Consider the following 144,179-nt stretch of genomic DNA (forward strand, 5'->3'; position numbering starts at 1 on the left):
TTTGATAATCATTCAATTTTTTGTTTTTTTTTTGATAAACTATTTTGAAATTCTATGGAAATTTTAAAAAATGATAGGTTCAGTTTATTTTTTCTTATAATATAACTTTTTTTTTTCTCATATTTACCTCTAAGAAATTATATCTTCTAGTCTAATTTCTCTTTGTTTCTATTTTTTTTTTCTTTAACATGTCTTTTCCTCTCGGATTACTTTTTTTCTCTCATATTTTTCTCTTTTTGCCTTTTAACTTTTATTTCACTAACTTTTTTTTACTAAATCTTTTTATTTATGTCTCTAAAATTTATCTTCCAACAGTTTATTTACATATCTCTAAACTTGTATTTTCATGTCTCTACATTAGGGATGACAAAAATTTCCGTAAACTTCTGGCTCCAATTATACGTACCAGGTCGTTTTACATAAACCAAAAATATTAACAAAACATGATTTTATTATTATTATTATTATTATTTATTCAAGAGTCGACGACCCTTTGGCCTTTATGTCCCTATACTTAGGGGTATGCGTACTGTCCCCACATCGGTACATGGACAAGCTATCCCCTGAGACAACACAATATGATTTGTTCCTAATTTAACCAATTAGTCATTAGGCCAAAACATAAAATCCACGAGCACACAAGAACAAGTACTATAAAACATTAAAACACTCCACCTATTATTACTCAAGAGAAATAGGAAAAAACAAGCACATAAACAGAGCATTTGGGTGTTCAAAGTGATGACTTGGGGCTTTAAGAAATATCCTTGAAGTCTTGGGTGTAAGCACAACGAATGCAACTCGATCAAGCAATGACCTCTTTGCATTCATACGGGTATAGAGACACTGTGCATACCTCAGGTATAATTAAACCCTAACACACACAACATAATATAATATTCTTCATGTGGAGTTGCAGCATGCAAAGTTACACTATGTAGAATAATTTTGAAGTCTGGAAGGAAGTGCAGACGTAGCTTGAACATCCTTGAAGTTGAACAGCAACTTGAGATTGTGTCTTACAATTCTGTTCTCAACGTTCCATACATTAATTGGATCGTCATATTGATCGAGAAGCGTAATGTTAGTTCTGAAATTTCAAGTTATAGTGTCTGCTCCCTAAATTGCTTTGCAGAGTTATTTTCCAAATTTATAACTTGTTTACTTGGGTTGGTCTCTCTTCGTACTGCGTAATGAATTATATTCAATCTTGTGTTGGGTTTTTTTCACATTGTGTGAAAAGCCCAACTTTAAGGTCCACATGGGCCATTAATGTTTTAAGGTTATATATATATATATATAAAAAGGTGCAACCGGTAAAAACACAATTGAGGAGAGAGAGGGAAAGTCTATGCACGCAGATCGAGGAGAGAAAACATAAAAGAAATTCAATTCCGTACAGTGACGTTTTCTGCACGATCGGAGGTCAATCCAGGTGAAATTTTGACAGCATGTTCGTAACACGAGGGTCTTCAATCTGGACGATGGAGATTTCTTTTGGAGCTGCCTACAGTCAGATACAGTGGGTACTTGGTGCCACTTCCTAGGTGAGATCTTTCTAATTTTCTTCCCCGGTTTATTCCCTTTGTTTGCAGAAATTTATTGTCTCGAGATATTATTATTGTATGCCTTTAGTTTTTGCTAGGGAGAACTTGGTGTACCCATTATTGATTATAGTGGAGATTTTGACTTCGGTCCGTGGTTTTTTACTCCTCACATTGAGGAGGTTTTTCCACGTTAAAATTGCGTGTGTCCTGCGCTTGTTTGGATTATTATTTTCACTTGCTATTTCCTACTAGGTTCACACAAGAGGGGGTAATTGGTTCATAAATTTAAGTGTTTATCCCAACAAAGTGGTATCAGAGAGAGGTTAAAAATTAATTAGGCCTTGTGTTGAACAATGGAAACTAGTACAAGTAGAATGGTGACGTTGAATGGCTCAAATTATCAAGTTTGGAAAAGGAAGATGGAAGATGTTTTATATGTGAAGGATTTTTATCTTCCTGTTTTTTCACTTGAGAAGCCTGAAGATAAAACAGATTTAGAATGGAAAATATGTCATAGAAAAGTTTGTGGCTTTATTAGACATTGGGTAGAAGAAAATATTCTAAATCATATTGGAGAAGAAACACATGCACCGACTATGTGGAACAAGCTTGAGTCGTTATATGCCCCGAAAACTGGCAATAATAAATTGATTATGATAAGGCAAATAATGACTTTGAAGTATCAAGATGGAACACCTATGTCAGATCACTTGAATACATTCCAAGGTATCATTAATCAGCCTGCTGGAATGAAAATCAAGTTTGAAGATGAGATACAAGGCTTATGGCTTCTTGGTACATTGTCGGACTCGTGGGAGACTTTCAGAACTTCGTTATCGAACTCAGCCCCAAATGGAGTAATAAGTATGGACATGGTGAAAAGCAGTGTTTTAAATGAAGAGATAAGAAGAAAATCACAAGGCTCTTCATCACAGTCAGAGGTTCTTGTTACTGAAAGAAGGGGGAGGAGTAAGAGTAAAGGTCCGAAGGGTAGAGACAGAAGCAAAAGTAAGAGTAGTCGGTTATCCAATGTTGAATGTTATCATTGTGGCATGAAAGAGCATATAAAGAAGTAGAGTGCTAAAGACGACGTACAAATGCTATCTTATACAAATAAATTTACTTGTATAAATATCGTCAAATATTATAGTTTCTTAATATATTTTCATTAAATATAATATTTATTAAAAAAAAATAATGGACTAGTGTATGGAAATAGAGAAAATGGAAATAGTGGTAGAATAGGTTATTGTTGTTCTCCTATAAACAAAAATTTCTAGTTAATTAAAAAATATGAAGGGTTTCCAGATGTATTTGATTTTTAAGGATATTATATGTTGGTTTGATTAATTAAACATAATAATAACATGTTAGGCTTTTAATTATTATCTTTAGTTTTTTTTTAAATTTTATAAGTCAAGCTTGTTTATCAATAATTTTGGTTTGCATTCAAATATAAGTTTTTTTTTCAAATGATTCAAATATAAGTTTTTTTTTTTCAAATGATTCAAATATAGGTTTGAAGGAATGTTCATGAAATACTAGCAAACTTTTGTACAACTCAAAAAAGTTGTTATAAAAAAATGATTTTTCTTTGTTTGATACTTTGATAAGAATTAAAAGGTAATTTAAAAAAAAAAGTGAAAACTAACGAAGAATTCTATTACTTTCGTGTAATTATTTTTTAAAGAAATAAAACAAGAAATTAGGGTCGAAGTTTTAGATACCTAATATTTGAAATTTTAATATAATTAGTTTGACTTCAAGTTATATGTACATCTTTAGAGATAATTGTGTTTAAGGTTTATTTTCACATCTAATTTTATTTGAAATAATTCTTAATTAAGTTAATAAAGTGATTAAAATTTCATTTATACTTATCTACTTAATTCAATATATTTTTAGTTTCTTGAACTACTATAACATCTATCATATATTTTCAATTTTTGCACAATATTCTAAAGAGTTGTCCCATTTTCTTCTACACTAATGGTCTATTCTTTCTAAATAAATACCACAATTTTTAAAATCAATTAGTAAACTATAATATTTTAAAAAATTATATCATACCATTGCTTATTCTCTTGATTGTCATTTTTTGATTCATCTCATAGATGTTTGATTGACTTTACTTGTATTTTTGGTTATTGAAAAAGATGAAAAGGGATTAGAATTGAGATTTCAGTATGTTGAGTTAAGATATAATTGAGGATAAGCATGATTTAGGTGGGGGAGAATTTGATAAGATGATATTTACCCCCTAACTTTTTTGTATTATGTATGAGATCATTGGATATAAAGTAGATATGTTTGCTTGAGGACAAGCAAAAAGCTAAGTTTATGGGTATTTGATAGCACACTTTATGAGTTACATTTCATGAGATTTATATTGAAATTATTTGTTAGTTTTCGTTTCTTCATGACAAATTTAAGCACATAAGATATATTTTGCAGGAATAAAGCATCGGGAGGAAATGAGACATATTTGGATCAAAATGAGGGAAAAATCGGAATCAAAGTGACAAAGATGAAATAACAATAAGATTTGAAGCTAAAAACCCGAGGAGATAGTGTCACGGTGCTAGCCTAGAGCACCGCGGCACTCCGAAGTTTAAATTTCGCGTTTGTGAATAGTGTAGCGCCATGACCCTGTATATAGCACCACGGTGCTACCGCGACAACTTTTTATAAAAACAGGGTTGTGCAGCCGTCGAGAAGGGAGAGTTTGGGAGAGGTTTTTTGGCAGTTTGCCTTTTTGGCCAATTTCGAGGGCAAGGAGACCATTGGAGAGTTTAGAAAAGTGATTTTCAAGACTCGGGATCGTGGAGGTCACTTCGGGGACGGACGATTGACACGTCGAACATAGTTTCTTCTCATTTCTCTTGATTTTTCTAGTTTTGTTATGGACTTCTCATTGTGATTTTATTGTTTCCCATTGAATATGAGAAGCTAAACCTCTCTTCTTAGGGATTGATGTAGCCATTGAACTTTATGCATTGATTGTTTAGTTTTCTTGGTTGAATGTTTATGAATATTCTATTTATGCTTCTGTATGCTTAATGCCTTGAATCTACTGGTCATAGATTGATTGATTTTAAACTTGAAATCTTACGATCAGGAGAGGTGGTTTAGAGTTAGAACTGGGATGCATAACTAAAGGGGTTTTAAGATCGAGAGATTTAGAAGTCCTTTAGAGATCGTTAAAAGACTTGTTCAATAAAACCTTTACTTGTTATAGAAACTAGATAGGGATATTGGTTTCTTAATTCGTAACGAGAATTAGCTTGCACTCGGGAGAGGCTGTTGAGATTTGAGAGTTCGTGGCCTATATAATTAATAATTTGTTCAATCTTGAGAAATTAAGTAGTTGGTTCATAGATTCAATAGGTGAAATCAATTCCCTAAGATCTTTCTCCCCATTGTTTTTATCTTTATTATTGCATTGTTTATTTTCTTTGATTATATTCTCCCATTTGATTTTGATTCTCTAAATAAAATTGAGTGATTGTATCTGTGGTACTTTAGTGAGCTAGAAACCCAATCCAGAAGACGATATCGGTATTCACTTATCATCTATATTAAGACTTGACCCGTACACTTGCGGTAAGCAATTTTTGCTACAGGACTCTTATTGCCTAGTAGAGGCCCACCGTTTCTCGATGTGATAAAATTTTCCTAATAGCCTTCGTGTCACTCATAATTATTAGTTCATATTTTATTATAAAGTATGAATTAATAAAATATGAGACATTTAAATAAAAACACAAAAAATATTTTTATTTTGGACGAATAAAAATAATGGAAAATTTATGACAAAATTTTGTAACCGTTTTTGAATTGGTGTGGTTGGGTGCTAACACCTTCCCTATGCTCCATCGACTCCCAAACTAAAAATTTGTTTTTTGCATACCAAGTTTTTTTTTTTTTAAAATAGGTGACTAATCACACATCGTGGATAATTGGTGGCGGCTCTAAACTCTTATCTCGAAACAGACCCTTCTAAGGATGACGTTGCGGTACCCCATGACTTTATTTAGATTTGTATTTTCTTTTTTTTCTTTCTTTTTTTTTTAATATTGTACACTGATTTGTTTATATTTCTTTTGTATAAGAAAACAAATTTGTAAAAAAAATAAATAAATATTTTTCAGAATTAATATTCCACTGCACTTGATAACACCATGGGAGTTTATTTTCTCAAATGAACGAAAAATATACATCCTTTGTAACCTTTTTCAGTATAACAAAGTGAGACTAATTGTCACAAAAGGTTCAGTGAGAAGAAAGGTGTTAACTTTGATGAAATTTTTGCTCATCTTGTTATAATGTCTTCTATACTACAAAATATCTTCTGTAGTTATGGGTTTGCCGGCAAGTCTTGACTTGCAGGTTGAGTAGATGGATGTCAAAACTGCATTTTTGCTGGGTTATTTTGATAAAGAAATTTATATGGAACAACTAGAGAGATTTGAGAAGAAAGACAAGGACAATCTTGTTTGCAGGTTGAAAAAAGTTTTTATGGATTGAAACAAGCACCAAGGAGATGATACAAGATGTTTGAGTTAGTTACGGGGGAGCAAAGCTTCAAAAAAAAATACTTTCGATCATTGCATATTTGTGCAAAAAATTTCTTATAATGACTTTATTGTACTGTTGTTTTATGTTGATGAAATTTTGAATATTGGCATAAATATTTCAAAATTTGACATGTTGAAGAAACAATTGGTCAAATCCTTTGCTATGAAGAATTTAGGGTCAGCGAAGAAGATTTTTGGAATTCGCATAGCTCGAGACGAAGTATACAAGAAATTATATATGTCTCAGGAGTATTACATGGAGAAGCTGTTTGAAAGATTGAGTAGCAATCACTTTAAACTGAGTAGCAAGCAGAGTTCTCCTACAAATAAAGAGAAGGAAGAGATGGGCAGATTCTCATATGCTTCAACCGTTGGGAGTTTGATGTACATCATGATATGCAATAGACCAAATATTCCCCATGCTATTGGAGTTGTTAGTCATTTTATGTTCAATTCAGAAAAACAACATTGGGAGGCAGTTAAGTGGATCATGAGATATTTGCAGAACACTTCCAATTTGAAACTCACCTTTGGAAGTGAAAAGCCAGTGCTTGTCGGTTACATTTATTCAGTCATGGCAAGAGATTTAGATAACCGAAAGTCTACATCTAGCTATTTTATGACATGAGCAAGCGGCGCAGTGTCACGACAGTCAAGATTACAAAAGTGCGTTGCATTTTCTACTATTGAAGCAGAGTACATTGTCGTAGCAGAGACATGCAAAGAGATGTTATGAATGAAGCGATTTGTACAAGAGCTCGGCTTCAAGCAACTACATACAATATGTGATATTATGCGATAATCATAGTGCTAATTAATTTTGGTAAGAATTCAACATTTAATTCAAGAAACTAAAACATATATGTAAGGTATCACGTGATGAGAGATGTTCTCAATGACGAACTGTTTGAACTTGAGAAATACATACTAATCGTAATAGCTCTAATATGATGACGAAGAACCTATTGGGAGATTGAATTTTGTGGTTCCATCGTTGAAATGACAAGTTTCTCCAAATAGTGAAAATGAGCAGATTTGTTGGTATTTTTCACTTTATGGAAAAGCCCAATTACTTAGGTGCAAATTTGGGCTTCAGTTTTGTTTTTTGTTTTAATTTCAAACAAAGCTTCAGTAGCCGATTAATTTGATGGTGTCTGAGACTGCACGAAGATTGGGACAGTGAGGAGAGATAAATCAGAAAGAAAGTTGAGAAAATAAATAGTTTGTACGGAAGCATTTTTGGCACGATCGATTCTCGATTCATGATCCAATCAAGCTAAAATTTTAAGAGTGGTTCATAACACAAGGATCCTTCAATCTGACCGGTGGAAATTTCTTTTGGAGCCGTCTAAAGTCAGATACATTGGATAGTTGGATTTCACTTTTAAGTGAGATCTTTTTAATTTTCTTCCCCAGTTTATTCGTGTGTTCGTCCAGTTTATTCTTATGTTTGTCGAGATTTATTGTATCGATATATCTATTGTATGCCTCTAGTAGTAACTATGGAGAACTTGTTATATCTCATTATTGATTATAGTGGAGCGTTTTACTCCAGTATGTGGTTTCTACTCCTCGTCTTGATGAGACTTTTAATTTCTACCTTAAAATTGCTTATTCGGTGCTTGTTTGAATTACTATTCTTACTTACAATTTCCTATTAGGTTCACACAAGAAGGAATAATTGATCGATAAAATTAAGTGTTTATTCAAACTATTTAAACATAAGTAGTTTGATCTCAAATTTTATATATTTATTTTTAATTTAGTCATGTTTAAAGTTTATTTTAACATTATCTAAGCAATTCAGATCATTGGGTGACTTGGCACTTGCAACATATACTCAGTCAATTGTCACGTGGCTTGTCATTTGGTTGGCCCCAACACCTAGGATAATTACATATCAAATATTAACTTAAACAATTTTCATATAATTTGTTTTCCAGTACTGTCAGCGAATCTATATTCTAAGAAGTTTTCATTCCATGATATTTTAATTCAACATAGAATGAATGCCACTTTTCTAACCTACACTCACTCTCTTTCTTTTACTATTTTTTTTTAGTAAAATACTTGCCTCCTCAGTCATGAGAAGAAATATTGTCCTCCGCACTATTAAATATTTGACAACTAAAGAAGAGAAATGCAAAAACATAAAAAAAATTTAAATGATAATGAGTTGTTAGTGAGGAGGACAATGTTTCTCCTCAGTGTTGAGAAGCAAGGATTATTTTCCTTTTCTTTTTAGGAATACCAAAGATAAGAATGAGGTTTGTAGCTTGCGAAGAGTTCTTTAATTTATAGTTGATGGAGTTTGCACCTTGATGAAATCTTCAAGTCTTGTTATTTGAGAAAAGTTCTTCAGTCGGTTGCTTGACGAATAGAAGATTCAGTGTTTTTGACGTATCGCAGTCTTAAAGCCTTGTCTGCTCCGGATGCTTTGCTTGACTCTGAATAATTGTAGATGATTCCTAATGTTCTGACGACTCTTAATCTCTTTGAATCCTCTGACCCTCTCTATTAATAATTGCATAGCTTGGGGTGAGTTTAGAGCTTGCGAAATTACTAATCGTTAGAAGTTGGTAGAGCACTCGAGTGCTTTCCTAGTATTTGTCACTGTTAAATAAAAAATAAGTTCCTACTGGTTGAGTGATTGAAGTTTTAATTTGATCTTCTCGGTATTGAATGTTTTTCTATTTTTCCATGAGGTAGGTTAGTATGAGCTTTAATATCATATATTAACATTCATGAGATTTCATTTCAAAACCTATTGACAATGAGAGGCTCGTCTATTATAGGACCTCTGTAAGGTCTCTTTTCTTTTCAATGTGAGATTCTTTTGTATTTTAAGATAAATGAACTACTCTTCACATTGTCAATTGGTATTGAGAAGGAACCATAATTATTTATAAGTATTATGTCCCTCTCATAAAATTAAAACATAAGATATTTTTAATTCAATATCAATGGGCTTAGATTTAAAACAAAATTTAAACTTTTGTAGTATTTTGAGCTTAGTTTGTTTAATTGGTAGAAACAAATTAAATAAATATGTATATAATAATAAAACAATTTGGAAAATTATACCTTTCTTAAAATAACTAATCGTAGGTGCTCAATAACTAGACTTGTTTCTCGTTTAGACACGCCCATAAATTGTAATAATGTCAAATATTTGAAATCCTTTGGCTTCAAATTAATTAATCTTTGAAACCTTGTGATATGGTTTTATCTTTTGCAAAATATTTTCGAGAGGTAAATATTTAATAGTTGTATTTCTACTAAGTCGTGTCATATGTTGTCAATTCGATATATATCACATGTAAAACTTCTCCTGTCACGTGAAAATCAATAGAAACATGTTGAAGTGGTCCAAACAAATAAACGAGTGGTTGAGTCTTTCACAACATAATTGCCATCAAATTAAGTCCCCACTGTATTTAATTTTTTTTCTTTTTGCAATAATTGTACTATGTTTTTTACTTTTTACTTGTTCACACAATTGTTCATTTCTCTTTTTTCTTTAATTTTTAAAATAGATCGTCTAAAATCGCGAATAATGCTAACAGTTTTTTTTTCCTTCAAATATCTTCCCCCTTGATCCTAATGCCTTGTCATACTCTCTAGCGAAGGTCTATTTTCTCCACCCCTCTCTATTAAAGATCCTATATTAAGAAGATAAAGTGACCTAACAATAATTTTTTATAATATAAGAGGATTACTTCTCTTATTGTCAATTCGTTTTGAGATAGAATCACAAGAATATTGATATGATATCAGAGTCTAAAAGCTCAAATTAGAATTCACTACTACAAAATTGGTCTGTAATGTCAGTTGTCAACTGACATCATACATATTAGATGTCAGTTTTCAAACCGACATTAACCCGGGTGTTATCGTATCGTACAATGTCGTTTCTCAAACAATATCGGTTGCCAACTGACATCAATAAAATCGACATTGTATATGTTCGATGTCGGTTATTTCAACGTCGGTTCCCAACCGACATTAACCGTGGTCTCATTGTAGCCTACGATGTCGGTTGGTCTGTAATGTCAGTTCCAGACCGACATTATTCAGTCTAAGAAACAGGACTCGACCAAGATTAACAAACCTAAAAGAGGCACCATCTTGAGGGAGCATCCTCTTTCCGATTCTCCAACGAAGGTCCATCTTCTCCACCTCTCTCACCATCCTTCAGTTGCACTCGTGGTGCACCCCCTCAGCTGCTCCCACCTCTCTCCCACCTCTCTTCCTCTTGGTCAGTCGCCTTCCTCCTTTCCTCTCTCCGGCAAGCACAGACTCACAGTCAGCGACATCTTTTATCAACCGATTAACATACATATCTCCGATAAAAAGGTCGTGAGTTCGAATCTTCACCTCCATTTGTTATTGTACTAAAAAAAAGTGAAGTGGATTTAAACTTACAAAGGGAAAGAGCGACGCTAATGTTTGACCACTTAACTATTGATAGTGCGACCAAAGTTCCATATTGGTTGGATAAGGTAAAGATGCATAGCATATTATGCTATAAAAACTAACTTTGTAGTTTTTGGAGTGAAACCAAAGGAAAAGTCGTAAAACCTTCGGCTTAAAATAAATAATATCATATTATTATAGAAATGTGAACATATATACATTGTCTGAACATTTTTATTTTTATTTTTTAATCCGTGAGTGTGCACCTTGTCCTAAACATTAGCTATATTATTGTCCAACCAACTTCTTTGGTAGAATTTAATTAACCCTACATAGACAAAGAATTTTCAGCAATGTAAATGTAAAAGTATGAAAAATTAGGCTCAAGGTGTTGGAATTAATTTAATAATTAATTCATATGTGGGTAACAAATTAAAGAGCAATTATATTTGGGTTATTTAAGGGGCATATAAGTGATCTTAATTATGGGTCCATGACTTCCCATTTTAGTGGTGTGGCTTGCTGAGTAGAAACCAGCCCATTAATCCTAGGGGATTATGGGAAACCCTAGGATTAACCTATAAATATATGGTTATGGTCCCAATACACTATGCTTCTTGAGCCTCCTGTTCCCCATCAAACAGAGAGTATTGCCCATATTTGGTCTGGGTTGCATAGTTGAGGAAGACCATAAACCACAACCTGTTGCAGATCATGATCAATCTATCTAATGGTTTCAGCTAATTCTAATCTCTTTATAGATTTTGGTTTTCTTCCATGCGTAGATCCTTGGCCTTGATTGTTCTAGAATTTTATGGCTTTTATTTTAGAATAATCATGAATTAGGATTTGTTTAAAATTTCCAACAAGTGGTATCAGAGCCAGGTTTTGCATGGATGATTACTGGATCTTTAAGAGTTAAGTTCATTATTCTTTTAATAACTTATTTATTTAAACAAAAAGTTACTAAAATTATTTGGATTGATAAGATGTTTGAACAATTTTCACATGATTAAAATTCTTAATTGATTGAAAATTGTTCGAATTTATCCCTGACTAATTTGATAAAGTTTATTTTTTTTATTAACAAATTAGTTGTGACGGTGAATCTTTAGTTTTCATTAAAAGAAAAATTAAAGAAATTGCGGCACTCCAATAAGGTGTCGTTTGAAGATAACGGCTGGTGCATGGAGATAATGCCCTAGCACCAACTATTTTTAAATGTTGCAGTGCGCAAACTCACAGATGTTTTTTTTGTGGCTATTTATTTAATTTTTAATAATTATTTATTTAGTTATCAATTTATATTCTGTTTTGAATATTCTGGGCGAATTTAAATATAGAGATCGATTTAATTTTCCTTTTATGTTGTGCTAATTAAAGATTGTTGATTATGTGAATAAATTAACAATTTAATCAATACTTTGCACAATTTTTAAATTTCTATGAATGTTTTGATTTAGAAATATTATTGTTAATTGTTGAAAATAACTTAGGTATTTTATTTTCATATGGAAACAATTAATAATAATTAAGTAATAATTTTGTGAGATTTGAGTATTGTTGTTTATGCGAATTGTGATCAGCCCAAATGAAGGTCACAATTTGGCCAAATAACAAATACACTTACAATTATGGATTTAATTATTGATATTAGATTATTGTGCTGCAATTAGTGCTCCATAACCTATGTTGAATTGTTGATGAGTTATAATATAAATAATATACCTTTTGGGAAAATCCAGTTTTTATTTTTTATTTCTGGATTTAATAAATTGTTTAGAGGACTTTTCCCTTATTAAATTATGCATATAAAGATATTATTATTAATTTTGTAAATAATTTTGGTAGTTTTGTTTTCATAAAGATAAAATTAATAATAATAAAGTTATATATGTTGCATAATTGTCTGATCCTTTTGGTTGGTGTTAATTTGATGAATCATGCTACCAAAGTAGCCTCTGATTTCTGATATTGATATCTTTAAAAATCATCAGATGTTTGTGGATTTGTGTATTTGTGTATTTATGCACTCTGTAGTCGGCCCAAAGGAAGACTTCAGTTTGGCCAAATAACAGGTCCACATATAGTTAGATGATGATAAACATGGATAATATAAAGTTATGTCATGTGAGTAATTGCCGGCCCAAAGGAAGGCTTTCACTTGACATGATTGATTATCAATGTTTGATCACCACATGGAGAGTACCACTTGCAAATTGATATTGTACCACTCATCAACAATTCAACATAGGCTATGGAGCACTAATTGCACACAATAATATAATATCAATAATTAATTCCATAATTGTAAGTGTATTTGTTATTTGGTCAAATTGTGACCTTCCTTTTAGCCGATCACAAGTCGCATAAACAACAATATTCAAATCTCACAAAATTATTACTTAATTATTATTAATTGTTTCCATATGAAAATAAAATACCTAAGTTATTTTCAACAATTAACAATAATATTTCTAAATCAAAACATTCATAGAAATTTAAAAATTGTGCAAAGTATTGACTAAATTGTTAATTTATTCACCATAATCAACAATCTTTAATTAGCACAATATAAAAGAAAAATTAAATCGACCTCCATATTTAAATTCGCCCAGAATATTCAAAACAGAATATAAATTGATAACTAAATAAATAATTATTAAAAATTAAATAAATAGCCACAAAAAAAAACATCTCTAAGTTTGTGCACTGCAACATTTAAAATTAGTTGGTGCTAGGGCATTATCTCCATGCACCAGCCGTTATCTTCAAACCACATCTTATTGGAGTGCCGCAATTTCTTTAATTTTTCTTTTAATGAAAACTAAAGATTCACCGTCACAACTAATTTGTTAATAAAAAAAATAAGTTTTATCAAATTAATCAGGGATAAATTCGAACAATTTTCAATCAATTAAGAATTTTAATCATGTGAAAATTGTTCAAATATCTTGTCAATCCAAATAATTTTAATAACTTTTTGTTTAAATAAATAAGTTATTGAAAGAACAATGAACTTAACTCTTAAAGATCCAGTAATCATCCATGCAAAACTTGCTTTGATACCACTTGTTGGAAATTTTAAACAAATCCTAATTCATGATTATTCTAAAACAAAAGCCATAAAATTCTAGAACAATCAAGGCCAAGGATCTAAGCATGGAAGAAAACCAAAATCTATAAAGAGATTAGAATTACCTGAAACCATTAGATAGACTGACCACGATCTGCAAGAAGTTGTGGTTTGTGGTCTTCCTCAACTATGCAACCCAGACCAAATATGGGCAATACTCTTTGTTTGATGGGGAACAGGAGGCTCAAGAAGCATAGTGTATTGGAGACCATAACCATATATTTATAGATTAATCTTAGGGTTTCCCATAATTCCCTAGGATTAATGGGCTGGTTTCTACTCAGCAAGCCACACCACTAAATGGGAAGTCATGGGCTTAGTTCATAACTAAGATCAGTTGTATGTCAATTAAATAGCCCAAATATAATTGCTCTTTAATTTGTTATCCACATATGAATTAATTATTAAATTAATTCCAACATCCACAACTTAAAAGAGTTGGTTTAATTGGTTGAAAGACTATTGTTATATATATATACACACACATATATATATATATTATAATTGTTGAAACTATTTGAAAAATTATAATTCCTTGGTAGACTAACCATATGAAAAGTGATAGGGATGAGATTGTCGTCCGAATTAGTGGATACTGTTATGGGGAGATAAAAGGAGAATAGACCAAGCGACGGGGATCGAAGGAAAGTCGAGAGAAAGCAAAGGGGGGTCGGCACTCGACGATTTGGGCCGGCCCTTGGCCGACCAGGCCTCGGCCCCCCAGTCGAGAACTGTAGCGGTTAATCCCGACCGTTTCGTAGTCCCACTCGAAGTATCCCGCCTTGGTTCTCGATTCGACCTAAAGCCCACAACGAATGAACGGAACCGAATATTGAGTTTGCCGAGATGTATGAGGTACGACTGGGATAAACCCTAAAGAGATTAGAACTCGACTTCTATAAATGAAATGGTGAGCCAAACCCTACAAGTATGTCAAAACACCCTACTCTCTACACTATAATTCTATTATCCATCTACTATCCTTGCTAACTTAGGCATTGGAGCCCGTTTGGCTGGAGTCACACCGGTTTACGTTTGATTGGTTTTGCAGGTTATCTATCCCCTGATTATCAAGTTTGGTGCGAACCTCGGAAGTAACTGGGAGAGCATAATTTACGCATCAATAATTGGCGCCGTCTGTGGGAACGATAAAGATCCAAAAGTTGAGACGATCAACAAGTCGACCGAGAACTACAAGAATCCGAGAAGGGACAATTCATGTCCAAAAGTCGAGACGATCAACAAGTCGACTGAGAACTTCTCGGATCCGAGAAGGGACGATTCAGATCCAAAAGTCGAGACGATCAACAAGTCGACCGAGAACTAATCGGATATGAGAATGCACGATTCTTATCCAACAAGTCGATCGAGAACTGCTCAGAATCCGAGAAGGTCTAGGGTGAAGCGAATCGACAAAATCCAGGACAGATCCTAAGAAAAACAAATCGACATGAATTCTGGAAATAGACCACAACATGATGGCAACGAACGTCATACAACTAGGAGGCTGCCTTTACCCGAGATAGCCGAGGGTGAAACAGGTCGACAACTTCCCAAGCAGACCCTGGGTGATACAAGGCGACAGATTCCACGGTAAAAAGAGCAACAGACAAAAATTCTTGAACGACAGGAGAATAAATGGGCTACTTTAGAAAAGAATATTGCAATAGTGAACCGAAACACATCTCTCATTCTTGAGAGACTTGAATAACAAGATGAGAGTCCACCAGCACTTATTGGCACGGAGTAAACTAGTAATGAGAGGGAACGACAAACCACAGGATGATACTTACCGTCGACATGAAACCCAACCAGGCCTCAAAAACACCACGCTTCATAAAGAAAAATCAATTATCCGAGATGAGCATACAGAAAGATCACAGAAAGGCAGTAAAAAGCGAAAAGATAGAAGATACCATCTTGAGGATATTATAGAGCAAACAGATTCCCTATTCGTGGAAGAAATAATGAGAGAAAAGATCCCTCCAAAGTTCAAACTCCCTACTATGAAGCAATACGACTGCTCAACAGATCCTTTTGACCATTTGGACCTATACAAGATGACAGAAGCAATCAAGTGCAGAGTATTCTCTTTCACGTTAACGGGCACTGATCGTGTCTAGTTTCGACAATTAAGAAGAAAATCAATCTTCTCCTTAAGAAAACTGGCCGAAGTATTTGTCACGCAATTCATTGGATGGCAGAATAGGAGCCAACCTGTGACTTACCTCCTGAGCATAAAGCAAGAATCAACTGAGAGCTCAGAGAATATGTGGCTCGCTTCAACGAGGAAAGACTACTAGTCAAAGATCTTACCGATGGAATATCACTACTCGCTTTCCTATTTGGCATAAGAAATAAAAAGCTGCCATTCTCTTTTAGAAAGAGGACTCAAACAACCTTCTCAGAAGCATTGACTCGAGCTCAAAAATATATGAGCGCAGAAGAACTGCTCCATTCAAAACAAGGTCATGACAAAACTCAAGACTGGTTGTATCAACGAGACCCTTTGGAGAAATATACTCCAATGACAGACTCATCCGAGCAATAATCGGGAGAGAGCAGTGAGTATTGCACGTACGCTACTACGCCATCTCAAGATGACGCGTAACAACCTGATCACACAAGACAATATTTCTTTCCTTTTTGCCTATGTTAATAGTTTAGGCTTAAATTTTTTATAATTGCTTATATAGGTTATCATTTACTTCGTTTCAAATTTCCTTCGGAAAATATCTACTTGATTTTGGTTCTAGCATGCGATATTTGATCAATTCTTTACTACTTGAGCATTTATCTTTATTCTAAATGAAAACTCCTCAAGTGGAGGCATGGGTAGATTAATAATAGCTGGTCAAGGAACTCGATCAGAGACAGACCTAGAAGCAGGCTGATAAGCTAAAAGCCAATAAGTGAAACCAGGGAAAAGAATCCCGAGGTGCTGAAAAAGACATGCGTACAGGCCTAGCAAGGTTAAAACAGAAAGCAGGCAAGCCTAACCAATCAATGAAACTCACGGGTAAAAAACCATGTGGCAAAAGCCAAAATTGGTTAGAAACCCGAGGGTATTGATTTAACTTGGGGTAAAAAATCGGCAAAAGCAAATATGTTAGAAACCCAAGGGTGCCGACTAAACTCAAGGTATAAAAGCTATTGATAAAAGCCAAATGAATTAGAAACTCGAGAGTAAACTCTGAGGTATAAAACATGGGCAAAAGCTAAAGAGGTTAGAAACCCAAAGGAAGTACCACTGGCCATGTTGAAAGTTAGATCCCAAGGCCAAAATCTAGTTAAAACTAACCCTATAGCAGTGCCTAAGAGACTTGATTGTAGCCAACTACAATAGAAGAGAATGGGGGTTATGACAGCCAGCCCATAAAACGACAACCGACAACAACAAAAGGGTATCGACTGGACTCAGGGTATGAAACCATTGACAAAAGCCACGTAGGTTGGAAACCCAAGAGTAAACCAACAGACTTGACTACAGCCAACTACGACAAAAGGGTGTGAGGGCTACAACAGGCCAGCCCATAAAAACGACATCTGATAACGATAAATACTCTCAATACTAAGAGACTCAATTGCAGCCAAATACAACAAAATAAAATGGGGGCTATGACAGTCAGCCCATAAAAAGTGACAACCAACAACGACTAAAAATAGGGTTGTTCCACAAATGTAGTTATCCACGCCAGATAACAAATACTCTCAATATAGAAGCCTTAGCATGCTCTTGCCTTCTATTTTGCGAGGGAGGGCTACTGTTATGGGGAGATAAAAGAAGAATATACCAAGCGACGGGGGTCGAAGGAAACCCGAGAGAAAGCACGAACAAGGAAAGGGGGGCCGGCACACGACGACTTGGGCCGGCCTCTGGCTGACCAGTGCTCGGTGCCGACCAGGCCTCAACCCCCCAGCCGAGAACTATAGCGGTTCATCCCAACCGTTTCCCAGTCCCACTCAAAGTATCCCGTCTTGGCTCTCGATTCAACCTAAAGCACACAACGAATGAGCGAGCCTGAATATTGAGTTTGCCGAGATGTATGAGGATTCGACTGGGGAAAACCCTAAAGAGATTAGAATTCGACTTCTATAAATGGAATGGTGAGTCAAACCCTAGAGGTATGCCAAAACACCCTACCCTCTACACTCTAATTCCATTATCCATCTACTATCCTTACTAACTTAGGCATCGAAGTCCGTGTGACAGGAGTCACACCGGTTTAGGTTTGATTGGTTTTGCAGATTCTCTGTCCCCTGATTATCAAGTTTGGTGTGAATCTCGGAACGAACCGGGAGAGCATAATTCACGCATCAACAAATACAATTTTAAGACTTATCGGAGATACATTCATAAAAATGACAATGTCAAATAGTTGAAATCATTGAAATTCAAAATAAATTTTATTTGACAACTCGTGACACGGTTTGTTTTTATCAAAATATTAATATATGGTTTAGAATAATGTAGCTATTTTAAACTTTAGAAGATTAATATTGAATAGCTTTATTTGTATCTTATAGTTTTAGACGAGAATAACAATTCATTGTATCTCATAAGCAAAACTTCTCTTCATGGAAAAATGGATAGAAATATGCCGAAGTAGTCGAAACAAGTAGTGTTTGAGCTTAGTTGGTTATTAATTGGTAGAAGATGGTATATATATATATATATTAAATGTATTTGGACAATAATAGTCCTTTCCTAAAATAACGTTTATGAAATCGTAAGTCTTCAATAAATGGGACTTGTTTCATAATTTATTTGCAATCAAATTAAGTTCACACCTTTTTATATTTTTTTATTTCTGCAATTTCAATTTCTTTTTGTCTTTTTACTTGACATTGAATTTGAAATGAATTTTTCTTTTTAACTCTATTGACAATCTGACCTATCCATATATATTTCAAATGTTACTTATTAGGTTATGCATGCATTTTTAGGACCACGTGATTTTAATTTTGGTTTCATTTCAAAATGTATCACAATACCTATTGAAGATAGATGTAATATTCTCACTTACATACTCAGATCTTCCTCTTGATTAATCGATGTGAAGTTTTAATCACATTTCTTACACGTAAATATCTTACCCATATGAGGCCTATCTTGTCAAGATTAGTTACATCAATGATTCCAAATATGTAGATGGCTAATAACCACATATGATATCCCATAAAAATAAAACCTACTTCTTATAAGTTTATAAAATATTATTATTAATATTAATATTAATGTAATATCATCCTAATCCTTTTACAATTGAATCACGATCACACATTTTTTCTTTTCTTTTTCCTTTAAAATTTAAAAATATTTTTTTATCTCCTTTATCCCAAGTCCCTCTAAAATCGTGAATCATGCTAACACGTTTTAAATCTCTCCCTCTCCCTTATCCTAAATTCCTAATGCTTGTCCATCTTGTCCACCCCTCTCTACATCCTTCTGCCATGTCAGCAGGCCTTTTTCTCTTTCATCTTAGAGACCTAAGATAACGACATCTTTCATCAACTGATTAAGACATATATTATTCTCGAAAAAAGGGTACTCGACCAAAGTCCTATATTAGTTGGATAAGGTAAAGACGATTCATATTATGTTATGCAACGACAACTATCTTCATAGCATTTTGAGTAAAACTAAAAAAAAAGTGACTTTCTACGTAAAATAAAGAATATCATATTATAGTGGAAATGTGGAGTGTCAATTGTCTTAGAGATCAGCTATATTCTTGGATCAAGTTCTTTCGTAGAATTTAATTAACCCTGCATAACCAAAATTATATGTCTTGAAATTATGCAAAGATAAGGAAGAATTTACAAACGTGTATCAATCTTTAAGATATTTTTTGTTTCATACATTTACATGAAGGGTCAACTGCAGGAATGACTAAATTAAATAATGTGTTTTTAAAAATGACTTTTTAAAAATGACCAAATCTATCCAATATTACCATGATGACTAAGTGATTTTTTTTTATACTCAAAAAATTCTAGCTAAATATGTCCTTATAACTAATTAGATATATATGCATAATTGTAGGGAGTTAGAATTTTAATGAATAGCAAAAAGAACGTAGAATTTTAATGAATAGCAAAAACAACGGCTTTAATGTAAGGGAATCAACTATATCTCATAAAAAATGAATGAAATTAAAATAATTAACTTAAACATAATTTAAAATTAATAATTAGAATTTGATAGTAGATTTAAGAAAAACTTGTTAAAAATGTATTGAGGTAGATTTAGAAATGTATCCATATAAATCCAAAAATTCGAAAATAAGAGGTTAAATATGATTATTACAAGGTAAATTAGAAAAATTTAGGTCTTAGAATTAAAAAAAGTTAGGGTATAAGAGTCTCCACCTTCTTCCCATCTTCTTTACTTCATGCCCCCCACCCCCCACCCGAGCGTGACTGGCTCCTCCCTAACCCTTCATCTTCATCCAACTAGCACACCCCCTTCGCAGTCCCTCCTCCGTCACTCGCCGCACTCTGCTATCTGATAATTACTCGTAAATATATGCATATACAACTAAAATGAAGAATCAATAAAAAAAATATACGATAATGATAAAGTTCGGAAAATTATACATACGTTCCTGCATGATAACGTTTTGTAATTAATATACACATATGTAGCAAAACTACAGTATCGGTAAGTATATATACGTTATGTGGATTTTTCTCAATCAACTTCGACGGAATGAGCGCATACGACTCTTCAGGTGACCCCATAATTGATTCTAACGCCTTCACTCTTCCTCTCCAAGTTTTGTAATAACTAAATTAATACTATGGTTCTTTTGAATGTAATTAATGATCTCCCAAAGACTAAAACTACTTTTTATATCCATGATTGTCTTAGCACACTCACTGCCCATCTTGAAGTCTGCCTATGATAATTCTTTACAACATCCATAAAACAACTATATTCCTCTAAAAAGTTTCTAATAACCCGTATTTTACTATCTTGGTAACGAGACGAGTGGAGGTACCAATAACATAATTCGTCGAGACACTTTAATACCAACTGTTTATTGTTGGATTTTACTGTTTTGAACTGAAAAGTACCTTTTAAGGCTACGAAGTAAACTATCTTCAAATATGGTCTGTACTGATGTCCCACTCCCATTCATGGGGTCAATGGGAGTATTTACAACAATGCTATCTAATGTAGACTGCACTAGTGTCGCACTCTCATAACTAGGGTAAATGGTGATATTTACATTTGTCTGCAATGTTGTCTCACTCCCACCTATTGAGTCATGCACAATATCAACGACAATGCAGTACTCTCTCTACAACTTATTGGACAACATAGTTAAGAACCATTTGACATCCTATCTTCAGCTAGTCTAATAATAAGAGACTTGAGACTATCATTCTTGACCAATGATATGGATGCAACTTTTCCGTATATGTTAAATGAATATTCGTCCTAATGTCTTCCATATGGTGGGACAACGTAGAATCCTTCCAAACTAACATCTGAGAGATGTTGAAATTGTTGTACACATTTTTTTCATCTCACGTACCACCATATAGAATTGTGATTACTACACAATTCATTGTTACAAAGAGAGAAAAGGAAACTTAGAAGAAGAAGATACAATAAAACAATGGTAGAATGATGAGATGAAAGACTGTAGAACAATGATAAATCGTTTAAATTAACTGAAATTCAAAATAAAATAATTAACTTAAAATCGTGGAGGTAGAAACTGTAGACACCGTATTTGGTCCGGTTTATTTTTAATTTTTATTAAAAAAAATAACATAAATTTACTTTATTATAAGTTTTAATGTAAAGTTTTAATTAAATTAAATTTAACCAAAAAAATAAATTTTGTTTTAAAAAGAATTTGATTTGATATGATTTTTTTTTTGTTTTATTTTATAAATTAGGTTTTTAATTTAAATGATTGTTTTTAATAATAGTTTTTTTTTTCTCCTCTTTGATCTTTTCCAATTAAAGCCACGTGTGTGGCCTCTTCTCCCTTTCATTCCCTTCTTTTTCTCTAACTCTCCCTTCTTTTTCTCTAACTCTCTTTTACCCTCTCCATATTACCGTTGCCACATATGCATGTATTTAAGAAAGTTTGGGGGAAACACAAGAGGACATGCAGGGATATAGAGGGACCAGCAGGATATAGAGAGTAAGCATAGAGGAGTGAAGAAAAGAGCAGAACAAAAGAGTTTTTTTTTTTTCTTTCTCAGTCATCTCTATACTTCTCCCTTTCTTTTTCACTTATTCTCTCTCTAGAAATCACCATTTTCTCCTACGTTGGTAAGCAAGGTGAGTAAATTGTGTTTGTGTTTTTATAATCACTGCTTTCATTGTGATTTCAATTGCTTTTGGAACATTTTTTCCCCATTATTTAAGGTTGTTTTTCATTCTTGATTTTTGAAGGTTTATGATCTGTGTTTTGTTATAAATGGCAGTTTTTGGAGCTAATTTAGAAGTTGTATTTTGTTAAAAATTCCGTATTTTGAGTATAGATTTTTTTGACAGTTTTTATTTAAAATTGGTAGATTTTTCTTTTGTTTTTTTTAAATTGGTAGACTTTGAATTTAATTTACCGTTTATGTTTTTTTATTTTATAATTAAAATAAAAAGACTGTGTTTAAAGCAGTTAAAGTTTTGAACAGAATAAGCCTTTCAAAATCAAAGTTTTAAATAAATAGAATTTATTTTAAAATTAATGATTTTTTTAATGTAAATAAAGAAAGCTTGAAAAGACAAGTTTTCTTTTTAAATAATTTTAAAAAAAAAGTGTAAAAGTAAATTTTTTTTTCTTTCCCTTCTCCAAGTCTGACTTTTCTTTTTCTCCTGACATCGAGTTTCTGTTTAACTATCTTCTACAGAGATTTAAAGAGAGGAAATAAAAAAATGGATTTCAAAAAAATCTTTTAGTTCTTATAAATGGTTATCTTTTGAAAAAGAATCTTAACAAAATATCAGTTTTAACAAATAAATTTTGTTTAAAGTAAATTTGACTTTATTTTGAAATAATTTTTTTTTCTTTTAAAGAATCTCTTTAATGTCAAAATACATAAAAAAAATTGTTTTAATTTAATAAAATTCGTAGGTTTTTTTTTTAGTTTAAAAAATAAATTAAACCTTTTGTTTGTGTAAAAGAATATGATGTTTACATCTTAAGATATTTGCACAGTGGTAAAATGTTTATTTTTTAATGTACATGACCCAAGTTCGAGTCTTTGTATGCCTCATTTTTACTAAATCATTATTTTAAATAATGGATTTCATTTAGAGTTTTTTTTTTCTTTTTTTTTTAAAATAAAATTCAAAAATACAAAATATGTATTTTGAAAAGGAATATAAATTATATCTCAAAGTGGTGGCACATTGGTGTGATGTTTTAGTGTCAACACTAATGTCATAAGTTCAAGTCTTGATGTTCCTTAAAATTAAAATTATTTTTTATTGATTATTTTTTTTTGCTAAATAATTATTTCAAAAACTCCAATGACGGGAATTGGAACCTTTCAATATTCTCGAGGTGTCAAAATTTTTCTAATGGCCTTCGTGTCACTCATACCTATTAATTCATATCTTATAATAAAATGTGGATTAATATAATATGGGACATTTAAAATAAAATAAAAACATTTCTCTTTTTTTTTGGACCAAATAAAATAATAGGATAATTTTTTACAAAATGTGGTACGGTTTTCGAACGGGTGTTGTAGGGTGCTAACACCTTCCCTACGCTCAATCGACTCCCGAACCAACAATCTGTTTTCGCAGACCTTGTTTTTATTTTTAGGTGACCAATCACACCTCGTAGATGATTGGTGGCGACTTCAAACCCTTATCTCGAAAGAGACCCTTCAGGGGATGACGTCGGCCGCTCCGCGTCGCGATGACGTTGCGATAGAAACAAGATTTGAATTCAAAACAAAGTTTGTTAGGTGGTTGAATATAAGGAAAATCCAAAAAACATGGAAAATGGCATTGTTGAAAAATCACTCTATTTTGTAAAACTCCTAAAATATTCTTTAGACATTTTTACAAAATTAAAAACTAATGAACATTTTTTTAAAAATGAGGGCCAAAATTTAGCCACTCACCTAAATTATCCTTAAAATATCCTTTAGACATTTTTACAAAATTAAAAACTAATGAACATTTTTTAAAATGAGGGCCAAACTTTAGCCACTCACCTAAATTATCCTTACACAAACACGCTTTCAATAGTTGTTTTTTGTTTTTTTTATTAAAGTCATGATTGTTTATAAATAATTTGTTTTGCATTCAATTTTTGTCCAAGTCAACCTATTTTAAAAGTCAGTTTATCAATAATGTTCTTTTGCATTCAATTTCTGTACAAGTACACCTTAAAAAATAGTTATAAAAATTATTTTTGTTTATTTGATATTTTGATAGATTTCAAAAGTAATTTAAAAAAGTGAAAACTTACAAAATAATAATAATAATAATAATAAACATAGATATAAATATTAGTTTCATGTAATTAGTTTTTAGATAAAAAAAAAAGAAAAAAAACTAGATGGTTATGTAGATACCTAATGTTTGAAACCTTAATATAATTAGTTTGACTTTCTGTGATATTTATATTTCCATATTTAATTATGTTTAAGGTTTATTGTCACATTTCATTTTATTGAAAATAATTCTTAAATTAAGTTAATAAAGTGATTACATTTCATTTATATTTATTTAATTAAATCTAATTTCTAGTTTCTTGAACAACGATAACATCTATCATATATTTTCACTTTTGCAATATATCCTAAAGATTTGTTAAATTTCCTTCTACACCAAATGGCCTATTCTTTTTAATAAATACTACAATTTTCAAATTCAATTAATAAATTTAGTACTAATTTGTTTTAAAACTAGTATTTTTTTAAAAAAGATATCATTTATATGGTTCGTAGGATTTTGGAATTATTGATATATCCAATGTTGATAATAAAAATTTATGATTCGTTCAAATATTCTAATTGGTAGAAAATACGAATTGTTGATGCAGAAATTTGGCTTCCTGTAATTCCGCAAAATTTGCACTAATATTGGGATCGACAAGACGTGAGCATAGCAAATATTAGAGATTTGTAGTGTACCTTTAGGTTTGAGTTACTTCCCTATTTATGGTGTGATATTGTCCGCTTTGGACATAACTCTCGCAGCTTTTGCTTTTGGTTTTTCCCAAAAGGCCTCAGAGATAATTGTTCTCTCTTATATACCCATGATATATCATTCCTTCCGTAGCAAATGTGAGACTTTGTTTGCATTCACTTAACAAACTCAGCACATGACATAAAACAAAATGAAAAATTGTGATGTTAACTTAATTGATAGGTACTCAAAAAAAAAACTTAATTGATAGAAAAAGAAATATCTATATTAATTGTTATAATCATTAAAAGAAATAGATAAGAGTATTTGATTTTACCATTCAAGTGATAACATATGTTGATATGAACTAGTAGGTAAAGAAAACTTTTATATAAGAGATATAACACATTGTTATTTTCATTTGATACAACTAGATAGGTACAATTAACATTATTCAATATCAATCTTTCAACTTGAAAAATAGTGGAAAAAATTAAATAATGAATATATATATATATATATATTTTCTTATAATTTAGAATATCCACTTTTTAACTCGCGTTGCAGGACTGGTCTCTGAACGGAGGATCTGGCTAGATTTCAAGAAGATTTAACAAATATAAATATTTCTTTTCCAACCTTAGATTTTAGAGCAAGAAAACAATAAACAAAAATGAATGAAGCTTTATAGATTTATTTGAAAACTTAACATTAGATTTAAAATTTCATATATTTATTTTTAATTTAGTTATGTTTAAGGTTTATTTTGACATTTTATTTAAACTAGTTCTTAATTTAAGTTAATCAAGTGATTATATTTCATAGACGAAGATGAAGGAGAGGTGGGCGGCGCTGAGAAGACGAAGATGAAGGTGGGGTGGCGGCGCAAGAAGAAGAACTGAATGGGGTGTTTTAATTTTAGGGCTCCTTCAAGTATAATATTAAAATAATATAATATTATAATATTAAAAAATTAAAATTATCTAAAAAAATTAAAAAAATTAGGAGATGTACAGAACTTCGGTCGGAGGAGGGTCGGTTTTTGAGATTCTGCAGCTTCCGACCGACCGTCGACTGACAGTGGATGAAAACCGACCGACCGATATCAGTTTGATTGGTTTAGGACGATTGGCTCGATTTTTGGGTCATGCTTGCTCACCCCTATTTTCTAGTTTCTTGAACTGCCGTAACATCTATTATATATTTTCACTTTTGCAGTATATCTCAATGATGTTTTCCTTCTACACCAATAGTCTATTTTTTTTAAATAAATACTTTAATTTTCAAATTCAATTAATAAATTTAGAATATTTTCTAACTTGTTTTAAAAATAGTACTTTTTATATTTTTTTAAAATATATCATTTATATGGTTCTTAGGGTGTTTTGGAATTATTGATACAACCAAGGTTGATAAGATAAGTTTATGATATAAATATTTTCATTTGGAGAAAATACAAATAAACAGGAATACAATTCTCAGGTTGAGGTAGATTAGATTGTGTTTCCTAAATTCATAAAATTATATTTTACGGATTGTTATTTTTTGTTATCCTTAAAAAAAGGTAATATATAAACTTAAAAGAATGGATAAATATATGTTAGCAAGTGAATTCCATTTTAACTTGAATGGAAATGTCTTGGAATTAATTCCAAGAATGGTAGATCCTCAATCAAATTAAAAAAAATAATAATAATAAAAATAATAAGCAATATATTGACGGAAATATACCAAATTATAACATAAAACAAAGTGAAATTTATTTAAATGAAAAATTGTACCTTAATTGATAGAAATTTTTTTTTCTATATCAATCGTAATGAAACATACAGAAGCACTTGTTCGGACCAGTTAAGTGATAGCATAGGTTGATATGAACTTGCACGTAAAGAAAAGTTTTGTATATTAAGGTACAACAAATTATTGTTTTCATTTGATACAACTAGATCGATACAATTAACATTACTCAATATCAATCTTTCAAGCCGAAAAATAGGGGAAAAATTATTGTCAATTAGAAATCAACCCATCCAACCATCAAAAAATAGGATGAGAATGAACGAAGAAATACTAAGTCGTTCCACATCGAATCTGGAACTTTGGTTCTTTCCAGAATTTTTGATACAACCTGTGAATCATAGCAATCAAATCACTTCTTTTTAATTTGAATGTAAATGAAATTTTTAGTAAAAATAGAAAGCTAATTGGAAAGAAAAAAAGATCTTTGCTTATATGAATTAGAAAATAGAAGTAAACCAGAAAAGGAATCTGTGGTTGAAAAGGATTTTGAATCAACTCTCTCAACCCACAAAAAATATGTTGAAGAAAATTTCATTTTTGAACACTAAAATATCCTATATAAATATTTTTCTTACCCACCCCTAAATAAATATCTTACCCACATACAAATTATTTCCCATAAAAATAAAACTATTTCTAAAACATTTGTAAAAGATCATAGTTTCTTAGTAATTTTTTTTTTTTTTTTAATATCCTATCCCTTTCATCATTTCTCTGACATTTTGAATCACGCTCATACATTTTTGTTTTCCTTTAATTTTTAAAATAGACGCTCTAAAATCGTTAATCATATTGACACGTTTCTTTTCTTTTCTTTTTTAATTTTTAAAAATCTCTTCCTCTCCCTTATCCTAATGCCTTTCCATCTTCTCCACTCAGCTCCTATCTCTATTATAGCTGCGTTCCTGTTTCCTCTCCAACGAGCAAAAACCAAGCATCTTCAATTTGATTAAGATATATATTTCTAACAAAAAGATCGTGAGTTCGAAAATTTCTACCCTCACATGTAATCGTACTAATAAAGGTCGAGAGGATTTAAACCTACTGTTTATGCAAGAAATTGCACAACGTCAATCTAGTTCAAACTTGGTCCTTGCTCCGACCAAAAACGCTAAAGGAAGACCGGCACAAGAGAGCAAAATCTCCGACGCTCAAGTCAATAAGCAGCTCGGACTCAATATTAAGTTCGAGGAGAAATTTGATACCTGATGGTGAAATGAGACCCTCTATTTATAGGTTTAGGTTCCGACAGGAGTTGCGACAGGTGGTTACCTTGGTCGGATTTGAGGTCGGACGTGTCAGGCTCCAGCAGATCGAGCTCGGAAACTTCCCAAAAGTAACAAGTTAATCCTTGGTAGGAAATGACAAGTCTTCCATCTCAGAAGGTTCCGAGATGGAGCTCCGTAAGTTTGTTCTTTCGAATCTTCCTTTAGTGACGAATCCCCATCCTCCACGTGACAGTAGGATTATTCATCCCCAAACACTTACAATAGAGGAGGGAAACACTAATGTTTGACTGGATAACATGAAACTGCATAGTAAATTATGCAAAGAAAACTATCTTTATAGCCTTCTGAGTGAAAAAGAAAAAATAATATGGAATCAAAGCATTGGGATGACCCTTCGGACAACGAAAAGAAAACAATTTCTCTCATTTTAATATACTATGTGAAAAGCACAACTAACTAACTATATTGGAAATATTGCTTCTAATCATTTGTGTTTGATTATGCCTTTTGATAAATAAATTTTTTGCATTATTTGCTAATAATTAATTAAGTTTTTCAACCTTTTTTGTTTTCCTTGGTTTTGTTGTTGGTTTAGGGAAGTTTTGTGATTGGGTTTAGGAATTTCTTTGCCCTGAGGTTGAATGGTTTGTTAGTTGAATTATTTATTATTTATTTGGGTGCCTCGTGCAAGAATTTGAGGTGGAGTTAATTAAAATGGTTCTTCAAATTTATAGTTTAAAAATTAAATTGATTAAAAAAAGGAAAGTTGGTTGAAATTAATTATTTCATAGAATAAAAATATGAAAAGTGATAGGAATGAGATTGTAGTTCGAATTAATGGATACACTGTTCTAAGACTTATCTTAGATACATAAGTGACGATGTCCAATAGTTGAAATTATTGAAATTCAAAATAATTTTTATTTGACAACTTGTGATAGAGTTTGTCTTTCTCAAAATATTTATATATGGTTTAGAATATTGTTGCTATTTTTAAATTTAAAAGATTAATGTTGAATAGTTTTATTTGTACCTTGTAGTCCTGTAGTTTTAGATGAGAACAACAGTTCATTGTATCTCATATGTAAAACTTCTCTGCAAGGAAAAATTGATAGAAACATATTCCAAGTGGTTCAAACAAATGGTATTTGAGCTTACTTGGTTTTATTGGTAGAAGACGTTTTATATATATATAAAAGAAAGATTTGAAAAGTAATATCTCTTTCCTAAAATAACGATTATGAAATCGTAGTTTAAGCAAGTAATATTTAATTCTGTTATAATTTTAAGTCTTTTACAATTAATTTGTTATCAGATTAAAAATTAATAGAAATATGCTAAAGTGGTTGAAGCATGTAGTATTTGAGTCATTTATTTACGATCAAATTAGGTTTGTCCTTTGAGATGAACATTAAAAGACATGTTAATGATATCCATAAAAATAAAACCTACTTCTTAAAAGTTTATAAAATATTATTATTGTTATTATTATTATTAATAATGTAATATCATCCTAACCGTTTTACCATTAAATCAAGATCTGAAAGATATATATATGTATATATGAATCACGATCACACATTGTTTTCTTTTCTTTTTCCTTTAGTTTTTAAAAGCATTTTTCTCTCCTTTATCCCAAATCCCACTAAAATCGTGAATCATGCTCACACGTTTTTTAGATTTTTAATTTCTCCCTCTCCCTTATATATATATTTTTAAAATTATTGTCAACCAATCATAAATATTTTGTAAATGGCATATATATATATATATATATATATATGCCTTTTTATAGCCCATAATACCCACTATTATAATTGGCATGGCACGACTCGTCTTTGATGGGACCCGATTAAATTTGATTTATTAGATATAAATATTTCTTTTCCTCCCTTAGTTTTTAGAGCAAGAAAACAATAAACAAAAATTTATGAAGCTTTATAGATTTATTTGAAAACTTAACGTTAGATTTAAAATTTTATAAATTTATTTTTAATTCAGTTATGTTTAAGGTTTACTTTGACATTTTATTTAAAACAGTTCTTAATTTAAGTGAATGAAATGATTACATATATATATCTTTTTTAATTCAATCCAATTTTAGTTTCAAGAAGAACAACAATGACATGTACCATTATTTCAACTTTCCTTTTTAATCTTTGTAACGCAAGTTTGAGTCCTCCATCCTTCGATTCTTAATTTATTTATGTTTTTTATATACAATTTGTCAGTTTTCAGGACACATGCGTGAAAATTGCTTTATTTGTCCATTTTTAAATATGAAAAAAAATCACAAAATTCGTTATTGTGTTATTTCTCATAGAAAAATTGAAATTCTTCTTCGTATAAATATATCAATTCAAAAAATATATATATTATATACATATAGGATTAACTTTTATTCAACTATTGAATTCAATCTTTTTCAAGTTAAATCTCTCAAATTTCTATTTTATACCATTTTTATTTATTTTTCTTTCCTTTACTCTCTCTCTTGCTTTTCTTAATTTTTTTTTTCTTGTACCTCTACTTCTACCTCTACCTCGATCCTATCTCTACCTTTATGTATCTCTATCAATATCGCTATCTCTATCACTACATCTATACATGTATCTCTACCTCAACTTCTACCTCGACCTCTACCTCCATATCTATACCTTGTTTTTCTCTTTCGATTTTTTTCCAACCCTGATTTCTTATTTTTCTCTTCCAATTCTTTTCTTGATTATTTATTTTTCTCTTTCAAATTTTTCCAACTTGGATTACTTATTTTTCTCTTTCAATTTTTTCGAACTCCGATTTCTTATTTTTTCTGGTTCAATTTATTCTCAACTCTGATTTCTACATGTATCTCTACCTCTACTATCTCTATACTTGTATCTCTACCTTTACTTATATATATCTATACACTAGTAGAAATTTGGGCTTTAAAAAACTGTCATTAACATAATTCATGGCAGTTTTTTTTGTTATCTATTAAGGTGTCAAGAAAGAGGAGAAGACAAATTTGAAAAATTGTTATCAATACATTTACAACTACAGTTATACTTTGTCACGAATAGATCTTGCATCACAATTAATAAATGTCACAGAAACTCATTTAATTACAGTTTATAACTGTCACTAAAACAATGAAAGATTTTATTCTCCTGTCAATAAAAACTTAATGACGACAATTTATAAATGTCACGAAATATTTTTTAACGACAATTTATAATTGTCATGAAATGTTTTTTATCGACTGTTGATAAACGTCAAGAAAAACGTAACAATGACTATTTATAATTGTCACGAGAACTTTTATAGCGATAGTTTTAACGGTCAATATTGGTAGTTTTAACTGCCAGGAAAATCTTTATATTGACAATTTTTAACTTTCATTCAAATCTTTATATTGACAATTTTAACTATCATGAAAATTTTATATATGACAATTGATTAATTGCGACAGTTTTTTTTGTCACAATTTGTGTTTAATAAAGGTTTGTAATGTCAATAAAAGTTTATATATGACAATTTCATAACAGCTATAAAATACATTTAATAACACTGTACACGTTTCAAAAAAATTCTCTATATCTGTAAATTATAAAATGTAACAAAGTTGCAGGTAATAAGATTAAAGTCTGATCAAATTTGTACATTATGATATTTTATACAAATACTATACTGTAAGTCTATGACTACAATAAGAGAATGCCCAACGAACTATATTCACATTACATCAACCTCGTACATGTCGAAAGTACGCCGAAACTCTTTCCTGTACATTCTCCTTTCTCAAAATGTTGCTCCCGCAAGCTACTCCTTCAACAAAATAAAACTAATAATTAAGAAAATATTAATATTAACTCTCACGTTCTCTTTCTAACTCCAACATGCAACAATTATGAATGTGCTCCACTCTCAAGAAACTAACTTGAACTCATGGAATCGTAAACAGTTCTTGTTATTTTATTGACAGCTAATTTTTTTTTTACCATTTTTGCTGTTGTTGTAAACCAAGGTGGATAGGTGGTATTTTATAATGCCCTTTTATTTTACCAGCTCAGACGGTTTTTTGCATCGCACTGTTTCTTCCAGTTCGGGTTTCTTAAATGGGTCATTACCCGAACAATTTGTTAAACCTTTTTCCTATTTAGTTTGTTGGAATATGGTAGTGGGAGAGAGAGAGTGAGAGTACGAGAGACTGAGGGAAATTTTGTAATAGGGAGAAGTTTTATTCTCTTCTTCCCTAGGGTTTCAAATCTCTTGTCTGAGCTTGAGGGAGCTGATGGTAGAGCAGAAATTGGTGATTAGAAGTAGAGAAACTTCAAAGAGTGTTTGCAGAGAAAAGCACAGTATATTTGTGGGTGATGCTTTGATTGTTTGTGTGATACTGTTGTTTAAGATTACATTTGTTAACTGTATATTAGATCTTCTATTAGTAAATTAGATCTAATAGTGTTTTACAGTTCTCATATATATGCTCTAAATGTGCTCCAAATGTTGCTTCAATTTTTTTTCTTCTTTTGAGAAGAAACCAAACTATCATTGAGAAACATGAAAGAATATAGAAAAGGAATACAAAAACCAAGCTCAACAACATGGTAACGATCTACAAGAAAGGATCTCAATCCAAAAGAATAACACTCAACTCGTAGTTACAAAAGAATAACACGTAAGATCTTTTTCTTTCCCTCGAATCATTCACACAAAACCTTTCTTTCACAAAAACAAAAAAGCAAAAAGACAATACCAAACGCTTTTTTAGATTCTCCAAATACTAAAGACTTTACCCAAATAAAACCGATTTATGAACAACACAGATGTTGAACAATAACAAGCAAAGACAATCTACTTATCCAAATCTTAATTAGCTACCTTTTCTGCAAGATAGCCACACAATTCTCCAACTAGACTTTAAACCATATGCATGACACATATAAAAACTAAGTCTTAATTGACTATCTTTGCTGCATGATAGCTACACAATTATCCAACTAGACTTTAAACTATATGCATGATACGAATATAAACATTACATAAAACCAATCACAACAATCATGAAGATCCAAAGCACCAACAACCCCAGATGCCAATTTATGAAATCAAGAAAAGTAGATTCAAACATTGAAACGGAAAACAAAGAAAAGAGGGACAACGTAACAAGAAGCTGAAGTTTATCCTTGGTCCTGCAGTAGCAACCGAATTCTCAAAAGTAGATCCCAAACAGAAGTCACTCAAGCATTTGATGGCAATATCCTAAGTAGTTGCCACATTCTTCGAGGTCTCTCACAAGAATATGAAAGGCAAAATCAAAGCATGATCAAGAAAACCTAGAGGGGAACAGATCAAGAAAACCTAGAGGGGAACAGACTAACATCATTAACTATAACATACATGTGGCAGTTATAAAAAAGACATCGAAAAAATGCATTACAAATTAGAATTGAATAGAACCACTTCAATTCCATGCCCAACTAAGAACCGACAAGTGTATTTAATAAAAGGGCCGACAATGTTGATTAGAAAGACAAATAGTGACTTATCTCAAAAACTCAAATTGAAAATTCAAACCTTTTCATCCAACAAAGCTTTAATTTTTTATTCGGTAACCTCATCCTCATCTTCAAAAAATGATTATCTACAAGGAAACGAGAAATTTTAGTCCTCATCAAAACTCAAGAACAACTTTAATTACTAAAAATCCTAAAAGCTTAAAGCTACGTAACCTAAATCTAGAGACTTAAATACAAAATGTTATTGTTTACCTCTTCAAGACAAAAGGTTCATGACTAACCATGTAAGTGATTGATCTACAACAAATCTTTCAAAACAATGCAATTTAGAAAAACTACCACAATAACTAATTAAACATTCTCTAAATTATAAGATAAAATCTGTATTAGATTTTTTTCGCACATGTACCATCTTTCACAATCCTAACCTAAGAGGAGAAAGAGAGAGAATTTCATTCGGATAACAATCCTCATGGATTTATCTGATTTGCTTAAATGGTATGACAAGAGGTTGAAAGCTTAAATGAAAATACAACCACTAAAGTAGTTTTCTAGATCAGAGAGTCCAGAATACAAGATAAGATCATCAAGAAGGTTTTGATAATGCATAATACCTCTAATATGACTACGATTAAAAGCTACTTTATTAAAGAGATCAATCTTTCTAAAAAAATGGTAATTGTAACTACCTTCAAAATGATGAGAACCTATTTCATTAATATTGGCATTAAACTAACCCACCAGACCACTTATCCCTGAACTTAAACTTTTAGGTGAAAACTAATTATTAATCTAGCCTAAATTTTACCATTATCTTTAATTCTGATTAATCCTAATACATAGACTAAATTATTGCAACACATAAAACACGAAGATATAGAATTGAACTCAGATTTCGAGAATTGAACACTACGTTGTTTACCTCTTCAATTACTAAAAATCCTAAAAGTAAGCTACAAAACCTAAATCTAGAGACTTAAATACAAAATCTAATCTAATAGCATCATAATGTAAGCAAAATCTAACAGTAGCAATCGAGATTATATTGCACAGTCTTGAAAGACCAAGCAAATAATGAGATCTAATTCATTTATGAAAACATAAACACTAAGTCTTAATTGGCTATCTTTGGTACATGATAATCACACAATTATCCAACTAGACTTTAAACTATATACATGACACGAATATAAACACTACATAAAACCAATCGTAACAATCACGAAAATCCAAAGCGCCTACAACCCCAAACGCCAACCCCAGCGCAAATATTAGATTTACAATCAGTCAAGTTCAGAAATTAATAAGATTCAAAGTAATGACAATCACCCTATCAACTCTTTTGCTTCGTTCTCGTTGGCAAAGCAAATGTCTATATCCCCAGACTCCAGTAGCTGGAGAAGAGGTAATCTAAAATCCCAAACCGTCTAGCCAGATATAGAGATGTGAGCTACTTTATTTACCTCTAAACACATCTTTTAAAATGATACAAAAGTCTCTTCTTCAAAAAAAAAAAAAAAAAAAGCACATAGATCTTTTGCCAAGGAATATACCTCAAAACTGGCCAAATCCAAGGACACAGAATCTTTCTCTTATTTGGCCAACTTTACAGCCGCTTGAATAACTTCCAAGTTAAAAATACTATATCTCATTACAAGCCACTGCGATAAAGACATGTCGACAACTAAGTTATAAGTCAACCAAAAGTACCTCCTAAGTAAAAAAAAAAAAAAAGAAAGAAAGAAAGAAAGGCCCCAAAACAAAAACAGTGACAAAACCGACCTAAAAGGAAGGGCTCCACCTTAAAAATGCGATAATTGATTCATTCGACAGAATTATATCAATTGAAAATGTGTCAATTATTCTATGAATGTTTATCAAGAGGAATGTTTATCCAAAGGAAAAAAAATTAAAATAAACAATGCAATTTCCTTATCATACTGAACAACAATTAAGAGCAGTCGGAGATGGAGTTTCCTAAACTTGTTGTTGATGAAGCTGAACGGTCTGATGGTTTAAATGAAGTGGAAAAAGGTGGGGAGACTAAAATCTATACCACATAAGTATAATTTCATAGTCCCCTAGCCATTTTTTGCAACTACACATATCAGCACTCCATTCATCTTATTCAGACCATTGTAGTTCAAGTCATATATCAGAAAAGTGGTTGATAAAGACCAATGAGTAAGCATAAGTAAAAAAAGCATGTCATACCATTGGATATCATGGAGTTTGTATATTACAACTCGTTTGTTATTCTCCCTATGGAGTTCATCAGTGTTAGGGCTAAAATTTAACATAATCAGTAGTGATAAATTGGTGCTCATGAAGAACCGTATCAAAGCAACATAGAGATATTAGATGGGATATATTGGAGGGAGAGTACACAAAATCAAGGTTGTTAAAAACGTATACGATTCATAATGAAACAAAGGCAAAACGATTCAAATCGCATTTTGAATCGCAAATTTCGTGTTTTGTACTTTTCAATGATAGAACCCTAAAAAACGAAACGGAACAAAACGATGGATTAAAAAAAAAAATAATAGGGCTTTTTTACTCACCTGGTCACCATCAATAGAATGAAAAGCAATAGAAAAGACGAAGAAAGTAGAAGAAGAAACAGTAGGATAAGAAGAAGAAGAAATGCTGAAGAAGAAGAAGAAAGAGGAGGGAGAAGAAGTGACGGAAGTTAAGAAGAAAGAAGAAAGAAATTTGGACGTGCGATGAGATTTGGGAAGGAATAAGCGTGGGATAAATATATTAATATTTAATATAAATATTAAATATATATATATATTTATATATAAATATTAATTAAAAATAAAAACTTAGTACATTAAACGTTAATTACGATTTACGTTCCGATTTACGATTTAATAACCTTGCACAAAATTATTCGATAATAGAAAATTAAACCTTGGATATCAATTTACGATTTAATAACTTTGCACAAAATTAATCTATTTAATCTATGGGTGCACATCCTTAATTTGAAAAAAAAAAAAGGTTTTGACATGGGTGGTGGAATGCAAGGAGAGAGATTTTGAGAGGTAAACAAGAGAGTTTTTTTTTTTTTCTTTTTTTCAGGTATTCCAAAGATAAGTCGCTTAGAGAAATTTATTAAAGATATTTTTTTATTTAATTTTTAATTTTTAATTTCAAAATTATTATTTGTTTAGCTTTATCTCATTTTTATATGTTTGTGTATTTTTTTTGTAATAAAATAATAATTATGTAATAAAATTTAAAATGACCTAAATAAAATTTAATTGTCATTGAATAAAAAAGAAAAAACAATTGTCTTGACAATTTTTAACTGCCACAAAATTATACTAAATCTAAAAATTGGCATTTTTTCTCCTCAAAATCGCGCTTTCGTCAATTTGTGACAATTTTTAACTGTCGTTGACTCAAAAAAAAAAATTACAGTTTTCGTGACAGTTTTAACTATCATAAAACTAACAAAATCTGAAAAGTTACGTTTTTTTCCCACCAAAACGCGCCCTATGATTTATAACAATTTTTTTTTCGTCTAAACTTTTTTACTGTTCACAATTGTCATGGAAGATTACTTTTCTACTAGTGATACTTGTATCTCTACCTTGACCTGTACCTCTACCTCCACCTGTATACGGAAATAGAAGAATATTTTGGGCAATTAACGGTTCTATATAATTTCCCCTTCCACATAAATATCCAAACACAACAAAAAATATGCAAATAGGAAGAAAACTGTAAAAGTACAAGAATAACAACATAACATATTATACTTGTTTACCACCAAGGGTTATGTCCACTCTTCCACTCATATGTGGGTAATTTACTAATAATTGTTTAAGGATTGGATTACAAAACTCTCCCCAAAAATATCTCCTAAAAGTCCCAACAAAACCCCCTAGCTTCTAAGTATTATCACACACTATACTTAAGTACAAGAAGAAAAAAAAAACACTCACTAACCCCGCGGGATACAGACTCCTTTTCAACACTACCCACAACCACTCAAGTCTCTTTTATTTGGATTCTGTACAAATGAAACATTAACATAAGGGCTCTATTTATAAGAGACCAAATATCCTAATTCTTATAGGAAAACAATATTATAATCCTTATAAAACAATAATATCTTACTCTTACTCCTCGTAGAAATTTGTAATAGTGTTGAAAATACGTTTCTTCATACGACATGAGTTTTTTGTTTTGGCTCCATTATCCCAACATAATACTAGTCATTCTTGTATCTTTTGTGTATTGATCGAAGAAAATGAGAGAAGATTCAATAGATGGCAAACTGATTATTCACAATCTTGCTCAAACGGTCGTGATCCTGCACTAACTTACAAGGTCTGGTTTTAAAACAAAAAACAACCTGTAAGGAAGGAGCAGAAAAATAAAAACCATAAGGGTCTGATGAAAAGGAAGGAAATAAAAAATGAAATAGAAGTAAACAAAATCATATAATTGATGAAAGTTAACCATGGATACTTGTTGGAGTAATATTATGATGAATCACCAAAATCAAAGAATTAGCTGTCATTAAATCACCAAAATGTGACGTTTGCTAATGCATGAAATCTATATCAATTTGCCTTGTTGTCGTGTAGATATTTTTTTATATTTGATGGGTCTTTTGAATTGTCACGTGAGAAGTTATTTGGGTTTGGGCTAAGCATTATCTTTTTATTTTTGACACCCATTCTCGAACTGGCGGTAGGGTTAGCCCAAACGTCAGGTTTGCAAGTCAATTCAAGATGCATTGTTTTAGAGAGTGCCTTGGTTAGAATGTCGGCAAGGTTGTTGTGCGAAGGCACAAAACAAATGATCAATGAGCTTAGAGCAACCTTTTTGTTGGGGAAAAAATATAGATAAATCGATCCTCCTATAAGTTGTTCAAATATGAAGTATTTGATTTTTCTCTTCCACAGGCTAAAAGCAGATAAGTAAGTAACAATAACAAAGGAAGAAGAGATAGGGATAGAAAAGTTTAACACCACAGGGATTATATTGGTTCGTCCCTATCTTGGGATTACGTCCAATCTTCCACGAAAAAGCGGGTTCAACTATAGTTTGGAATATTACAATGGAGATCTCACTCAAGATATTACTATCTTACTTCTGAGTACCCTTACAATGACTACCTTGAAGGGATGTGAATCCCGGAACGGAAGCAGACCGTTGTTCGTGATATTTGGGAAACAAAATCAAAATCTGCAAGAAGGAAAAACAGGGGAAAAATTACCTTTGAAGAACGTTTCTTCAACTTTTTCCCAACCAACACCACCAAATGATCTTCCTTGCTATCCTCTTAGGTTTTGAGAACACGCTTGTGGGAGCGTTTCTTTGGAACGAGAGAGAGAGTTTGATTGAGAGAGCTTGATCGAGAGGAAAAAAAATGGGAGTTCTATCTTTTTTTTTTGGGTTCTGTAACTATTGCAGGCTTTTGTAGAAAACCAGTGACGTGGGGAGTTACTCCATGTCACATAACTCCCTCGCAATAATGCAGGGGAGTTAAATATTAATATTAATATTAATAATATATATATATATATAATAATTAATATATAATTAATTAATTAATCATATTAATTAATAAATGTTAATTAATTATTAATCTAATTAATAATTAATATATATATACATATATATATAGCAAATAAATAATTAACCCTTAATTATTTATCACATGAATAGAATCATATTCTAAAATATTTCTCTCGTATAACCTATAGTTCTAATGTACATCTTATGCACATTATTTTTAACCTATAGTTTTAATATGAATCTTATTCATATTAATTTTATTTGAATCTCATTCAAATAATTTCTCTCATAATATATAGTTTTAATTAATAATTAACTATATATTATAATGTATCAATATACATATAATCCCTTAAGTAATTTGAACAATTCAAATTCTTCCAAAAACTTGATCCTCGTTTTACCCGTTATGAGCTAGCAAGGGGACCTAATGGACCTACAGATCAGAAGCTCCAACGATGCAAGATTAATCGGTCAAACTCATTGACCGAGTTAATCAAGATTCGTTAATTATGGGTCATTTCACTAAAGACCCGCAGTTGCACTCTTCTCAATACACAATGTTTTCGTGTCCATAGATATACGACCATTAATGACGAGTCAATCCTTCACAAGGGCTCGTAATTCAAGTCTGGTCAAATTACCGTTTTACCCCTGAGTTACATCTTACTCCTTAAATACCATTGCTCCTCTAATGAACAACCCGGTTATGGTCCGACCAATAACCGGAAGTCCCTCTCAGGCCAATAAGAGGGTGGGGCCCCTTGTTCAAGTCCCGGAGTCAGCATTTAAGGGAACACTCATCTACTCCCCTAAAGTCGGAGATGAGTGAATTTCATCTTGTGAAGTTATGTTCCCAGCTCCCCACTTGGTCTCATCCCAAAATGGTAGGAATGTTGAGTCGGTAACTTGGGCAACTCTCACCTATACAGATCAAAGGACGAGCCCTCACGGGCAGGAGTCCATAACTCACTCAGGATTGAGAATGAGTTGTCTGGTCATCCTAAGAAACAACAATCTATTAGTTAACGGTGTTATAGCTAAAGATTGGCTATTTCGTGGTCCGGTCTTATACAAACTCATTGTATAGGATACCCCCACTCGCATGTCTCCACAGGAACGACCTAGATCGAGTCGTTGTAACCTTTACAGAGTGGACCGTATCCATAGTGTTCCCAGGATAAGGTACCCAGTCTTATCCATATACTATAGACCCTTTAGGTTATTCACGGGACATTATCCACTTGTATATCAGGGTATATCAAATATATACCTCGTATATCAAGGGTATATCAAATATATACCGAGTACATATACTGTCCCGGTTACACTAAAATAACCTCGGATGTTTAGTTTATTTGATTTTGGACAATGCAATGCTATGTATTCAACAAAAAATTTATTGAATAAAACTTTATTGAATATACATTTTTTTTTACACAAAATACAAACTACGAGTTTAGGGCAACACACCGAACATACCTAGGATTACATAATTGAAAAATACCTTAAGGACAACGGTACCCCTCGTACCCCGAGTATCTCCACAATGGTATGATATTGTCCGCTTTGGGCACAGCCCTCACGGTTTTACTTTTGGTTCCACCCAAAAGGCCTCATACCAATGAAGATTAATTGTCCTCTCTTATATACCCATGATCATTCACTTCCCTAGCCAATGTGGGACTTTGTTTACACTCCTTACAAATCCAACAGTCCTTCCCTCGAACAAAGTGTCACTTCTATCTTGCCTCGAATAGTCATGCACTCATCTACTCCCGACTGTCAACGAGAGCCTACTTCTATCCAGCACTTCTAGATAAATCACTTGTTACACGAACTAACATTGTGGGAACATCTGGTGTCATTCCATCGCACCCTCAATCTCTTCCCCTAGAACAAAGATACCTCATTCTTCCTATCAGTCCACCTGACTATGATAGGCTTCCTATCAATCTACCCCGACTTGATAGAGCACATGTCTTGCTCATCACCCGAACACAGAGCATGTCCTTGCTCGCCACCTCGAGCACTTTTTGTTCGATTTTGAGATTCTTCCACAAGTTCTGTAATAACTATTAAGGCTTACTCATCACTATTGTTCGACCCCCGAGGATTCCTCCCCCACATAGCTAGGTTTCCATGGCTCTGATACCACTTGTTAAGAACAACGGTACCCCTCTTACCTCAAGTATCTCCACAATGGTATGATATTGTCCGCTTTTCGCATAACCATCACGATTTTGCTTTTGGTTCCACCCAAAAGGCCTCATGCCAATGAAGATAATTATCCTCTCTTATATACCCATGATCATTCACTTCCCTAGCCAATGTGGGACTTTGTTTACACTCCTTACAAACCCACCATGAGCTTGCAACCAGAAAATTCGATGCCGATGCGGTGTTGTAAAGGCGTTACTGTAATTTTTAGGAAAAAAAAAGAAGAGAAATTTTGGTTTTTTTGCATTAAAAAAGTTAAAAATGAGGTGTAGGTGTGTGATGTGTAAGTTGACACGTGTGGTAAGGGAAAGGAAAAAAAAAGAAAAAGAAAGAAAAAGAAAAGAAGGGAAACGAAAAGAAAAGAAGGAAAATGATACCGCAGGGTAAAATCTAAATAGGGGAAGAGGAAGAAACCCAAGGTGTTGGGCAAAGAAGGAAGGGAAGAATTTTCAAACCGATTTGAGATTTGGAAACTAGATTTTGGTAAGTTTTGGAGATTTATGCAAAGAATCTCTACGGTATTAATCTCTAATAAGTTTAGTTTGTGGGTTTTGTTAATCACGAGTTTGTTTGAGGCCGTGAATGTTCTAGTGTTTTAAGAACTGAGAATAAATTGTGATCATTGTCTGAGATGGGAAATGGCTTGTGTTAATGGAGGATTTGTGAATCTATACCTTGAGTTCTTGCAAAAAAGAAGAGTGTAACGTTAGCAAATTAAACGGGGTTGGAATCGCAGTAGAAGGAAGGGTAAGAAATTATATGTGTTCTTGCTGTGATGGCTGAAAAAAAGGGTTTGTTTGAGTACAGTGTAGGTTTTCGTGAGGTGAGGAATAAGAAGATGGATGAAGTTAAAGGAAGAAGATGATCAATAGTGGAGGAGAGAGAAATGAGTGGGCTAAATTAAATAAGAATGAAAAATAAAATGTTGGGAGATTGAGCTAATCACGTGATTTGAAAGGTAAACAATGTGGGATGTGGGTCCCTCAAGGAAGATGAGAGAGAAATAAATATAATTGGATTGCAATGAGGTTGTTGTTTTAATATTGTGATTTAATTTAGAGTATTGTAATTTTTAGGTTGAAATTAAGCATGTGTTAAAATTTGGTTTGTTATTATTTGAACACAGATTGGAGCAGCATACAATCCAAATTTACTTCGTTCGTAGGATTTGTGAGCGGTTATTTTACTAAATATTTTTAGATATAGAACTTCAACAAAATATATATTACATATGTTTTATCATTTCTGCTGAGAAATTGGGTTTGCTGAGATTTAGAAATGTTTTTGATAATTTATGAATGTTGTTGATAATTTAGAAATGTTTTATGATTTGAAAGAAATTGTTGTATTTAATGTGTATAGTTAGAAAGATATATTTTTAGAAGTGATTTTGAGAAACAAAAGTTTTAGAAAGAAGAAAAGAAGAATTTTAGAACTGTTTATGAGATTTGAGAATTTTATGCAGTAGTTTTCAAACCACCATATTATTGTATTCACGTGATTAGCCGTATGCTATATGAATGTGTTTCTGTAGTATACTCAGAAATAGAAAGTCTTTGGGACCATTTTACTCCACGCGTCGAGAGAATTATTCTACCATGTGTAGATTACTTTATGCCAGTAGACCAGAAATAGAATTATTCTGTTGTGCGTATTGAAATTACTCAGGCCAGTAAACCAGAACAAGAACAAAATATGGATACATATGTGGTGTTGAGTTTTCTTAACCTGTTTATTGTTTGAAATGATATATTTTATATGTATTTAGAAAGTGATTTTAGAAATTGCGTGTTGCTACTGGTTATTATTAGAAATCCCTCTGAGTTTTAGTTGCTCAAATTGTATGAAGGTTTTATGAGAAAGTTTTTTACTTCAGTTTTATAATGTTCACAAAGTCGAGAATTTCAATTGTTATGAAAGAAGTTTTACGAAACTATTGTCTTATCAAATTGCCATTCACTAAGCGTCTCAGCTCACTGTTTATTATTGTTTTCTCCACTAGACTGCACCTGAGTTTCAAAGAGATAGCCAACCAGTTTCTGTCAGTCATTGTCTTAGAACTTGCATATCATTTTGTATGTACATTTAGAATGAACTCTAATAGATTAGTTGCACCTTTTGTAGTTGTACTACATGTTTAGATGTCGTGGGAGAATAGTTATTTCTGAATTAAATAATGTTACACTTTGTTTTGTATATACTAGAAAATAATCTTAATTAATTTTAGAAATTTAGAAAGTAGTTGATTATAGCTAGAGTCTACAGTTGGTTGGAATCTATGGTCGGCAGGCTTGTCCTTGAGCTAGTAGGCGTTCTGGGGCGGGTCGTATCATGTGTCCCACCTAATACACTCCGACTCTAGTAAGAAAATAGGAGTAGACACCTCCAGGTTTTTGTGACAGATTTTTCACTAAATCGATGGTGATAGGAGTCCTTCTCTTTTATACATGTAGGTGACCAATCAGGAAGGACGACTGTTTTGGATGCATGGTGCGCCGAGCTGTACGAGGACTTGACAGTTGGCGGACTGACAGTTAGTGTGTGGTGCCTTAATCTGCAAGTCTGTCCCCCCGGCAGACTACAGGTTTCAGGCTGGAGTCGTCGGCATTTCCCCGTACATCTATGGTGACTACGCGTTTGTACGTCTGCACATAGTACGGTATTAATCGTTTGTCGTCCTGCACCTCGATGTTGCTCCTAGCATCTGATGTGTGTCCTGCTCGGATTTCTCCCTCAATGCAAGGAAATCTTTATTCGACTTGATTACAATACCCAAATACTACACAATTGGATTTCACAATACCGGTCGTACTCAGGAAGTTCATCATTATGTCGTGTGCTATCGAGAGGAGAAAGAAAGAAGGAGAAGGGTGCGAGAGGGGAAGATCTATCGAGAGAGTTGGAAAATAGAAGATAATGAATTTTAGCTATATTTTAGGACTTTTGGGAGGGAAAATTGTTTTATGGATACTTGAGATTTTCTTGTGTACAAAAAACTTGAACAATTTTTTTATTCCTATTTTCCTCCCTCTCCATAGATTTATAAACCAGCTAATTTTAAATTAATTATGAGCTTTCCAATTTTTAAGCATTAATTAAATATTGGTTGGAATGTGGAGATAAATAATTGTGCCAAAGAAACTTAGAAAACCCCAAAATCTCTTTCTTCCTTTTCATTAATTTCTTATTTTAGCTTTTGGCCTAAACATTAAAAGAAAAAAGGGGCAATCGTGTGAGTTTGTATGGTCGCACAAAAATCAGAGAGCACCGACGTGGCAGTTTCTGGCAGAGTTCAGAGGCGGGGTCGTAGATGCATCATTCGCAACCAATTCTCGTACAACGCATCATTCGCAACTAATTCTCGTAGGTACTTTGGTCAGTTTTTTCATTTCTGTTTCATAGGAACTTATGTAATTTTTAGAAACTAGGTGGTTTTTGTTGACGCATCTAGATTTGAGAGATTGTATTGACCATTCAGAATTAGAATATTACCTCTGTGTAGCGGAAAACTGGATGTGGTCTGTGCTTGGGCGAACGAGTATAAGTCTCGTGTCATTTTCTGTACTTTTCTCTCTTATTGTTTTATTGTGGTATTTTGGATTTGGGATTTGTTAATAACTGTGAAAGTGAAAGGGCTCGTGGGTCGAACAATTTTACCAACAATCCTTTTATCTCCCTAGGAAAAAAAGTAGGAAAGATATTGATTTTGAAATTTATAGATAAAATTGAAAAGAGAAAAAAAATAAATTTTCAAAATTTTGAGTATTGTAAAGTTTAAGTTAAACAAACAAAAATATTTTTAAAATTAAACAACTTAATTCAAGGCTCTTCTTTTTTTAGATGTCTTAACCACTTGAACTATGTTCGGTTGGCTATTTCAAGACTTCTTAACAAGTAAATCAAAGTTTAAATTCACCACAACATGGAAAACTTTTTGAACACATAAATTAAAAGTTGTAACAGTCTATATTGAAAACGTAGGGTATTGCAGGGTGGGTGCATACATAGGAATGGACTGAAACTCAAAAAACCAGAAAAATCTCATAATACCCACAAAATAGAATAAAAATTTGAGTAAAATACATTTTTAGTTTCTAAGTTAGTTTCTATTTGATCCATAAGTTTAAAAAATTTGACACTTTAGTCTCTAATCTTTAGAAAATGGTTCTAAATGATCCCTAAACCTATTTGACCGTTGACTAAAAAAATTATGACGTGGCGGTTTAAGTTGGTGATTTCACATCGCTGATTTGGCAAAAATTATATTAATTTAATATATTTTTTCAATAAACAAATAGATTATAATTTCAAACATGAAAATTATCTGTATAGCCTCATTTTTCTTCCCACTAAAAAACACGCCCAAATATATTTCTTTTAAACATAATTTTTTTTTTTTAGTTTAGAATAGTAAGCAGCAATTACTTTTTTAAAACATATGAAAATTTTTAAATAGCAATGATTTTTTACGAGAGCCCTCTCTGGCAGATTTTAAGAAACTGTAAGTTATGTTCATTGTTGTTTGCAGTGAGGGAAAGAATTTGAATACATAACTTAAAATAGTCTACTTCTATTATAAGTTAAACATAGTAGAGCGATGAATGAAAAATTCAAGTCCTTTTATGATAGTTAAAAATTGTCATTAATGATATAAAAGTTGACAAATGTCTTATCGATTATTGATGGTCTTGATCCAGCACAACTCAACCAATAATTTATCTCACCGAATCGAACCCAACTCTAACATTTCGTGGGCTGTTGAGTTCTTTTGTCATCAAATTTTTAGAACATCCCTAAATACAACATATTTAACATTCAAATGAAAATGATCATATATGCCAACTAATTTTGCGGGAAGTTTTGTCTTGAAGTTCCACAACTAATTTTAGAGACGCAAAACGTGATAGCTCATCTCCATTTTTCTTCCCATCAAAAAACGACCCCAAAAATAGTTGCGATGTAATTGTATAAGATGATTTCCGTAGAAAGTTAAGTTTTGTTGAATTCAAAAGGAAAAAAAAAGTTACACCCCATGACTTTTGTTTAGATTTTTGTTTTTTTTTCCTAACTTCCGCTGATTGTTTAGATTCATTACGTATTTTGCAGAATAATTATTCAATTACACTTGATGTTTGCAACATGCAAATAACCCATACATAAAGTAACACCATGGGAGTTTATCTTTTATAACGCTAAAAATATAGATCCAATTTTTTTTAGTATAACATGTGGGGTGAAAATCCGAACTTATTATCTTTTGATTGGAGATAGACGCTTAAACCAATTTCTATGTTCAGGTTGACTAAATAATTTAATACTTACCGAAAGACTTCAACGAAAGGAGTTCATTTTCTTTTATGTTTAAATTATCCTTCAACAAAATCAATTTAGTAGTACTATTTATACAATGTTTCAAACGTCATGGTGTCAATTTTATAGATATTTTGAAAAATAATAATATTTAAAATATTTAAATGAACAAATAAGCATTTTATACACTGTTCCATTAAGTTGAAAAGTATTATTATTAACATTATGTTCACATCTCAAAGTGAGCATAGCTCAGCGATAATTGACATATATCACCAACCAAGGGATTGTGAGTTTGATCCCTCAGCCTCGCATGTTGTTTTAAAATATATATATATATATATATAAAATGTCCACATTCATGATACTTTTTTTACATATTTTTTTTTCTATTTTTTTCAGTATTATATAAATGTCGATTCACTCATGTAAATCTCGGACCCATGGACAAAATGTCGGCATATCGATATAACACCAGGTTGTTTTCGATAAACCAAAAATATTTACACAACGTTATTATTATTTTTTTTATTACCCAAGAGTCGGTGGCCCTTTAATCTTTGTGCCCCTATATCTGGGTTATGCACATTGTACCCATATACGTACATGGACAAGCGGTTCCAAACCACACGGACTTTTCCTGAAACAAAAAACATGATTTGTTACTAATTTAATCAATGAGTCAATTATGCTCAAACATAAAATCCATACCACACAAGCATAAGTACTAGAAAATATTAAAACACTCCCCTTATTATTACTCGCAGAAATAGGAAAAAACAAGCACACATACAGAGAATTTTTGCACACAAACATTAAGAATTAAACCCTAACACACACAACATAATATAATATTCTAGCACGTAGTCGTTACTGCTTCTTCAAAATTATACTGTAGTAGTCAAAGCGAGCATAGCTCAACGGTAATTGGTATATATCTCCGAGATTGTGAGTTCGATCACTTGTCCCCACATGTTGTACTAAAAAAAAGTTACATTACAGCATAATTTTGATGTCCAGAAGAGAAGGCAGTGTAGACATAGCTTGAAATCCCTGGAGGTTGAGCAGCAACTTGATGTTGCGTCTTACAATTATGTTCTCAACATTCCATACATTAACTGGATCGCCATACTGGTCCCCCTTCTAACTGCGTCTCGAATTATCTTGAATCTTGCACCCTCAGAAATGGTCTGAATGGAGGCTACCACCAATGCCCCTGTAATTTTATTGTAATTCTCACAAAAAAGTATCTAAAAATAGAAAATTTAGATATTTGTACCCTGACGAAGTGAAGAACCATGGCATATATGGCATATATGTTTGGAATAGATTCTATTTTGAGAGAGTTGAAAAAGCACTATCTCGAGTTGTACAACAATGGAACCAGAGTGCTCAAGTTTTCGAGTCCAAGAGTACTATTTTCTCGTCTGGCTTTATTCCTTTCAAGGTCTATGTAACTCCCACCAAATAGAAGTACTGTTGTCGTAGTATTTTTGAACACAAAGTCCACAACTCGAAGGACTTCACGATCGTTGAAAAAGTAGGATCCAGGACACTTTGAGTTTGAGGTATGATATCCAACAACATAAATATTTACTATATCTATAGCTAGCTTGATGGTAACCTTATCCGAATTTGTAAGACTGATTTCTTTGAAGCGATTTGTTCCTACAATGTTGGATTTGGTAGGCAGTAGAAAGTAATCGAACTTTTTCATATCGGTATGTATAGCTTGTCTGAAAGAATTGAGTTCAGATGCATACGTGTCTATGTTTGTTGTGAAGGTGAATATCTTGCCCGTCCTCCAAAGTATACGTAGGAGCGGCAAGGAAGATGGCAAGAATTAGGATCACACGACTAATGATTTGCTCATCTTTTTGAAACTTGGGTCGGTCTGGATTGGATTGGCTACTATCGGAACATCTCAAAGGATGTGGTTTTTATAGCCACCATTCTTATGTCTTTCCAAAAGGACAGTGTAATGTGGTTCATGTCTATTATAATAACTAGAGCTTATCCTCAACTGGTAATTGAAATTCTCTTTTAAACAACCATGGTCACGTACTCTTGAGTAATATTATTGTCAGCTAGCTCGCTTTTTTGGTCCGTTTAGTTGGAAAGGAACAACAAATTTTTGCTGATTCGTACCTTCCACCTTTGGGAGGATATAAAGGTCTTAGCATCAACATGGTATTCGAAATTGAACATTTTTTATAACTATGATATCTCCACCATTTCCCACATACTCTTTTAAATAGAATGATTGTGGCATTTTTAAAAAGAAAAAAAAAGTTATGAGTTCGAGTCCCCCACCACACTTGTTAAGCTTCAATTTCATGAATTAAATCCTAAACTTGAATAGGACCATCAATTAGTCAAGTTTCTATTTTTCTAAGATTTATGATTAATTATCGAGATATCTATTCTTGTATGTCTCTAGTTGTGACTAGGGAGAATTTGTTATAGTCAATTATTGATTATAGTAGAGATTTTGACTTCGGTCCAATGTTAAATTGCTTGTCCTCTACTTGTTTGAAAATTACTATCTTTACTTGTAATTTCCTATTAGTTCACACAAGAGCGGATAATTGGTTCATAAAATTAAGTGTTTATCTCAACAATGATTTCAAATTTTATATATCTATTTTTAATTTAGTTATGTTCAAAGTTTATTTTAATATTATCTAAGCAATTCATATCATTGGGTGGCTTTGCACTTGCAACATATACTTCGTTAATTGTCACGTGGTAGGTCATTTGGTTGCTCCCAACACTTGGGATAATTACACATCAAATATTAACTTGAACAAACTTTTATTCTTGGTTTTGCGATTACAATTTTCATATAATTTGTTTTTGGGTACTGTCAACCAAGCTATATTCTAAGAAGTTTTCTTTCCATGACATTTTAATTCAACTCAGAATGAATTCCACTTTTCTAACATATATTCACTCTCTTTCTTTTATTATTATTATATTTTTTAAGTATAACAAACATAACAATGAGGCTTGTAGCTTGTAGCCTATGAAGAGCTCTTTAATTTGTAGTTGATGGAGTTCGTAGTTTGATGAAATCTTCAAGTCTTGTTGCTTGAGAAGAGTTATTCAGTCGGTTGCTTGACGAACATAAGATTTAATGTTCTCGACATCTCGTAGTCTTCAAGTCTCAAATTCTTCAAGTTTTGTCGGCTCCGGATCCTTTGCTTGACTTTGAATGATTGTACATGATTCTGAATATTCTGACGGCCCTTAATCTCCAATTCTTTTGAATCTCTCTAATCATCTAACCCTGTCTATTGATAGAGTTTTGGTGGGTCTTATGTGGATGATGGGTTTAATGGACTTGAGCTAATCTCCTTATAGGTTGATCCAATTTGTTTATGTTATCTGACCATCATAGGAGAGACATGTGATTTAATTTAATTTGTCAAATTTAAAATTAATTGAAGACACGTGTAAATTTTAGACTGGTCCTAAATATAATTTTAAATTGATGATGTCGCATTTAATCATTTGACAGATTATATTGTGCTTAGACGGAGTTGAGTTATGTTCAAGTTGGCTAAATAATTTAATATTTTACCGACTGACCTCAACAAAAGGAGGAGTTCGTTTTATTTTATGTTTAAATTTAAACTTCAACAAAATCAATTCAGTAGTATTATTTAGACAAAGTTTATTTAATAGTCAATATCTCAAATTTTATAGAAATATCGAAAAACAAACTGCACAACACACAAACATAAATAGTAGAAAATATTAAAACAGGCCACCACTTATTATTCCTCAACAGAAATAGTAAAACAAAAAAAAAAAACACACACACACACATAGATAGCATTGTTCACGAGTACATAATAGAAACATTGTTGATGTGGTGGCTGCTTCTTCTTCCTCTTCTTCTTCAAAGTTAGATTAGACGGCAGCATAACTTCGAGGCTGCATAGTGAGCAGCAGCTTGACGTTGCCTCTTACAAGATTGTGATCAACATTCCCCACACTAACTCTAACGCCCTGATTATTGAGAAGCGTAATGTTATTCTGGAAATTCCCAGTTCTAGTGTTGGCTTCCTGAATCGCGTTGCTGATAGTCTGCCAACTATTCTGGAAATCCATGACTTGTTCGCTCGGTCTGGAATTCCGCCGAACCGCGTCCTGAACCACCTTGAACCGGGCGCCCTCGGAGATGGTCTGAATGGCCAGCACCAACGCTGTGGCGATGCGGTCGTAAGTGTCGCCCGGCCGCCGGCAGTCGTACAGCGCCGGAAGCAGGTCGCTGAGCTGTGAGAGGCCGAGAATGGTATTCCGGCGGCTGCCTCCGTTTGCTGCGAGGTCGCCGTAGCTGCCGTCGAATGGGAGCACTCTTTGTTCCCCAGAATTTCGGAATACGAAGGACATGGCAGCGCGGGCATCGGCGTCGTTGAAAAAGTAGGATCCGCGGCAGCTTGGGTTGGAGGTGTGGTAGGCAAGGACGTAGACGTTGACGATGTCTATGGCCAGCTTGACGGCGACGCCGCGGGAGTTTCTGAGGTTGATTTCTCTGTAGCGGTTTGTGCCGGAGACGGCGGTTCTGAGAGGCAGGAGAAAGTAGTCGAACCTTTTGTTGGTGGTACGTACGGCTTGTCGGAAAGCATTCAGCTCTGAGGCGTACGTGTTTATGTTTGTGGTGAAGGTGATCTCGCGCTGGCCCTCCGCTGTGTGCGGAGCGGCTACGAGGATGATGGCGAGGAGTAGGCAACAAAGGGTTGAGTTGGAGTAGCTCATGTTTTCGAAACTTGGGTTGGATTGGATTGGATGCCGTTGGAACATCTCAAGGATGTGCTTTTTATAGCCACCATTTTCTTCATGACACTGTAATATGTGGTCCATGGTTGTAATCGGGAGTGTCAACAGCCATCCAACACTGTAACCGGTGTTGCGATATTCATCTGGGGGAAGTCCCGACTATGCACCCCGCAGGCTTGAACCAAGGAGGGGTATTCCCATTCATCTAGAGTTTCATCTCGAAACTAATTGATAATGAACGTAGTAGTCCACTCATATTATGAATCCTTGTTAGGTCCCTCATCTTTTTAAGGTGAAATCGTTAACAAATGTTGTGAGAAAAGTTCAATTTATATGTGGTGGGTCGATTTTAAACATAAGCTTTCAATTTAAAGTGATTGGATAGAGGAGAAATTAATGTTTTAGCTTTGCACTATAAAATATTTGTTTATAAATGATAAATGGTGAATATTATCAATATTCATAGAGTTTCATCTCGAACCCAATTTACAATGAGAGAAGTAGCTCACTTATATTATGAACTATTGTTAGATCTATTATTTTTTAAATGTGGGATCGTTAACAAATATGTCGAGAGAAGTTCAAGTTATACAGGGTGGACTTCCAATTTCATGAAATTAAATCCTAAACTTGGACGGGACATTCTTATAGTAGGAGGAAAATATATTGCGAATATTCCTTCTAGATGCTTTTTGATAAATAATATTTTTTGCATTATTTGTTGACAATTAATTAAGTTTTCCAACCTTATTTGTTTCCTTAGGTTTTGTTGTTGGGTTTAGGAATTTCTTTGGCATGAGTTCGAGTGGCTTGTTAATTGAATTTATTTATCATTTATTTGGGTGCCTCACGCTAAATTTTGAGGTCGAATTAATTAAAATGGTTCTTCAAATTTAGAGTTTAAAATTTAAATTGAAGGAAAAAGGAAAGTTTAAGCTTAAAATTAAGTCACCAATGAAGTCAATACGAGACATTCTCGTGTAATCGTTCGGTGAGGTCGGTGGCCAATAGTTAGGCGGTTATCCTAGGACGGATTTTGTATCTTGGCGCAAGGCATTTTCATCAACCAATAGAAGTACGATCGAGTTGTCAGGTCATAATTAGTCGAGCTTCAAATGTTAACCACTTCGTATTTTCGAGAATCTAAAGAAAGATGTAACCTACGGAACCTTTCTAGCTCTCCACTTGCCAAGTGTTATTTTATTCTCCTACATGGCCTCTCCTAAATATATTTGAAATCCTTTTGCCTTCAAATTAATTAATATTTGAAACATTGTGATATGGTTGTCTTTTGCAAAATATTAATCAATGTTTTAAGTTATTTTTTGCTTTTTTTTTTTACTTTAGAAAAATAACATATGAAAATACAATTTTTTAAAACCAATATTAAAATACAATTCGATGTATATCACATGTAAAACTTCTCTCTCTTCACGTGAAAATTAATAGAAGCATGTTGGAGTGGTCCAAATAAAGTAGTTTTCTTACCTTTCATAATATATATTTGCCATCAAATTAAATCCACACCGCAATTTTTGATTTTTTGTAATAATTGTACCACGTTTTTGTCTTTTTACTTGATCATTGAACTTAAAATTAATTTTGCTTTCTAACTCCTACAACAACCGATTTCTACCTATATTTCACAATGGTATGTTTATACATTACGAGCATGAGACGTAATTTTAATTTTTGTTTCATTTAAAAATGTATCATATTATATGAAAATAAGTTATGTCTTTACTTATATATTCGTGATCTTCCTCTTATTTAATCGATATTAAACTTTAGGCACCTCATTTCCAACATTAAATTATCCCACCCACATAAATATCATATGTCTATCATGTGAAGATTAGTTACACTTAGGTCCAATGATTCCAAAGAAAATTTTAGATTGCTAAAAGCCATTTCTAAAGTGTTTATAAAATATTAATTTCTTAATACCTTTATATTTAATTTTTAATGTAATATCCTTGCCCTTTCACTACTGTTTCTTTGACATCTTGAATCACGTTCACAAAATTGTTCTTTTCTCTTTTTTCTTTAATTTTTAAAATAGACCATCTAACACGTTTTTTTTTTTTTTTTTTTTTTTTTTTTTCTTTCAAATATCTTCCCACACGTTTTCTTTCTTTTTTTTTTCTTTCAAATATCTTCCCCTCTCGTCTTATCCTATTCTCTAGTGAAGTCCATCTCCTCTGGCTCTTTCTTTCTATTAAAATCTCACGTTAGGAAGATAAGACATAACAATCATTTTTATAATATAAGAGAAATACTTCTCTCGTTATCGATTTGTTTTGAAATATAATTACAAGAATATTGATATCAAATTAACATTCAATCTAAGAAATAGGAGTCGACCAAGATTTTGATGAACCAAACGAGACACCATCTTGAAGGAGCATCATCCTTTCGATTCTCCAACGAAGGTCCATCTTCTCCACCTCTCTCTCCATCCATGAGTTGAACTTGTGGTGTGCCCTCTCAGCCGCTCCTACCTCTTTTCCTCCTACTCAACCGCCTTACTCCTTTCCTCTCTCCAACGAGTTAGAGACTCACAGCCAGCGACATCTTTGATCAAATGATTAACATACATATCTCTAATAAAAAGGTTGTGAGTTAGAATCTTCACTCTCATATATTATTGTACTAAAAAAGTGAAGTGAATTTAAACTTACAATAGGGAGTAAACTAATGTTTGACCCATCTTAACTATTGGTGGTGGGACCAAAGTTCTATATTGCTTGGGTAAGATAAAGATGCATAGCATATTATGGAAGGACAACTAACTTTGTAATATTTTTTTCGTGAAACCAGAGGAAAAGTCATAAGACCTTCTACATAAAATAAATAATATCATATAATTGTAGAAATATGACATATATTGTCCTAAACATTAGTAAACTCAATACACACAGTAGAATAACGTACGAAGTAAAATTGTCCCAAAGACCTATTTTCTCGGTATACTATAGAAACACATTATTAATATAGCATACGGGTAATCACCTAGATACAATAACACGGTGGTTTGAAAACTATCTCACAAACTATTCAAAAATTCTTCTTTCTAAGAACTTTTCTTTCCCAAACAACTTCTAAAATGTTTCTTTCTATCTTTCTCCAACCTTTCTTTTTTAGAACACTTCATACAATTTTATTTCTCAAACTAGTTATCAAATCTTAGTTTCATAAAAATTCTGAAATAATTTCTGAAATCTCTCGATCTTAATAACATTTCATATAAAAGTTTCCCAAATTCTTTTTGAAATCTTTCTTTCTAATTAAAATCTTTGTACCATTCACAAAAGACATGAAAGATTTCTAATTCTTATTAAATGCAATTATCCTCGAATCCTTTCTAAAGTATTTCTTTCTAACAACATTCAACAAAATTCAAACATTTCTTTGAAATCATAAAGTATTTGGAAATTCTCAGAAGCATTTCTAAATTTCTAAAGTCTCAGACAAACGCATTTTATTTCGTTCGAATTTGAACATTTCTTAAACTTCAAATATTTTTCTAAATCATACAACATTCCTCTAAATTATAAAACAATTTCTAAAATCTCAAACAATGAGAGTTATTTTCATTCTCATTCTTAGTAGAAATACTCTACATATATCATATATATAATTTCTCGAAATTCTATAATAGTAAATATCTAAAAACATTCATCAAAATAACCACTCATAGATCCTTTAAACTCGGTCATCCTTTGCTGTAATTTCTGTCTAACCTGAAACATCGATTCAATACCAAATTAACCCACTTAATTCCAACATAAACTTTATTCAAACTTAAACCACAACATCTTCGAATAAAACCAATTATTCAATTTCACAATATATTCTCCCTCTTCATTTAAAACCCACTTTTTTTCTCTTTCATATTACTTACAAATGGGTCCCACCCTAATCCAATCAATTTCTGTTTCTCCCCCTCCATCTCAGGTAATACACCTTTACTTTTACCCAACTACTTTTCATTTTCTCCCCCTCCATCTCAGGTAATATCTTCTTCTTTCTTCTCCATTAAAACCCAGGGTTTTACCTCTTTCTTCTTCATTTCTCCATCCCCAAATCTCTCTGTCTTCACTTTCTTCCAGTCTACCACTTCTTCTAACCACCACAATTCCTTTTAATTGTTGCAACAAACCACAAATTAACCATTAACGGTTCTATTCCATCTAGTAAAAGGGTAAAAATATTTCTTTTCTCCCAAGCAATTCATTGAACATATCATGAAAAACTCCCAAAAACAAGGGATTATTAAGGGAAGAGAACCAAAAAATTTACAGAATTTCTCAAAGAATAAAACACATAAATCTTCACGTTAAGGAATTCTATAACCTATGGTTTCTCTTAATTGGTTTTCATAAAAAGCTTACCAAGTTTCAAATCCAGAAATCAGCATTGAACTTCCTTTCTTCTCCTCTGCTCTGAATTTTCTCTGTTCTCTATTTCTTCTGTTTTTTTTCGTTCTTTTCTTTTCTTTTCTTTTCTTTTCATTTCATTTCATTTTCTTTTCTTTTATTACTTAACACAAGCCACAAGTTCACACTAAAAAAGATATACCAACATACGTGTCCACCAATTTGACTTCCAAAACCAAAATTTCCTCTCTTTTTATTTATTTTTTATTTTTTTTATTTCCTTGGTGCTAAAAGATCAAAATGTCCTTATTTCAAAATATATATATATATATATATATTTTACAACTCAAGAATACGTACTTATAAAATATTACCTCATTTTCGAGAATTTCATCCTTGAAATTTAGCCACTACCACCAAGAAAGCAGTCAAGGTTACTGAACACACGTATGATCTTCACTTTTCCAAATTGCCTCATCTCACTACACAAATTTTTTATTAAGCCTTAACCAAAGGAATGATCTTATTCTATCCTAACACCTTTATTTTCCTATCTAAGTTCTATACCTAACTCTTCCTCAAAACACATATTGATCTCTTTAACTGTTATAGTTGCAACTAAAGAATTTTCGACCAGTTTGACATTTACATACACAGAAACATAGAGCAGATCATAAATTTTGAAAGCTCTACTAGCAACACAGACGATATAGTAATAATCCAACATCTTCAAGAATCCCTTATAGACCTATAAATATTAGGCTCAACTTTTCATTTTTTTCCAAACTCGATACACCCTTCCAAGGTGACTATCTAATAAAACTTCCTTACTCATTATAACTCTGATACTTTTCTAACACTTAACGATATACACCTTTGTCAATCCGTTGCCATTTTTAACTTTTCTTACTTACCTTAACCTTTTCTATAGTAACTACACAAGTTATTAACCTAGCTTTCCGTCTCCAAATGTCGTACCTCAATAAACTGAAGTTTGACTTTTCCCTTTTCCATATCGGCCTACCAATACTGTTCTCTCAATGCTTGATACCTTTTGTACTCTTTAACCTAATCTTCATTATTTCTCACTATATATTCTCTTCACTAACCACCTTTACTTATTTCTTTACCGGAATGCTGCATACTCAAGTCGAGCTTCTACAATAAAATAAATTTAATTTGAAATTGTGCAAATAAAACCCTAAACTCAACAATTAGACTTTCCGGCTTAAATAACCAACTACACCCATTACTTTTTTTGGACAAATATAACTCTTATCAATTAACTCTTGCAGTTGTATTCTCAATTCTCTCACCAGCGTGGGAGCCATAACAAAAAACTGACAATTCCCATTTACCTTTCTTTCTCGAACTTTATCCTAACAAATTGAAGTTCGACATAAATGGTACCATCTTATATTGGAATGATAACCGGACTTATTATAGACGAACTCCATGAGAGACAAATAAGTATCCTGACTACTTTTGAACTGTCAAACATAAGCTTGTAACAAGTCTTTCAAAGTTTGCATAGTTCTTTGTGACCGTCTATATGTCTGGGGATGGAAAACTGTACCAAAATATAATTCAGTAGCAAATGCTTATTGCAAACTAGGCCAGAACTTATAACTAAATCTAGTGTCCTTGTCTGAAGCAATAGACATTGGATCTGATACCACTTTGACTGCTTCAACCACATACATCTTAACCAACTTATGAAGGGAAAATGTGATTCTTATAGCCAAAATTTGAGCAGTCTTTATGAACCTATCAACTATCACCCAAATACCATCAACACCACCTTGTGTACAGGAAAGTCCAAGCAAAAAAATACACAGTAACATGCTCCATTTCCATTCTAGAACCGTAGCTTGAGGTTCTGGAACTTTCTGACATACTGGTTTCACTTGTTGACAATCAAACATATGGGTACATATTCCGCTATTTCTATCTGGCCACCAATAACATTTTTCCAATTCTCAACACATCTTTGTACCTTTCTGGGTGCATGATATAAATCGAACCATAAGCTTCTTTTAACATCTTATTCTTTAAATTCAAAATAATAGGTACACATAAACGATTATACCTAACAAAAACTCCATCATTTTTTACTGAATTGTTTGCTCATCAGCCACCTTTTTTACTTCTATTTCTTCATTTTTCACTGATATCTTTATCAACTAATTAAAATATATATCTCCAATAAAAAAGTTGGAAGTTCGAATCCCCACTCTCATTTGTTATTGTACGAAAAAAGAAGTGAAGTAGGTTTAATCTTACAAAAGGAAAGGACGACACTAATGTTTGAGCACTTAATTATTCGTAGTGCAACCAAAGTTCGGTTATATATTGGCTGGATAAAGTAAAGACGCGTAGCATTATGCAAGGACAACTACTTTTGTAGCTTTTTGAGTAAAACCAAAAGAAAAGTCATAAAATCTTCTGTCTAAAATAAATAATATCATATCATTGTAAAAATGTGAACGTACATTGTGTTATATATATATATATATATATATTTATTTATTTATATATATGATTTCTGACCAACTTCTTTGGTAGAATTTAATCCAAAGATATTGTCTTGAAATTATGCAAAGCTAACTACAAATTTACAAATATGTATCATTTTTTAAGATATTTTATGTTTCGTTTGATTAGATACCAATAATCAACCTAACATGTTGGGCCTTTAATTGTTGTTTTTGGGTTTTTTATTTTTAAGAGTCATAATTGTTTATCAATAATTTTCTTTTCCATTCAATTTTTTTTCCAAGTACACCTATTTTGAAAGTTATGATTGTTTATCAATAATTTTCTTTTGCATTCAATTTTTTTGTGCAAGAACAACTAAAAAGAAATTGTTATAAAAAATGATTTTTGTTCATTTGATATTTTGATAAGATTTCAAAAGTAATTAAAAAAACTAACAAAAATACATAAATATAAATATTAGTTGCATGTAATTACTTTTTAAATAAAGAAAACAAAAAATCAGGTGGTTGAAGTTTGGATACCTAATGTTTGAAATTTTAAAATAATTAGTTTGACTACAAGGTGATATCTATATTTTTCAGATTTAATTATGTTTGATTTTTATTGTCACATTTAATTTTATTTGAAATAATTATTAATTTAAGTTAATAAAGTGATTACATTTCATTTATATTTGTTTAACTAAATCTAATTCCTAATGTTTTGAACAGTGATAACATCTATCATATATTTTTACTTTTTCAATTGATCCTAAAGATTTGTTCAATTTTCTTCTACACTAATGTTGTATTCTTCTTAGATAAATACTACAATTTTCAAATTCAATTAACAAATTATAATATTTTATTCACTTGTTTTAAAAATACTATTTTTTATTTTTAAAAGGATATCATTTATATGGTTCTTAGTATTCCACGACCCGTTTTGGAATTATTTATACATCCAAGGTTGATAAGATAAACTTCTGATACGTTCAGATATTCACATATGTAAAAATACGAATAGAGGGAGATACAATTTACAGGTTGAAGTAGATTGTGTTTTCTAAATTCATAAACATATATATTACACATTGTTGTTTTTTTATTATTCCTAACAAAAATCTAATGTCTCAACTTAAGAATCGATAAATATATGTTAGTAAGTGAAATCCCTACGTATGTGTGTATATTCTTAATTAATTCCAAGAATGGTAGATCCTATATTTATATATATATGTATATGCATGCGTGTATGTATGATGGAATCTACAAAAGTTAACACATAAAACAAAGTAAAATTTATTTAAATGAAAAATTGTGATGTTAAATTAATAGATGGCAAAAAAAAATTTCAAATGTATCTATATCAATGGTCATAATCATTAAAAGAAATAGACAAGATCACTTATTCGGACCAGTTAAATGATAGCATATGCTGATATGAACTTACAAGTGAAGAAACGTTTTATATGTGAGGTACAACAAATTATCGTTTTTATTTGACACAACTAGATTGGTACAATCCAATTCAATATTAGTTTTTCAATAAAAAAATCGGGAAAAAACTATTGTCGTACCCTCATGAATATTTTGTAAATGACAAAAACTATACAATTACTAATCACGCCAGTTGTGAATAGTAATCATTTTGACTGGCGGGATTTAAAATATTTGAATTCACATTTTCTATCTACAATGGTGTCATAGGGAGAAAAAGGAGATCAGATTAAAGATCCAGAAAGGAGGAACGGAGCTCAAGGAGGAGCGGACCTGCGAAGCAAAGGTAAGTGGCTTGGGACCCGACAACCCGGACCGGCCGTAGCTGCAAGACCTCGGCACTGAGGGCGGGGTCGAGAACTTCGTCAGTTCTTCCCGACCTACACAGCCCGATCCGAGTTTACTTAGTCTTGGCCCTGGACGCAGCATGAGGCTCACTCCATCTAGATCTCCTACGTGCATTAGGATTCGACTTACGTAAATCCTAAAGAGAATAGGATTCAATTGATGTAAATCCTGAAGGGATTAGGATTCGACCTTTATTAATAGGAGAGCTAAACCCTAAAGGTGTGCCTAAATACCATACTCTTTATACTCGATTACTCCAATACTGACTTAAGCATCAGAGCCCGTCTAGCAAAAGCCACATCTCTCAATCTTAGTGCTATTCTATTTTACAGGTCTCGTCGATCCCTTATTTCTAGAAGATTGGTGCGAATTTGGCGAGATTCCAGGAGGTCAAAATTCTGCATCAACATTTGGTGCTGTCCGTGGGGACGATTAAGATCCAAAATTTAAGACGATTAGCGACGATCTTGCCGAGAACTGCTCGGGTTCGAGAGGTTTAAAGGTAAAATGAATCAATGAATTCCAGGACAAATCCTGGGAGGGCGAGTCGACAAGAGTTCCATGGATAACCGACAGTGTTTTGGTGAAGATTGTCATCCAGAAGAAAGAATGAGTCGAGAATGGGTCTTAATTACCTGAGGAAAGCTCGATAGAGTTGATCGACCCCGATAGAAAAATCGACCCGAGCCCTGATCATCACATGGAGTCACACACTTCTAGTCGGGGAGAACCGGTCGAGGAGGTAGAATCGATTCCTCTAACGTTGGAAGAGTGACGAGTCAACATTGAAACCAAACTGGGGGCTAAGGAGAGAACGAGCCTTATCGATTTTCTTTGAAGCAACGCTGATTTATTCGTATGGTCTCATGAAGACATGCCAGGAATCGATCAAGAGATCATGGTACACTGACTCAATATGGATAGGGATTGCAAACCAGTGAAGCAAAGGCGCGGACCTTTAACCAGGTCATGAATAAAATCGTGGCCAAACAGGTAGACAAATTAATGAAAGCAGAGTTCATCCGAGAAGTCCATTACCCTCAATGTATATCCAACGTGGTACTAGTAAAGAAGGATAATGGTAAGTGAAGAATGTGTATCGACTTTACGGATTTGAACAAGGCTTGTCCAAAGGACTCTTTTCCCCTACCCATAATAGACAAACTGGTGGATGCCATTGCTAGACACAAAAGATTGAGTTTTATGGATGCCTATTCTGGATACAACCAAATTAAAATGCATTTGTCTGACCAGGAGAAGACTTCTTTCATCACAAGCCAATGACTTCACTACTATATAGTGATGCCATTCGGGTTGAAGAATGTAGGAGCTAAATACTAGAGGATGGTAAATAGGATGTTTGCAGCATAGATCGGTTGAATATGGAGGTCTATGTGGACGACATGTTGGTGACGAGTCGACAAGTCAATCAGCACGAAACAGATTTCGCTAAAGCATTCAAAGTTATAAGAAGATATAAGATGAAATTAAATCCGAGTAAGTGTACATTTGGAGTGATCGAAGTAAACCCTGACAAAATCTGAGCTGTGCTAGAGATAAGTTCACCAAAAAAATTTAAAGCAACTGCAAAGTCTTTATGGAAAGATAGTGACACTCAATAGATTTGTAAGTCGCGCCACTGACAAATGCCTCAATTTCTTTAAAATTTTGTGGAAAAAGGGACAATTCGAGTGGACAGAAGAATACGAGCTCGCCTTCAAAGAGTTAAAGAAATACCTAAGTGCTTATCTCAAAACCTGTCCCTAGCGACGAGCTTTGTCTTTACCTGGCTGTGTCAGAAACTGCAGTGACTTCAGCATTAGTGAAAGAAGAGAATACCCATCAATCTCCCATTTACTACAGAAGCAAGGCAATGGTAGGAGCTGAAACTAGATACCCGTAGATAGAGAAGTTGTCACTTGCTTTGGTCACTTCAGTTCGACGGTTGCGCCCCTACTTTCAGTCGCACAGAATAACTGTTTTTACCAACTTCCCTTTGCGGCAAGTCCTGCAAAGGCCTGAGACTTCAGGACTTCTAGTAAAATGGGCAGTGAAGCTCAACGACTATGATATCCACTACAAACCAAGAACAGAGATGAAGGGACAAACTATGGCATATTTCATAGTAGAACTAACGTCGGCATAATACCAAATCCACAGCATCAATTTCCCAGCCATTTCAACATAATGAGCAAGAGCCACCTTGGACCTTTTACGTGGATTATCCTCGAATATCAAGGGTTGCGGAGCTGGACTTCTAATGATCTCCTCGAAAGGACGGAGGTTTGAATACGCGCTACGGTTCAACTTTTATGCCTCTAACAACGAAGCCGAGTATGAAGCTCTACTAGCAGGGTTGATAACGACCATGTATGTTGGAGCCACAAACATACTTATTCTCAATGACTCATAATTGATTGTGAACCAGGTGAAAGAAGGATTTGAAGCTAAAGAACCACGAATGATGGAGTATTTAGTTAGAGTAAGAAGTCAGCTTAACATGTTCTCGAAATATGAGTCAGACAAATCCCCCGTTCCCATAACATTAATGCATATGCGTTAGCCCGACTGGTTGCAGCCTATGAGACAGACTTGAGGAGAGCTGTCTCCGTCGAAATTCTACCCGAGCCAAGTTACAAGCTTAGGATGTGATGAATATTGATGAGCTAGAGCAATCGAGGAGAACTGGATGGACTCATTGATCAAATATATAAGAGATGGAACTCTACCTACCGAAAGGATAGATGCCTGGCAACTCCAACAGTGAACAGCCCGGTACATACTTAGAGATAGAAACCTATATAGAAGAAGCTACTCTCTACCGCTTTTAAAATGCCTTATCCTAGAAGAGTCTGACTACGTAATGAGAGAAACACATGAAGTAATATGCGGCAATCACTCAGGAGCGCGATTCTTGAGACATAAAATCATCCACCAAGGATATTATTGGACAACCATGCTGAAAGATACAATACAGTTCACCAGGAGGTGCAACAAATGTCAGTGGTTCGCAGCGATACTTAAACTGCCACCTGAACCGCTAACAAACATAATGAGTCATTGGCCTGTCGCTTAATGCGGAGTAGACTTCATTGGTCCCCTTCCACAATGAAGAAGCCATACTAAATTCGCGGTGGTAGCTGTAGATTATTTCACTAAATGGGCTGAAGCCGAGGCCCTAGCTACAATCACTAAAAAGAAAATTACGGATTTTATCTGGAGAAACATAATTTGTCGCTTCAGGGTGTCGTATGCAATCATTTGCGACAATGGAAAACAATTCGACAATGCCGCATTTCGAAGCTTCTGTGTGGCACTTAGGATCAAGCATATCTGTTATTCGCCAGCACATCCGCAAGTTAACGAATAGGTTGAAGCGGTCAACAAAATCATAAAAAGAACTTTGAAAACTAGATTATAAGGACTTAAGGGGCTATGGGATGAAGAGCTTCCAGATGTATTATGGGTGTACAGGACAACACCCTGCACGTCAACAGGAGAGACACCGTTCTCTTTATCATTTGGTTCTGAAGCGGTGGTTCTAGTAAAAATTGGTCTTCCCTCCGAGGGTAGAGTAATTCAACTTACAAGGAAACGAGGAGTCCATTGTTGCGTCCACACAACTGTGTTGACAACACGTGCAAGCATACACGAAAGTTGTCGATTGTAGCACGAAATGAGGTCGAATCTACAAGAACTTTGGATTATATTTTAAACTATGCTCGCAAATACCAAAAAAATGTAAAAATAAGAAAATATCGATGATTATGTTTAATGTAAAAGAATATCATAAATAAAACAGTAAATGATCCCAACAGTGAACATACTTTAAAATGTTGTCAACAAGAAGAAGCTACAACACATAATAGCAAAAATGGGGGTTAACCAATATGGAAAAGTGGGGGAGACTTAACATGCTTTCACTGAATCTCAACCTACACTCTAGCAAGACAAGTGCTCAACTTGACATGGTTCCCTTCCGAGGTACCCAAACATGGATATCCACAACTCCCATTGCTAGGTTTCCAAACAATACACACAAGTTTTAAGCATGATTAGGGGACTTAATTTCTGAGCATCCACAAATTACTAGAAAAAAGTAACTAATTAATCACAAATAGAGCAAGTCAACTACCCGTAAGCCCTCTTGGGTCATACAGACGCTAGCATACAAAATAGAGTGACCAACAATGCAAGGTAAGATTTAAGAAATAAATACATCTCTATTTAATAACAAATGGAAATCAGCTAGAGTTTTAGTTGTTCATCAGTTACAACATGTAAATCTCCCTCAAAATGGGGTTTAGCTTATGGAGGAAGAAGAAAATGAAATGGGTAAGGAAATGTTACAACTCATTTAGAGAAAAGAGAAGAAAACCAATGATGGAGACGACAGCTTGCAGCAGCAGTTGAAATATCTTTCCTGTCGTCGGCTCTCTTTAAAAAATGGTGACAGACCTCTCCGAAAATGGTGAGATTCTTCTCCTTTCTCTTTTCCAACACCAAAGAATGATCTCCCCTTGGGATCTCTGTGTGAGGCTAGGGCAAAATGTCCCTTTTATATCGAGTCCCGTTTTTAGGGCACCTGGCTGAAGATTGTACGGGCATGGTAAATTCCCATGTCTGGACTATTAACTGCACTGTAAATCCATTCTCCAGCATTGCTTCGCTTCAGCTTTCGTCTGCTCTACCTTGAACATGCTTCATCTACTCTTCTCTGGGCTTAGCACCCTCTTCATGCTTGTCTTCTTTTTCCAAACCTGTGCATTTAGGCAAAAAATAAGAGAGTTTAGCGCAATTTTTAGCTAAAGCATTCAAAACCTGAGACTTTAGCTTAAAGTTCGATTTATAAGATTTTTCATGATCCTTAAGAGCTAGAACCGACACACTTTGATATTTCTTTGTATAAAATCACTCAAATAAACACTAGAATAACTCTCTTTTGGAGAGTTATCATCCATGCATCTCAACCTGGACCTATTAGAAGAACATCGAGAGACAGCTCGGTTATGGACAGTTGAATATAAAAATCGAATAACTCGATATTATAATACGAGGGTTAAAGAACGTAATTTTAAAGGAGGCGACCTTGTTTTGAGAAAAGTAATGACAAACACTAAGGATCCTACTAGCGGAGCGTTGGGACCAACATGGGAAGGCCCGTATAAGGTCATCAGAGTAGTCCGACCAGGCACCTATACCTTAGAAAATCAACACGTCAAGGTCCTACCTCATCCGTGGAATGCTCAGCATCTTAAAATATACTATCCTTAGATAAATAGCATATTCCCCCTTTCCTTTCTCTTTGTGCGTATATGTCATTCTTTATACTTACTTCTTTTAATTCTTTTTAGATGTGGTAGGTTAAGTTTCAACAATCAATAACTAATCTTTACTCAAACAACTACTCGTGCAATTGTCTCTTTATGTGTTATGAATAAAGATCTTTTGCATATGAAATGCAATTAATTTCTTATTACTCGAACAATTATCTCTTTTATATTATGAATAAAACTTTTGATATTTGAAATGTAATTAACTGTTTACTACTTGAGGGTCTACCTTTTATTCTAAATGAAAATCCCTCGGGCATGGGTAAGTAAATCAACAGTTGGTCAAGGAACTCGAACTGGGACAGACCTAAAAGTAGGTCGATAAGCTAGAAGCCAGTCAGTGAAACTAGGGAAAAGAATCTCAAAGGTGGTGAAAAAGGCACGCGTACAGGCCCAACAAGGTTAAAACAAAAAGCAGGCAAACCTAACCAATCAATGAAACCTACAGGTAGAAAACCATTTAGCAAATGCCAAAACAGGTTTAAAACCCAGGGGTGTTGATTAACTTAGGGTAAAAAACTGATGAAAGCTAAAAGGTTAGAAACCCAAGGGCGACTAGACTCATGTTATAAAATCATTGGCGAAAGCCAAATAGGTTACAAATCCAAAGAAGTACTATTGGCCCTACTGAGTAGTTAAATCCCAAAGCCAAAATCTAACAGTAAAATTTAACTGTATAGTAGTGCTTAAGAGACTTGATGGCAGCCAACTACAACAAGAGAGAATGGGGGCTAGGAGAGGCAGCCCATTAAGCCGACAACTGACAGCGACATATACTCTCAATATAGAAGCCCGAATGTGCTTTATGCCTTCTATTTTGAGAGTGGAGGTTATTGTTATAAGGAGAAAAAAGAAAATCAGATTAAACAACTAGAAAGGAGCAACAGAGTTGAAAGAGGAGCGGACCCACGAAGCAAGGTAAGTAGATTGGTACCTGACAACCCAAGCCGGTCGTAGCCCTCCAGATGTTAACCCCATGGCCGAGAACTTCGTCTTTTCTTGCCGACCCCTACATAGCCCGATCCGAGTTGACTTGGTCTCGGTTCTGAATGCAGCATGAGGCTCACTCCGTTTAGATCTCCTAAGTGCATTAGGATTCAACTTATGTAAATCCTAAAGGGAATATGATTCAACTTATGTAAATCCTGAAGGGATTAGGATTGGACCTTTATAAATAAGAGAGTGAGCTAAACCCTAAAGGTATGCCTAAATATCCTACTCTCTACACTAGATTACTCCGATATTGACTTAAGCATCAGAGTCCGTCTTAGTGCTATTCTATTTTGCAAGTCTGGTACATCCCTTATTTCTAGAAAATTGGTACAAATTTGGTGAGATCCCAAGAGATTGAAATTCTGCATCAGATGGTATTAACTAATTGGGAGAAATAAGTCTTTGATTTCATTCCTATCATTTATGGTAGGTTTAAAAATTATCGTGGTCCTATAATTTTAGCTTTTATTTATTTTACTACGCATTGCAATACCAACTAGAAGGGAGTAAATAAGTTTGCTTATTAAATTAAAAAAAGTTGTTCCCAACTTAATTAGAGATTAATTAAATTTAAATTAAACCAACCAAATAGGTATATAATAATGCTAAATTCAAGAAGGTCCTATACTAGTTTGTTATCCAATTTAGTTAAAGAACAATCAATTTAATAAATAAAAACTAATATGCAGTGCAAATTTAAAAGTTACAGGGAAGAAAAATAACACCCTAAGTTTGTAAGGGTTTAACAAGAACGGAGTTGATTCACAAGTTTAGAACTAAAACCTAATTTAATCTCCCAATTAATATTACCCCTCGCTAGAATAAAGGGCAACTTTGAGCTTTGGGGAGAGATTTGTCAATAGAGCTTATCGAGAGGAATTTTCAGCAATTTAAATATAAAAGTTACAGGAATGGTAAATGAACAATTAGCTAGGAAGGTTGTTTAAGATTAGCGGTAAACTGGCCAAAGCGAGCATAGCTCTAATTGACATATATCTACAATTTCGAGATTGTGAGATAGGAAAAAAAAAAGGGTAAAACCATTGTCATTGGATTTTTTTTAGTACAACATCTGAAAATGAGTCAAGATTTATGCCAATTACAGCTGAGCTATGCTCGTTTTAGCAGGTCGGATTTAAGATAATTACTCCAAGGATGGAAATTTCACTGCAACAAATGTCGCTTTTAATGACCGTAAAAAATAAAAGCACGGAGCAGGGAAAAAAAGCGCTTTAATCTAAAGAAAAAAATCACCTTTCAATGACGATCCAGAACCGACATTGTTTATCATCTTTTAATGTCAGTCTAAAACGGACATTAAAGTTTCTCCCTTATCTAACCCTGATTTTAATTTTAAACCAAACTTTTTCGTATTCCTTCCCTCTCTTGCTATTCACCCTCCTCACCGAAGACCAACCCACGATTTTGTGCCTCTCCCTCACAAACGAAGAACACTGACTCCGACGTTGCAAACAGTGGTGACTCTCGACCCCACGACGGTGATTTTGTGACTCTCAACATCTTTTCTCTGCTACGGTGGTGATTTCGCGAGTCGCGCAGTCGCAGCATCCGGCCACTATTAAGTGAGCATTCTTAGACCCCAGGACCCCACGACGTGAAGCAGCGCGCACCTCCGGTAGTGCAGACGACGGCGACCCACAACTGATCAGCAACAATGGATTCTTCGGCCGCAGATCTGAAGGACGATTCGTGCCATGTTAGTTCAAAACAGTGTTTGACGAAGAGAAGAAGCAAGGGAGTGGGGGCGATGGAAGCACTGAAGTACATATGGAAGGTGCAATTCCATTGTAGATTCATCTCCACGAATCTGAACTCACCACCATCCCTCCTCCTCCACCTGCAATGGTAATTCTATAGTTTTTTTTTTTTTTTCTGCACTTCTCCTTTTCTCACTCTCTAATTTGAGATACTCAATATGATCAATGGTCTCTCGCTGTTTATCTTATCTCTTTTCATCTGGAAAATTTTCAATTCTGTTGGCAAGTTAGGTTGTTGTATTTGCTTCTTGTTGTGTTCGCAAATTTATTTTATTTTTGGAATTCTTGGCTGCGTTCTTTGTGTAGTGGATTCCACTAAAATTGTTCTCCATGCTCCTAAATCATGTGAAATTGAATATGTAACTGAAGTATAGCAAATGGTCATGGTATTAAACCAGGTAACAAGTTTTTGTTACTATGAAATATCGTCCCTCTATTTCAAATATCATAGATTCTGCTTAGATTTTGGTTATTATATTTTGTTTTTTTTTCTTTCTTTCTTTTTATTATTATTGATGAGAAACATATCAATCTCATTATATTTTTCATGATGGATGGATTCCACCACTGACAATACTAGTGAAGAGAGACTCTAGTTATAAGGCTAGAAACTCTGCTCCTCCAAAACCTAGTGGAGCAACCATTCCCAAACATGATACTATATTCCCATAAGCCTATTTATTATTTAAATGAGCATAGCTTAAAGATTGGACCATGAAGTCACTGCTGGGAGAAAACTTGTGCACCAAATTTATAAGATTAAATAACAAACTTTGGTTTTATTATTACTTAATAACAGTGTTTAAAAGCTTCATTTAATTTTCAATAGAGTCGAATTTAATATATTGTGTTATGGAATTTTAATTAGTACTGATTGATGAATTATCCCCTCGTCAATCCATTTCAAAAAGAAGTTACATGTTATTTTGAAAATATTTACATAACTATATAACAAAATTGGTACTATCTGGTAGTGTGGATTAGTACAAATTTTTATTTAGCCTTAAATTTTTCTTAAATTACACCAGTTTGGTTTCAGTCGCATTTTGAAACTGTAATGAAGAAATAATCACCTAGATTCAATTTGAATGGCAGATCTGTGGGGGTTTATCCATTCCCCTTTCTCTTTCATTCATCCGAAGAAGGTATATTCTATTTCCAAATTGAGATAAATTTCTGATGCAATATAAATGGATGTTGTGAGGGACACTAACTGTTAAATTGGTGAAGAAAATTATGGTTTCAACTCCTCGAAGTCAACTTTTATGTAAATCATGCACAAGGATTTGTATAACATACTTTTGTTAGAAGAAGTCCTTTCTGTTGGAAAAATAGCAAGATTAAATAAAAAGATTGTTGTGTCGTGGACGAAACCACTGCCCTGAAAACAATTACAGCACGACTAAGGTGCTAGATTGTATGCTTGACGGTTGCTTCCCAAGGTTAACACAACTTCGAACACAAGCATGCACTCGCCGGGACCGAATGGAATCGATAAACATGCTCAGAAACGTTTTCTTTCTCTGTTATAAAACAAAAAGAAGTATTTATTTATATAGAAACAGTATGATATTTTTGGCGGTTTAAAAAATAGTAAAGTTAAAAATAGCATGCTCTAAATTTATCAACTTTAAAAATAGCTAGAAGAAGGAAAATAACTTAAAGCATTAATATCTTACTATTTGAATTAGTGCATAGTGAAGTGAGGCAACAACCTAAATAGTGAAAGTAAGTTGCCTCTTCAACTTCCAATAATTATGGTTGAGACCCCCACAACACATTTTATTCCATGTTTTTCGATTCCGCGATATAAATCAAGTGCTATTAATGGCCATGCACATAAAAACCTTGGGTCATCGTGAAAGCTCTAGAAAGTTACCTTTAACTCTTTCATAGAAGTCGGCCCACCTTCACAATCACATTATTGCTTCATCAAGTTTATCACAGATAAACCACTCAAAAATTGAGCTATGAAGACTTCATATATTATCCATCAAGTCCATATAGACCACCCAAATAAAGGGCTATGGATTTTCATACTACATCACAACATAGATGTGTTATCCATTAAGTCTATACAAACCACCAAATTAAAAGGTTATGGATTTTCACGGTACATCACACACATAAGTGTACCATCCATTAAGTCTATACAGACCACCCAAATAAAAGGCTGTACATTTTCACAGCACAGCACACACTCTACAGAAATAACTCCATCCAATTGAGCATTGTTTTCACAGCTCCATTTCAGGTAACACTAGTAGAAAGTCGACCTTCAATGACAGTTCAAATCTATGATTAACATAATTCATGACAATTATCTATATTGTCATATATTAAGGCATTGGGAAAGAGAAGAAGATGACAATTTTGAAAAATTGTCATTAATGCATTTACAACTACAATTATAATTTGTCACGAATAGACTTTTCATCACAATTAAAAAATGTCACAAAAACTCATTTAATTACAATTTATAACTGTCACTAAAACAATGAAAGATTTTATTATTCTATCAATAAAAACTCAATCACGACAGTTTATAAATGTCACGAAATATTTTTTAACGACAATTTATAATTGTCATGAAATATTTTTTAACGACGATTCAAAGATGACATGAAATATTTTTTAACGACTGTTGATAAACGTTAAGAAAAACATAACAATGACTATTTATAATTGTCACGAAAAATTTTACAGTGACAGTTTTAATGGTCAATATTGGTAGTTTTAACTGTCATGAAAATCTTTATATTGACAATTTTTAACTGTCATTAAAATCTTTATATTGACAATTTTAACTATCACGAAAATTTTATATATGACAATTATTGTCATAGTTTTTTTGTCACAGTTTGTATTTAATAAAGGTTTGTAATGTTAATAAAAATTTATATATGACAATTTCATAACAGCCATGAAATACATTTAAATAGCACTGTACACGTTCCAAAGAAATTCTCTAAATCTGTAAATTATAAAATGTAACAAAGTTGCATATAATAAGATCAAAGTTTGATCAAATTTGTACATTATGATATTTTATACAAATACTATACTATAAGTCTATGACTACAATAAGAGAATGCCCAACGAACTATATTCACATTACATCAACCTCGTACATGTCGAAAGTACGCCAAAACTCTTCCATATACATTCTCATTTCTCAAAATGTTGCTCCCGCAAGCTACTCATTCAACAAAATAAAACGAACAATTAAGAAAATATTAATATTAACTCCCACATTTTCTTTCTAACTCCAACATGCAACAATTATGAATGTTCTCCACTCTCAAGAAACTAACTTGAACTCACGGAATCATAAACAGTTCTCATATAGATGCTGATCTAAATGTGCTCCAAATGTTGCTTCAGTTTTTTTTTTCTTCTTTTGAGAAGAAACCAAGCTATCATCGAGAAACATGAAAGAATATAGAAAAGGAATACAAAAACCAAGCCCAACAAAATGGTAACGACCTACAAGAAAGGATCCCAATCCAAAAGAATAACACTCAACTCGTAGTTACAAAAGAGTACCACCTAAGATCTTTTTCGTTCCATTAAATCACTCGCGCAAAACCTTTCTTTTACAAAAACAAAGAAGCAAAAAGACAATACCAAACGGTTTTTTAGATTCAACAAATACTAAAGACTTTATCCAAATAAAACTGATTTATGAACAACACAGATGTTGAACAATAACAAGCAAAACCAATCTACATATCCAAATCTTAATTGGCTACCTTTGCTGCATGATAGCCACACAATTATCCAACTAGACTTTAAACTATATGCATGATACAAATATAAAAACTAAGTCTTAATTGGCTATCTTTGTGCAGGATAGCCACACAATTATCCAATTAGACTTTAAATTATATGCATGACACAAATATAAACATTAAGTCTTAATTGGCTATCTTTGCTGTAAGATAACCACACAATTATCCAACTAGACTGTATACTATATGCATGACACATATAAAAACTAAGTCTTAATTTGCTATCTTTGCTGCAGGATAGCCACATAAATATCCAACTAGATTTTAAACTATATGCATTACACAATTATCCAATTCTATATTATCAAGATGCAAAATTATTAGATGATAAGATTTATTAATATTAGAATATTCATCTTTGCCTTTCTCTTTTTCCCTCCTCACTCATTATGGTGTTAATGCATATTACAGAGCCTAAAAAGCTACTGCCTATTCTGCAAAGTCAATGTAGTGATTATAATCAACATTAGTTTCTAAGGGTGGGGGCAAGTGGTTCATGGGAGAAAAGAAAGTCAATCTACGGAATATTGCTTTTCATCACCACTTCTCTTTTTCTATATGTAAGATTTCACATCATTACTATGGCCTTTGTGAGCAAGAGCTGAGCTTTTTGTCTAATAGGGGGAGGCTGATCAATTATTTATAGCGGTTAAGCTATATATATATATATAATTCTTTTTTGGTGTTTTATGCTTCAAGAAATGGAAATGTTAGTCATTTCTCATTGGCATTAAGCTCATTAATTTCCAATCAATAATATTATGGCAGTCATGTACTAACACGCAAACTTGATGTAACTAAGGTTGGTTGATGATGATCTTCCACCATTAAAGAGATACACTAATGGTTAGAGGTGAGAAAAGGAGGTCGATTGGATAATTGTAGCTTATTTGTTTCGTTTGCGATTGTGTGTATGTGTGATGAATTGTAATGTATCTATTATTGTCTAAGTATATACATAAACTGTTAACCCAACAAAAAATGACTCATAAATCACATAGTTGCAATCAAGCTTCTTCACGGCAGTTCTTGCAAGTCATAAGCAATAAAACAATATTACATATTAGTCCATACTATACTAATTGAGAAGGGTCAAATTACAGTATGTAAGTAACATATTATAGTTTTAGAGGGTGGGGGAGGGAGGTGTAACACATTATTAGCGTAGGTTGATCTCTCAACATATTAATTGGGGGATGAGGTGTTTGGAACACGATATGATACCTCATACACGTTGAATAATCCACAATAAAACACATGCCTATAGAAATGCTTGGTCATTTCAGTTGAAGAAATTAAAGATGGTAAATGAATACCTTTGCTGTACAGAGGTGTTGGCTTTTTGGCCCTTAATCTTAAATTAATTAATTAATCAATATTTTGATGATAACAAACTTAATTTTTATTTATTGATAATTTTAGTTTTTTAAAGTGTCCACAACGTTGAGCTCTTTACAATGATTCCAACGACTGTTAGATCATCCAAATCGAAACTCAAACGGAGAAGTTACGATTGAAACAAATTGGAAGGAAAAATACCCGAGAAGATGACGTCGACAGTTCGTAAGCTGACAAGTGACAAGCTTCTTTTTAAAATATATATATATTGAAAAAGAAAAGATTAGAAAAAAATCAAAAGTTACAAACCGTAACTTTCAAAATTAAAAAAAATTAAAAATTAAAATTTTTTTACATCATGTCAGCATTAAATGTTGACCTGTGTCAGTGTTTAACAAAAAAGTTTTGAAAATTTTTATGGTTTCTCACACATATATATTATTTTTATTATATATATATATATAATTCAAAACTTGTCACTTCATTATATATATATACATATTTTTTTAATTTTATTTTATCATTATTATATATATATATATATATTATTTTTTATAGATATATTATTTTTAATTTATTTTTCAAAATTATCTAAACCCTCCCTTTTTAATAATTAAAATCTAATGGTCTAAAATTAAACTTGATTTTTTTACCATTTTCTTCCCACTATTTAAACTCAACTCCTCCTTGAAAAAAAAAACAATTCTCTTATTCTCAATCCTCCATAACTTCAAAATTCTCATTTGCTAATCTCTCTCAGTTCTCAAATTTTCTTTCCATCTTATTTGTGAGAGAAATTTATTGTTGTGAGGATTAAAATTTTTATGAGCTCAAATCTGTATATTTACTCTATTTGAGAGTTTGTAAGTGTGTTTAGAAATTTTTAACTCATTGTAATGGTGTGATCCTCTCGTGGAGAGGATCGTCTTTGCTCTTGTGAAGAGCAATGTACCAATTTGACTCCTACCGTGGAAAGAGTCAGAATTTCAATTTACAACCCAAGAGGTGCTTGGGAAGTGGGGTAGGACAGTTGGGCCGAACCACTATAAAAACTCCTAGTGTCAAATTTCTCTAACCCTCTCTCTTATTTATTTTTGCAATTAATCTTATAATTTTATTGTTTGCTTTAAATTTCTCTTGTTTGGCTTAGAATTTATTTTATCTTACCGTGTTAAAATTGCATATCTCAAAAACTGTATTATTTTTGTTTAAATTGGGTCCATTTATTAAAAAGTTTATATTTTGTTAATTAAACCCTATTCACCCCCTCTAGGGTTGCAATACCGATCCAACAAGAGGGAATCCCCTCTCATCCTCAAGCTGCTCCTTGATACAATCAATTGTGTTAGTTATCTCAATGTCAATCTAAATTTCATTCCCTGTCAGAATCATAACCTTAATCAAGTATTGATGTCATAGTCACAACAATAACATAACTTAACTTAAAGAAAAAAAAAAGTCTAGTAAATTGATAATAAAAAAATGGACTCTGTTTAGTTTTAGAGCTAATCTTCCTGCAGTTCCAAAAATCACCGATGCAAGTGGATTCTTCCCATATTAAAATAGTCATGTTTCAAGTTTAACTATCAAGCATAAATAAAATATTATCATAGCTTATTGAGAAAAAATAAAGAAAGGAGACAAGGAAGTTTTGTACCTTAATTTTAGGATTGGCTAAATTCGTCAGATAAAATAACCACATAACCAAGGCTAACCTCTAAATCCAACATCTCATTCTAGCTAGTGCTTCCATGATACAAGAAGTCTCTTGTCTTGCCCCCATATGAAAAACTGATCTAAGAGAAGGATATGAATAACCATAGCTAAAAAGGATATGAACCGTATGTATCATCATGCATAAAAAATAGGTTCAAGATTTTACATATTAAAAACTAACTAGCTAAAGTAATGAAAATTATATTTACTACATTTGTTAGGAAGCATATGAATGGTATATGCTTTGGACATATAAAAGCTCTAAAGCTTCTAGTGTAATAATCCATGATATTGTGCTACCTAAAACATTAGGTAGAAAAAAGGTAAAGCCAATGGGAGAATGAGAGTTTAAATGGAAGCCAAAATACCTAACTCCCTTATTTAGCTTCAATAGATCCAAACATCCTTCAAGCTTACATCCCGAATGACAACCATGTAATCGTATCATGACATAGTAAACTAGATGAATTAAAAACATCCAACTAAAAACTGGTACATCATCCTAACTGCACGAACAAAAAAACTCCTAATTTTAAGTCAAGACATTTAAAAATCCTTGGTATTAGGCGTCATTAATAAGAAGAAGTTCAATCCAAAAAATCTTAGAAAAAAGCTCTTCAAGGTAAGAATTCTGTCACTGAGATATAAATTTCCTTGATATTTTTTTTGGTGGCAATTAATAAGTATAAAATTTACAAAATAATAATTACCATAAACATACCAATATATATAATTCAAACCAAAATAAACAAGTGATGCTTATCCTTAATTTAATGAAGTGTGGGTGTGGCGTGACGTGTCTTGCATGGAGATAGAGATATGTGAGATGGGCCACCGTCTACTGTGATTAAAACAGCTGCAACACAAATTTAATCAAGGAAGAACAAACAAAAAACTCCAACAATATATGGGAAAGAGATGGTTAATTTTTATTCCATTAGAAGGTTTTCCACTGTTTCCATCACTACAAGTATAGGGAGGAAAAAATTATAAGTAAATTTATGTACCCCACACATTCACCTAATTATCCAAAAGCCTAAATCCTACACCAACCCACACATAACCATCGTCTCATCTCTTCCCTTCCTTCCACCATTACCATCTGTGAAATGTTACCTTTTTCTATTTTTTTTCCAGATCAGTCTTTAATGGCCTATCTCCTCTGAGAAATCATCCAGATGCATAAATATTTGATAACAAGATGTAAGGGCCCTAAATTCTTAGGCTGAAGCTCAAGAAGTTTTTTTTTGCTGCAATTTCAGCCAAATCAAGTTTCATATGAGTTCTGCAAGCACCTAATAAAGCCCCCCAAATAATAGCAACGGCTTTCCTTGGCATTTTTTCAATTAAATCCATTGCCTCATTTAGCTTACTAGCTCGACCAAGCAAATCAACCATGCATGCATAGTGTTCAGTTTTTCGTTCCACATGATTCTTTGGTTCCATGGAATGGAAAATTTCTAGGCCCTTTTTTACATTCCCAGTGTAACTACATGCTGAAAGAACTCCAACAAATGTGATATCATCAGGTACGATAATTGAAAAATGCATCTCATGTAAAACTTGTAACGCTTCCTCCCAACCATGTTGGGTATATCCTATGATAATAGAGTTCCACTTAACAACTTCCTTAATTGCAAAGCTATCAAATACATGACACAAGACCATACTTGATTTTTTTTCTTTTCCCCCAAAATACTACTCCGACTCCCAAACTCCTTCAAGCGTTGGGGCAAAATCAAAATTGACAATTCAATTGTAATCCATATAGAATATAGAACAAGTAAACAAAATTGATTATTCAAAGCAATCTACCAAATGCAGATATAAAGAAACCCTAATAAATAGCCATTCAATTTCATCTCTAAACCATATGGATTCAATATATTAAAAAAAAACTATTGAGTAATAAAAGTACCTCAAATCGGAATGGAGGAGGCAGGGCGATGACCATCTGGGGGGGGTCGGCAGCAGAGAGGAAGAAGGAATAGGCTGGGGATTGGAGGGCCAGTGGGCCTGGACGACGGGCAGTAGTGGAGGAAAGGTGGCAGAGCGACGGGGTTGGGCACGGCGGTGGAGCAACTTCGAAAGAGAGAGGAAGAGAGTTTCGTAGCTTCGAGAGAGAGAGGAAGAGAGGAGTTCGAATGAGGGAGAATTAGAAAAGGGAATCAGGATTTTAAAATCCATCTCTTGTTTTAAAAATAGTGGGGAGAGATGTAGTTTAGTTATTATTTTTAAAAAATATAACAAACTTTAGTTTAGTTATTATTTAAAAAAAAATTTACAACTTTTAATTTAATTATTTAAAAGAAAATAATTTAACAACTCGTAGTTTAGTTATTATTTAAAAAAAATAAAAAACCTGCACATTCGGCAAACACATCATTTATCCCAACTCAAACTACAAAGAGTCGATAACTTTTTTAATATTTTTTAAAAATAATATATCTCCCGACTCTTATTTATTCCATCGGGATAAGTCCCGACTATTGCTCAAAATAGTTGGGAGTTGTAATATTTTTAAAAAATAAGAACAATATCGTCTGACAATTTATTAATATAATCAGGTAAAGTCCACTTTTCCCAACTTTTATTAAAAAACGTCGGGCATATTAACTTCTCCCAACTATTTCTAAAATAGTCGCGAGTTGTAATATTTAAAAAAAAAAATTAAAAACAATATTTTATGACTATATATTACAATAGTAGGGAAGATTAACCTCTCCTTATTATTTCTAAACAACGTCCGAAGTTGTAATATATAAAAAAAATATAGACCTATAGTTTGATAAAATACTCGGACAAAGTCAATTTTACCCAAATATTATTTATAAGTGTCGGTAATAGTAACTTCTCCCGACCATTTTTAAAAATAGTCAAACATTATATTATTTAAAAAAATATTAAAGAACAATATTTCCTGATGGTTTTTAAAAATAGTTGGGGGACGCATACCTTTCCCAGTAATTTTAAGTAACGGTCCATATTTCCATGAAATTGAGATCTCGACATTTAAAACATTTGCCCATAATCATTTGTGACATTTTTTTCATGTCATTCATTCTCAAGATGATAAAACTTATTGTCATAGAATACTGTATTTTTTTTTTAATTTTTCGTGACAATTATAAAATGTCATAAAATCTAACAAAATTCATAAATCTTCGTTTTTTCCCTCCAAAACCATGTCTCTACCATTTCGTGACAATTTTTCACTATCATTGAATAACAAAATATATATATAAGTTTTCGTGACTGTTTTAACTGTCATAAATTTTGAAAAATTCGGAAAGTTACGTCTTTTCCTGCGAAAACCGCGCCGCTGCAATTTGTGACAGTTTTTTTCCTCCAAACTTTTTTACTCTTCATAACTGTCGTAGAAGCCCATATTTCTAGTAGTGTAAACTCTACTTCAACACTACTCCTGACCACTACATTTTGTTTTTTGCTCTTCCATGTAACTAGATTTCCCCCAACAAAGGAACAGTAACCAGAAGTAGATCTTCTATCGGTAGCGCTCTCAGCCCGATCTGCATCAGTACGAACTTCTACTTGGAAATGGTTATTCTTTTAGAATAAAATACCTTTTCCAGGAGTTCCCTTCAAATATCTCAAGATTCTGTAGACAGCTTCAAAATGAGTTGGTCCAGGTACATGCATGAATTGACTTACCATACGTATACCAAATGCAATATATGGTCACGTATGTGACAGATAAATTAATCTTTTCACAAGTATCTAGTACTGTTCCCTATCCTTTATTTCCTCTGCGTTTGCTGCTTGTAATTTCAAGTTAGGTTGAATAGGAGTTTCTACGGTCGTGCAATCAAGCAATTCTATTTCTCCAAGTAAGTCAAGAACATATTTTCTTTGATTAACGAATTTCTTTGATCTTGCAAATTCCATCCATAGAAAATATTTTAATGTTCTCAAGTCCTTGATTTGAAACTCACTTGCCAAATTTTTCTTAAGATGAGCTAGTCATGCTTCATCATCACTAGTGAGAATAATATCATCTACATAGACAATCAGAATTGAGATTTTATTATTCTTAAAGTGTTTATAAAATATAGTATGGTCAGCTTGACTTTGAAGAAATCTATAACTCGATATGACTTTTTCGAATCGTTTGAACCAAGCTCTAGGAGACTGTTTGAGTCCACAGAGAGATTTCTGTAACCTGCAGATTTTATTCCATCCAAGTTTCTTTTCAAAACCTAGTGGCAAATTTATAAAAACTTATTCGTCAAGGTTGCCATTAAGAAAAACATTTTTCACATCAAGCTAGTGAAGATGTCAATCTGAATTAACTACAAGAGACAAAAGAACTCTAATAGAGTTAATTTTTGCAACAGGAGCAAACGTTTCCTGATAATCTGTCCCGTAGGTTTGAGTGAAGCCTTTAGCTACCAATCTAGGTTTGTATCTCTCGATGCTACCATGTGCATTACATTTTACGGTAAACATTTACATCTCACTGGTTTCTTATCTTTTGGCAACTCTACTATATCCCAGTACTGTTTTGCTTTAGAGCATTCATCTCCTCCATGACAGCTCGTTTCGAATTTGGATCTTCTAAAGCTTCATGTATATTCCTTGGAACAAACAAATTAGTTATCCTAGATGTGAAGGCTCTATGACTATTTGATAGTTTTTCATATGAAATGTAGTTCGAAATAGGATATTTGGTATAACTTCGAATTCCTTTTCTGATGGCTATGGGAACATCAAGACAACAAGTGAATTATTTTGAAAATTTGAAGAAAAGGGATTACTAGACAAAGTTAAAGAGGGAGGATTATCAGACAGTTCAGTTTCATTTCTTGAAGTCTCATATTGGCATTGTTAAGGAGTAACTATTTGATCTTGGTTCCCCTAATTGAAATTCCTTATACTATTAAACTTTAACACAAAACTAGGATTAACAGAATCATTTTATGGTATTTCTCCCCCTGATTGGACAGTTTTTATACTTGGTATCGAAGGACTAGTAAAATCTGAACAGACAGGACTGGGAAGAGGAACAAAAATATCCCAAAAATTATCTTCCAAATTCATTTTCTCCCTCTAAGAGAATTATGGGTAAAATATAGTTGATTTTCTAAAAAAAGACACATCTATACTCACAGAAAGTTCTTTTGTTTGAGGATCAAAACATTTATAACCCTTTTGACCTGAAATGACTAGGCGTGTGAACGTAAGTAGTACACCCAAAAACTTTGAGAGGTAGATCATAATATGTGCGAGATGTTGGAAAAACATTTTTAAAGAACTCAATGAGAGTTTTGGAATTTAAAACTTTAGTAGGCATTCTATTTATTAGGTAGGTCGCTGTGAGAACCACTTACCCCCATAAATATTTTGGAACATGCATAGAAAACATTATAGCATGTGCTACTTCAAGTAAATACCTATTTTTTCTTTCAGCAATCCCATTTTGTTGATGAGTATCCCGACAAGTAGACTAATGAACCATACCTTTTTCTTTCAAAAAGTTACCCAAAAACTCATTAAAATACTCAGTGTCATTATCAGAATGTAAAATACAAATTTTTGTTTCAAATTGAGTTTCAATCATCTCATAAAAGTTTTTGAAAATGTCTTTCACCTCAGATTTTTTTGACATTAAATAAACCCAAGACAGGCGAGTATGATCGTCAATGAATGTAATAAACCATCTTCTTCCACTATGAGTACTGATTTTAGAAGGACCCCAAACATCACTATGAATTAAGTAAAATGGTTTGGAAGCTTTATAATGTTTGGAAAATATGTGGAGCGATGATTTTTTGCTAAAACACAACATTCACAATTAAAATATGAACAATCAATTTCCTTAAATAACTTTGGAAACAAATATTTTAAATAGAAAAACTGTAATGTCCTAGTCTACCATGCCAAAGCATAATTTGTTCCCTAACAGAGAGAGAACTAATACTACTAAGACCCCGAGTTATTTTATTACTAAAGGTACCTTCATCAAAGTAGTAGAGACCATCAAGCATCCTACCGTGCCCAATTATCCTCTACGAGTTCTGATTCTGAAAAATACAATGGAATTCAAAGAAAGTAACACGACAGTTAGAATCTTTAGAAAGTTGGTTGACAGATAAAAGATTATAGGCTAATTGTGGAACATGGAGGACAGACTGTAACGAAATGGTCTCAGTCATTTTAATGATTAATTTTCCTGCAACGGAAGAAAAACTATCATCTGCAATTCGAACTTTTTCATTGGAATATGAAGAAATGTATGATTCAAAGAGATTAGAAGAACTTGCATATAATCAGAAGCTCCATAATCTATAATCCATGGAGATGAGTTACTACACGAGAAAACCTTAGAATAAATACTTGTTTGTGTAAAGGATACACATGAATTATTCGAAGTTAAATTGGTGGATAGCAATTTCAAGAGTCAATGAATTTGCTCTATACTTGAGTCACCATTATTGTCACCAAACTTTCTTCTATTATTGTTTACAAAAATTTGGACCGTTTTAAACGAACAAATTGTTCTGAACCACGGTTGTCAATTGAACCAAATCAGATTATAATTAACCAAACCAAATCAGGCAATAAAGAGATAAAGGATAGTCAAACCAAACCAGAAGCAGACCAAACCAGCAGGACCAACTCACAGCACTGAACCAAACCTCATGAACCAAATCGGTCTAGGGTTTAAAAAAACAGAAACACACTTGAATCTGAAATCTTTTAGGTCTTTGACTTCTGGAGGTTGAGGAGGCAGCGGTTCCTGAGTCCACGAAGAATAGATCTGTGGAGAAGAAGCGGCCTACACGATGGGACCGATTGACAGACTGGTGGCAGACAAAAGTGTGCGATGGCGAACAGATGATGAATGACGACCTAGCGAACGACAGACGGTGGATGAACAGATCGAAAAAATATGTGAATGACGCCGATGGATTATGATTGTGACAGATAGGACGATTGTGTAGATTGACGTAGAGGACGATTGCGACGATCTGAAGATCGATCAGCGTCGCGACGACAGGTCTGTAAATGGGACACCGGCGGATTGACGTGAGGATGGCGGATCGACGGCAACAGTTGTGTTGCCGTGGGGAGTTTGTCGGAGGTAGACTTACTGGAAGGAGGAATGGATGATGGCAAGGGTTTTGATTGATGGTTCGGGTTTATAATTTAGGGTTTGATATTTTTTATGATGGTTATGGTTTTAAGAGTTAGGGTTTATTTCCTAAACTCTGATACCATGTTAATTTGAGTGAATAAAAATATTTTGCTATATTCAAACATGTAACTTAGGTCTTCTTATATATAGGAGAATGACCTATTACAAACAAGAAAAGTAATAAATACCATAAAGACTAATATATTAACAACTAATATTGACAACTAATATTTACACAAATATTGATAAATCCAACATATAAGATGAGTTGTTTCAAGCTTCCGATCAAGTTGTGGAAAGAGATTAACTCTCTTTGTGCCAATTTCTAGTGGGGTTCTTCAGACAAAGCTAAGAAAATTCATTGGAAAAGATGGAAGGAGTTGTGAGGAGTAAGGAGGAAAGAGATATGGGTTCAAAGAGGTTAGCATCTTTAACCAAGCTATGCTAGCTAAACAAAGTTGGAGAATAACAGCGATAGTCTTCTTGCTAGAATTATGAGGGGGAAGTATTTTGTGTATGGTAACTTTATGAGAGGGGGAAAACCCCTTCCTATGTTTGGAGAAGTTTAATGGGAGCATTTTTTAAAGGGATGTAGATGGAGAATAGGAAATGGGGCTTCTATTACAATTGGACACGATCCATGGATACCAAGAGAAGGTAATTGTGTTCCGGTTTTTGTGAACAATGAGATGAAGAACAACTCAGTTACTTGTATTTTGCGACAACAAGGAGGGTGGAATGAAGAGCTTGTTCGTGCGAACTTTTGTGCAGATGAAGCGAAGAAAAATTATTAAGATTCCTCTCTGTAGTACCAGACAAGAGGATGAAATCATTTGGAACCTAGAAAAAAGGGTTCTTTTCTGTTAAAAGTGCCTATCATTTGGGTCTCAACCTGGATAACGCTAAGGTTCTCCTCCTCTTCGGATGAACATTTGAGACATTGGTGGAAACTTTTTTGGATGATTCCGGTGCCACCTAAAACTAAAATTTGTTGTTGGAAGAGCTACGATGATATTTTGCCTACCAAAATAAATCTGTTAAAGAAAAGCACTACTACTGATTTGTTTTGTATTTTTTGCAGAAATAGAGAAGAAATCATCCAACATGTCCTTTGGGAATGCAAGATAAGTAAGAAAATTTGGGGGCATTCTTTTGGTCCTGATATAGAATCTGTCTTTTTGAACAAAATAAATTGGACCGACAAGGACTATTGGGAGTGGATCCTGAAGGGAACAAGTGCAGATGAGAGATGCAAGATTATGATTATAACATGGCAAATTTGGGAAGCAAGGAACAGAGTTATTTTCAGAAGCGACACATCAGAAATAAAGGAAATTCAACATAAAATATACATTCATATTCAACAAAATTCAAGAAATCGTATTTTCCAGCCGAGCAATGAGAATACCAGGCGAGTTAACAACCAGGGGAGACAGGAAATTTTGAGTACCAATCTGGTAGCGATAGTAGGAAATTTGATAGACGCCCACGAGGGGCTTCGAATCCTCCTCCAACAAACAGCTGGAAACTAAATACTGATGCGGCTTGGAAGGTGGACAGAGACACCGGCGGTCTGGGATTGATTCTCACAAATGATAAAGGAGAAATACTGCTAGCAGGATGTGAATTAACCAAGGACGATAGAGGGATTACTTACCTCGAACTTTTGGCAATTCTCAAGGGGCTCACAGCCGTTCGAGGAAAATTTTCAGGACCACTTCACTTGGAATCCGACTTGCTGGAGGCAGTTCTTCTGCTTCACAGACAGATGCAAAACATCACCGAAATTAGGTGGATTATTGACGACATTCGAAATATGGAAGATGAAGTGCGGCTGATTACAACAAACACATTAAGAAGGCAACTCATGGTATTGCTCGCAAATTAGTGGAAGAAAATTTGGAGAATCAGTGGACATCTGATTTTCCCATTTGGTTGTTGAATTTAGTTCAAAAGGACCCTGGTTTTCTTGGTTAATAGTATTTTTTTTCCTTTCTCAAAAAAGAAAAACAAAAAAAAAAAAAGTTAGCATATAGTTGAAACTATCTGAAAAATTATAATTATTTCGTAGAATAAACACATGGATAACCAGTATGCATGAGATGGTAGTTCCAATTAGTACATACCATTTTAAGACGTAGCTAAATACATCCATAAATTGCAATATCAAATATTTGAAATCCTTAAACTTGAAAATAATTTTTATTATTTGCCAACATGAGGATAACTCAGCGGTAATTGACATGTACTCCTTTTCTCGATATCGGAAATTGAATTCCCCATATCTCCAATTGTTGTATTCAACAATAATAATAATAGTAGTAATTTTTAATATTTGATAACTTGGGCATGTCTTTTCTTGTAAAATAGTGTAATCAATGATTTATAATATTGTTGCAATTTTTAAATTTGAAATATTAATGTTCAATAGCTTTATTTACTTAGTAGTTTCATATCATTCACTGTTTGGGGAAGGGAATACCCTGGACCCCTATTGGTGCTCCAAGATGGCTCATGAGTCATGCCCAGCTCGGATAGCCGAGATAGCCGCCACTAACGCCGACAAATGCTAAGTATGAGGGCCGAGGTGAACCTGGCCCAGGTCTGACCTACCGGGGAGCTCGGTAGGGGCCGATGTGAGCAACTGTCTGCGCCGTGATTATCGGGGCGTAACCGTCGGTCCCGAGATTACCGGGTGTAACCGACGGTCCCGAGATTACCGAATGTAACCGTCGCGAGATTAGCGGGACTACCACACATGAGTAGAGGACCTCACTCCCCGATCAGGTACGACGATTTCTGGCCTCGAACTAAACTTGGAATCCGACCTATACTGACTTGATCGTCGGAGTGCTCACCTTTTTGTGCAGGTCCGCCCAAGTGTTCAGGTCGGTCTGGAGGCCGAGTTCGAGCTGCAATCTGGAACACACTGTTGTGCATATCCTTGCATAAACATTTGGCGCCGTGTGGGAACGACAATCTAAGTCATCCCAATTCTTTTAAACCAACACGCGAGCGAACGTGGTTCAACCAGCGAACTCGACCAATACGACAGATGGAAGGACTATAGCTGCCAGCGATGCCCACCAAAGGGAGGTCGGAGCAGCAGCGGTAGAGGGGCAAGGTCACGACGGCCTAGCAGCGGAACCCCTCCGCAGGTCGGCACGGATCACCGCGCCTGCACTACCGCCTGCGCACCCGAGGACTTCCCAAGTGGTCACCCAACTTAGTTCTACTCTCGCCCAAGCACGCTTAACTACGAAGTTCTGATGGGATCCGGTACATTAGTGCTGGTATGGCGCCGTCTGTGGGAACGACAATCTAAGTCATCCCAATTCTTTTAAACCAACACGCGAGCGAACATGGTTCAACCAGCGAACTCGACCAATACGACAGATCGAAGGACTATAGCTGCCAGCGATGCCCACCAGAGGGAGGTCGGAGCAGCAGCGGTAGAGGGGCAAGGTCACGACTGCCTAGCAGCGGAACCCCTTCGCAGGTCGGCACGGATCACCGCGCCTGCCCTACCGCCTGCGCACCCGAGGACGTCCAAGGCCACCCGTGGCCGAGGTGGGACCTCTAAGAAAGGCGCCCGAGGTCCAGCCCCGGATCCAACAAGCGAGAACCTTGATGCGCTCAAGAGAGAGATGGAGGCAATGCGCACACAAATGCGCTCCATGGAGGAAATGTATAACGAAATGATGCTGGCTGCAGGCGCAGGGTCCCGATATGAAAATTGAGTGACGCGCGTGGACGTACGCGAGCAAAGGGGTTCCCACCTCGGCCCGACCGAGGAGGAACGTCCCGAAGACAACGAGAGCGAGGGGTACACTCGCCAGAGGGGAGACCTCCGTGAGCATCTCAACAGAAAGAGAGGCTCGTCTCTCCGAAAAGGGCAGCCACCATCCCGCTCACACAGGAGCTCCAACCAGCAGGCTGAATCCTCTCACAATCCCGCAGGGATAATCACAAGGGAGGAGTTCGACCAGCTGAAGGGGAAGCTCGATGCTCAGGTGGAGGCCTTAAAGGCCAAATGTGAGTAGAGAGATGATTCACTGAACGATGGCGACTTGGGAGAATCGCCTTTCACCTCGGAGGTTTTGGAAGCACCAATCCCTCCGAAGTTCAAAGCTCCTACCGTGAAGCCTTATGACGGGACGAAGGACCCCAAGGACTATGTTGAGGTCTTTGAAGGCCTCATGGACTTCCAAGCGGCATCAGACGCAATCAAGTGCCGCGCCTTTCAGATCGCGCTTACTGGCAGCGCGCGATTGTGGTATCGGAGACTGCCAGCCAGGTCGATCTCGACCTACTCTCAGCTGAGAAGGGAGTTCCTCGCCCAGTTCTCTTCTTGGCACTATGATAAAAAGACAGCGACCCATCTCGCCACCATCAGGCAGAAGGAGGGTGAGACGCTGCGGGAGTATGTCACCAGATTCCAGGAGGAGCAGTTGAGGGTTGCACACTGCTCCGATGACTCGGCCATGTGCTATTTCCTCACCGGTCTAGCCGACGAAGCCCTCACGGTGAAACTTGGAGAGGAGGCCCCGGCCACCTTCGCCGAGGTGCTTCAGAAGGCGAAGAAAGTCATCGATGGACAGGAGCTCCTCCGAACCAAAACCGGCCGACCAGAGCGAAAGATCGGCCGGGGCAGAAGTGGGAAAGATGTAGAAAGGGCAGATCCCACGTCCAAGGACAAGGGATCCTTTTCCAACGGCCGAGCTGAGTATCGAAGGGCAGAGAACAGACCTACCAGGAGCCGACGTTATGAGCGCTTCACCCCGACCACGATTCCAATTTCCGAGATCCTAACAAACATCGAGGAATCTGGAATGGAAAAACTACTCAAGCGTCCTGAGAAGCTTCGGGGAGCCCCGGAGAGGCGCAGCAAGGACAAGTATTGCCGCTTCCATCGGGAGCACGGCCATAACACGTCAGACTGCTGGGAGTTGAAGCGCCAAATTGAGGATCTAATTCAAGATGGCTACTTCAAGAAATTTGTGGGAAAGCCCAGGACCAGCTCAGCAGAGAAAAAGGAAGAGCGAAAGCGTTCAAGGACGCCGCCCCGGTGCACTGACCGACCTGCGGTCATCAATACCATTTTTGGAGGGCCAAGCGGGGGTCAGTCCGGACATAAAAGAAAGGAGTTAGCCCGTGCGGCCAGGCGCGAGGTGTGCATCATCAGGGAGCAGGGGCCAACCTGCCCAATCACCTTCGACGGTGCAGACTTGGAGGAGGTCCACCTGCCCCACAATGATGCACTTGTGATTGCTCCCTTGATTGATCATGTGGTGGTCAAGAGAGTGCTGGTAGACGGGGGCGCATCCGCTAACATCCTGTCCTTACCGACCTACTTCGCCTTGGGATGGACGAGGTCGCAATTGAAGAGAAGCCCGACACCGCTGGTTGGGTTCTCTGGAGAATCGGTCATCCCAGAGGGTTGCATCGACTTGTCGGTCACGCTGGGGCAGGACCAAACTCGGGTCACTCAAATGGCCGAGTTCGTGGTAATTGACGGTAGATCGGCCTATAACGCCATCTTTGGGAGACCCATCATCCACTCATTTCGGGCCATTCCCTCCACACTTCATCAAGTTTTGAAGTATCCCACCCCCAATGGCGTGGGCACGGTCCGAGGAGAACAGACCGCTTCGAGGGAGTGTTATGCCTCCGCACTCAAAGGCTCATCGGTCTGCGCCGTCGAAACTCTCGCCGGTAGGGGTGGGACACTCGAGTTCGAGGCCGACCTGCCGAGGAAGGAATTTGCCGCACCCACTGAGGAGCTCGAGCTTGTTCCTCTGCTTAGTCCCGAGAAGCAGGTAAGCATAGGAACCAAGCTGGGGGCCACCGACAGAGAGGAGCTAATCCACTTCCTCAGATCCAACTCGGACGTCTTTGCGTGGTCCCATGAGGACATGCCTGGCATAGACCCGCGAATTATGACGCATCGCCTCAGCATAGATCCATCATTCCGACCTGTGAAACAAAAGAGATGACCTATAAACAAGGAGAGGAGTGATGTAATTGTTGAGGAAGTTAACAAACTTTTGAAAGCTGAATACATAAGAGAAATTTCGTATCCCGAGTGGCTCTTCAATGTTGTATTAGTTAAAAAATCTAACGGCAAGTGGAGAATGTGCGTAGATTTTACGAAGTTAAATAAGGCATGCCCGAAAGATTGCTTCCCACTGCCGAGGATTGATCAGCTCGTGGACGCCACAGCCGGGCACGAACTGCTCACCTTCATGGACGCCTACTCTGGGTACAACCAAATCAAGATGCATGTCCCAGATGAAGGTCATACCGCTTTCATAACAGACCAAAGTCTGTACTGCTACAAGGTCATGCCCTTCAGGTTAAAGAACGCAGGAGCGACCTACCAGAGAATGGTGAACAAAATGTTCGCCAAGCAGATCGGCCGGAATATGGAAGTGTATGTGGACGACATGCTTGTCAAGAGCAAGCAGTCTAAGTCGCATCTCTCCGACCAGACCGAAGCCTTCGAGGTCTTGAGGGCATATCAAATGAAGCTCAACCCGGCTAAATGTGCCTTTGGAGTCTCTTCGGGAAAATTCCTTGGCTTCATGGTGAACAACTGGGGAATCGAGGCCAACCCCGAAAAGATTAAAGCCGTGATCGAGATGGAGGCACCTAAAACGCTGAGGCAGCTTCAGTGCCTCAATGGCAGGATTGCGGCCCTGAACCGGTTTGTTTCAAGGTCGACAGATAAGTGCCTTCCTTTCTTCAAGGTCCTGCGAAAGAAAGGGCCGTTTGAATGGACAGCGGAGTGCGAGCAAGCGTTCCAGCAATTGAAGAGCTACCTCTGTTCGGCACCTTTGCTCGCCAAGCCCATGACGGGGGACAAGCTCCAATTGTACTTAGCAGTGTCTGACAGTTCCGTCAGCTCGGCCTTAATCAGGCAAGAGGAAGCGCGGAAAAACCCGGTCTACTACACAAGCAAGGCTATGACCGAAGTCGAGACTAGATACCCTCAGATGGAGAAGTTGGCTCTCGCTTTGGTCACCTCGGCCCGACGACTTAGACCATACTTCCAAGCCCATATGGTGGTGGTGCTCACTAACTTGCCCCTAAAAAGTATCTTCCATAAGCCGGAAGCTTCTGGACGCCTAATGAAGTGGACAATAGAGCTAAGTGAGTACGACATCCAGTTCGAACCCAGAACTGCGTTGAAAGGACAAGCAGCGACAGATTTCATAGCCGAGCTCACACCACCCTCCGAGCTGCACGAGTCCGACCTACCTTGGACAGTCTATGTCGACGGATCCTCTAATGAGAAGGGGTGCGGAGTCGGGGTCCTCTTGCTCGGACTAGGAGGCGAGCGATTTGAGTACGCCTTGCGGTTCGGCTTCCAGGCTTCTAACAACGAGGCTGAGTATGAAGCATTTATTGTCGGCCTGCGAATCGCTATAGCATTGGGGGCCTCTTGTGTTAAGGTCTTCAGTGACTCCCAGCTGGTTGTGAGCCAGATCAAGCACGAGTACCAAGCCAAAGACACCCGAATGGAGAAGTACTTGGGCAAGGTCAGATCGTACCTCGCCCAGTTTCGAACTTACGAAGTAAGCCGGATTCCGCGAGCAGAAAATTCTAATGCTGACGCCTTGGCCAAGTTAGCATCGGCGTACGAGACCGACCTGGCCAGGTCGGTCCCCATCGAGATCTTAGATAATCCCTCGATCTTGGAGCCATATCTGATGGAGATCGGCGCTCCAGAATCCTCATGGATGGACCCGATCGCAGACTTCATTAAGGGCAACTCACCACAAGACACCAAGGAGCGCAGAAAGTTGGCAAGGCGGGCAGCTCGGTTCGTGGTTCGAGATGGGGCATTGTACCGACGTGGCTTTTCCCTGCCTCTGTTGAGATGCCTAACCCATGAAGAGGGCCTGTACGTCCTCAGAGAGATCCACGAAGGAGTGTGCGGCAATCACTCAGGCACCCGGTCGCTGTCAGCCAAAGTGATCCGACAAGGATACTATTGGTCGACCCTCAGCCAGGACGCCAAGAAGTTCGTTAGAACTTGCGACAATTGCCAACGCTACAGAACCATAATCCACCTACCTCCCGAGCTGCTCACCCCCATCTCGGCCCCGTGGCCATTCGCGCAGTGGGGGGTAGATATCATTGGTCCTTTCCCTTTGGGAAAGGGCCAGACCAAGTTCGCTGTGGTCGCTGTGGATTACTTCACCAAGTGGGCCGAGGCCGAAGCGCTCTCCCACATAACCGAATCCAGGGTCACGTCCTTCGTATGGACGAATATCATATGTCGCTTTGGTATACCGCAGGCCATAGTGACAGACAATGGGAAGCAGTTTGACAACGCCAAGTTCAAAGACTTTTGCAGCAAACTTGGCATAAGTCATCTTAGCTCGTCCCCCGCACATCCGCAAGCAAATGGGCAGGTGGAGGCAGTCAACAAGATCATCAAGCGAGGCATCAAACTTAGACTGGACTCCAAGAAAGGCAGGTGGGCCGAGGAGCTACCAGAGGTTTTATGGTCGTACCGGACCACCCAACGAGAGTCGACGGGTGAGACCCCGTTCTCCCTGGCCTTCGGCTCCGAAGCTGTAGTCCCGGTTGAGATCGGCATGCCATCTAACAGAGTAGAGCATTACGAGCCTACGACAAATGAGGAAGAGCTGCTCCTCAACCTCGACTTGTTGGAAGAAAGAAGAGCAATGGCCCAGCTACGCCTGGCGGAATATCAGGGCAGGATGGCCAGACATTACAATGCCCGCGTTCGACCTCGGGCCTTTCAGGTCGGGCATCTGGTCTTAAGGAGGGTCCAAACGCATGTGGGTGCCCTTGATCCGGCCTGGGAGGGCCCGTTTGAGATCAAGGGCATAGTCCGACCTGGGACGTACATATTGGCCGATCTGAAAGGAGACGTCCTCGCGCACCCGTGGAACGCGGAGCACCTGAAGCTTTATTATCCTTGAAATGCCAAAAGGATTTTCAATGAATCTATAAAGACTGTTCCAAAAGAATTATGATCGGAATAAATGTGATGATTTAATTTCATGCTTCCGAGTTCGACCAGAAATTAAATGGGGGCCACGGACTCCCACGCGATCACATTCCAGCAGTTGGTTCAAATTCAATCCTCTGAAGCCTAAGGGTACGAGGTGCGATGCCAAAACCACTGACGAACTTAAAATTCAAACCTTCAAGGCAAAGGGGCGATGTGCAAAGTTCAAGATGATCAAGCCTCCGAACTTGGGGGTACGAGGAACGATATGAAGAATAGCTACGGACTTAGGATTTTAGCCTTTCAACGTTTTTAGGTTAAGGGGGCGATATTAAAAATCTAGAGTTGGTGCAATGCATTGGATGCTAGACAGAGATTCAAATTCAAACTTTCAAATTATTTTAATTAAAGGCGCGACCTCAAAAGTAAGAGGTGCGAGGTGACATTAGCTGCAGTTCAAAGGAAAAGCAAAGAAAAGAGGTTGCCAACAACAAAGTAGAAACAAATGGGAGCCTCTTTATTGAATGAAGAGCAGAGCCAAGGCTTATAGACCTTGCAGCTCTGCCCTGACATTTACAAACAAAAAAGAAAAGGGAGGAAGAACAGCGAAAAGCCTCGTGAAGGGTGGTCGCCTAAGAGCCTGCTTGAGGAGCGCCTTCTTGAGTGGAGCCGACCTGGTCCTCTTCGGGATCGGAGTAGTCAGAGTCCAGATCTCTGACATACTGATCCATCAACGCTTGGGGGCCAGGGGTGCCGCCAGGCCCAGACGCCCACTTCTCGGCATACCTCCTTTTCAAACCGCTGAGAACGATCTGAAGGTCGGGCATGTCGGAAGCAATGCCCTTCATGAGGAACTTGAAGCCCGCGTTAGAAAAGTCCTTGGCAAATCCATCGAAGTCAGGATGTTGCCTAAACGATTCCTCCAATAGGACTCCATTGCTGAGGCGCTCCTTCGCCGTCTCCAGCTCGGCAGTCGCATGCTCCAACTCCTTATCCTTCGCTTCAAGCGCCTGGAGCATGTCGTCCTTCTCCTTCAGGAGCTGGAACTTCTCCTTCTCCAAGCCCCTGGTGATAGCGTGGGCAGCTCGGAGTTGGGCCTTGCGCCTGTCCTTTTCCTTCTTCAGCAGCTCGGCCTGGGACTCCACCTCGGCCTTTAAAGTCTCCACCTCAGAGTGAGCCTTCAGCAGCTCATCCTTCATGGTGGAAGAAGCAGCCTCCAAGGTAGTAGAGAACTCCTCTTTCTCCCTCGCTGCCAGAACTTCCCTCCCATCCAGCTCGGCCTTTACAGCCAGAGCCGACTGAATGGAGGCAACGAACGCCTGAGAAACGGTACAAGGAAAAAGTTAGACCGAACTACCTGTTGGGCGAAATTAAGCAAAAATGGGGACACTAGTCTTACCTCAGCGGCGTAATTGATGGTCCTCTGCAGGACGGACCCAGGGTCGCTCACAAATTTGGACGCCCTCCTTAGGCAGCGGTCCAAACTTGCAGCTGAGATGCGGGACACCTGGTCCCTCACCCTGGAACTTGACGGCTCAACTCTGAACCGTGCCGTCACGTCGGACGTCCCGCCCATCCTGGCCGCAGGATCGTCCACCCGATCTGCGAAACTTGCAGGCAAGACCCTGCAAGCTCCGACCTCCGAGGGGGAGATCGCCTTCTTTTTCTTCCTTCTTCGCTTCAGAGGGGCTTCCTCCCTCACCTCCTCGCCCAAAGGCGGGGCGTCCACCGCCTCGGTCTGGGCGTCCACCGCCTCGGTCTGATCCCTGGGGCGCTTCTCCCTCGAGGGACCCCCAGAAGACTCCAGCTCGATCACTGGGGCTGGATCTTCCGAGGCAGGCCCTGCCACGGCAGGGGTGGCAGGTTTCGAACTCTGGGCGGCCTCAAGAGCATGGGCTCGGCCCTTGGACTTGCGCTTCACGCTGCTTGCAAACCCGCAAATCATGGCTGCGAAATAAAAACAGGGGTCAATACAAGGTTAGAGGAAAAAGGGGAAGGCAAGCTCGGCATACCAAGTTCAGAGTTCGGCCTTGAGGATTCAATGGGACGAACTGCAGGGTTGTAATCTAGCAGCCCGGACTCAAGCAGCAGCTCGTCGGTCACCAGGGTTCCGACCTTCCTACCCCTCGGAAAGCGCTCCTTGTAGTATTTCAGCGTGTCGAAGGAGGCTTGCATAAGCTCGGGGACTGGTCGGATTGAAACTGCACGAAGACAAAATCCGAGTTAGACCTGAATGACAGAAGAAAATTACGAAAAGCAAGAACTACTCCGTACCTAGGTTCCCAAATCTAGTGGGGACGTCAAAGAAGAAACGACCTGACTCGTCCTTTGCGAGCCATTCCCCGGAAGCGTAAAACCACTTCCTCACCCATCCCTTGATGGAGGTCGGCCCCTTAACTATACCGCCTGCGCCTTTCCTTGCGCACATATAGAACCGACCAGGCTTCTTAGCTATCCTTTTCGCTTCGAAGCACGCGAGGAGCTGGTCTACGTCCAACAGTTCGGCCTCCTCACTATCCCGAGCTCGTAGCCAAAAGAGGATGGCCAAAGCGAAAATGACACCCCACCCATTGGGGGCCACTTGAGCCGGAGCCAATCCAGTCCGGAAGAGAAATTCTTGGACAAAAGGGTGAAGGGGAAGTCTGAGGCCGTACTCAAACATTTTGAAGTAGAGACTGACCCATCCCTCTAGAGGATTGTCAGCTCTTTCCCCCTCCTCCGGAAGCCTGAGGAGGATGTTCTCAGGGATAGTGAACCCCCTACGAAGGGATCCGAGGTAGTGCTCAGGTATCCTAGAAGGGTATTCCAAACCCTGACCTGAAGTGGAGGCGTCACTATCCTCCCCGTCATCCGAGATTCTAAAGTTTTCTATCTCTTCGAGCTCGGACTCTAACCTACGAGCTAAATCGGATCCTAGGTTGCTGCTAATAGAGGACGACATGGCAACTACGTTCGAAAGAGAGAGGGAAGAGACCGACCTACCAAGGGTTCGAGCTGCCTTCAGATCGAACTTCAAGAATTCAGGGAACGTAAGGTATGATCTGAAGGATTGGGGGCATTTATAGCCCGTCGGAAGAATTTCCCCACCGTACACGTGTAATCAACGAGCGGCTAGGATCCTCTCTGAGATCCGAAGCGCCGGAATATTTGAATATTCCGACGATAAATCTTCCGCGACGGTTGTATTTTCCCACGAATAGGAAGTCGCCACGTGTCCAAAGCAAGTCGAATGAACTTCTCTGCCAGGTCGAGATCGGACCAGACAGAGAGGGGGCCAATGTTTGGGGAAGGGAATACCCTGAACACGTGGAGGACCCCTATTGGTGCTCCAAGATGGCTCATGGGTCATGCCCAGCTCGGATAGCCGAGATGGCCGCCACTAACGCCGACAAATGCTAAGTATGAGGGCCGAGGTGAACCTGGCCCAGGTCTGACCTACCGGGGAGCTCGGTAGGGGCCGATGTGAGCAACTATCTGCGGCGTGATTATCGGGTGTAACCGTCGGTCCCGAGATTACCGGGTGTAACCGACGGTCCCGAGATTACCGAATGTAACCGTCGCGAGATTAGCGGGACTACCACCCATAAGTAGAGGACCTCACTCCCCGATCAGGTACGACGATTTCTGGCCTCGAACTAAACTTGGAATCCGACCTATACTGACTTGATCGTCGGAGTGCTCACCTTTTTGTGCAGGTCCGCCCAAGTGTTCAGGTCGGTCCGGAGGCCGAGTTTGAGCTGCAATCTGGAACACACTGTTGTGCATATCCTTGCATAAACATTCACGAACCTGTCAAAGTGGTCCAAACAAGTAGTATTTGAGCTTAGTTTGTTTAAATGATAGAAATATAATATATATTCAAACTATTTGGAAGATCATATTTTTTTCTAGGAATAACGATTATGAGATCACCCTTAAATTGCAATGTCAAATATTTGAAATCCTTTGGCTTCAAATTAATTAATATTTGAAGTCTTCCCTAACTTGCAAGGTCAAACATTTGAGATTGTTTAATTTGAAGCCTTGTGATATGGTTGTCTTTTGCAAAATATATATTAATCAATAGTTTAAGTTATTTGTGCTATTTGTGGTATTCTTTTACTTTCAAAAGATAAATATTTAATAGCTTTATTTGTACTAACGTTGGAACTTTCTCTACCTTTAAAAAGATTAGAGACTCGTGCAAGCATACACGGTCACAAGTAATACTCGAAATTAATCCAAGGTCGAGTCCTCAGGGACTTGTTGCTTTTCAAAACAATTTTTAAGAAGTGAACGGTTCAAATATGCAATTGTGATTTAGGACGAAAAATGTGATGAAATGTTGTCGTTTGAGGTTTTAACTATAAAGCAATTTAATAAACTCAACCTTCTTGTCTCCTACCTTAGTTTTGATGCAAAACATGGAAAACACACTATGTTGGGAAAATGTACCAGGCGCAATTCCTGACTTTTCTTGGGATTTGAGTTATACTCTTTCACTACCGCTTTTGGTTGCTGCAGATGCTAAGGTAACCTACAATCATATGCCTATGTGTGATTACAATCCTAGAGAATATCTACCAACTCATTTGCATTATGGTTCAGAGGGCCTATGCTTAGGACCATATTTTATGCGCTTATTCCTAAGTCACATCCCATATTGGTTTCCTATTATTTAACCTAACTCACCTTTCCCAAGGTTGGACTTTGGTGTATAAATCAAGTTCCCACTGGCCAAATGGAAAAAAGACATAAAAGAAGTATTTAGAAACCAACCCAAAAAAGTGTCAGGCACAATCTGGCTAAAATCCCGAACGTGTTGAAAATCAAATCATTTAACTAAGGCATTCGACAAGGAGGTTGATAACTAATTTAGAACATGATTGAATGAAAGTAAATGTACGAAAACATAAAGAAAGTATTTTTCATTGAATTTAAATGAATAAATAAGCCGTACAAGGAGTTCTAGCTTGACCCTCTTCTCTCTCGAGCGTGAGGGGAGTTGAAACTCGCTAAAGAACTTTAAAATAACAGAATGAACAAAGAACTGCAAAAACAGAATTCTGTTATTTTCTTCCAACTTTGACCACATTTTTCTCATATTTTTCCTAAAGTATCATAATTTGACTTTTATGCATAAATAATCTATGCATGTTCTACTTTAAAAATATGTGGTCCATTTTGACAAATAATAATGGGAAAGAGGTAAAAAACGTGGTCAAATAAGACTACTGACATATGTTTCTGCAGTAAAAAATGAATCCTAACAACTAAGCAGTGTCATACGAAAATACCATTTTTTAAAACCAATATTTTCTAAAACCAATATTAAAATACAATTTGATATATATCGCATGTAAAACTGCTCTCTTCACGTGAAAATTAATAGAAGCATGCTGAAGTGGTCTAAATAAAGTCAGTTCCTACACCTTGCATGGCGTCTCTCGCACCTCATAATATATATTTGCCATCAAATTAAATGCACACTGCAATTTTTTATTTTTACCAATAATTGTACTATATTTTTGTCTTTTTACTTTATCATTGAACTTGAAATTAACTTTTTGCAATAATTCTACTTCTCCATATATTTCACATATATTTCACAATGGTTATGCATTACGAGCATAAGACCTCTGTAATTTTAAATTTTGTTTCATTTAAAAAGGTATGATATATCCATGAAAATAGTTACATCCTTACTTATATATTTGTGATCGTCCTATTGTCTAATTGATATGGAACTTTAGTCACGTAATTTCCATATTAAATTATCTCACCCACATTACCCATGCAGATAGATTACCCATATCATAGGCATATCTTTTCAAGATTAGTTACATCAATGATTCTAAGAAAATTTTAGATTGCTAAAAATCATTTCTAACATGTTTATAAAATATTATAGTTTCTTAGTACATTTATTTTTGTTGACAGCGAATTTTGGTGAGGGCCATATGGTGTTTGGACGAGCAGTCCAACCTTGAATCCACTGGACCTGGAGCCAAAGAACTCGATGTCGGTGTGATGTCCCGCCTAATGCACTCCGACGCTTAAGTAAGACATCGGAGATTTCAGTGACAGGTTTTTCACTTGGCGTGGAGGATCGTCCTTCGTTTTATAGCCCTGAAGGACGACGAAGAAGGACGACAGTTGGAGGTTGCAGGGGCATCGCATGTACTACGGTTGGATAGAGAGGGGCGCGTTCCTGACAATGCAGGGTAGTTCCGCTGCCTGTGTCGTCTAGGCATATCGCCCAAGGTCGCGGATGCGCCCGTCGTGCCGATAGCACGCGACGCCAGCTGTGGCCATGTATGGGACGTAACCGATCGTAGTGCTTCATCCCGTTGTGAGCAAACATGTCTTCTGCTCAGTGACACCCTCTCTGAGAAGTTGTTCTCAGTGGGCCCGCGCTCGTGGAGGGAGGAACGCGTGTCCTGTTCGGAAGCTGCTCATAACAGTTAGTCCTCTTTTTGGGACAGAGCACCTTGTTGATTAATCGACTGGGCCTAAACGCGTTTAGGATCGGATAGGGCACGTGGACGTTCCACTCGTATCTCTGCGAATCGATTTGTGGGGCACGTGTGTTATTGTGACTGCGTAGATCAGTCGTCAGTGCGTACGGTCGTTGTGATTGGATGACATGTGCCTACAACTGTTTCGCGGGCGATCGCGTCCCTGACGTTGTTTTTGAAGAGGTGGGGTCGGCAGCCGTAACCTGCAAGGCCATTGGGATACGAAACGGCGCTCAAAGATCTTTTTAAATCCATATGCAAGCGGGGTGATGATCAGCCCCTTTTTACGTCTTTGCTTCTTTGCCTTCTTTCTGGATCGATCACTTCCGTGGCTCGCCCCCTGTTTGTCCACAATGTTTCGTCATCGGCCGCCTAACAAGACCTTTCGAATCTCCACAACACTTATCGCATACCCAACTACGTTCTCATACGCCTTCCGTCTACGGATAAAAGAATAGATGTCGCTTCGCTGGGCTGGGTGAGCTTCTACCCACAGATGTTCTGGAACGGGGTCAGACTTCCCCTTTCCATTTTCGCCGAGGCGTTCCTGGTTTTCGTTGATGTCGCCCCAGCTCAACTGACTCCCAATGCGTGGGGCACTTTGATTGCGCTGGCCATCCTATGGCGAAACTGGGAAGGGGCGAAACGATGACTCTCCCACTGCTGTCTACTATAACCATGATGAAGTCTATGAGGGGCTTCCCTGGGTTCTTCAGCTTGAATTCTTGCTGAGGGCCACTCTTCAACGCTTCGACTTCGAACAAGAATTGGAAGGATCACTGGTTCTTCGTCGGAGGGCAGTGGCTAGTTGGTGACGACCCGGTGGTCGGATGTATGTTCAGTTGCTTCAGGGAGCACGGTATGTTCTTAAGAAAAATTATTTTTTGTTTCTCCTTTCTTTTCTCGGCTGTGATGGATTTCTGAGTTTCTGGTTTTCCTTGACAGTATTTTCGGGTGGGACCCCTCCCATCGTATCTTGAACGGATAGCATTCTGAAGAAAATCCATACAATTCATTGGGCCCAAACAGTCCCCACTCTTATTATAATGAATGAGAGGTTGGTCGAACACCACCTGGTTGGAAATCCCGACAGCCCAACTAGAGGCAATGATAAGCATCCTGCCCCTAGAGTGGTTTCAATAGGTAGGATGTTGATCCTTCTCCTTCCAATGTTTGGCTACCGTTGCTTACTGGGTTTTTTTTTTTTGTACAGATCCTACAAAGCCACCATTTGTCTCATCCACAAGACACGAACTCGTAATTCGACCCTCCTTCAGATTGGCCAAGTTTCTCTGAGCGGCATGGCCAGCGTCCGAAGTGCTGTTTCGATCAATCCCTTGACTCTTGTCTGTTCGGGCCCGTCTACCAGGGCTGATAGGGGGGCCTTTTATGGAGATAGCTCCCCGACCTGAGGGCCCGGTCCCCAGCTCAAGCGACGTTGTCTGGTGAGGTTGGGCTATGCTCTTCCCTCGTCTGACCCTCCTCCCATGGAGGAACCAGTCTTTCGGATTTCGGAGATCGGAGATCGTCGAACCCAGTTCGAGCGATGCGACTTCCCATAAGCCTTTTACGGATAAGGAACTGCCGCTGGTGGTGAGGGACATTCAAGGTCCGAGCAAAAGAGTGACGGGTTCTGAGGATGTGATTTTGGATAGAGACGGAACGTTTGATGATCCCGCTTCTGAGAACCCTCGATCGGTGATTCTCTCTCCTCATCGTGAGGAGGACATCACATGGGCTTGCTAGGTCCTGGTAGCTCCAAACCGAGTGGGGAGACAAATCCTGGAACCATTGCCGAACGGGTCCAATGAGGGTTCTGGAGAAACCCCTACATTGTCAACGTCATTGTACCACGCCTACCGCATTGCGTCGTTGTAGGATGTGGCTGTTGAGACCTTCTCTACCTTCCAAAAGATTAGAGACTCGTGCAAGTGCACACGGTCACAAGTAATACTTGAAAGTAATCCAAGGTCGAATTCTGAGGGACTTGTTGCTTTTCAAAACAGATTTTAAGAAATGAATGGTTCAAATATACAATTGTGTTTTATGAAGAAAATAGTGATGAAATGTTGTTGTTTGAGCTTTTAACTATTAAGCAATTTAATAAAACTCAACCTCTTTGTTACTACCTTAGTTTTGATACAAAACATAGAAAACACACTTTGTTGGGAAAATGCACCAGGCGCAATCGTAGAATTTCTTGGGAAACTGAGTTTTATTCTTTCAGTACTGTTTTTGGTTGCTGTAGAGGCTAGGGTAACGTACAATCATATGTCTATGCATGATTACAATCCTAGAGAATAATTATCAACTCACATACATTATGGGTCAGAGGACCTATGGTCTAGGACCATATTTTATGCGCTTATGTCTAAGTCACATCCCAAATTGGTTTCCTAATATTTTACCTAACTCACCCTTCTCAGAGTTAAGCTTTAGTGTATAAATCAAGTTCTCACTGGCCAAATGGAAAAAAGACGTAAAGAGAAATATTTAGAAACAACTCAAAAAAGTGTCAGGCACAATTCTGGGCAAATCTCGAGCGTGTTGAAAATCAAATCATTTTGATTAAGGCATTCCACAAAGAGGTTGATAACTAATTTAGAACATTTTTAAAGGAAAGAAAATGCACAAAAACATAAAAGAAGTATTTTTCATTGAATTAAAACGAATAAACGAGCCGTACAACGAGTTCTACCTTGACCCTCTTCTCTCTCTATTATGAGGGGAGTGTAAACTCGCTAAAAAAATTAAGACAAACAGAATAAACGAAGAACAAATTATAGAACTTGACTTAAAAGCAATAAAGAACGAAAATACAAGGAAATAATAACTAAAACTTGAATCTAAGACTAAGAACGAGTTTTACAACGAAGAGAGAATGTAAATAAAGCTGAAAACGAGCTTGGAAGGGATGATTTGCAAGTGGAGGGATGACTTCCTTACATAGCACCTTGGGTTGGTTGAACTCCCCACCATTTTAGGTGGAAATGGGTTGAGATTCACCTAACAAATCCTCTTGGACTTTGACTCACGATTTTGAGTTGGTTTGAACATGTGGGAAATGTCCTCCTTGCCCTTCATTAATCAAAATGTGCGTTTTGCCAGTTTGCTCTTCAAAATTGCGCCAGACGCAATTCTTCCAAAACAGAAAACTGTTATTTTCTTCCAACTTTGACCGCATTTTTCTCATATTTTTCCTAAAGTACTATAGTCTGACTTTTATGCAGAAATGTTCTACACATGTTCTACTTTAAGAATATGTGATCCTTTTTTGCAAGTAATTATGGGAAAGGAGTAAAAAACATGGTCAAACTGGCCTACCGACACATGTTTCTACAGTAAAAAGTCAACACTAACAGTGGCATGGTCAACGGGATCTGCCGATCCGTCATATCTGTCCAGTTGCGGGCCTTTGAACCCTTTCGGCAAATCCACAGCTAAAATTCTTGCTATGAAGGGATCTTAAGTGATGTTAGAGAGTTCATATTGCGTAGTGCGGCCGACACCACTAGCTCCGAGTTCATTTTTTACTCTGTTGAAGATCTCTTCCTTGACCCGATCCAGATCTTCTCAGGCAAGCCCGGTTCGAGACCCGCTAGGCCTACGTGACGTTTCAGTGCTTGTCTCCGAATCTAGATGAGGGATCGTCAGACCACGCGAGCGCCTTCTAATGAGCATATCTTGGAGGTCTCTTAATCCTTCAGGAATCCCTAGGGATGTCGAGAGATCGCCTTCCTCGACTCTACCCTGCATCACGACCTAGGGTTCCCCTTCAGTGACTCTCCCTTTGGCTGCGCTCCTATTTGGAATGGGTAAGACATCTCGGGTTCGGTCGCCCAGGATGATGTCGATCAGCTGCCCCACCTGGGCGGTCACCTGGGCACGGGCCGCTCTCATCTCGCTGCGGACCCAGAGCTTTTTCGGTGGGGATGCCCCACCTTTCTTTTTCCGAAGTGCCCTAGCGGGCGGAGCGAGCTGACCGTGTTTCAAGTTCCTTTTGCCTTCTAAAGGACAGGGGGAGTTGGGACATGTTTGTCAGTAGCTTTGTTGTGTCGACGTTCTTCGTCAACGGGGTTCTCGTAGCACGACTCTTTGTCGAAAGTCATCCCAATTGTGTCTTAGTACAGAGAACTAGTTTTAGTTTTAGGCTTGAAAATGTCATCCCCACAGACAGCGCCAACTATTGACAACTAGTTTTTGCGGAAGGCCACGTGGTGTCTGGACGAGCAGTCCGACCTTGGATCCATTGGACTTGGAGCTAAAGAACTCGACGCCGGTGCAGTGTCCCGCCTAATGCACTCTGACGCTCAAGTTTGTGATCATAGTAAAGATATGAATAAGAAATCTAAGATTTCAGTGACAGGTTTTTCACTTACTTTGTGTGGAGGATCGTCATTCCTTTTATAGTCTTGGAGGGCTGACCAAGAAGGACGACAGTTAGAGGTGGCAGGGGCGTTGCATGCTATACGGTTGGACAAAGAGGGGCGCGTTCCCGACAGTGCAGGATAGTCCAACTGCTTGTGTCGTATGTGCATGTTGCCCAGGGCCGCGGGATGTGCCCGTTGTGCCGACATCACGTGATGCCAACTGTTGCCACGTATGGGGCGTAACCGTTCGTAGTGCTTCATCCCATCGTTAGCAGACAGGTCTTCTGCTCAACGACACCCTCTCTGTGAAGTTGTTCTCAGTGGGCCCGCGCTTGCGGAGGACAAATGTGTGTCCTGTTCGAAAGCTACCCATAACAATTTTTAATCCTACCCCTTTCACCATTTCTGTGACTTTGGCACAATTTTTCCTTTTCTTTTTTTTTTTCCAAAATAGACCCTCTAAAATAGTGAATCATGCTAACATGTTTCTATTTTTTCTTTTTTTTCTTTAAAATATCTTACCTCGCTTATCCCAATGCCTTGTCCTTCCACCACCATCTAATGATTCTCTAGCGAAGGTCCATCTTCTCCCCCTCTCTGTGTGGATCCTACAGTAAACAGATAAATGACGTAAGAAGAGTTTTTACAATTTAAGAGGACTACTCCTTTCATTGCCAATTGATTTTGAGATAAAATCAAATGAATATTGACATGTTGTCAGAGTCCAACAGCTCAAATGAGCATCTGGTCCAAGAAATGGAGCTTTGCGAATATTGGTGAATCTAAACGAGGAACTATCTTGAGGGAGCACTGTCTTCTGATTCTCCAACAAGGTCCATCTTTTCTACCTCTCTTTCCATCTGCCTTCACTTGAACTCGTGGTGTGTCCCTCAGTCGCTCCTACCTCTCCTCCTCTTAGTTTGCTGCCTTCCTCATTTCCTCTCTCCAACGAGTAGAGACCCATAAGCAGCAACATCTTTGATCAACTGATTAAGATACACATCTTTGATAAAAAGGTCGTGAGTTCGAATCCCCACTCTCATATGTTATTGTACTCAAAAAAAGTGGAGTGGGTTTAAACTTACAAAAGGAAAAGTAGACATTAATTTTTGACCACTTAATTATTGTTACTGCGACCAAAGTTCCATACTAGCTGGATAAGATAAAGATACATAGAATATTATGCAAGGACAGCTACTTTGTAGCTTTTTTTTAGTGAAACAAAAAGAAAAGTCATAAAACTTTTGCGCTACAAAAAATAATATCATATCATTGTAGAAATGTTAACATACATTGTCCTACACACATGTGTGTGTAACATTATATATATTCTATATATAAAACATTAGATTTATTCTTAAACAAGCTTTCTTTGGTTGAATTTAATTAACCAATCATGTGGATGTTGGGATTCTTTGGAATAACATTGGGTGGAGGTTTACTGGCCAGTGCAGTCTTTGTTTTTATGGTTTATCCCAATCGTTTTTTAGCCGTTTTTCAGAGGGTTTCGTGGTAGTTTCAAGGGAGAGGCTCGGCCATTGTGTAGAGGCATTGGGGTCAGTCAAAATCAACATATTCGGGGTAATTAGATCTTGTTTCTTGTGAGTTTTCATTCCTATTCCTAAGTATTAATTGTGTTAAAATACTTAAAAGCTAGGGGGCTTTTTTTGAGACCTCTAGGGGATACATTTGGGGAGAGTTTTGTATCAATCCTTAACATTATTAGTTAATTACCGACATCTGAGTGAAAGACTGCACGTAGCTCTTAGTGGTGAACCAAAATAATTTGTTGTGTTGTTTTTCTTGTTCTTTACAGTTTATCCTACTTATTTGCATATTGTGTTTGTGTGTTCATATTTCAGTGGAAGTGAAAATTGTACAGGATCGTTAATTTTCCAACAAGTGGTATTAGAGCTCTAGGGTTGCAGTATCATGGGCGACAAATATCACACACACTATTACTATGAAGGATACTGAAGTTCACCAGGGGGAATTTCAGTTTTTGGAAGATGCAGATAAAGGATCTTCTTACGTGCAAGTAGATACACAAAACTTTGGGGGAGAAACCAATGGAGATGAGGAACAAGGATTGGAATGAGATGGATGAGCAGGTCATTGCAAACATCAGAATGTCGTTATCGATGAATGTTTGTAGTCTGGTGGCGAAAGAGACTACAGTGAATTAATTATTGAAGGCCTTGTAAGACAAGTATGAAAATCATCTATCAATACAAACATACATCTATGGACGAAGTATTTTAATATTCACATGGAGGAGGGAACCTCGGTGAATTCCCACATTAATGAGCTTACCGATATCTTGAACAAATTATAAAGGATGGGTGTCAAGTTTGAAAAATAGGTGAAAGCTATGAGGTTGTTGAATCTTTACCTGACAGTTGGGAGACAATGAATACCACGGTGTTGAATTCACTAACGGAAAATAGCTCTGAACAAAGGGAAGTAAAGATGAATTACAACGGAAAGCAAGAACAGAGATATAATAAGGATAGTGGGAGTTTCAGTGTGGAAGTGGAGTGTTATTACTCCCACAAGAATAAATACATTAAACCCTTTTTCTGGAGGTTCAAAGATGATTTTGAGAAGGTAAATGTTTGCACGTTGCACCTAGCTTCCTAGTAAATGAACTAGGAGGTCACCTAGCCGAAGATTGCTCCAAGTCAAGCACGCTTAACTTTGGAGTTCTTACGATTGAGTTATCAAAAAGAAATGTATACCTTGTTAGTATAGGTAGTGCCTATCAATTTTTTTAAGTATTTGATTGACCATTCTTCTATGATCTCAGGATCCCTCTCATTTGGATGTGATATCGGTTCATTCATGTACTCCTCCTCTCCACTAGGACATCACATCTGTCTAGTCTCAGGGTAGAGTCAGACGATGCTTGGGTAGGGTTGAGTAGTTCATTAATAGAGCAGTCAGAACTATGTCTTGACAGAGGGTGTCAAGATGGTAGGACATTGTTGATGCAGTGGGAGACAGAGAATTGTCGCTTTGTCTCCAAGTGGGAGATTGTTGGGATTAGTGGAGTCAAAATGACGTCGGAACGAGCTAGGAATGAGTCGGGATCAAGCCGAGACACGTCGGGGTCGAAGCGGGGATGAAAACAGGGATGTAGAGCACTACAAGCCACAAGGGCCGAGGAGGCAGCGGCGCTGCAGTGTTAGGAGACAGCGTCATGGCACTGTCCTGATGGGCGCGAGCGGACTAGTTTCCGTCTGTAGCGCCATGACACTGTGTCGACGCTTATATAAGTGCAGTCTTCGTTTTTAGGCTCTATCCGAGCCGTTTTTTAGAGGGTTTCATGGCAATTTCAAGGGAGAGGCTCGAGAATTGGCAGAGGCATTAGAATCGATCAAGATTATCATATTCGAGGTAATTAAATCTTGTTTCTTGTGAGTTTTCATTCGTGTTCCTAAGTATTAATTGAGTTAAAAGAGTTAGAAGCTAGGGGGCTTTTGTTGGGATCTCTAAGGAATATTCTTAGGGAGAGTTTTGTATGCAATCTTAAACATTATTAGTGAATTACCCACATCGAGTGGAATACTAGACGTAGTCTTTAGTGGCAAACCAATATAATTTACTGTGTCGTTTTTCCTGTTCTTTACCGTTTATCTTCCTTATTTGCATAAACAAATTTATATGTCTTGAAATTATGCAGAGATAACTAAAAATATACAAATATGTATCATTTTTTTTTAATATATTCCATGTTTCGTTTGATTAGATATCCATAATAAAAATAACATGTTTGGATTTTATTTGTGGTTTTTGGGTTTTTTATTTTTAAAAGTCATAATTCTTTATCAATAATTTTCTTTTTCATTCAATTTTTTTACGAGTACCCCTATTTTAAAAGTTATTATTTTGTTTATCAATAATTTTCTGCATTCAATTTTTGCACAAGAACAACTACAAAAATTGTTTTTTCTTCATTTTATATTTTGATAAGAAATCAAAAGTAATTAAAAAACGAAAATGTTGGGTTTTTTTGTTGGATACAAAATAACAAAGTGGCCAAAGCCCAAAAACCTCTTGTTTTAGGTTTGTGCCATATATATATTCTTTTCTTTATGGTTTTTGTGTGCAGCCGTGAGAGAAAAGAAAAAGGGCAGTGGGTTTTGTGCTGCAGTTTTGGGTGATTTCATTCATGTTCTTAAGTATTAATTGTGTTAAAATACTTAGAAGCTAGGGGTTTTTATTGGGACCTCTATGAGATATTCTTGAGGAGTGTTTTGTATCCAATACTATTACAATCATTAGTGAAATACCTGGAAGACTGGTTGTAGCCCATAGTGGTAAACCAGTATAAATTGTTGTGTCTTTATTCTTGTGCTCTACCGCTTTTCTTCCTATTTGCATATTTTTTGTTGTGTTTGGATATTTTATGTGGAAGAGGAAATTATACAGAACCGTTAATTTCCTTATAGAAAACTTACAAACAAAAGTACGTAAATATAAATATTAGTTTCATGTAATTACTTTTTAAATAAAGAAAACAAAAAACTAGGTGGTTGAAGTTTTGGTACCTAATGTTAGAAATTTAAAAAAATGTGTACTTTAATTTGCTTTTGTAATGTTTCACTAACATTTCAAGAGCATTCAAAAGAAAAGTGTCAAAAACTAACAAATATTTCATAGATATAAATATTTCTTTCATAACCTTAACTTTTTAGAAGGAAAACAAAAACAAACTAGAATGAAGCTTTAGATCTATTTGAAATTTTAACATAAGTAGTTTGATTTCAAATTTTATATATTTATTTTTAATTTAGTTTTATGTAATGTTTGTTTTAACATTATCTAAGGCCCTGTTTGATAATGACTTCAATTTATTGTTTTCGGTTTTTTTTTATTTTAAATTTTAAATTTTTAGTTTTCTATTTTTTAAAAACAAAAATATATAGGTTTGATAAATGTTTTTTGTTCATTGTTTTTAAAAAACAGAAAACCAAACATGATAATCATTTTTGGTTTTTTGTTTTTAAAAACTTAGAAAGTTAAAAATATATATTAGAAACAGAAAATTCAATATAGGTAGAGATGACAATGGTGTGGGGCGGGAGTGAGGATGCCCTCTCCCATTCTCATGCCTGTGAAAAGTTTTAGTCCCTCGTCTCCACCTCGTTTTTCGGTCTAGGAATCGAGATCCATGTTAAAGAATCCTTATTTGCGAATGGGGATATTCATAGGAAAAATTATCGGTTTTATAACTAATTTTAATTATTTTATAATTTAAATAATAAAAAAGTGTAACAAATATATATTCAATATTTTTAGAATTATATTTACTAGTATAAATAATTAGTTTTAAAAAATATTTATTATTTTATTCACAAACTAGTAAATATGAAAATAAAATATATATCATTTTTTTTAAAAATTTTAATCAAGGACAAGGTTGGGCCATGCATTTCTATTTTTGGAGCAGCTGACCTTGCGTAAATTTTTGTCATCCCTAATGTAAAAACATGAAAATCAAAGTTTAAAAAGATGAAAATAAATTTTTGAAGGAGAAATTTTAGTGACATAAAAGAAAAAAGATTTAGCAAAAAAAATAGTGAAAGGAAAGTTAAAAAGAAAAACAGAAAAATTTTAGAGAAAAAAAAGTAAAGTTAAGACGAAAAGATATGTTCAAGAAAAAAAATAGAAAAGGAAAGAAGAATTAATGAGAAAAAAATTTAGAGATAAAAACAATATTCGAAATATTTTTTTTTATAAACTAAATAAATACAAAGAGTAATAAAAGTTATACTGAAAGAAAATTAAACAAAAAAAATAAAGAATAATTTTCAGAAGAAGTGCCAGGAAAAAAAATCTGAGGAAAGATAGATTAATAAGAAAAAAAACATTAAAAGATAAAATTTTACAGAGAGAAAAGTTGGAAAAAAAAATAGAGAGAACCGTGAGGATGATATGTTATAACAAAAAGAAAAAAGAAACAAAAATACATAGTGATGAATTTAAAAAATAATAATAAATATTTAAAATATTAAAATTTTAGAGAATGAAAAATAATTTTTTTAGAGATAAATTTATGAAGGAAAATATTTTAAAGTGAGAAAAAAATTTGTTAGACATAAATACGTAAAAAAAATTAAGAAAAGTTAAGTATTAGAAGAAAAAAATGATATTTTAAAAAACATAAAAACTATTTTTTTTCGTTAAAATTTACCTAAAATTTCAAAATCACTCTTGAAAAATAAAAAATTGAAAATTGAATAGATTATAGAACTCCAAAAACTAAAAACTAAAAATAAAAAACAAAATGGTTATGAAACTGTCGAAACAATTTGTATAAGAGTGAATAGGCATTTCCAACATATACTTCCTCTATTGCCACGTGGCAGGTCAATTTCATTGCCTCCAACACCTAGAATAATTACATCAAATACAAACTTAAACAAAACTTTTATTTTTAGTTTTGGTTTTTCCATTTGAATTTCCATATAATTTATTTTTCAGTATTGTACTCAAGGAATCTATATGCTAAGAAGTTCTCTTTAATTTCCCAGATATTTAATTTAACTAATTCCACTTTTCCGACCTATATTCATCATCTTTCTTTTCTTTTCTGAAATATAACAAATGTACTGCTGACGTTAGTTGAACTTAACGGTAATTGAACTCAGATTTAATTCACACATTGAAATAATTGCTCTTTTCTTAAGATACCATTGATCTCTCTGATAAAAATTGATTGTATCAATTCGTCCAAAACATATTTATTAATACTTCCAAAGCCTATAAAAAGGTGTGGATTACTACGAAAGTTGGTAAAATATTATATTTTCTTAATAAAATTTGAAATTCTAATATCTAGTAAAACAGAATAAAAGTTTAATTTAATGTTGAAGAAATGGGATAAATGGTAGGGGTGTTCAAAAAACCCGACAACCCGACGAACCCGACGAATGAGTTGGGTTGGGTTCAATTAAACCTCGGTTTGAGTTGGGTTTAGAATTTCTCAACCCGACCGAGTTGGATTGGGTCTCGGGTTGGTCCTTAAAAAATTCAGGTTGACCCGACCCAACTCGGATTAGCCTTATTTAATATATATATATTTTTTATAATAAATATATAATACATTTATTATCTTCGATCTCAGCCCTTGGTTGAGTTTTAATCCCACCTCTTCATTTAACATTTAAGGTTTTCACTTCTTTTCTCGATCTCCATCCTCCCTCAGTTTTGATTAATCTCATTCTCAAATTTTCTTTCTCCATTGTGGTCTCCTCTCTCAAGCTTCTCGTTGCACTCATCACAGCCCCTGCAATCACGTCGTCGCCCACTGCCCGCTGCACCTGCCGCCGCCGCCCTTGCATCTCGTAGTAATCGTCGCCCCTATACCTGTCGTCCCGTCACAGACCAAATCGCCTACCTCCTTCACCACTCTCTTTTTTTTTTTTTTCTTTTGCTTTATATTCAACTATCACAGGCCTCCCTCACCGTAGATGGTTTTTTTTCCATCTCTTTTGCTTTATATTTCTGTTATCACAAATCTCTTTGGGAGATTTGGAGAGAAGATCAATCATCCATCTTCATTCCTGTATTATGTATTTAGATTAGGAGGGGTACTTTAACCACCTGAGTTATGCTCGGTTTAACCATACTTTTTGTTGAATTTGAAAGAAAAAAAGTTACCCCATGACTTATGTGTATTTTTGTTCTTTTTTTTTTAATCTTGTCCACTGATTTGTTTAGATTAAGAAAAGAAATTGTCTTGAAAAGTAAACATTTTGCAGAATTGCGATTCCATTTTGCAACATTAAAATAACCCATACACAAAACTAACACCGTGGAAGTTTATTTTCTAAAAGTAAAAAAATATAGATAAATGTTTTTTTTAGTACGAGGGAAAATGAGAATTCAAACTCGACCTTTTGATTGGATATAAGTACTTAAACTAATTAGTCATGCTTAGATTGGCTAAATAATTTAATACTTTACAAACGGTCTTGGACAAGTGGAGTTTGTTTTATTTTATATTTAAATCAAGCTTCAAGGAAATCAATTCGGTAGTATTATTTAGACAACGTTTTAAATGTTAAGGTTTCAATTTTATAGAAATATCAAAAATTGTTGATCTTAACTGACATTTTGAAAAGAAAAAAAAAAACAATAAATATGAAAAAAATGAGTACAAATATTCAAATAAACAAGTAAGAACTATTTACACTACAGTACTATTGATCGAAATGTTGATTTGGTATTTACACTAGAGTACTATTGATCGAAATGTTGATTCACTTCTTATGTAAATCTCAAATCTATGGACATACGAAAAATATCGATAGCATAAATTTTGGCATGTCGAACAAAATTTCATACCCGACCGTTTTAGATTCATTTGATAAACCGAAAATATTAAGAAAACATTTGTTCCTAATGTAATCAAATAGTGATGGAACCCGAACTAAAAATATAACAAAATATAAGAACTAATAGCTACAAAGTAATTCGAGGTATTTGGACCCTCCCCTCTCGAGATATCACTCAAGCCTAAACCATACTACCAATTGTCTACCTTCATCATTTCCCCTCACCTTATTTATAACCAGAGCTCCCTAACCCAATCACTAATATATCCTTAAGACCCCAACAATAATATACCCAATCGGATCAAATAGTTATTAGGTTCGTAAACACCTTATTTATAACTAGAGCTCCCTAACCCAATTACTAATATATCCTTATATCCTTAAGACCCTAACAATAATATACTCAATCCTATCAAATAGTTATTAGGTTAATAAACAAAATGCATGCACAACACATAAGGAAGCATAAGTAGAAAATATTAAAAGACTTCCACACTTGTTATTACTCAACATAAACTAAAACAAAGCACACGTTCACATGAACCTGCCTTATTTGCACACCAACAAACGTAACACATTAAGGATTAAGTTCAAAACACACAACACAACATAATAGATCATTATATTGTAGTATAATTTTGATGCCTTCCATCGTTGTCGACGACAGAAAACAGTGCTGCAAACGCTGTCTTTCCACTCACATATTCTGAACTAATGCTCCACACATCAACTGGACGACCGTTTTTTGTCACTCAGCATAATTTTGTTCCTAAACTATCCAGTTCCGCGGTCTGCTCGCTGAACTGCTTTCGAGAGATCACTTCATCTATTTTGTAAAGACAAAACTTCTTCATTTGGTTTGTGGTTGTTTGGAACTACAATCGGAATCTTTCTGAATCTCGCAGCCTCAGAAACAACCTAAACGGCCACCACGAGCGCCTGTGAGATGTCGTTTGAACGTATTTGGTGCCGGTGTAGCTGTACTCGTACAGCGCTGGAAGCAGATGGTCGAGGCTTTTGAGCCCAAGTTCGAGACAGCAGCGGTTCACTACGAACTTTTAGAAATCTAGGTAACTGCCATCGAATGGAAGGCTTTTTTGCGACGTTGGATTTTTTAATACATATTTGGTAGCACGACGAGCAACTGGGTCACTAAAATAGTGGAATGCAGAACAGCTTGGGTTTGGGGTGTAATACTCCAGAACATAAACGTTTACTAGATCTATAGCCTGGCCAATGGTGATATTGGTACTTGCAATACTGATTTCTATGAAGCGTTCTGGATCTGCAACATTGGCGCGCAGTAGAGGTATGTTGAACACTTTCTTATTGTCTCGTAAAGCGATTCTGAAAGTATTGAGGGAAGATACATAGGAGTCGATATTGGTAGTTGTGATGGTGATTCTGCGCTGCCCCTCAACAGTATACGTAGGAGCTGCGAGAAAGATGGCGAGAAAAGGCAAACAAAACACAAATAGTTTCCTCATCTATTCAACTTGGATTCGATTGGTTTGGTTTGGGTTGGATTGGATGTCTGCCATCGGAACATCTCAAGGCGATGCTTTTTATAGCCAACATTTAACAAATATATTGGTTTTTTAAATATGTTAAAAGGATAATTGTTTGTGCAACAAATGTGGTCTAGGTGGACCGCTAGAGCAAGCTGGAAAATGTTGGGATTATGAAGCCAAACCAAGGAGAAAATCTTTTTCCTAAGGAAAATGTCCATTTAAATTTTTCCTTGTCCTATTTAGTTTAGGGCTTTTTTATTTTCTAATTCCCTTTTAGTTTTTGTCATACCATCTATTATAAATATAGATAGATGGGCCATTTGATTGGTGTGCACAAATAGAGAGTCGTGAGAAATTCTCCAAGAAGAGAGAATTTGAGAGCTAAATACTTGTGTATCTGTCCGAGAGTTTGAAAGGCTTATAGAGTAATTCGTGAGCGTTTTCTGTGTGAGGGAAAACTGAGAGAAATCATTATAAGGGGCTTGTAAACTCTTGGAAGATTCTTTCTGACATTTTAGTAGAACCTGCAACGGTAGCAGAGAATTGGACGTAGCCCACATTGGGTGAACCAGTATAAATCCGGCGTTTAATTTTCTTCTCCCTAATCTATTTATCGTTCTTGTTACTGAGAAGTTTTAGATTATTTTATCTAATCCTTTTAAGTGTAGGCTGCATTTTTTTCACAACAACTAGTATCAGAGCCATGGTCTAAACCTAGCTGTGTCGGTGAATCCTCGGGTGCCGAACAAAGAAGTTGTGAGTCTCGGAACATGTAGTCATGGTGTAATATGTGGGTGTGCTCTATCAAGATATGTCTGGAGCCTTGGATAAGAGCAAGATCTCGTTTGGTCTCCGAGAGTAGACGGTTGAGTGACTACTTGAGGGGAGGCCCGGTGGTACTTTGTTCGAGGGGAAGATTGTTGGGTTTGTAACGTGATTGCAAACAAAGTTCCACATTGGCTAGGTAAGGGAATGATCATGGGTATATAAGAGAGGACGATTATCTCCATTGGTGTGAGGCCTTTTGGGTGAAACCAAAAGCAAAGCCGTGAGGGCTATGCCCAAAGCGGACAATATCATACCATTGTGGAGATACGTGGGGTACCGTTGTCCTCAACAAGTGGTATCAGAGCAAAGTTGAAGAACGATGACTGGAGAAGATAAATTGGTTATTTTTTATGGAACTGATTTTTCGTACTGGAAGGATCAGATAGTTGTGTAGAGCAGCGTAGCTAAGGAGAAGTGCACTGTCCAACATATATGAGAAGTCCTCGATAAATAATAAGGTGTATCTCGCAACTAAATTTTTTAATTTGAAGATGGATGAAGGTATATCTGTGGCTGCCTATATAAATGAATTTGATACGTTGATTAACAAACTGGTTGCTGTGGATTTAACATTTACAGATGAATTAAATGCTATCTTGTTGTTGAGATTCTTACCTGACAGTTGGGAGCCTATGAAGGCAGCTATTTCAAATTCTTGTGGAAAACAGAAAAATTGAAATTCGCAGATGTCAGAGATGCAGCTCTTGGAGAGGAGATTCACAGAAAAGATTCTGGTATTGCGTCTACTTCTGGTACAACATTGAATGTGGACAGAGGAAGAAATAATAGCAGAGACAACGGAAAACGTGGAAAGTCAAGAAACAATAGAAGCAAGTCTAGAAACAGCAGACTAGAATGTTGGAATTGTTGTAAAATAGGACATCTGAGGAGGAACTGCAAAGCCCCAAAGAAAGCTGAGGGGAAAGAAGCTGGAGAAATACATGCTGCTTTAGTTCTTGCAGTTGAGGGTGCTCATGACACATGGGTGGTGGATTCAGGTGCGTCTTTTCACACTACAGGACAACGTGACATTCTTGAGAATTATGTTGCAGGAAATCATGGAAAGGTGTATCTTGCTGATGGAGAGCCTTTGGACATCATTGGGATTGGTGACGTTAATTTAAAAATGACGAACGGTTCAGTCTGGAAGATTCGCAAGGTACGTCAAGTTCAGAATATGATGAAGAACCTGATTTCCGTGGGGCAGCTGGATAATGAAGGATGTGAAATATCCTTTGGTCAAGGAAACTGGAAAGTTACAAAATGTTTGATGGTGATCGCTCGAGGAAGAAAGTTAGGAACTTTGTATGTCAATGACAACGACAAAGATATGATAGCTATTGTAAATCATTCGAGCCAGACCCAATTATGGCACAGTAGGCTGGGACATATGAGTGAAAAAGGTATGAAAATTCTTCACTCTACAGGGAAGCTAGACGGACTTAAGGCAGTGAAACACAAGTTATGCGAAGGATGCATATTTGGGAAACAGAGTTGTGTCAGTTTCTCAAAGACAGGTTCAACGACAGAGTCTACAAAATTGGAGTTGGTTCACACTGATGTGTGGGGGCCTTCTAAAGTTTCTTCCATTGGAGGTTCCAGATACTATGTAACTTTCATAGACGACTCAAGCAGCAAGGTATCGACTTATTTTATTAAACATAAGTCTAATGTGTTTTTTGTTTTCAAAATATGGAAGGCGATGGTAGAGAATGAGACAGACGTGAAAATCAAAAGCTTGAGGTCAGATAATGGTGGTGAGTATGTTAGTAGGGAATTCAATAAATATTGTGAAGACAGTGGAATTGTGATGGTAAAGACTCTTCCAAGGACACCACAACAGAACGGTGTGGCAGAGAGAATGAACAGGACGCTGAATGAGCGTGCTAGGAGCATGAGAATACATGTATAATTGCCTAAGATGTTTTGGGCATAGGCAATCAATTGTGTGACCTATCTGATCAATAGGAGCCCGACCACATCACTAGACTTCAAATTGCCTGAAGAAGACTGCACTGGTAAACAGGTAAACCTTTCCCATCTAAAGGTTTTTTGCTGTGTATCTTACCTTCACATTGATGCTGCAGACAGGAGTAAATTGGATGTCAAATCCAAGAAATGTTTCTTTATTGGGTATGGTGGAGCTGAGATAGGTTACAGATTTTGGGATGACCAAAACAAGAAGATTATCAGAAGCAAGAACGTGATCTTCAATGAGAAAGTCTTATACAAAGACAGAAATAAAGTTGATTCAGTAAAGACAGAGTTAGATGGAAGCACAAAGAATACTCAGTATATAAGTCCTCTTGAGGTTGAGACTAAACCAACAGAGATTGAAGATCATAATACAATTGCTCCTAAAGAAACAGTTGTGGAATTTGATGAACAAATTGAGGAATCTGATGAACCAGTTGTGGAAACTGATCAGGTTCAGAAAACACCACCACCAACAGTTAGAATATCTAGTAGAACAATCAGACTACCACAGAGGTATTCCCCTACATTAAATTACATTTTACTGACTGACAGAGGTGAACCTAAATGTTATGAAGAGGCGGTTCAGTTGGAAGACTCTGTTAAGTGGGAGTTAGCCATGAAAGATGAAATGAATTTTCTAATGATCAATCAGACATGGCAACTTGCTGAGTTACCAAGAGGTAAGAAAGCTTTACAAAATAAATGGGTATATAGAATAAAATAGGAGCCCGATGGCAGCAAAAGGTACAAAGCAAGGCTTGTAGTCAAAGACTTTCAACAAAAAGAAGGTATTGACTTTAATGAGATTTTCTCTCCCGTAGTTAAACTAACTACTATTAGGACTGTTCCATCGATAGTGGCAGAAGAAGATTTGTTTATGGAACAAATGGATGTAAAAACAACTTTTCTTCATGGTGATTTGGAGGAAGAAATTTACGTGGTGCAGCCACAGAGATTTACAGTACAGGGGCAAGAGAAAATGGTATGCAAACTTCGGAGAAGCTTGTATGGTCTCAAACAGGCTCCCAGACAATGGTATAAGAAGTTTGACAGTTTTATGTGTAGTAGTAGATTTCAGAGGTGTCAGGCCGATCATTGCTATTACATAAGAACTCAGGGTAACTCATTCATCATTTTATTGCTATATGTTGATAGCAGGACCAAACAAAGAGGAAATTCTGAAGGTAAAGGCTGAATTATCTAAAGAATTTGACATGAAAGATTTGGGAGTTGCCAAACAAATCCTATGGATGAGGACAGAGAGAAAAAATGGTATTTTGACACTGTCACAGAAAGAGTATGTTAATAAAGTATTGAACAAGTTTAACATGGGAAATGCAAAACCTGTGAGTACTCATTTAGCTAGTCATTTTAAACTATCTAAAAAGCACTCACCAACTACTGAGCAGGAAAGAGATCATATGGCGAGAGTGCCATATGCTTCAGCTATAGGAAGCTTGATGTATGGCATGGTTTGTACAAGACCCGATATTGCACATGCAGTGGGAGTTGTCAGCAGGTATATTAGTAACCTAAGAAAGCAACATTGGGAGGCTGTAAAGTGGATATTCAGATACTTGAGGAAGACGACTGATTATGCTCTGCACTTTAAAAGATCAGATTTTAAACTGCAAGGATATGTAGATGCAGATATGGCAGGGGATACAAATGGCAGAAAGAGTACTACCGGGTATGTTTTTACGTTGGGTAATACTGCGATTAGCTAGCTCTCAAAACTGTAGAAGATAGTAGCACTTTCTACTACAGAAGCTGAGTACGTTGCAGTTACTGAACCAAGCAAAGAAATGATATGGCTTCAGTCTTTCTTGGAAGAACTTGGCTTGAGATTGGGAAAAGGAACTTTGCATTGTGACAGTCAGAGCGCTATTCATTTAGCAAAGAATCCAATGTTTCATTGGAGAACGAAACACATACAAATAATATACCATTTTATCATATCAGCTTTAGAAGATGGAATGTTGTTACTTGAAAAGATTCCGAATTGTCAGAATCCAGCGGATATGTTTACCAGGTCGTTCCTGTTGATAAGTTGAAGTTGTGTGCAACTTTAGTTGGACTTCTTCACGACTAGAGAGAAGTCGCTACCGTTGTAGAGGAGACATACTGCTTGTTTTGTCTCCAAGTGGGTGATTGTTGGGATTATGGAGCCAAACCAAGGAGAAAATCTTTTTCCTATAAGGAAAATGTCCATTTAAATTTTCCTTGTCCTATTTAGTTTAGGGCTTTTTTATTTTCCCATTCCCTTTTAGTTTTTGTCATACCATCTATTATAAATAGAGATAGATGAGCCATTTGATTGGTGTGGACAAATAGAGAGTTGTGAGAAATTCTCCAAGAAGAGAGAATTTGAGAGCTAAATACTTGTGTATCCGTTCGAGAGTTTGAAAGGCTTGTAGAGTGATTCGTGAACATTTTCTGTGTGAGGGAAAACTGAGAGAAATCATTGTAAGGGGCTTGTAAACTCTTGGGAGATTCTTCCTGACATTTTAGTAGAGCCTGCAACGGTAGCAGAGAACTGAACATAGCCCACATTGGGTGAACCAGTATAAATCTGGCGTTTAATTTTCTTCTCCCTAATCTATTTATCGTTCTTGTTACTTAGAAGTTTTAGATTATTTTTGTTGGATGTGTTGCCCTAAACTCATAGTTTGTATTATGTAAAAACAAATGTATATTCAATAAAGTTTTATTCAATAAATTTGTTGTTGAAACATAGCATTGCATTGTCCAAATCCAATAAACTAAACATCCAAGGTTATTTGATGTAATTGAGACAGTATATATACTGGGTATATAGTTGATATACGGGGTATATATTTGATATACCCCTGATATATGAATGAATAATGTCCCATGAATAACCTAAAGGGTCTATAGTATATGGATAAGGCTGGGTATCTTATCCTGGCAACACTATGGATACGGCTCACTCTGTAAAGGTTACAGAGGACTCGATCCAGGTCGTTCGTGTGGAGACGTGCGAGTGGGGGTATCCTATACAATGAGTTTGTATAAGACCGGACCATGAAATAGGCAATCTTTAGATGTAACACCGTTAATTAATAGGTTGTTATTTCTTAGGATGACCAGACAACTCATTCTCAATCCTGAGTGAGTTATGGATTCCTGCCCGTGAGGGCTCGTCCTTTGATCTGTATGGGTGAGAGTGGCCCGAGTCGCCGACTCAACATTCCTACCATTTTTGGGATGAGACCGAGTGGGGAGCTGGGAACATAACTTCACAAGATTGAATTCACTTCTCCCCGACTTTAGGGGAGTAGATGAGTGTTCCCTTAAATGCTGACTCCGGGACTTGAACAAGGGGCACCACCCTCTCATTGGTCGAGAGGGACTTTCGGTTATTGGTTGGACCCTAACAGGGTTGTTCATTAGAGGAGCAGTGGTGTTTAAGGAGTAAAATGTAACTCAGGGGTAAAACGGTAATTTGACCCAACTTGAGTTACGAACACTCGTGAAGGATTGACTTGTCATTAGTGGTCGTATATCCATAGACATGAAAACATTCTGCAGTGAGAAGAGTGCAACTGCGGGTCTTTAGTGGAATGACCCGTAGTTAACGAATCTAGATTAACTCGATCAATGAGTTTGACCGATTAATCTTGCATCGTTGGAGCTTTGGGTCTGTTGATCCATTAGGTCCCCTTGCTAGCTCATAACGGGTAAAACGAGGACCAAGTTTTAGAAGAATTTGAATTGTTCAAATTACTTAAGAAATTATATGTAGATTGATACATTATATTATATATAGTTAATTATAAATTAAAATTATATATTAGGAGAGATATTATTTTAATGAGATTCAAATAAAAATTAATATGATTAAGATTCATATTAAAACTATAGGTTAAAAACAATGTGCATAAGATGTACATTAAAACTATAGTTTATACGAGAGAAATGTTTTAGAATATGATTCTAATTTTATAATAAATAATTAAGTGTTAATTATTTATGTATATATATTTATTAATTATTAATTGGATTAATTATTAATTATTAATTGGATTAATTATTAATTATATATATTAATATTAACTCCCCTGCAAAATTGCAGGGGAGTGGGAGGTTTTGTGACGTGGGGAGTTACCCCACGTCATCCCTCTTCTTCTTTGTGTTGGGGAAGAGAAGAAGGGGTTACAGAACAGAACAATAAGAAAGAAAAACCCACCAATTCTCTCTCAGATTTCTCTCAATCTCTCCCTCTCTTCAATCAAGGTGCTACCACTAGCACAATCCCGAGACCCAAGAGGATAGCGAGGAAGATCCGGTGGTGGTGTTCGAGGGGAACTCACTGAAGAAACGTTCTTCAAAGGTTTTATTTTTCCCCTGTATTTTCTTCTTTCAATTTCGGTTTTGTATCCCGAAAAACAGCAACAAAGATCCGCTTCTGTTCCGGGATTCACATCCCTTCAATTTTATCTAATCCTTTTCAGTGTAGGCTGCATTTTTTTTTTACAACAGAAAAAACCTGCACAAGGATGCAAATTAAACACTCTGATGCTTAAGTCAGTAAGGAAGGCGACCTTGATATTAAGATCGAGATTAGAATCAAATACCTAACTGCAAAATGGGGCCTCCTGTTTATAGGTTTCGGTCGGGTGTCTGAGAGCATATCCTACAGTCGGTTAGTCGTGCTAGATTTCTATTGTTCTTGTCGGAGATGGTCGTGCTGGTCGACGAAGTTTACGCTCTAGCACACACTCATTTGATCGAGTAGAGCTCGTTGTTCCTATGACGGAATAAACCACACCCCTTAATCCAAAAATTTTAAGCTGATGGATTGGGTAAATTTAATTAGATATCTAAGAAAATATAACATTACATGTGCGTTTCAAAAGGACACTATAATGTGGGGTCCATGTCTGATATAATAACCTTGTGTATTATAAATTATAAACAGTAAATATCTTGAGAGAAGTCGGATTGGGACAATTTTAACCTTAAACTTCACTTTCATAAAATTAAATCCTAAACTTGAATAGGACGTTGTTATAATAGAACGGGACTATATTGCAAATTTTTTTTCTAATCATTTATGTGTTTGATGCTTTTTCGTAAATAAATTTTTTGCATTATTTGTTGATAATTAATTAAGTTTTTCAACCTTATTTTTTCCTTGGTTTTGTTATTAGGTTAAGAGTATTTTTGTGATTTAGTTTAGATATTTCTTTGATATTATTCTTATTATTATTTTGGATCGAATTCTTTGACATGATGTTCGTCAAATGAATTTGACCCCTCCCATAATTCACGAGAACTAATCTATGACCCCACTCTTCCTTATTTATTAATAATTTCATAATTTTTAAATGTGAAATTATTGTAGTACCCTCACGTTTCAAAATCAACATCTCTCCCCCACAAATCTCTTTACAAATCTTTATTCCCTCCATAAATCTCTCACAATAATTAATTACAACCCTAAAAATCTAACTCAAATAGTAAATTAATATCTCACAATAATTAATTACAACCCTAAAAATCTAAATTTTAAGAAAAATATCTAACTCAAATAGTAAATTAAAAGTTTAATATGGAAAAAATAAAAAACGTACATAATTACATAATTTGTGCAAATTTAGTTACAAAAAAGTCAATATTACAAAAATCTCGAGACAATATTGCATTAAATGCTCGAGATTTAATGGATTTATAGGGCTAAGAGGAGAGAGAATGCAAAAAAAAAAAAAACAAAAACTGGAATGTGAGGATCCAGACCGGGATTGGAGGATCTTGATCCGGGATTGAACCATCCCAGACCGGGATCCTTTTAACCTAGACTGGGATCCTCCAATCCCGGTCCGAGATCCTAAAATTCCAGTTTTTTTTTTTTGCATTCTCTCCCTCTTTTAGCCCTTATTGTCAATTAAATCTCGAGCATTTAATGCAATTTTGGCAGGACATTTATGAAACCTTAATTTTTTTTGTAATTAATTCCAGATAAATCTTATGAATTTATTGTTGGATCATGCAAATCTTTTTTTCACCATAATTTACTTATTGGAGAATTTAATCTACTGATTTTTTTTATGTCGATTCGTTTGTTAAGTAATAAATTAATCTATATTAGATTCAAAATTAAAAAAAAAATTGTAAGGGTTGAGAGAAGAGATCGGTGGATAATTTTACTTAAAATAAACAAGGATATTTTGGTAATTTTACAAAGACAAAAAGTGGAAAGGGGTCATAAATTAGAACAATAGAGGGTCACAACTTAGGTTTTTTTAAAAATGAGTCAAAAATCCGAGTTACATAATGGGGTTAAAAACCCCAATTTCCCATGATGTTGAGTGCTTTTGTTAGTTGAATTATTTATTATTTATTTGGGTGGCTGGCGAAAATTTTTGAAGTGGAATTAATTAAAATAGTTCTCCAAATTTTGAGTTTAAATCGATGAAAAAACAAAAATTTAAGGTTAAAATTAAGTCACCGATTTTAAGTTTAACGTATCAATTGAAGGTATATAAGAGATCTCAAGTTATACTTTTAATGGGTGTGTCATGGTAAATGAAAGGTAAATAATATTACCTATATTATTTTACCTTTATATATTGATTAACTATATTATTTTACTTTTATTACAAAGTTTTCACAATGTTTATGGTGAATTCTTTTCTAGCATGAGAATTAGAAGTTCGGGTTGGGTCGAATTTTCGGAGTGAGCTTAACGAGGAAAGACCTGCACAAAAGAAAAAGACACTGAAGTCACAATATGAGACCATCCCGCGTAATTGTTCTGTTAGGTTGGTGGCCAATTAGTTTAGGCGGTTACCTTAGGTTGGATTTCGCATCACGAAGCATGACATTTTCATCAAACAATGAAAGTATATGATCGAGCTGTCAGGTCATAGTTGGTCGAGCTTCAAATGTCAGTCACTTCGTGTTTTCGAGAATCTGAGGAAATAATCTAGCATACCCAACCTTTCCTAACTCTCCACGTGGCAAGTCTTATTTTATTATTCTACATTGGGCCCTTCTCTCATGAGTTAGCGTTCCAACTTATCAAAAAGAACTTCTTAACGTACGAACTTATTGCACGTGGGATGAGCTTACAACTTCCGATCTTGCAAAGTTAATAGTCGTTAGAAGTTGAAGAGGTGATATATATGACAGTTGGTAGAGCAACTCGAGCTTTCATATTGTTTGCCATCGTTAAATGAAAACAAGTTCTTGCTATTTGAGTGCTTCTTCAATTCGATCCTTAATCGTTTAAAATTTTAATTTGGTCTTCTAGTTATGGAATGTTTAATTTCAATCAAATCCCACTGAATATTTAAAGAAGGATGATATATAAATTTGAAAATTTGTAATTTTTATAAGTCTGTCGATTCTTAACATATTAAGTTGATGAATTTATTATAACAAGGAGCAATTTTGAGTGAAATATATTCTACATACTATATAAATGAGCAATTTTTTAATTTTTTTATTCACATTGTCGATTGGGATCCATGCTCGTTTGAGCGTTTTGGGCTATGATACCATATTAATATTCATGGGTTTCATCTCAAAATTAATTGGCAATGAGAAGAGTAGTCCATGTCTATTATAAACCATTGTTAGGTCCCTTCTCTTTTCAATTGTGATCCTTAACAGTATTGAAAAGAACCCATGAATATTTATAATTAGTATTATATGTCCATTTCATCAAATTAAAATCTAGGCCCTGAATGCATCATGAGGCCCATTCCGTCCAGATCTCCTAATTGAATTAGGATTCAACTTATGTAAATCCTGAAGGGATTAGGATCCGACCTCTATAAACATGAGAGTAAGTTAAACCCTAAAGGTATGCTCACAACACCCTACACTTTATACTCAACTACTCCGATTCTAATTTAAGCATCGGAGCCCGTGTGGCAAGAGCCACACCGGTCTTAGTGCTATTCTGTTTTGCAAAGATCTGACAAGCAACTACATAAGTGGTCATGACTCAATCCAAGACATGACTAGACTCCAGGGCATGACTGGATTGAAGGCATGACCAAGTGTCGATCAAGCAGATCTCTTTGAACGACGTGATCTCTTATGATGACCAGGTCGCTTCCGCCGGTAAGGTCCCTTCGACCGACCAGGTCTCTTTCGTGGACCAGGTGTCTTCGACCGACAAGGTCTCTTATGTCGACCAGGTCTCTTCCACCTACCAGGCAGATTCACCACTTGTGGAAAAGATAGTTCATCTAAAGGTCAAAATTCTCTGCTATCAAACAATACGATGACTCAACAGCTCCTATTGATTATCAGATTGACATCTACGGAGTGACAAAGGATATCATGGTCTCAAGGAAAAGGAGAAAGATCTAATCCGTAAGGGTTACCTTAAGAAATGTGTTGAAACCTCCAAGGTAACTCCCAACAACAACCACAAAGATAAAGTCTCCCACTAGGGAGATAAGGATAATATTTAGAGGACCTGCAAGATGGGAATCTAATAAAAAACGGCGAGTATCACGAGAATGCTACTACACTACCTTGAAAATCAACTTATTAACATATGGAGTTTCTACTTCAGACAATGGTAAGTTTGTTGTGTAATTCTGCTTGTTTATAATTAAGAGAGTTTAGGTTTAATTTTCTGGTAGCTGCATATTTGGTAGATCGCATAATTTAGCACTGATTTTTTGGTAACTGCATGTTGATATTATGTTTCCAAAGATACTTACTCTTTCGTGATTTAAAAAAAAAAGCTCCTAGCATCTGAAATCTAATTAATTCTTTATTACTTGATCAATTATCTTTTCATATATTTTGAATAAGACTTTTGACATTTGAAATATAATTAAATCTTTACTACCTGAGTGTTTATTTTTTATTCTAAATGAAAATCCCTCAAGTGGGGGCATGGGTAAGTAAATCAACAGCTGGTCAAGGAACTCCAATAGGGATAGACCTAGAAGCATGTTGATAAGCTAGAAGCCAATCAGTGAAATCAGGAAAAGAGAATCTCAAGGTGGTGAAAAAGTCATGCGTACAGCCCAGCAAGGTTAAAACAAAAAGCAGACAAGCCTAACCAATCAATGAATCCCAGTGGTAGAAAACCATTTGGTAAAAACCAAAATAGGTTAAAAACGTAGGGGTGTTGATTAACTTAGGGTAAAAAACCGGCAAAAGCAAAAAGGTTAGAAACCTAAGACCGACTAGACTCAGGGTATAAAACTATTGGCGAAAGCCAAATAGGTTAGAAACCCAATAGTGAATCATGAGGTACAGAACGATGAATAATATATATATATATATATATATATATATATATATATTATTCAATTATGAAAATGAATATTATATTATAAAATATACCAAATAACCAATCTTTATAAAAATTTCTTTGCTTTCAAAAAAATAAATAAATAAAAATTTCTTTATATAAATATGTCAAATTTTTTACATATTTTAATTGTTGCGGCTTATTTTATCAAATTTTCGAGTTTTTTTATTTTTATTTTGTAGAGTCCAAATAAGTCGACAATTTTGAGATTAATTGTTTAAGCTAGCTACATTTTTTTTTAATTTTAGGTACTATGAATTTGAGGTTATTTTTAATATAATAATTAGTAAAAAAAAAAATAATCGAACTAAAATTTTTTATCCGCAGCTGTTGATTACAATTGTAATATTTGAGACCAAGTTTTATAGTGTCATATGAAAATAGAATGATTATTAATCTTTTGTTTTGAACAATATGAAAATACAATTCGATGAATATAGCATGTAAAACTTCTCTCTTCGCATGAAAATTAATAGAAGCATGGTGAGGTGGTCCAAATATTTGTTGAGTCTTTCATAATATATTTGCCATCAAATTAAGTCTACACCGCAAATTTTGATTTTTTTGCAATAATTGTACTATGTTTTTGTCTTTTTACTTTATTATTGAACTTGGAATTAATTTTAATTTCTAACTCTTACGACAACCTCCATATATTTTACAATGGTATGATTGTTCATCATGACCATAAGACCATGTAATTTTAATTTTTGTTTTATTTAAAAAGGTAATCAAATTTCCATGAAAATAATCATGTCCTTGCTTATATATTGGTTAATTCCTCTTGTTTAACCAATATGGAACTTGAGCAATGTAATATCCAAATTTAAGCATCCATTTGGTAACGATTTTTTCTTTTTTATTTTTATGTTTTCTATTTTTAGTTTTGTGTTTTTAAAACATAAAAGCTATATATGTTTCATAACTGTTTTTTGTTCTTTGTTTAAAAAAAAAACAAAAAACCAAATCTGTTTGGTAACAATTTTTAGTTTTCAGTTTTTAAAAAGTTAGAAATTTGGAAATATATATTAGAGAGAAAATTTATGTAAAGTAGAAATGACAATGATATGGGACGGGAGTGAATATGCACTCTACCATCCTCGAACTTGTGAAAATTTTTAGTCCACTATCTCCACCTGTTTCTTCAGTTCGAGAATCAATAACAAGGTTAAATAATTCTTATTTGGCGACAGAGATATTCGTGGAAAAAATTACCATTTTGTAATTAATTTGAATTATTTTTAGAATTTAAAAATAAAAAAGTGTAATAAATATACATTAATTATCATTAGAATTTATTGTTTACTATTATAAATAATTAGTTTTAAAAAATATTTAATGTTTTAATCACAATTGAGTAAATATGTAAATAAAATATATTAATTATTTAAAAAATGGAATTGGGGACGAGGTTGGGACATCAATTTCCTATTTTTGGAGCGGTAACCCAACCCTATGAAAATTTTTGTCATCCCTAATGTAGAGACACAAAAATACAAGTTTAGAGATATGATGACAAACTTTTTAAAGATAAATGTTAGAAAGATAAAGAAACACATTTAAAAAAAGAAAATTGAAAGACAAAAAGAGACAATTTTTAGAGAAGAAAAAAGTAAAGTCAATAGGAAAAAATACGTTAAAGAAAGAAAATATTGAATGAAAAAGAAAAATTATAGTGAGAAAAAATTAAAGATAAAAAAAAGATTTGAAATATACCTTTTAGAGAATATAAAAGATAAATAAAAGTTATAGTGAAAGAAATTTAACGAGAAAATAAGATATAATTTTTAAAGAAAAAATATATTAGAAACCGAAAGAAAAGTTTCAAAAAAAGGGAATTGTTGAGAGAGAAATGTTCGAGAAAATATTAAATTAGGTTTGTGGCTCTTTTGGCTCATCAATTTTGGTCGAATCTCATTTAAACGTATTGGGTTCTGCTACCATATTAATATTCATGAGTTTCTATCTCGAAACAAATTGTCAATGAAAGGAGTAGCCCATATTTATTTATAAAACCTGGTTAAGTTCCTTATCCTTTCAATATAGGATCCTTAACAGGTAATTGTTCCAACAAGTACAAGTACTATTTTTGCTCATTAGTTTAATTGGTAGAAACTATATATATATGGAAAATTATAATTCTTTCACAGATCAATGATAATTATTAGGGGTGCAAGTGACCGACCGGACCGATGAACTGAACCGATTTAATTCAGGTCGGTTTGGTTCGGTTATATTTGAAGTCGGTTCAATCATATAAACCGAATAAAAAGTTGTCCTAATCTTATATAATGTTGCGCGGCCCCCAATCTCTACCATTTTCCCCTCTCTCTCAACAACCCACAATTTTCCTCTCTCTCCATCTCTCTCAACAAACTCATTATTTCTCACCATTTCCTCCCTCTACAAACCCATGATTTCTCACTATTTTCTGCCTCTCTACAAACCCATCCCTCGATAAACCTTCCAATTCTTTCTCAACAAACCCACGCCCGCCAACTTTCTAGCGAAATCCAAACAAACCCACACCGCCCAACATTTCGACGAAATCTAAACAAACCTACTGGCCCTCTCTCGACAAACCCACTCTCTCAAGAAACCCACAACGGCTATTCCAACTTTGAACAACCACTCAACCTTTCGATCGAAGGATTTTTTTTTTTTTACATTCGGTCGAAGGATTTGGATCTAGAAAATGTGCATAATAAGGTGTGCTTGTTATATCTTCTATTTGTTGAAAAAAAAAATTATGCTACTAGACGCCTTTTGATGTCATGAAGGATTTGGATCTAGGTGTTCTAGGGTTCAAGAAGAAAGAGAGAGAGAGAGAAAAATCTCGAAACCGACCCGACCCGAACTTTTACCGACAACCTTCAGGTCGATTCAATTTCATCTAGAAACCGGCTATTTACACCCCTAATGATTATGGACCAAAAGTGAGCATAGCTCATCGGTAATTGTAATATATCTCCAACGAAGAGGTTGTGAGTTCGATCCCACACCCCCACATGTTGTACTAAAAAAAATTATAATAAAAAATAATGATTATGAGGTCGTAATTTGCTTAATAACTAGAGTTGATAATTTCCCGTGAGACGGCGTTTGTTTTGTAGTAATGTAAGATACCCGGGTATCTCGAGATAACATATAAAAAATAAAAATATTAAATTAATGCAAATCAATCTATTATATTAGATGAATTTATAAATTATATAAAGATTTGTGAAGGCATTTTTGGAACATTGTATAAATTTAACACATTCATAAGAAAAAATCCTGCAAAACAAACGTGGTTCTCCAAATATTTCCGGATATTGGGAAATTGGGACGACCCCTCCAATAATTGATTTTGGAATTATGACCCTTTTTTAAAAAACCTAGTTTGTGACCCAACTTTCCTTATTTTTTTGACCCATTTCATTATTTTTAAATGTGAAATTATTGTAGTACCTTCATGTTTCAAAAATTCCGAACATCTCTAGATGCTGGTCATCTAAATAAACCCAATTGAAACTCTAACAAAATTAATCATTAATCTTAGAAAAACAGTATTAAGAATCGTGAGACTTAACAATGGTTTATAATAGACATAGGCTAATTCCCTCGTTGCTAATTAGTTTTGAGATGGAAGCCTATGTATATTAATATGGTATCAGAGTCCAAAACGCTCAAACGAGCGCCCGGTAAAAAAAGATAAATATTAATGAATAGAGACTTGACCAATTGAGGGTGTTAATTATGACACTTTCCAATTTGGGATTTAAATTCATGAAAGTGAAGTTTAAGGTGAAAATTGAGGCACTCACCAAAGTTTAATTTATTATGGTAGACATGGACCACATTACAGTGTGGTTTCGAAAATGGTGGGTATAAAAAGCATAGCCTTGAGACGTTGGGGTGGCATATTATCCAATCCAAAGTTTTGAAAAGATGAGGAAATTGTAGTGTTGTGTTTGCTAATTCTGGCCGTCTTCCTTGCAGCTCCTAATTATAATGTGGAGGGCCAGCCTGCAAGTATCAGCTTCGAAACTGATATAAATACCACAATGTTGCAGATAAAAATCGGTTCATGGAAATCAGTCTTACAAATTCCAACGGTGTTACCGTCAGGCTTGCCATAGATGTAATGAACGTCTACGTTCTGGGGTATTACACCCCACACCCAAATTGTTCTGGATCCTACTTTTTTAAGGATCCTGTTGCGGAGCGAGCTAAGAAATATGTATTCAACAGTTCTCACCCAAAAACAACACTTCAATTTGATGGCAGTTACAGAGGTCTTGAAAACAATGGAGCCAGCCGAAAATCGCAGATACTTGGACTCCCAGCCCTGAGCAAGCTGGTTCAAGCGTTGTACGAGTACAAATGCCCCAACTCCAACTACAATAACACCCATGTTGCACGGGCATTTATGGTAGCAATTCAGGCTATTTCTGAGGCTGCAAGGTTTCAAAAGATTGCTGATGCAGTTCCGAATGACAGGAAACCAACTAGAGAAGCTTTAAAATTAGAAAATAATTGGAGTAAACTCTCCAAAGCAGTTCTGAACGCAGACCCTACAACTAAAGAATTTAAAAGTAACCTTACGCTTGTAGACGCGAACGATAAAGATGTTAACGTATCGAACGCTAATTCACCATATGTAAAAGGTAACCTCCACTTGCTGCTGAAACCAAAGGATCGTCAAGCTCCGTCTCAACTACTGCATTCTCGACATGATCAAAATTATGCTACAATCTAATCTATCTTTCATGAACTCCAACTCCACGTCAAGAATATTATGTTGTGTCGTGTGTTTAGAGTATAATCCTTAATGTGTTCGTCGTTGGTGTGGAAATAAGGCATGTGAATGTCAATGCATTCCTCTGTATGTGTATGTGTGTGCTTTCTTCCAATTTCTGTCCAGTAAGTCTTTTAATGTTTACTGCTTATTCGTCAGCTATAGAATTATATTGGAATTATTTGGTGCACATAAGATATATTTTGCAGGAATGAACAATGAAGAGGAAATGGAGACATAAATGGATCAAATTGAGATAGAAATGATAGCCTGAGTGAGTAAGGAAGACGTTGCAACAGTTATTAACGCCTGGGCCCAAATACCCGAGAGAACCCGTACTAATTTTTATCCTGAGAGGCTAGCACAGCGTAGAGGATGAGAGACTATCGGGGTTGAAAACTCACGACTATCATGTTTTGCTACAACGACTTTTACCGATTCCCATTCGAGCATACGTACCAAAGTTTGTGGGTACAACTATCGTTGAGCTATGTAACTTCTTTCGTGATATATGTGCAAAAACAGTACGCATCAGTGATTTGGATCGATTGCAATCTGACATTATAATCATACTATGTAAGTTGGAGAGAATATTCCCACCAGCTTTTTTCAGTTCACTTACCATACGAAGCAAAAATTGTGGGGCCAGTTAGTTACAGTTGGATGTACCATATCGAGCGAAGTCTCCGAACCTTAAAACAATATGTACAAAAAAAGAATAGAGCTCTTCCTGAGGGTTCGATAGCCTAATCATTCGTCATGAATGAATCGTTGACTTTTTGCTCATTGTATATGAGTGGAATCGAAACGAGATTCAATAGAGATGAACGCAACGATGATACTTTTGTCGGTTATAAAAATTGTGGACATTTGACGTGTTCAGGCTAACTGCACGTCCTCTACGGGCATCAATTTCGAAAATATTATCTGTCATTGAAAGAAAAGTTGCATACTAGTATGTACTGAACAACTGTGCAGAGATAGAGTCGTATCGCTAGTAAGTTCGACTTATGCTACGTTCACTTTATTTTCATACTTAGTACATATTACACTAATGTTGGTTCTCCTTTTTGGAATTGTAGTTAACATTTGAGCTCAATTCGAATTCCTGGAGACAATGTTTCTGCTCTATATGAACGACACATTACATAATTTCCTGATTGGTTAAAAAAAAAAAGGTAATCTTGATTTTTAGGGTTTGAATGTAAATGAACGCAAAACGAAATTGTAAGTATTTTGTTCTGATCTATTACAGGTTTTGACATTATGGGAACAAGGCGAATTAGGTGATGATCTTTATTCACTTACGTTATGATCCTCACCAACTGCACGTTCATATAGTGGTTGTATTGTAAACAGACTACACTTTCATAATATAGAACGCGATAGTCGTTGAACGACACAAAATAGTGGGGTCATGGTGTGTGGAGGAGAAGGGGATGACATGAATTTTTATGGTGTCTTGAGTGATGTTTGGGAGTTAGATTATGCTAAGGGAGATGTGTCGTACTTTTTAAGTACAAATAGTTTGACACAGACTCTAAGAAGAATATAATTCGAGTTGACTTAGGTTTTAAGTCGATTAATACGTCTAAGTATTGGTATGCCGACGACCCGTTAATTCTCGCCGGACAAGCTCAACAAGTATTTTATTTGGATGACCCTAAACTTGGTAACAATTGGAAAGTTGTGCAACATATTCTAAATAAACGTGTATGGGATATTCCAGAACAAGAAGACGTTGAAAATGATCAAATTTCATTGTTAGAAGCAGGAGCGAGGATCAAAATAGATGAATCCACTCAAGATAGTTCGTTGCGTCGAGATGATGTTGATCCTATTGTCGTTGAGGGTCGAGAACAGTCCAATAGAAGCATAGATGCGAGCAATGTGGATGATTTTATAAATGACGAATCAGACGATGGGGACGCGTCAACTGATAATAGTATAGATTATGTTGATGATGAGTACTATAGCGAATAAGTAGTACTCCAAGTATGTTGATTTAAATATATGTTGGATAAATTATGCATCAAATTGATTTATGTTGAGTATTTGTTTTGTCAATGTATAATATTTTATGTTGGTTGCTTAAGTTCGCAGAAAAATGAGACCAGACCAAGCTGGTCAGTTACAGGCTCATGTACAGGGTCGTGTGCATCCACCAGCAGACCCACCTGTTCTGGCTTTTCCTCCAGGTACGTCAATTTAAATATATGTAAAATAAATAAGTATGATTTAACTAATTGGTTTACTGTTTGGCAACATACAGATAGATTAGGTGTGCAAGAATATACCAGATTGATAGAGAAAATCAAGTTCGTGCAACGAACGCAAAGGTACATATCGATTGTGACCACACAGTTAATAAACCTATATGTCCCATGGCCACGATTGGGGTACATACATGCGAACAAGTGGACCTAAAGGTTAACAAGTGGAGAGAGGTCGAAGAAATTTAGAATAGGGCAATTATAACTCAGCTCAAGATTTGAGATTAATTACTTAATATGTTTTATCATTTTTTATGATGCAAAATAACACTTAAATATATGTTCTATGTTTTTTTTGTTATATGGTCATTTCGATTTCAACGAATCAGATCGAGTTATGATGAAATTCATCGAGCATAAGATGAGATCGACACATAAGGTGTATAGGGCAAAATTGCACCAACACTACCTGAGTTATCCCACACTTGAGATTGCGCGCAACAATCCTCCGGAGCGGTTGTTGGCAAAACCAGACGATTGGAACATACTATGCGATAGATGGCAGACAGATGAGTGGAAGGTAATTTACGAATATAACTTATACTTTTTTTTTTGAGAATTTATATTCGATATATATTCTCATTTAAGTTTTCTTTTGTTAACAAAAATCCAAGACCAACAAACGCAACAGGGCGAAGATGTCATTCAACCATCGTGCGGGGCTGAAGTCGTTTGCTATTAGTGCAAAGGAAAAGGTACAATGCAATAATTTTTTCTAGTGACATACTTATATTACTTAAGATCGATTATCAACAATTATGTGTTATCAATTGCAGAAAGAAGAAGAGGGAGGTGACAACTTTTCTGAAATTGATTTGTTAAGGGAAACAAGATACTCAGACACTAAAGGTTGGGTCGAAGGACCGGAGACAACTTACTTAAGTTTACAAATCTTATAACAATTAACTTCAAATTACACATTGAATTTTATGTGTAAACATTTTGTTATTTTTAAAATACGTATGTAGCTAGACATGATGCGTGTTAGAGAAGCATCTATGCAAGACGGAGGTGAACCGATACCAGACCCAGAAGTATTGGAGACAGTTCTTTGTTATCGTTCAGGCTACGTTAAGGGTGCTGGTTGGGGCCCAAAACCAATCTCGTAGAGGTTCTGCTTCAAGTGTAGCATCTTCACAGTGGGAAGAAGAGCTGTCACAAGAATTATGTACTCTAAGAGAATAATTTCAGGACCATCTCACGCAGAAAGACAAAGAGCTTGAGGATCGTCTTTCTTAGAAAGACAAGGAGTTAAATGAGCATTTCGCAGCCAGAGATTCTAAGATTACGGTCTATGCAGTGGAATGTCAGATTTGAGATCAATGGTGCTACAATTGATGAGTCAGTCTAGTGGAGCCAACTTGTCAAAATAGGTACGTCCACGTAGAGTGTTGTTAGAATTCAACAACCGTAAATGTGGCTATCCTGCAGTTATGGTAGCCATTTATAACATGTATTATGAATGATTTAACTATGTTTATGTTTGAAGTATTTTTGGATGATTTTGGTGAATCTGTGAAGTGAATTGGTGAGTGCATGTTTGAAGTGTTTTAGATATTAATAGCAAGTGAGTTGTCTGTAAGTGAATCTTTGAAGTGAATTGGTACGCAAGTATAGTGTTGTTAGAACTCAATAACTGTAAATACAGCTATCCTGCAGTTATGGTAGCCATTTGAAACATATGTCATGTATAGTTTAGCTATGTGAAATGAATTGGTGATTGTAGATGTTTTACATAATGAAAGCAAGTGTTGAGAATTTGAAGTTTGAAGATTAGTTTTTCTTAACTTTGGAGGTTTTATACGTACCTTTCCTTTAGTTTGTATAATTTGGATTGAAGTTAATCAGTTATATGGACATGAGAGAGTTGTGTGTGTGTTTTTGATAGTGAGACTAAGTTTTTGTGCATTTTAAAGTTTTTATTGGCTTTGAATAAATGAAAGTGTTGGGGGGGGGGGGGGGGGGGGGGGCGGGTAGTGAGAGTAAGTTTTGTGAATTTGAAAGTTGTTTTAATGAGTTTTTGTTAACTTTTAATGGTTACTTTGAGTTCATGCATATGAAGTATTTGTTAACATAAATTTATTTGTTATTTATTTTTCAGGTTCATATGAAGTATTTGTTAACATAAATTTATTTGTTATTTATTTTTCAGGTTCGTTCGATTTCTATATTGAAAGCTTCTGAAAAGTTGATTATCTCTCATGAAGAATTTGATGATATGATACATTTTCATTTGTTCAGGTTTTTTATTTTGATACTTCTTAGAATGTGTTGTTTAATTTTAGTTTATATGGACTTCTTTTACTTTTTCTAAAACTAATTTTTATTTAATATTATAAAGTTTTATATGAAAATCTATGGCATTTCGGTTTATTGTTGAAGAAAAAAAAACGGCGACGAAATCAGTATTTTGTCGCCGAAGGTCAACTTCGGTGACGAAAACGAATTGGTTGCTGAAGACATCTTCAGTGACCAATTCTGTTTGGTCGCTTCGGCGACCAATTATAGGTCGTCACTGAAGGCTACCTTCGACGACTACATATTTGGTCGTCGAAGCTACCTTCGGCGACCAAATCTATTTTCGTCGCCGAAGGTAACCTTTAGAGACGAAAAGTGGAAGTCGTCGCCGAAACCCTCTTGCGACTGGGCAACAACAACGACTTGTTTTTGTCGCCAAAAGATTTCGGGGACGAATTTTTACCTTTTAGCGACGAAATTTGTCGTCGTCGAAACCCTAAATTCTTGTAGTGTAGTATGACCAGGATGCTCAAATGTATGTAATGAGCTTGCTCCGTGCCAGTATGACAAGTTTTTGGTGTATATTTAAATGATAAGTTTATTTATCTCATGACTATGTTTTAAAGATAATGCTAGGAAGGATCTCCTACCATTACGTTTTTCAAGTTATTTGTTTCTCAACGTATTCATAACAATCTCATAAATTATGATATACTGTCCTGCTTGTTAACGGTTTTCTTAACATAATTTTATTGTAAATATTTACCACTCACTGAGCTTGCTAGCTCACTATTCTCCTTAATTTTGTTAGGTAGCAGTTAGTGTCCAACGAGCCTACTGAGACCGAAATCTGCCACAAACTTCTCTATTGCATATCTTTTTGCATGGAATTGTTATAGTGTGTTTTATGGTAACTAATGTGGCTAATATTCTTCTTACGACGTACATTACTTTAAAATTTATATGGTTTCGATTAGGGGAATAGTTTCTGAAATAGTGTGCAAGGAGCCACACTTTGTTGTCATTGCTACTTAAATATTTGAAATATAAATATTTTCTATTCCAGGTGTGTTAGTTCCATTTTTCAAAGGAGAGTATGTGGAAAATTTATGATTTTATACAAGTGGTAATTTGCTAGCTATGATTTGATATTCAAAATGTTATAACACCTCATGTCAACGACAATGGATTCCTAGAGTTTGGTTGGAATCTATTGTCAGCGCGTCACGTCCTAGGATGGTTAGGGTGATTCAGGATGGGTCGTGTCAGAATGATTTCACTGCCTTGGAATTTGAGTTAACCCATAAATTGAATAGACTTTTAGAAGGAGAATGGTTGAACATAGAACTTATTGTAGAAAAGACGTTCAAATGGATAACCCACCAATTTAGCAAGAGTTGAGAGTAGATAGAGTACGAGGGGATGAAGCTGAAAGACTTGCCTCACCACTTCCTTTAAACGTTGTTTTGTTAGCAGATGATATGGAGCAAAAATAAGAGTATACACGGCTCCAGCATTATATGATTTCAAAACAGTAATTGCTGATCCTAATATTGAAGCTGACAAGTTTGAGCTGAAGCCAATTATGTTCCAGATGCTCCAGATCGTAGGGCCATTTCATGGATATTCATAAAAATATCCCCACTGTCACCTATGGTATTTCATGCAAGTGGCAGATTTGTTTATGTTGGAAAGAGTAAGTAGAGAAGCAATGTGAGTTAAGCTATTCCCTTATTCCTTAAGGGATAGTGCTGGAGCATGACTAGATTCATTATCAGCTAAGTCTATCAAGTCATGGAACGATTTAGCAGAGAAGTTCATGATGAAATATTTTCCTCCATCCAAAATTCGGAACTTTGCAATAATATCAACAATTTCCAGCAATTTCCTGGAGAGTAACCGAGCAAATCATGGGAAAGATTCAAGGGACTATTCCATAGGTGTCCACATCATGGCATCTCACGAAGTATTCAGATAGAGATGTATTACAATGGTTTGAATGAGGTTACATAGTTGGTAATTGATGCTTCAGCAAATGGAGCATGGCTATCTAAGCCGTATGCTGAAGCCTTTGGTATTTTGGAAACAATTTCATGTAACAAGTATCAATGGTCGAAATAGCGAGCTACTTCAGCAAAATCTCCTAAAGGCTTGGTAATTGATGATGTGGTGGTAGATTTAAATTCAAAAATTTCAAAACTAGCAGACAATAGCATATGGCACTGATAGGTTGGAGCCTCCAAGGCTAAGATAAATAGTTTGTAGAGTGTTTCATGCCCCTACTGTGAAGGAGAACATTATTTTGAGGATTGCCTGGGCAACCTAGCTTTAGTGTTCTATTTGGGATATCAACAACCAAATAGGGTAAATGGTTAAGGAAACACTTATAATATGAGTTGGAGAAATCATCCTAATTTCGGCTGGGGTGAAAATCAGTTGGGACAGAATGCAGGAACCAGTAATGCCCTAGCGTACTAACAGAAGTTACAACATCAACATGGATTTTCCATGCAACATCAAGTAGTGATTCAGAAGCAACCAGAGGCTATGACCCTAAAAGATGTGTTCACAGCATACATGGCAAAGAACAAGACTTATATGGCAAATAATGATGCCCCTATTCAAAGTCAAGCTATATTGTTGTAGAGACAAGCAACATCCTTGCAAAATATGGAAATGGAGTTAGGACAGCTAGCTACGAACTTTAAAAATCTCCTGTGATGAGTGCTTCCTAGTGGCACTGAACAGTCGAGAAGAGACAATAAGGAACAATGTAAAGCTATCACTTTGAGAAGTGGAACGACATTGCCTCCTGCCCATCCGAATGCTCAAGGAATCCATAATGAATTAAATCAAGATGAAGGAAGTAGGTTGCGAACAGAAGAAGGAAGTAGGTTGCGAACAGAAGAAGAAAGTGAGGCAGCAGAACACGTATAACCATGCCAGTTTAAAAAATGGAAACCCTCAGGCAGTTAGTGAACAACGTTGAACAGTTAGAAGAAGCAACTAGTAGTGACACATAAATTACATAATCTAAGGTAAAGGAAGTAAATAAAGAGGAAGACAAAATTGAGGCACCCAGAACAAAGGTTGTTGGGACATCTGTTCCTAAGTAGCTGGAATGTTGAAGCAACTATAGTAAGTGGCTGCTCCAACAGAATACATCTTTAGGTCTCCATATCCGAAAAGGCTGTAAAAGAAGAGTCAAGATGCGCAGTTCAAGAAATACCTGGATGTACTCAAACAATTGCATTTCAATATGAAACTCGTAGAAGCTTTATAACAGATGCCTAACTATGTGCGGTTCCTGAAGGACATTCTCACAAATAAATGCAAACTAGAAGAGTTTGAGATAGTTTGTCTAACAAAGGAATGTAGCACAATCATTACAAGTAAGATATTGGAAAAGATGGAGGATCCAGACAGTTTCACGATACTAGTTTTAATGAGAGGTCAAAAGATTGGGCAAGCACTGTGCGATCTAGGAGCAAACATCAATTTGATGCCCTTGTCTATTTACAAGAAGCTAGGCATGGGAGAAGCTAGGCCCACCACTATAACTCTTCAACTAGCAAACTGTTTCATCACTTATCAAGAAGGTAAGATTGAAGATGTATTGGTACAGGTAGATAAGTTTATATTTCTTGTTAATTTCATAATACTTGACTGTGATGTAGATAAAGAAGTACCAATCATCATTGGAAAACAATTTCTAGAAATTGGAATGACATTTGTGGACGTACACAAGGGAGAGTTAACAATGCGAGTACAAGATCAAGAAGTGAAGTTTCCCGTCTATGATTCCACGAAGTATCCAGCAGAATTTGAGGAGTGTTTGGTCTTACAAATTGTGGAAAAATCATTGTTAGACGAGTTTAGTCAGGAGATGATGCTGGAGCATAGTGTAAGTAGAGACGCTAGAGCTCGAGAAGATTTTAACGATGGGAATAAAGAGACGACAACTAAGGAAAGTGCTACCGCTGAAATAGAAACCTCAACACAAGTAGAAGAGTATAAAAGTACTAAGTCATCAGAAGTTCCAGCACAGCATACGGACACGAGTGAGGGCGAACCAAGTGGAGGGACGGTAGATGTTCCAACATCTGGTGCCCTCAATCAAGAATAGAGTCTCATAACACCTATGGATAAAGTGCACATTATTGTAGAGGAAAAGCCAGCAAACTTACTTGAAGAAAGCCACCTGATATCAAATTTACTCTCAAAGGTTCAGTAGCAAGGACGTGGAAACCGAAAAGAAAGCTGAAATAATCATGCAGCAAAGAGAAAAAGGCAAAACCTTCAAAGTCACACGCCAAAGTACGAATCAAACAAGCAAAAGCAACTTCAGTCACTACTTCCAGAAATAACAAAAAGGTAAAAAAGGGAATTTTTGTTTCCTCAACTGAGAGGAAGAGGTATACTACAACTATTTTATAGGAGCATGTTCCAACGGCAAGGAGAGGGAAAAAGATGATGGATACAAAAAGGAAGATCAGCCCACGGGTGACTCGTTGGATGAGAAAGAAGAAGAAGAAGATTGATTTGTTTCATTTAGCTTTACATTTATGTAGTTAAGATATATCTACCTCTCTCCCAATTATATTTTGTGTGCTTAATGGATAGAAATTTGACTGTCTTTGTCTCTAGTGTTTTGTGTATCTTGTGCTTGTATTGCTTTCTTAAGTAATAATGCTGCCAATGCCTCTTTAGTCTTGAATTTAGCTTTTTTTTCTAGAACATCTGTTTGCGGGTAGTGAAGGTTTTTGTTCATGCTTTAGCTTAGGTCCAAGTACGAAGGTCATAGCATCACAGAGTGAATACACTTCAAAAACAAAGAACATGTAGATGATAAGCTTCCATAACTGACCTATCCAAGTCAGACATTACTTTAGTGTTACCATAGAAAATATTCTTATACTTCACACCATTTTTGCTGTCTCTTTGCTTCATCTACATTAGACCTGCAAAAAATGCCCCTTCTATAACTCCATTTTTCTTAGTTCTAAGTTGGGGGTATGTGGGAGCATCCTATATCCTGCTTACAGTCGCATTGGGGATGATAAGCCTTGTTTAAACGATAAAAGTTTTAGTTTGCATGCTTATTTGAGGGTTATTTTGCAAGAAAAGTGTATGATCATGCATATAACTAAACAGAAATGTAAATATTTTATGATTAAAGACTCGAGCACTTCAATATAGGTGAATGTAATTTAATTGGAGTAAATATGTTTGTCTTGTAGGGAAATTGAAGATTGGAGATCATAATGTGTCAGGCACATCGCACTTACAAAATTCCTAGCCTACTGTCCATATACGCCAGCCACATTACTCAGAAGGATCCTGCATCACAACACGTCAGCCACATTTTTTCCCCATATTGTCAAACCAAGCATAACAACTTTTGACCAAGTAATTGGTCCAAGATTTGGTCTCACATCCTAATATCTCTACAACAAAAGTGGTTACCAACTCCTTTGGATTCTGTTGAGACTTTCTCTACCTTTAAAAGACAAGGAATACGTGCAAGCGTACACGGTCACAAACAATACTTGGGAGTAATCCAAGGCCGAATCCTCAGGAACTTGTTGCCTTCAAAACGGTTTTAAAGAAGTGAATGGTTCAAAGATGCAATTGTGGTTTATGAAGAAAATAGTAAGAAAATGTTGTTGTTTGGGGTTTCAAATATCAAACAATTAAATAAAACACAACCTTTCTGCTTCCTACCTTAGTTTTGATGGAAATATGAAAGATACACACTTCGGGAAAAATGCACCAGCCACTATTTGGCTAAATCTTGGGAATATGAGTTTTCTACTCTTTCATGAACCATTTTGATTTTTGTTGAGGCTAGGTTAATCTACAATCATATTTCTATGAGTGATTACAATCCTAGAAAGTAATTATCAACTAATTTTAATTTATGGGTCAGAGGCCCTATGTCTAGGACCGTGTTTTATACGCTTATGTCTAAGTCACATCCCATATTGATTTCCTATTAATTTACCTAACCTACCCTTCTAAGAGTTATCATTAGTGCAGAAATCAAATTTCCACTGCCCAAATGGAAAAAAGACGTAAAGAGAATTTTTTAGAAACCAATCCGAGAAAGTGCAAAGTGCAATCTGGTAAAATCTCAAGCATGTTCGAAAATCAAATTATTTGACTAAGGCATTCCACAGAGAGGTCGATAAATAACTTAGTGCATAATGAAAGTAAAGCATACGCACAAGAACATAAAATAAATAATTTCCATTTAATTTAAATGAATAAAAACGGCGTATAAAGCGTTCTAGCTCGAACCTCATCTCTTTCGAGCTTGTGGGTACTGTAAACTCACTTAAGAACATTAAAAGAACGGAAGTACAAACTCGAATTAAAGATAATACGATAAGTAAAAGAGTGAAAATACAAAAAATGAACAACTAAAATGTAAATCTAAAGCCTAAGGGGGAACTCTACAGCTAAGAATGTTGAAACGAGATGAGAATGGCTTCCTTTTATACGCCCTCAAGGTGGTTGAACTACCCTTGATTTTAGGTGGAAATGAGTTGAGATTAACTCAACAAACCTTCATTGACTTGGACTCATGGTTTTGGCTTGATTCAAACATGTTGGAAATGACTCCCTTACCCTTCATTCGTTTTGACCATGTTGACCAAAAAATACGCCAGGAGCAATTCTTGCAAAAAAAAAAAAAAAAGATTTTTCTCTGTTATTTTCTTCGAACTTTGATCGCATTTTTCTCACATTGTTCCCAAAGTATCATATATTGCAAATTATCCAGAAATGTTCTATCCATGTTCTACTTTCAAAATATGTAAGCATTTTTAGCTAATGAAGATGGGAAAGTGGTCAAATTCGTGGTCCAACAGGCCTACCGACACACATTTCTACAATAAAAAGTCAACCCTAACACACCTCCAAACTTAGCCATTTTATCGTCCTTAAGCAAAAGTACCAACAACAAATCCAAAACAACCAACATGTTACAAAGATGAATGAGAAACAATCAAAATATTTTAAGTAAATGATCTAAAGCCAATATATCGTAAACTATCATTTGTTTTGAAAATAAAAATGATTCTAAATCCTCTTCTTTTCTAAAACACGAAAGTTTATACAAAACCAAGGAATATGCACACTTTTGCTTTGTTTCAAAAGACACGTGGACCGGCTACTAGCCCCTAAGGTTTTTCCACACACTAACATCAGTTTCCAACCACAGCCACTCATAGAAACTCTTTAGGAAGCAATTGTTCATATTCCACAACTAATAGTAAAATAAGTGCAAATATACACTAAATAGTAAATTGTAGCATATAAACAAGGTCGTCTCCACAGGGATTACAGATTAAAATTGGACTTGGTGCTTTCCAATTACTTAAGAAAAGAAAAGAAAAACAATAACTGTTATATTGGCTCTATTTCCATAACTAAATAGCAGTAAACAAACAACAATGACTAGGATGAAGAGAACATCAACACACCCAGTAGCAATTGGCAAATGAAAGTAAAGAAAGATGCGAGAAATGCGATTGATGAGTAAATCGGGGATGGGGATTTCTACTTGTTGTCTTCTTTATTCGAAGGGACACTATCGCTCAACACTTCAAACCACTGCTGCCCAAATCCGCACGGCTTTTTCCCAAGATACCCTAGGTATGCTTTAGCCCGATTCCCACTGTAGCTAAAACATATGTTACAAACGATTTATAGGCGTTGTAGGATGAACCTATCCTTGGGTATTCATCCTTCTACTTCAATAAGGACTACTACAACTAAAGGAGGTAAAACTACTTAACAAGGACTCTCCCGAGCCTCAAGCAAGTTAACACACTAACCAAGTAGGCCACACAAGTTTAGTGAGACGAAAAATTTAAGCACACTTCAATTAAACAACATTTGAAGTTGAACATAGCAAGTGACAAATACTACAACAAATGTTGAGACATTACCGGGTCCTTTAAAATTAGGGAACCCCTTAGATGCTGTATGCATGGTAACATTTCCAGCTCAAGGAGTTACTACGCTGTTATACGCTCTGGAGCATCCAGATGAGCTACAGGCTGCTGACCAGTATTTCGTTTTCCATTCTCAGCATATCTTTCGCGAACTTGGCAGCAAATATCTCATCCTTATTTGAGTTCAGCTACTCCTGCAATAACTATCAACTATTGAACGTTTAATCACAAAAAATAGAGAAAAATTAGAAATTGCAAAAGGTTGGGGTCCCGCTCGATGTCTTCTCACTTTTTCTTAGGTTTATTACTATGGACCCTCACATTTTCGCACAATTAATGCATCAAATAGCCTGTTAAACACTCTCTAACTGAGAGTTATCACACTCGCAAATTTAAGACCTTGTTTGTCTCTAAGCAAGATCAAATTTAAAAACCCTGAAGCATGAAAAGAACCTACATCTAAGGAAAATACACCTTGCATCAAGCAATGCTTTATGCTTTCACACCTACTGCCAGCACTTGCTATAGCCTACGAATCAGCCTTTGCTAAAAACAACTACAAGAGAGCAGCTAAATCCTTGCTTCAACTCTAGATATGACTCTAGCATCATCCTGCTTTCCTTTTTAAAAACTTCAACTCACCTAAAGATACAAGACTAGAGAGATTCATAGTTATACATTACAAGCTTATCCTTACAAAAACAAAGCAAGCGCACACAACCCCAAACTTAGATGTAGCATTGTCCCCAATGCGACTGACAGTAAAATATAGGATTCTCCCGCATACCCCAAACTTAGAACTAAGAAAAATGATGATACAAAAGGGACATTTTTTGCAAGTCAGGTATAGATGGTGTAAAGGGACATAAAAAGGGGTGTGAAAAAGAAGGACTGACTCTATGGTGATACTAAGATAGTAGTTGGCATGAATAGGAAAGGTATGGAAGTTTCTCATCTAAGTGTTCTCTGTTTTGGAATTGTACTCACAAGATGCTGTTGAGGCCTTCGTACTGGAACCTAAGCTAGAGCAGGCAAAACACTGTGACTGCCTGCAAGAGGATGCTCTAGCACAAAACAAAATTCAAGACTAAACATCTACTTGCAGCATTATTACTTAAGAAAGCAGGGCAGGAATAAGATTCATAGAACAAAAGATGCAAGAACAATCATATTTCAATTCATTAAAGCACTCAAAATATAATTTTGGGGGGGGAGGGGGGGGGCATGATGACGACAAACTACCATAGCGAAAGCAAGAAACAAACGAAAATAGATGACTGAATACTAAAAAGAAAACATACTGACATAAATTAAGATTGAGAAAAAAAAGAACAGAAATTAAATTTGCGAGAAAGTAAATGCATAATTTAAAAGATTGATTTGATGTTGATTCGTTGGGTTTCCGATTTCAAAGTGATGAAGATGAAGATAAAGGGTTCACTGGCTATATTGAACTGCTCTTGCTCTCTTATTCTTCTGAGCCACTATCCTCCTGGGCTTCCACCTGTTAAGAACTGGAGTTGTGCTCCAGCAGAGCTTCCACACTACAAGAAAATAGAGTTTCAGAGACACTTAGAAAATGTCGCTAAAAGTGGAAAAATGTCGCTGAAAGTATTTGCGACGCGTAGCCGTTCGTCGCTATGAATGTCGCAAATAACGCGTCGTTGATTCTTTCAGCGACGAGCGCGTGCGTCACTGAAAATCATTTTCAACGATCGTCACGCATCACTGAAAATATTTTTAGCGACAACTATATATGTCTCTGAAAATAGTTTCAGTGACAAGTATATATGTCTCTGGAAATAGTTTCAGCGACAGCTATATATGTCTCTGAAAATAACATTATCAGCCACCATGTTTTTTGTCTAATACGCTGATAATTTCCTGAATCATGCATGGATAAGCATTTTAGTACCCTAACTTCCTTCTCCATCTCCAAAATAATTTGTAGCTAAAAGATTAATTAATACCTGGATTCATTATCGGAACCTCCTACTATTGTCATTTGAGAACAAAAGAAGTTTATGAGAAAAAAGTAAATGGATTTAATTGTAAATGATCTTACATAAGATGTATATTTAGTACATTCATTGTCGAAAAAGAAAAAAGAAACATATACAAAATAAAACGACAGTTCATATTGGCCCTTCAGTAACCTTCAAGATTGGACAGCTACACACCTGAAATAATTAATCAAAAAGTATGAAAATGATAATACATAAGAAAGAATGGTACGAAATTAAAAGGTGCTCTAAACTACTTATGTGACTTAAAACTACCGAGTGAGACCCTTCAAAATCACAGTAAAATGTCTAATTCACCCCTAAAAAACTACAATATATATAATGTGTTGGAAAAATATTAAGTAAAAAAGGTTGAGAACTACACAATAATATACAATATTTCAAGTATGAATTAATTTTGCAAGGTAACAACTAAAGCTCCCATAATCATCAACGCACTCTAACCAAGCTACGAAGCTATGAATTCATTTTGTAAGGCAAAAGGCATCTACATATAAGAAACACAAATGCAACCGAGCTATATATTTTACACATATGACAAAAACTAAAGCTCGCATAATCATGAAAAGTTTTAAAAATTACTTGTATATTACTACAATTCTATATAAAATTGCCCATGTCTACACATAAGAAATAGTCACCCCCTTAACCACATCAAACCCAATATAAGGAACATAAATGCGTTTGTGAATGTACTAACAACATAGGCTATACCTACCACCATAACTTCATGATAGTCACAATATTCCAAGTACATCAAAACCAATATAAACAACTCAAATGATTAACAAGCTCATATTCTATTATGACTACTATAACTGCAGGATAGTCACAACACTTCAACCCACGTAAATTCCAATATTTATTATAAGTATTATCTACTTAAATACTCATGTGTTATGGGCAATATGTATGTGTACCTTTTAGAACTTCGTTTATTCTGAGTAGTTGACGTTGGTGATCCCCATCCAAGTGCACCTCTCTTGCGCAGTACTTGTACACTTACTTGTTGGGCTGCACCTTTTTCCACTTAGATTCTGAAAACGTTTTTACAAAGTTCAGTAACAAGATAAAAGAATACAACGTTAGCATTGGATG

The 144,179-nt window shown here is 35.6% G+C and overlaps 2 protein-coding genes, 5 long non-coding RNA genes and 1 pseudogene across 8 annotated transcripts; 1 reads left to right on the forward strand and 7 right to left on the reverse strand.

Annotated features, from left to right (window-relative positions):
- Positions 1 to 26,700: 26,700 nt before the first annotated feature.
- LOC148210016 (uncharacterized) lies at positions 26,701 to 28,229 on the reverse strand. The gene is made up of 2 exons (XR_015792296.1): positions 27,635 to 28,229; positions 26,701 to 26,917 (listed from the first exon to the last, which is right to left on the reverse strand). It is a non-coding gene; the product is annotated as an uncharacterized LOC148210016 (long non-coding RNA).
- A 3,147-nt stretch (positions 28,230 to 31,376) lies between these two features.
- On the reverse strand, positions 31,377 to 36,065 carry LOC111024732 (uncharacterized). Of its 2 annotated transcripts, none has more exons than XR_015792381.1 (4): positions 35,884 to 36,065; positions 34,873 to 34,980; positions 33,378 to 33,444; positions 31,377 to 31,619 (listed from the first exon to the last, which is right to left on the reverse strand). It is a non-coding gene; the product is annotated as an uncharacterized LOC111024732 (long non-coding RNA). The 2 variants fall into 2 exon arrangements; XR_015792380.1 differs by having other exon boundaries at positions 31,377 to 31,625.
- Positions 36,066 to 50,150: 14,085 nt separating this feature from the next.
- On the reverse strand, positions 50,151 to 51,277 carry LOC111024731 (ribosome-inactivating protein luffaculin 1). The gene has a single exon (XM_088126383.1). The coding sequence runs from the start codon at positions 51,260 to 51,262 to the stop codon at positions 50,309 to 50,311; it is 954 nt and encodes a 317-aa protein (XP_087982509.1). The 5' UTR covers positions 51,263 to 51,277; the 3' UTR covers positions 50,151 to 50,308.
- A 2,141-nt stretch (positions 51,278 to 53,418) lies between these two features.
- LOC148210017 (uncharacterized) lies at positions 53,419 to 55,704 on the reverse strand. The gene is made up of 2 exons (XR_015792285.1): positions 55,573 to 55,704; positions 53,419 to 53,781 (listed from the first exon to the last, which is right to left on the reverse strand). It is a non-coding gene; the product is annotated as an uncharacterized LOC148210017 (long non-coding RNA).
- Positions 55,705 to 70,939: 15,235 nt separating this feature from the next.
- LOC148210018 (uncharacterized) lies at positions 70,940 to 77,066 on the reverse strand. The gene is made up of 2 exons (XR_015792314.1): positions 76,750 to 77,066; positions 70,940 to 76,327 (listed from the first exon to the last, which is right to left on the reverse strand). It is a non-coding gene; the product is annotated as an uncharacterized LOC148210018 (long non-coding RNA).
- A 6,243-nt stretch (positions 77,067 to 83,309) lies between these two features.
- On the reverse strand, positions 83,310 to 84,004 carry LOC148210019 (uncharacterized). Its single transcript, XR_015792149.1, has 2 exons — positions 83,645 to 84,004; positions 83,310 to 83,560 (listed from the first exon to the last, which is right to left on the reverse strand). It is a non-coding gene; the product is annotated as an uncharacterized LOC148210019 (long non-coding RNA).
- Positions 84,005 to 85,174: 1,170 nt separating this feature from the next.
- LOC148210020 (5S ribosomal RNA) lies at positions 85,175 to 85,293 on the reverse strand (annotated as a pseudogene).
- A 42,437-nt stretch (positions 85,294 to 127,730) lies between these two features.
- LOC111024930 (ribosome-inactivating protein momordin I-like) lies at positions 127,731 to 129,062 on the forward strand. Its single transcript, XM_022302750.2, has one exon. The coding sequence runs from the start codon at positions 127,875 to 127,877 to the stop codon at positions 128,544 to 128,546; it is 672 nt and encodes a 223-aa protein (XP_022158442.1). The 5' UTR covers positions 127,731 to 127,874; the 3' UTR covers positions 128,547 to 129,062.
- The last annotated feature ends 15,117 nt before the right edge of the window (positions 129,063 to 144,179 follow it).

Source organism: Momordica charantia, assembly GCF_013281855.1.
Source record: "Momordica charantia cultivar OHB3-1 chromosome 7 unlocalized genomic scaffold, Mcharantia_2.0 BLBB01000007.1, whole genome shotgun sequence".
Lineage (NCBI taxonomy): Eukaryota > Viridiplantae > Streptophyta > Magnoliopsida > Cucurbitales > Cucurbitaceae > Momordica > Momordica charantia.

What these genes read in the sequence shown, in the direction of transcription:
- LOC111024731 (XM_088126383.1), bottom strand. Translation starts at nt 51,262, where the DNA reads ATGGACCACATATTACAGTGTCATGAAGAAAATGGTGGCTATAAAAAG.
- LOC111024930 (XM_022302750.2), top strand. Translation starts at nt 127,875, where the DNA reads ATGGAAATCAGTCTTACAAATTCCAACGGTGTTACCGTCAGGCTTGCC.